This window comes from Adiantum capillus-veneris, chromosome 1 (assembly GCF_014529385.1).
Source record: "Adiantum capillus-veneris isolate H3 chromosome 1, ASM1452938v2, whole genome shotgun sequence".
Taxonomy (NCBI): domain Eukaryota; kingdom Viridiplantae; phylum Streptophyta; class Polypodiopsida; order Polypodiales; family Pteridaceae; genus Adiantum; species Adiantum capillus-veneris.
The window spans coordinates 155,740,545-155,882,220 of NC_140931.1; the positions used below are offsets into that span (position 1 = coordinate 155,740,545).

The 141,676-nt window shown below is 43.3% G+C and overlaps 1 protein-coding gene across 5 annotated transcripts; it reads right to left on the reverse strand.

Annotated features, from left to right (window-relative positions):
- Nucleotides 1-44,622: 44,622 nt before the first annotated feature.
- LOC147465854 (sterol 3-beta-glucosyltransferase UGT80A2-like) lies at nt 44,623-117,184 on the reverse strand. Of its 5 annotated transcripts, none has more exons than XM_086522464.1 (15): nt 116,857-117,180; nt 115,783-116,777; nt 115,187-115,308; nt 114,455-114,694; nt 114,253-114,364; nt 113,894-114,061; nt 73,492-73,555; nt 73,333-73,390; nt 73,064-73,241; nt 72,820-72,950; nt 72,619-72,721; nt 71,930-72,006; nt 70,925-70,972; nt 45,294-45,443; nt 44,623-45,215 (listed from the first exon to the last, which is right to left on the reverse strand). In XM_086522464.1, exons 2-15 carry the CDS (start codon nt 116,492-116,494, stop codon nt 45,033-45,035), a joined length of 2,346 nt encoding a protein of 781 aa, XP_086378590.1. In that variant the 5' UTR covers nt 116,495-116,777; nt 116,857-117,180; the 3' UTR covers nt 44,623-45,032. The 5 variants fall into 5 exon arrangements, 4 of the variants coding, with proteins under 4 accessions (XP_086378590.1, XP_086378595.1, XP_086378583.1 ...); XM_086522469.1 differs by having other exon boundaries at nt 115,783-116,482; nt 116,644-117,180; XM_086522457.1 differs by having other exon boundaries at nt 115,783-117,180.
- Between the last annotated feature and the right edge of the window lie 24,492 nt (nt 117,185-141,676).

Below are 141,676 nucleotides of genomic sequence, written 5' to 3' on the forward strand. Positions count from 1 at the left end.
AAAGGCAGCCAGACTAGTCAGGATTTGGAATCTCTGAGACCATGCTTGCTGCAGTACAAGGACTGGTGGAAGATCTAGGGCAGGTCAAATCAGATTTGACTGCAATAGGAAACACTGAACTAGGGGAATCACAGTGTCTTTCTCAGTGTCAGTCAAGGCTCAGCACAGACACCAGAATAGAGGATTGGCAATGTGAAGATAGTCGTGATTCCTTGAGTTCTGATGATAATTTTGACCAGGAAAGAGAGGAGATCCATGTCAAAATCTGTGAACGAATTCATAAATTGACGGTCGAATTAGAGGATATCAAAAAGACTTTACCTAAAGCAGAAAAGTTTATCAAACAGCGGAGAAAAGCTGAAGCTGATGCTAGAGCAGTTGATATGTCGACTGTCAGAGATGATGAGGTGCCTGTAATCCAGGTGGATTACAAGGTCAGGAAACAACGGGAACTACTATCCGGTGTTACACTAGATGGAGGGGCCGGTGTGAATATTCTGGGGGCATCTTCAGAAACAGCTTGGTATCACTGGTTTAGAGCTAGCACCCTTTAAGGTTAGAACTACTGATCATAGAGTTGTTCGGGCAACTGGTATGATCGACAATATGCAGATTAGGGTGGGAAAAGAGAAATTCAAAACCAGCTTTTTGGTACAGGATGCTCAAGGAGCATATGGTATGCTACTGGGACGCCCATGGCTTCGGACGGCGCAGATTGTTCATGATTATGCGAATCAAACCTTAACTATTCAGGGAGCCAGTAGGAAAATCCAGCTCCATACAAATAACACCAGAAGCGAGAAGAAAGCACTTTGACCAGAGGAACCATCTAATTCTAGTACACCGATGCACACTAAAGAGGCCACTGGAGTTCAGAATGAAAATTCAAACCTAACAGATTCGTCCTGGGATTATGTTGCGGAGTCAACCAAAAGGAAAGGATGTGGTCCGAATCAGCTGCTTCCAGATGATCAAGAAATTGAAGAATGGGATTTGGGTTCTGAAGACAGTCCTCAACTAATCAAGTTGAATAAGCATCTGAACCCAAAAATGAAGGAAAAAGCCAGACTTATGTTCCAGAAATACAAAGATGTATTTGCATGGGAACATACTGATTTGAAAGATGTAGATCCCGAGGTTTGCCAACACAGATACCTCTGAAGCCAGATGCCAAACCAGACGTCTGCAGAGGTACATAATGAATCCAAACTACACTAAGAAGGTCAAAGAGGAAATTGACAACCTTCTGAAAGCCGGATTCATCACAAAAGTCGCCAGCAATGATTGGCTATTCCCTATAGTGGTCGTGCCGAAGAAGAATGGGAAACTTAGAGTCTGTGTGGATTACCAAAAATTGAATGCTCAAACTATCAAAGATCCTTTTCCATTACCCTTTCCTGATATGCTTCTTGATGAGATTGCAGGGCATGCTATGTATAGTTTTATGGATGGCTACAGTGGTTACAACCAGTTAAAGATTTCTCCTGAAGATAGGAGAAAAACCACTTTTATTACTGAATGGGGTACATTCATGTATTTAGTCATGCCATTTGGTCTCTACAATGCTCCAACAACACTCCAGCGTTGTATGATGGAGATATTTAGTGAATTCTTACACAGATTTCTAGCTATATTTATGGATGACTTCACTGTATTCTCACCGAGTAGAAGCATTTACTGTTTTTTAAAATGGTTTTTCAGCGATGTTAGGAGAAGAGGATCTGCTTAAATCCATTCAAATATATCTTTTTGGTTTGGAAGGGACAATTACTGGGGCATATAGTGTCCAGAATGGCATAGAGATGGCCAATGATAAAGTCCAGTGTGTTTAGGAGGCCAAGGCACCCCACACAACATCTGAATTGAGCTCATTCTTGGGGTATGTAAATTTTTACAAAATATTTTTTCATATGTTTGCTACAAAGGCATCATATAGGAACATACCAAGAAAACCAGTAAGTTCATCTAGACTTCTAAATGTGAAGAAAGTTTTCAATGTCTTAAATATGTCATTATCAATAAGCCAGTACTCCGGCAACCAGACAAGAATGTTATATTCCATTAGCATGTCGATGCTTTGGGGCTGGCAATGGAGGCAATACTGGCTCAACCACATGGAAGGATAGATTATCCAGTTTATTTTGCTAGTCAAAGATTTAGTCTAGCTGAACAAGGATATACTACCACAGAGAGAGAAGCTCTGGGTATGGTTTTCAGCGCCACCAAGTTTTGGTATTATTTATTGGGCAAATGATTTCATTTTTATGTGGATCATGAGGCACTATTATTTTTGATCAACAATGTTATTATCGAAGGAAGATTAATGAGATGGATGATGTTCCTGATGGAGTTTGAGTTTCGCATATTCCACAAGCCTGGTAAATCTCATTGTGGTCTTGATTTTCTTTCTATAAGTACTGACGGCTACTCTGAAGTATCCTTGAGGGATGAGCCAGTAGATGTAGAGCTATTTCAGGTGACAGCTAAGAAAAATTCAGATCCTGAATGGAATGATGTATATCAATTCCTTTCAAAAGTAGGATTCCGAGACAACTGAACTAAAAATCAGAAGAAATATTTGATCATTAAGAGTCTGAAGTTCACCATAATAGGAGGATTGTTGTACAGATTGGGCATAGATGGTGATCTTCAAAGGTGTGTGCCAATGGAAGGAAGGATGCAAGTCATCTTTGAAGCACACGATGGGGATTCTAGAGGACACTTCTCCACTGATATAACTTACAAGACGATTCTACAAGCAGGATTATGGTGGCAAACCCTGATAGCAGATGTCCAAAGTTTTTGCAAGACCTGTGATATATGTCAAAGAATGGACAGACCAACAACAGCTAATATGACTCCACTCACTCTAGTATAGCCACTAGGAGTATTCATGAAATGGGCTCTGGACTTCATGGGACCGTTTAAGAAGGTCACTCCAAGGAAGAACCGGTACATCTTGATGGCTACCTGTTATGCCACTAAATGGGTAGAGGCCAAGGCTCTTCCAGATAATACGACCAAGTCCACTGCTGTTTTTCTGTTTGAAAGCATTATTTGCCGCTATGGATGCCCCATTGAAATTGTGTCTGATCAAGGGACATATTTCATTAATGACACAATGGAAATTTTGATGGAGATGCTCTTAGTGAAGCATAGGAAATCGACTCCGTATTATCCCAGGTGCAATGGTCAAACAAAGAGCGGTAATAAAACCATCAAAAATATTATGAACAAGATTGTTCAGAAGGAGCCATACCAGTGGAATATCAAGCTCCAGACTGCTCTATGGGCCTACAAGACAGCTTATAAAGTCACTACTGGAATGACACCTTTCAAAATGGTGTATGGTACTGAAGCTGTGGTGCCTATGGAATTCGTAATTCCCAGTTTTAGAAAGGGAGTTGAATATGGATTAGATTTTAATCATAATCTCAAACAAAGACTGGAGGAATTATTGCAACTGGATGAGTTATGACAAAGAGCCATGTTGAAACATGAGATTGTTCAACAACGTAGAAAGCACTCGCATGACAGAAGCATCAAGGTTCGGGAGTTCCAGAAGGGCAACTTAGTTTTGCTATATCAGTCCAAACTAGGCCCAAAGAAACCGAATTTAAAGATAGCTTGGGCTGGTCCATTTGAAGTTGATTGGGTATTTTCAAATGGCACAATGAGGCTGAAAGACTTTTCTGGATTTCTGCTGTCAGGTGTTTATGATGGGGCCAAGATCAAGTTATATTATTTTAATGACAAGGAGACTTCTAGAGGTGATGATACTGGTATTCCAGGTATTGATGACCAGGGATTGTCGGATTTGGCTATTTTAAATCTTTTCCATGTCAACCCAGTTTCAGAACCAGTAATGTCTCAGAATGACAAATCAGTGCCAGTACGAGAGCCAGTGGAGTTTCAGAATCAGTACCAGTTTCTATGGGAAAAAGGGCCAACTGGAATAAATGTGGTAATCATTAAGGCGATTATTGAAAAGAATGGCCAATGCATGTGTGCCACGTCGCCATTGGTGCACATAACTCTAGGAACGATAAGGATTGGAGCTTTTATGGCACGTACACGTATAACAGTGAGGTGTGTGGACACTCTTCCTCACAAGTCTCCTGTGCTACGACTACCTACTGTCACTCACTTGCCATCACCAAGCTCTGATAACTCCTCGCTCCAACAACCTGAAACCTCCTTGATACTAACTTCTGCTTGTGCCTATCCGACATTGCCTGATACAGCTCGCTGTGGGTTAACATATACAAGTAAGTCTTCCTCCTCTACAGCTTCGCAGTCATCACAGAGTATGGGTCCCAAGAAAGTGTCAGAAAAGATGTAGGACACAATGGGTGAAACAGCAGCAATCATCGCTTCTATTTAGGCTTCCTACCACTTATTCCCCACAACAAGATACACAAATATGTGTTTAATGAGCAAGCAGAATCACTGCTGCAACTATGGGGTTTGCATGTGGTAGTACAGGCTACGAGGTTTGACTTTGATGCATATGTTATTATACAGGTCCTTGACTCTTTTGATGCTGAAGAAGGCAGTGCCATTGTTAACGGAGTCAAAATAACAGTGACAACTGAAGCTGTTGCTTATGCCTTCAGATTACCTAATGAGAAAAAGCCCAGCACAACATCTACAGAGCAGATTAGCCATGTTCTTAAGGAAGATGAGGCCGCCAAGAAGAAAAGGAAGGCTGGTGGGCAAGGGATTCCAGTAGCCGCATTGGATGTTCCCTCAGCATAAAAATTTATTGGAGAAGCTGTTAGCTTGAAAAACAACCCGACATATGTGTCTGAAAAATTGTTTGCTATGCTGTTGGCAAAAAGGCTAGATGATCAAGCCAAAATCAATCTCTACCAGATTTTTTCTCACAATGTCCTACAACAGACTGCCAAGCTGAAGTCACAAAGTGTGTTCAAAGCTTGGTATGTCTGGCAATTTTTGTACTGGGCTACTGCTCCAGAGGCCTTTCCCCATGTAAAGTGGACTTGGAGTCCTAGGCCTATTCCACTAACTTACAATGTGGAGTTATCTTCAGATAAGAGGACCAAGGTAATCAACTGGCCGTCAGAGGACAGAAAAGGAAGGCTGCACTAATCGAGGCTAGTAGTCCAAAGAAACCCAAGATACTGTTAGAAAGAGTATTGCTCTACTGAAGCAACTTGAGAGTCAGGTCCAGCCCCTGGCCACTGGGAAATCTTCTAAGACCAGACTTCAGCAGTGCCTAAAGAGCAGACTCAAACAATAGTCAGCACTGAAACAAGCCAGCAAAAAGCAAGCACTGCACAGGTGGCAGCTAATACTGGCAAAGGAAAGGTCCAACACTTGCTAGCCCGATCCCCAAAACTCTTTTCAGTGAACTAGCCTTGTCTGTAGCCAAAAAGGATCGGTTGCAACAATTGCAAAATAACCCTCTTAAGAGCAAACTGGTACTTCAAAAACCAGATTTGGCAGCATTACCATATGTGGCTCCAGTTATGGTTTATGAGCCGATTGAATCTGATGCAGCTACAGTAGTTGACGGCTACTCGGTGATCATTCAAGCATCATGGAACACTATTGTGCATTCCCTGGGACATATGATGGATGTATCAGCTTCTAGTGCAGAAGTGGCTAGGCTGAAAGAAGAACTGAAAAGCAGCTAGCATCAGGCTCATGAACTTCAACAGAAAATGGTTGGTCAGTCTCTCAGGCATGGTATTGCTGAGAATCAACCAAATTGAATAATTAAGCAGGTGCAAACAAAGAAGCTGAAGCTGGAAAACGAACATAAGCAACTAAATGAAGAGAAGGAGGCTGCCTTAAGAGATGCTGACTGATTTCAAGCCATGTTACGAATGAAGCGTGCAGAGTTCAAAGAACTGCTCAACAACCATAATGTGCTAAAGGATTCCATTGCTGAGAGATACATGTATAATAATCTTGTTGATATATTGACTCCTGATGGGAATGTAACAATGAACATGGATAATTTGAAGGAACTCCTTGAGACTATTCAGAGTGATCTAGAAGATAAGATCATTGAATATAATACAACCCTAGTAAATCACGCTATTATGGATTATATCAGCAAGCAAGATGATGCTGACCGGGAGTCTGAATAGGAAGAAGAGAATGAGGAAGAAGAGGATGACAAGTCAGACGATAAGCCTGATGATGATGACTCTCCTCCTTCCCCACCCTTAGGCTCTGGAGCTGGAGGATCAGCTGCAACTGGGGACAGTGGACCCAACACAGGCAATCCAGGTACTACTCAAGACCAACAAAACCAGCAAAAAAATGATCAACAGCAGCAGCAAGACAATGACCAGCACCATAAGGGCAATGCTGGAGAACCTCCAATACACTAGTCACAGCACATTCCAGATAGCAAAGGAAAAGCCAAAGCTGTGACTGAATCTTTTAGAGATGATGAACAACACTCCTTGCAGCTCATCACACTGAATAAGAGATTAAGGCATCAGCAAGCTCATATTACTAGACAATATTTTGAAGATGACACTATGATCTCTGATTTGGAATGCTTCCAAAGGCTGTATGTAGGAGCCAAGGAGATGGTTCAACACTGGAAGTTGGATGCTTTTCATGATCAAGAGCTATGGCAACTACATGTTCATCCCAACAGTATTCAGTTACTGGAAAGGGTGCCTGAGTGGACACTGACTTCTGATGATATGATAGTCAATTCACATTAGCAGAGACAATCTACTGCAGATCGCCACTCCATAGCTATCGAACTGGATATGCTGTTAGGAATTAAACCTACATACAGATGTATGAAGGAGATGAGGATTCAGTTAAAAGAACTCTTGCTTCAGATGCAGATTGCTAGAGGTGTCTTGGATCAAGGGGTGCAAGCCATCATTGAAGATCAGTCTACCAGCAGTAGAGGACCTCGAACCCAAATGTCAGTAGGAGAACAGGCAACTCTTCTCCAAAAACTTTTTCAGCTCTTTACTTGCCAAGGAGGCGAAACTGCCAAGATTCTTCCTAGTTTTGTATCCTCAATATCAAGAACCAGTCAATCATCTCACTTACTTCACCATCACTGATGCACTTCATGACTGGTATGAGCGAGCCACTATGGAATGGAAAGCCTGGAAATCACTGGTCAATGATGCCCTCAAAATGGACACTGTCCTGGATCTACAGAGAGAAATGCAAAGGTTTAACCTCGGTATGGGTTAATGGAAGGTCCAGCTCCGTGGATTAATGAAGATCACCAATCAATTACTTCAACTGAGTGTGGAGTCCTCCAAGATTCCTGAAAAGGATATCACAGCCAAACCAAGTCTAGGTCCACAATATAGAAAAATGGTGGAGATTATCTTTGAAGCCAGACTGAAGACAAATCAACCACTGCCATAGGGATGGATTCACACAGCCTTGTATTGTCATAAACTGGCAAGAACCTGTCTAACTATGATCCCGAAACCAAAACTTACAACGCCCTCACGCCTTATGAATTTGAGATAACCACAGAAAGGCAGGATCAACTGGAGCAGGAGGCCATTCACAGACTTATTCAGAAGGACAATGCTGGCACTAGGACTTCTGAGGCATCAACAACGAAGAAGGGCAAGAGGAAACGGGCTTAGTGGAAGGATACTGGGTAGTTCCATCTCAGAATCAGACGGTGGATTTTCCCAACCATCCAGTTGGCACTAGAATCTCCTTGGATGGGCAACCTTGGAATTACAACTATATGGCTGTCAAGCACTCAACAAGCATGAAGTATAGTATAAAGCTAGCAATACCAAAAGAGTACTATCATGAAGAACATCGGCCAACTCAGGAAACCAAATTGGTTTTCTCAACGACACATCAGAATCAGGCGATGGATTTTTTCCATTCAGAAGGAAATTTTGGTTTATATCAAAATTCAAGAAAGGAAGGAAGGATATAGAAGGCGAGGACAGTCCCAGCAGGTGGGAACTGCCCCTTAGAAGGCCGACCAGCGGGAACAGCTACACTAGCAGTAATTCGGCGGTATTCCAAAATTAGCTAAGTTATTTGTGGACAATCTGCACAAGTTGTATGGATTTCCAAGGAACATTGTGAGTGATCGTGATCCCAAGTTTAACAGTCTTTTTTGGAGGGCTGTGTTTATATGATTGGGTACACAACTCAACCTCCATACAACAGATCATCCAAAAGCGGATGGTCAAACTGAACGAGTTAACCAAGTGCTAAAGGATATGCTATGAGCATATGTTAGCAAGAAACAAACAAACTGGGAAGAGTATCTACCTCTTCTTGAGTTTGCTTACAACACTGCTAAGCATGTCATGAATAGATTTAGTCCTTTCATGATAATGTATGGTTTTCAACCTATGTCACCCATTACGTGGGGTTGGAAATCGAAAAACTCCAGCAGGGTAAGGATTTTATCCAAGAACATATGGACATGTTGAAACTCGCTTGTTAGAATGTCCGACAAGTGCAGTATCGGTATAAGAAGTACGCTAATGAGAAACGTCAGCAAGGTTACTTTTGAGGAAGGGAAAGAGGTACTTTTGCGTGTGCCAAAACATCCAAAAAATCTGAAGACTGGGCCAACACCTAAATTTTCTCCAAGATATTGTGGGCCTTTCAAGATAAGCGAGTTGGTGATCGGGCTTACAGACTCTCATTACCAACACACTCTCGTGTCCATCCGGTATTTCATGTAAGCCGTTTATGTAAACGCTTGCATGGGGACGACAATGTTATCGACCAACATATTTGGTTGATTTCATTGAGCCTCCTACCCCACCGCATGAACCTAAGAAAATAATTGACTATCATGATTTACATACGCGCCATCAAGATTTAGTCAAATGGAAAGATCGACGTGAAGTAGGCGCCACTTGGGAAAACATTAGTGTTCTCAAGAAGAAGTTTCCACTTTTGTTTTCGAGGATGAAAACACTTCTCCAAGGGGAGAGTAATGGCATGCCAAGGACATACCCAAGGGAGGTCACGGACCTGGGCCAGTAGGTGGTTGGTTTCCACTGTGGAACAGGGGATTCGGTAGCCAGGGGCTATATAAGGGATGTTGGGTGGTGAATCCAGCCAAGGCAGTTCACTGGGCCTCTCACTATTGTTGCTTTGTGGATTTCCACAAAGCCTTCAATACAGTTCCCACAGCTAGATTGATGCGCGGAATGCAAGAAGATGGTGATAGAGGAGGACAATTGGTAGGGACATGGATCCCACTATTGTTATATGCTGATGATATTGTGTCGATTTATGACTCCCCAAAGGGGATGCAACGTCATTTAGATGCTTTGCACATATTTGCCTATGATAGTGGATTGTCTCTTAGCCTGGGGAAAACCAAGGTTACACCATACCACAATGGGTCAAGAGCTCCGTCCCGCTTGTATTGACTTTGGCTATTTTCAACTTAATAAAATCTAGTCTTTTTGTTTCCTTGATGTAATAGACTTGGAGACTCCAAGCCAAAGATCTAATGCAACACACAAGTGAGAAACCAACACAACTGAAGAAAACTAGGAGAGAGGCGACACGACATGGCGGAGTTCCACACCCAAATGCAATGGCCCCAAAGACTAGCGTCCCTTTGTAATATTTCTTTATTATTATGCTTCAACAAGTACAATGTCCAAGGGTCCTCTCTCTCTCTCTCTCTCTCTCTCTCTCTCTCTCTCTCTCAAGTGCTCTCAAACAAATTTGCTAGAAGAGGAGGCCTTGGCACACTTATAAATGCCCTTACACTAGTCAAAAGGAGCTACATGAAAAGCATTGGTCCCCAAAAGCTCCAGATCTCAAAAGCATGCGCTACTGGCAACTTTCATAAAACATGGACGTCCATATAGTGCAACATCAACAATTAGTGAAAATGTAGACCTACCATACAACACTACCACATTAGCATTCCCTTCACAATTGGGGTCCATGCTTTATTTTTATAAGTTTTAGGCCCTTCCGCCAAGGTCCTTTAGTTGAAACAACTTACTAAGTTTTTAAATTTCCTTCTATTGGGCCACTTGGCTAAGTTAGGTAAGTTAGTTAAAACTTCTTTTGATTCTTCTCGAGAGGTTCATGCCCTCTTCTGTCTGAGCTATGTCCTTTAGGCCATGCAACATCATCACTTTGTGACATACTCCCTTCTTGAAAGCATTGTAATCGCCCTCAATTACGCTTGCAAAACAAACATAGGACAAAAACCAGTTTAGTAGGCACTAAGTATCGACATAGTAGACCACATATATCCAACACTTGCACAAGGACGACATTCATATCATTATCCTTGTCAAGGTCTTAGATGAGAATCATGATCATTGTAATTTATTTACCAATCACATATAAACCGGGCTAACCTTTTCACAGATGTCTTGATCTACTAAATCTCATTACTATCATATCCACATAACCCTTAGGTGAACAAGACAAAATGTTGCAGTCATTTTGCCTTTCAAGCATGCCCTCAAGCTATACACACATGAGAGAGCACACGTAACGTATTCATTTTAGGAATTCCATTTCAAAGCACTTCTTTACATAAAGTCATTCAGTAGAACATTGTTAGCCCATAAACATAAAGTCATTCAACAGATTGCCAGCCCGTCAAAATCCTTGAAATCTACTCTCATAAGCTACAACATGGCCCTCCTGCATTAAGACTGCTCCCAAACTGCACCCACATGCATCATAGTAAACCTCAAATGGATTCTGCAAATTTGGTAGTATCAATATTGGACCATTCGTTAACTTTTCCTTTAGAGTCTTGAATGCTGCAATCTCTGATGGTACCCAAGCAAAAGAAACCCCTTTCTGTGTCAAAATGTGGAATGGAGAAGCAATCTCTACAAACTTTTGGATGAACCACCTATAATATGAACATAATCCCAAAAGCTACGAAATTCATGTATATTCTTCAAATCTGGCCAGCTTTTAATGGTTTCAACCTTGGCTAGGTCCACATTTACAGCCTCCGTAGAGACAATATATCCCAAAAAGTGTACTCATGCAAGAAAAGCTTGCTCTTCTTCCCATTAATTACCAATCAATGATGTTTCCATAATGCCTAGAAAACCTGTAACAGATGGTGCATGTGCTCTGCCTCACTCTTGGAGATACGATGATAAAGGTGCCCACAAATGATCAATACTCTATAAAAATCCTATCCATCATCCTATTGAACATTGCGAGAGCATTTGCAAGACCAAAAGGCATTGCCAAATACTCATACAATCCAAAGGACGTCTGAACGTGGTTTTGTACACATCTCGAGGAGCGATCATGATCTAATTATAGCCACTTCTCAAGTTGATTCTACTGAAGCATGTAGAACCCTGTAACTAGTCGAGTATATCATCGATCCTAGGTATTGGAAGCCTATTCTTGATGGTGATTTTATTGATAGCTCTATAGTCAATGCACATTCTCCCAGATCCATATTCTTTAAAACTAACAACACTAACAAACAGTAAGGTGATGTACTGGGCTGAAGTAGACCCTTTTTGAGAAGATCTTGTACTTGGTTCATAGTTTCCTCATTTTGGGCTATGCTAAATCGATAAGGTGGCCAATTCGGTCAAGTCGTTGAGGAGGTAACTCTTATGGGTAAGCGTTCAGCTTGAGCTTGCAAAAAATCTTGTCATTCCTTTTGAAGGTCGAACAGATTAGACAGTTTATTCATTTAACTCATTCAAGTAGACCAAGTAAACAAACAGGTTGGATTTCATTAATTTCAAAACGGCCAAAGCCAATACAAGTGGGGCAAATTTGCCCTTTAATTTTATATAAAGTACTATATCTCTAACCTTCTCATTCTACAATTTCGCTTTCCTAGCCCTGCAGTCGACCACAATGCCTTTCTTATGGTACTACCAGGAGATTCTCAAAAGGACGTCACACCCTTCCAAAGGCATGATGTAGAAGTCCTCGTTCCCTATAAACCCCTGACAATGCAGCCAAAGTTTGCCAATGATAGGTGTAATGACAAGTCCCGTCCCGGTGTCGCTAGAACTGCCTTAGATAGAAACCATACAAAATTGGCAAGAATTAAACAATGTACACAAAGTTTGAAGCTTTTTGGGTTTATGCTCTTACTACATATGGTTCATTCAAAAATTTACGGGGATTGCTTCTGCATTGCATACTTTGACTTGGGAAGAGGTTCCGTTTGCTTGGGAGCCCTCAAAAATTACAACGTTCAATACAATCAAGGAAAAGTTGACGATTGATCCTTTTTTTATTTTAAGAGGTTTGCAAAAACATTTTGAGTGATGCTTGTGGTAGCAATCTAGGAGCGCTCTTAATGCATGAGGGCCATGTCATAACCTAAGAGAGTAGAATGTTCTCTAGACCAAAGAAGATTGCACAAATCTATGAGGGGCTGTTAGCATTGATACACGCTCTGACTCAGTGGAGACATTTCTAGCTCGGAGAAGATTTCATAGTATTTACATATCATTAGAGTTTGAAATACTTCTTGTCTCATAAGCAAATTATAGATAAGCAAATGAGGTGGGCGAACATTTTGTCGCAATTCCATTTTTAAGTTGTTCCTGTGATGGGAAAGAAGAATTTGGTGGCAGACGTGTTGTCTCAAAGGTTCCACCAATTTTAACCACCTGATGATGACCCTCCTCACCATGTGGTGGACCTTTCCCTGGGTAAGGGTGGGTCTCTCTCTCTCTCTCTCTCTCTCTCTCTCTCTTTATGCTTCTAGAAAATATAAGACTCTACATCCATAGGTTTATCCGATGGTTTGCTTTCACCTTTAGGAATCATTGACTGAGAGAATTGATTCACTTGCTTGTAATCTTGCTCTCAATATACCATCCAACCATGGCAATTGGTGGTCTTAGGTGGGAAAAGCCACTTGGCTGTAGTTGCCTTGTAAATTCCTTTTTTCATTATAATTTTACATCATTTAAACTAGCCTGGCGTGACGGGTAGACTTGAATGCCATTATGAATGAGAATGAGGGGTTCTTCTCAAATCTGACGCACGCTACTTTTGGGAATTCTCTAAGCTGTATAACCGCCCGGATTCATGGGGGTTTGGTGGAGTTTGATGAGAGCTCTGCTGCGGTAAATCCTCTTTCCTGGTTAGCTGCTTTCATGGTGGGCTCCGCGGCCAGTTGGGGGTGGCTCTAGGATGAATGGAATCTTCTGCAATCTATACATAAGGTGAGCACTTGCTCACTTAGTTTTCATTCAGCATTTTTTCTTTGTTTTCTCCTTGGTAGTATCTGTTGATCTGTTTCGGTTCCCTGCCCCTATCAAGTGCACTCAAGCTTTATGGCTCCCAACAAAAAAGCCACTGCTGAATCATCTGAGGTAGCATTATACTCGGTTACTGGTTTTTTCAAATTTGTCATTATCAATTGCCTCTTGGAAATTGCTATAGGACTTATGATGGTCTTGTTGTTTCTAGATGTTTAAACCATACTGTTGTAGTAAAGAAAAAAAATCTGTCCCTCACTGCTGCTCTTTTTGAGGTTTTGGTTTGGAAAGAAGAAGAAGATGTTACAGTAATGGTTTTTGTTAACATCGTACTGGCCGATTGGTCCTTAGACAAAAGCTGGCTCAAATCTCTTACTAATGTTACTTTGGTTCTGATTATTTTCGGCCGGTTGAAGGTGACTGGTGTTCTTTGCTGGTAGCTAGTTCTCACTTTACGTTTGATATCTTGATGATTCCACACTGATGATTCCACATTGTTTTACCGTATCATGGTAATGATGGTACCACTTTTTTATGGCTACAACAAGAGCCGGTAGTATTAGGAATGAATGGAATTAAGAAAATAGATTTAGTAAATGAGTGATATTAATTTCATAATGCTGCTTTTTAAGCTCTTTTCCATGAAAATAAGTTGCATGGAGGGGTTGAGTTGGGGTTGTCTTGCCAACCAATCTATTGCCAATTAACTTGGGAGTATCTAACTGGTTACTAATTTGTTGGGCTTTTTTCGTCTCTGGTGCTTCTTAGAGATAATGCGAGCTGGCTCACATGCTATAGTTACTATTGATAAAACATGTCGGCTAGGAATGGATGGATATGGATATAATATGGCAGCTGGAATTAAAATATACGTTTCAAAATTTTGAGCTAACACTTTGATTATATCTAGTTCTTTAAAATCAAAGAAAATTTACACATCATTATGATTTGCACAACATGGTTTTCTTCTTAGGATAGTACTAGGGTGACATGGATGACAACTAAGTCACCCCAGTTACCTGTTATGAGGTTAAAAAACTAACGAATAGTTTGTTTTCTTACTTTGGATGCATGTAAGGGTGTCCTTTCCTTGGCTGCTGTTTGAGGGGATGTTATGCTATACACTGATACTGTAACACTAATCAGGACCTTCTTTCCCTAATATGGCTTGATACTGTGATGTATTGTTTTTGATATTCAGTCGAAAGGAATACATGATTTGTACTATATACTGTAGACATAGGTCTTTGAAGTTTGTCTCATGTGTTATGTATATTGTAAATAGTTTAAACTCTCTCTCCCTAAACACATGGGTGGTTTGGGTTTTAGACCTATGGCACCAGGACCTTGTCTACGGGATTGTTATCCTTCAGAGATACGACTTGAAACTGGATCTTCTAGGATAAGGGGTTTCCACACAACCATTATGACCTGGGTCTTGGTTGGTTTTAGGATGGAATACCTACCAGTTCACTTTTTGATTTTTTACTTCAGATTGTCCCTATCTCTGCTGCTCTTGACCTTTCCACCTTTCCCTTTTCCCCCAGCATCCCTGCTTGTGATTAAACTTATCCAGGACCCTTTGGCAATTTCTCTACTAAACCAATTCTAGACATGGTGGATGAACTAACCTTTGGTTGGACCTTTGATCCTCCCTTGAAAAACTTTGTGTATTCCACTGAATTTCTCACTGCAGGCGAACAACCATCTTGTATATGCTCTATGTTTAGAAGATTTTGTTCTGATTTCCAAGAGTTCGGACAACACGTGTGTACTACGGATTTGTCTCTTATTAACTCAAAGGATATCAAGGACTTATTATGCAAAGGTTTGAATCATATCCCACTGCAACCACTAAATTCACACTTGGCTTTTGCCGCATCGCTTACTTGCTTGACTAACATAGTCAGGTTACTGAATTTAGACAGTCTACAACATGCTAGACTTGCTGATTCTATATCTACTCGCTTTCAAACGTGTATTGAGTCAATCCCTCCTGCATGGATTTGTCGGGAAGCAACATGGCTTTCCTCCTCACTATCCTCTCTGATTCATAAACTCAAAAAGGATTGGTTTGTGGTAGGACTTGACAAAGCCCCTCATATACCTACTATTTTCTGTAAACACTTAGCCTGGGTGATGGCTCAGTCAAGGCTTGCAGGACCGGAATTTTTTCTTTCTGAAAGGAGTCCTGAAGAAGCCATTCATTATCTAGATTCCTCCCTGAGGTACTTTAAATTAGATACTTAGAGTTCGAAACTACCTGTACTTTTTCCCACTTACAAGAGCCACAAGCATAAGTTCAGATGGATTTCAGATGCCTCCAACTGTATAATGTTACAGGCCACGAATATGATCACTGCTTGCCTTAATCTTATTCTTACTGACTTTAATACCATTTGTGAGGAAAAGTTTCTAGCGATGAAAACCTTCACTGGACTTATGATTAATAACTTCTGGCTAGTGAAGAACTCTTCTGAGGTTTTCATTAATCTGTCGCAAAACATTATTTCAATGTTCTTAGCTGATATCACACAATGCTATGAGAACATATCCCTCCTTGGGCCTTCTGGGCTTTTGTTTGTTCTACAACAGATCGGCAAAATGGTTTTCGCAAGGAGGAAAGAGATGGGATACCAAACGATTTCACTGGCTAGAAGCCCAAGATGGGTAAAAAACATACAGAAAGGACCACCCACCCATTATAATCTCTTTAATCTAATGGAGATTATTGAATGGCTTTTTCGGAATTGCTTTGTTAGGCTAGGAGAGCAATGCTTTCAACAAATACATGGTATCCCGATGGGTTTCTCATGTTCACCAGTCATGTGCAATCTTTACCTAGCTTTCTTTGAGTATAAATGGATACTTAAACAGTTAGAAACAATTGTTACTACCATAGATCTTACACAATTTCAACACACTTATAGATATATGGATGATCTTCTTAGCGTAAACAATCCCAGCTTTGCAGAATGCTTATCGTTAATCTACCCTGATACTCTTAAGATTGAACCCACCTTCATGGAATACCTTAGTATTCACGACAAAATTGTTGTTACTAAAACTGTACTTTTGAATCTGGAGTTAACACTCTATTCCCCGTTTACTAGGAGATATATCACGGAATTCTCTTGGAAGAGAGACAAGCTACAACTAGGCCTGATTGAATTTGTCAGGAAAAAGAGTAATCGTCCGCAAAAGATAGCAATCAAAACTTGTCTGGGCATGATATATCTCATTATGTATTCATCCTCCGATTCTTTCATTGCATTTCAAGCAATATGTCATCTTATGAAGAAATTTGTAGCAAATGGGTTTGCTATGAAGGAGCTGCTTGGCACTATTAGGCACTTTCTTAATAAAAACTCTTGGCCTTTGTAATTAGCTAAAAAGAGACGGTGATTGAACTTATGGAACTTATTCACTGATACACTGGTTGTAGGGGAGGTCTCACCACCTGGTGATGACCCTCCTCACCATGTGGTGGACCTTTCCCTGGGTAAGGGTGGCTCTCTCTCTCTCTCTCTCTCTCTCTCTCTCTCTCTCTCTCTCTCTCTCTCTCTCTCTCTCTCTCTCTCTCTCTCTCTCTCTCTCTCTCTCTCTCTCTCTCTCTCTCTCTCTCTCTCTCTCTCTTTATGCTTCTAGAAAATATAAGACTCTACATCCATAGGTTTATCCGATGGTTTGATTTCACCTTTAGGAATCATTGACTGAGAGAATTGATTCACCTGCTTGTAATCCTGCTCTCAATATACCATCCAACCATGGCAATTGGTGGTTTTAGGTGGGAAAAGCCACTTGGCTGTAGTTGCCTTGTAAATTCCTTTTTTCATTATAATTTTACATCATTTAAACTAGCCAGGCGTGACGGCTAGTCTTGAATGCCATTATGAATGAGAATGAGGGGTTCTTCTCAAATCTGACGCACGCTACTTTTGGGCATTCTCTAAGCTGTATCACCGCCCGGATTCATGGGGGTTTGGTGGAGTTTGATGAGAGCTCTGCTGCGGTGAATCCTCTTTCCTGGTTAGCTGCTTTCATGGTGGGCTTTGCGGCCAGCTGGGGGTGGCTCTAGGATGAATGGAATCTTCTGCAATCTATACATAAGGTGAGCACTTGCTCACTTAGTTTTCATTCAGCATTTTTTCTTTGTTTTCTCCTTGGTAGTATCTGTTGATCTGTTTTGGTTCCCTGCCCCTATCAAGTCCACTCAAGCTTTATGGCTCCCAGCAAAAAAGTCACTGCTGAATCATCTGAGGTAGCATTATACTCGGTTACTGGTTTTTTCAAATTTGTCATTATCAATTGCCTCTTGGAAATTTCTATAGGACTTATGATGGTCTTGTTGTTTCTAGATGTTTAAACCATACTGTTGTAGTAAAGAAAAAAACTCTGTCCCTCACTGCTACTCTTTTTGAGGTTTTGGTTTGGAAAGAAGAAGATGTTACAGTAATGGTTTTTGTTAAAATCGTACTGGCCGATTGGTCCTTAGACAAAAGCTGGCTCAAATCTCTTACTAATGTTACTTTGGTTCTGATTATTTTCGGTCGGTTGAAGGTGACTGGTGTTCTTTGCTGGCAGCTAATTCTCACTTTACGTTTGATATCTTGATGATTCCACACTGTTTTACCGTATCATGGTAATGATGGTACCATTGTTTTATGGCTACAACAAGAGGCGGTAGAATTACGAATGAATGGAATTAAGAAAATAGATTTAGGAAATGAGTGATATTAATTTCATACTGCTGCTTTTTAAGCTCTTTTCCATGAAAATAAGTTGCATGGAGGGGTTGAGTTGGGGTTGTCTTGCCAACCGATCTATTGCCAATTAACTTGGGAGTATCTAACTGGTTACTAATTTGTTGGGCTTTTTTCGTCTCTGGTGCTTCTTAGAGATAATGCGAGCTGGCTCACATGCTATAGTTACTATTGATAAAACATGTCGGCTAGGAATGGATGGATATGGATATAATATGGCAGCTGGAATTAAAATATACATTTGAAAATTTTGAGCTAACACTTTGATTATATCTAGTTCTTTAAAATCAAAGAAAATTTACACATCATTATGATTTGCACAACATGGTTTTCTTCTTAGGATAGTACTAGGGTGACATGGATGACAACTAGGTCACCCCAGTTACCTGTTATGCGGTTTGAAAACTAACGAATAGTTTGTTTTCTTACTTTGGATGCAGGTAAGGGTGTCCTTTCCTTGGCTGCTGTTTGAGGGGATGTTATGCTGTACACTGATACTGTAACACTAATCAGGACCTTCTTTCCCTAATATGGCTTGATACTGTGATGTATTGTTTTTGATATTCAGTCGAAAGGAATACATGATTTGTACTATATACTGTGGACATAGGTCTTTGAAGTTTGTCTCATGTGTTATGTATATTGTAAATAGTTTAAACTCTCTCCCCCCCCCCCCCCCCCCCCCCCCCCCCCCCCCCCCCTTTTGTTCAAGTTCAATGTAGTTGATTGCAATTTTCTCATGTGTGTTTTCGTAGATCTTTGGCTTGGGGTGTCCAAGTCTATTACATGTCATATAATGTGTCACAAGAGTATATGGACTTCCCATGTGTGATTTCTCCCAAAGAAACCTCTCTCTGTAGTCGGGCTCTCGTCTCTTGACATTCATCATCATACCAACTATCTTAGGCGTGCTCCCACTCCATGGTATCCCAGTAAGCTGAAAGTGGGGAAAAGTTGTGGCTACTACTGTGTGTGTCATCTCTGTCAATATTTGGGTGAGCTTTAACAAGGGTCTATGGGGAGAAGACTATACAACTCTTCTATATACCATTGTCTCTCTACAAAAGTGGTATCTCGGATGGCAAAGTGCTGCATGATGAAAGCCACCAATAGTATAAGTAGAATCTACTGCAAAAGATATATGAGCATGATCTATAGCCACTCCAGCAGGTCACAAAGATGGAGTTCATCCCTTCGCAGTAGTTTGGAGGTGATTGTCATTTAAAGGCTTTGGTGGATACCCTCTCCCTTTTCCTCCTCCTCTTGCAATAGTTGCCAATTCACTTTTACCCTCACTATGAGGGGGTTTTTCCCATGGGGTTTATTAGGGAGAGAGAGAGAGAGAGAGAGAGAGAGAGAGAGAGAGAGAGAGAGAGAGAGAGAGAGAGAAATGAAATGAAATGTTCTATTGAACATCTTCAAAAGGCCAATTCTTGTGGATCTAATCCAATGTCTAGGCACAAAAATAAAATGAAGTAAAGTGAAAGACTAAAACAAAAGACTAAAATTGTCAGACTGAAATCATCATCATCATCATCATCCATGCCCAAGGATGCCCGACATCGGGTGTTGGCCGAGGAAGTATTGCATCGATCGTTGAAGAGCTTCGTCAATGTCCATCTCTGTAAATAGTCATACTGGGTGTCTCCCATATCGTGCTAGAATAGTCATGATCCTCTGATGGAGCCTCCGTTGATGTCATGGTTGCCCTGGAAGACATGGGTGTCTAGCTATCCCGAGCTTAGTGGCTCTGTCCACTAATATACCTCTGGTATAACTGGGCCTGAAGTCTGTTGTGAAGCATGCTCATCTGGCTATTGAGTCTCTGCTCTAAATAAGTCATTGATCTCCCTCTGTGAATGTCTCCCACTACCTGATCTCCTCAAAAGACTCTCCCTATGTCTGTGCAGCTGTAGCAAAAACAACCCAAGGCATCTCTGATGCTGATATCTCATGACTCTAGCCAATGGTCCAAAACCCTCTGTGAATAGATAATGAAAGCGGCCTCGTATCTCATAGTATACCAGACAATGAAAAATGTGATGTAACTCTGTCTCTGGCTCATAATGACACAACAAGCATATCCTGGCTTTTGTTGGTACTCTCCTAAATGTGCCAACTCAATCTCTAGCTAATGCGCTGATGTGCACATCTAACCAATAGCACATCATATCCCATATGATAAATGATAAATGAGTGTCCATATAGGCCAATCTGATCACATATCCATCCTCTATTAGTTGGAGAAGATGCTCTCTATAGAAAGCCATTTTCGTGCCCGACTCTTGTACCGGATGTATCCATGTGCTTCTGGTATCTAGTTGAATCAAATATTGACGTATAAGTGTAGTGATCTCTATCCATGTGAGAGAAATAGAGGGTGCATCCAAGGAGTAATGGAATGGGGGCACTCTATCCATGCTGAAGCCATGTGACTGAAACTATGATGTCATCTGCCCATACTAGCATGATGTGTCCCCCTATAGTGCTAGTTGTCGGGATGACCAAGGGCTAGCTGAGCATAATTGTCTCTGGGAAGGTCCCATAAATTATGCATGAAGGAAGCTGACCTAGTAAGGGCCTCAACTATGAGAGGGGGGGTAGCTAGCTCGGCTCGAATAATCTCATGTGGCACTACCTTAGCTTGAATCAACCAAGAGATCATAGAGACTAGAGGCCTCTCCATACATCTCCATCCGTGAGTGCTACCAGATCTTCCATAGTGGTCCATTGAGGGTCCTCAAATCTGAACCACATAAAGCATAGTTGAAGCCACTAGAATGTCAAAAAGCCATAGCTTTGTTCAAGGTTCCTGAAATTGAACCTGCACACATATTCTCCAATCAGTTACCATTGAAAGAATCTTGTCCTATTGTGGTGGTCATCACTGGCTTGTCCAAAGGGTATGTTAGAGTGCTAGCATGCATACCAAATCCCTCCTTGGCATGCTTCATAAGTCTTTGAATGGAGTCAAGCTTTTGTTTCAAGCAATATTGCCAAACTTCTTTGGGTAGGCTGCAACAAAATTGCTCAACCTGTGCTTGAAGGGGATCTTCTTAAAAGAAGAGACTGCCAAAAAGTATCCCAAAACCTGTGGCAATAAGCGTCCAAGGTATCTTCTTTTGTCATCCTCAGATGGTGTCAAGCCATGATGACATCCTCTTCATACTCTTTTGTAAGCCATGCTGAAGTGAAGACACGTTTGAATTTCAACCATTTGTAGGTGCTTCCCTGCATAACAGTAGGGTAGACCACCATGTTTGGGCATTAACTTTCAGATAGGACATTGCCCTTTGTACCTTGGAAGCATCTGAGAAACATCCTCTTGAAAAGGAGATATCAAATTACTAAATGAAGGCAAGGTCCGGATGGGTATCCTTGTAGCCTGAAAACATATCAAACTTGATAGCTTGCCGTCCCTCCTTAAACTCCTTGGTCTTCTTGCCCCTTTTCTCGAGATGGTCATACTCAATCGGACGGTGTAAATGTATTCTCTTCTTTTCATACATCGGCTCATCACAATTTGAAATGTCAAAGCATGAGGTATCCTCATTGGAAATATCATAATGCTTATAGTGCTTCCTAGAATGTTTGTGGGATTTGCTTTTCGTGGTTTTTCTTGCTTTTCTTATTCTTTTGAGTCTTTCTTTGCTTTTTGTCCTCCTTGCCAGAGTTACAGGAAGAGAAGCTCTCTAAACTGTCAAATGTCGAAGATGATTGTCACGTGCACATCTAACCCTATGTGCATGTGGACAAGCTGTAACTCCTATTTCTAGGGTTTAGGACAGCCTAAGAGGTGTTTTGACACCCTTATGAGACTATACGTAGGGTGTGCATGTCCAACAACTTAGATTAGTTGCATACCCTTTGATTGCACATGAGCATGGCCATTGTCTGCTAGATGTAGGCACTGGGGAGTTTTCGCATACAGTTGCATCAATACCCAACCTAGGTATTTATCTGCATGTGAAGCACCTCTTATAAGTGAGTTTATTAGCTCACTTACAAATGAAATTTAAGAAATCGTGTATTTTTAGTTGCATTCCCCGACCCAACTTTAATTCCATATAAAAGTGATCCCTAGGGGTCCCTTCTCAAGCATAACTTAGTACCCTTAGGACAAGTACCAAAAGTACCCGCAGTACCTCAACATCTCTAGCGTTTTTGCACCAAATCAGCCTAAAACACCCCATCAGCACCAGTGTTTTTAGTTTTCAATCATAAGCTTGCCATATTGTCCAATCTGTGCGAGCATTTTCAATTTTTAGCTAGGACTGCACATCAGCCAACATTTTTAGATTTCGGCCTTGGCCTCATCATCAAATCACAGTTCCAAGCTAGATAGGTCCTAATGTTTTCAATTTTCAGCCCTTAGCCTTGTAGATCCAAGCATCTACCACAAGAACCCATCATCATATCAGCATCTAGGACCATTGTATCAGAATTTGTGCAATCTAAAGCAAATACCTTTCTAGCATACAGGGAGGGGGCCCTTGGACCAGGGTTTGGGACCTCATTTGGTGTTAGTCTCCTCTCTCTCTCTCTCCCCCTTTACTCACAGTATCATTTTCTCTCTAGTCTATGAACACCTCTCATGAAATAAAAGGAACCTTGAGCACACGCTCAACACTCATCATCAACATTCACCATCAATCACTTTCGCTACACATTACAACGATGAACTCGGATCATCCTCAAAGCGAACACGCTTCTTGGATTTTCTTGCTTCGTCAAAAGTAGATTTCCAACCCAGATAGACGGGATAATCTATTGAACTGCTCTTCTTCCAAGAACTCTTTGTAATCTTTGTCAATTTTTTGATCGTATGTTTAAGGGCATCGTCATACTCTTCTTGAGAGTACAAATTTTGCTTCTTAATAGTATAAAATTGTAAATCATCACTTATTACATCAATAAAGTAACATATCTACTAATAAAAATTCAATGTAAATCGGCATACAAAAAATTGATTCTTTACTATGTTAAATTGATACTTGATGACATACAAAACTTAATTAAAACATATAGTTTACAACATTTGACATTTTTAAAACCAAAATATGTTAAACATTTTTTTATTGCAGACTCAAAATGATAAGAGATATTAAAAGACAATGTCTTTCACAATATGTGTGGAATGATGATCCTCTTGGTATACAAACTTTTCCCATTCCAAAGGATAAAGTCTTTGAGATAAGTGGTGTCATCTTTGAAGTACGAGCTTCAAATATACAAGGAGCTGGTTATGGGTTTTTTTGTGCATACACATCTTCAAAAGGGTATGACTATTCTCCATTATAGTGGTGATAAGTATTTCCATGAGACTTGGAAGAAGTTGTGCGAGATATATCCAATGGCATCTAGGTACTCACTTCTGGAGGATCCAAATGTCAATTGTGTTGACGATGAGATATATATTGTTGGTGGGCGTAGAAGATGGAAATTAATTGGTAGGATATTTAAATAGTACTCATGGTCTGAGTATGAGCCCAAATATATGTTATACTTTTGATCTCAATTTTCTACCTTGGCATAAAGCCACCACAACACAAATTAACTTGAACAAATGTGGCTATGTTTGTGTTGAAACCCTACGCCACATAGAAAGTGGTGAAGAGATTCTTGCAGAATATGAATTTACATGACATCACTCAAATCTCATGATAAAGTCCCTTATATGAAAGTTATTGATAATCTATTTGAAACCGACTCATTACTGAGTATGTACCATGATAAATGTTGTGAGTTGTGATGGCATTACCATGTTATGCAATGAATACTGATTTCAATGCTGTCATCTTTACACGATGTTCTTTGAATGGAAAAGTACTAGTTTATTGAATGCACCAACCACCCTTCCACAACTTATTTGGAATGTTTGGTTTAAGATGCTACCACCTTCTAAAACTTGTTTAGAATGACCAAATGGTAGTTCTAAGTTTCACTCATTTGTCTTTTGGTTGCTTAGAAGAGTCATATTATGGATATAAATTTCACCTCCCATTCTAATAGCTATTTAGAATGGCCAAGTAGTGAACCTCATATGAACATTTCCTTTAAAAACATGCTTCAAATCGTGAATTCATGGTATATGAAGCATCTTGCCTTCCAAAACTTGTTAAGAATGGCCAACCGGTGGATCTAGGATGCACAAAAGCTTGTAGAATAGATTGTTTGGAATGGATTTCTCCAGTAGTATGGATACATTTCCTTGACCTATCTTTATACCGCAATGAGTGGAATCTTCATTATTTTTACACACACAACCAGCACAAACAATTTCATTGTCAAGTACCATGTGCACTTTTTCCCTAGATTCAAAGTCCATCCTAAAAATGAAAGAAGGTTAGAAAAGTTGAAGCTTAAACATATTACAGTGGACTATAAGTTAGACAAATGGTGAAGATTGACACCAAATAATCCATGATACTTTAGGTTGAACAAGTGGTGGAGATTGAGACTAAATAACCCATGATACTTGTGGTTGGGCATATAATGAAGCTTGAGAGCAATGAATTATTGACACTAGGGATGATATATTGAAGATAAGATAGAAGCTTGTGGCCATGGAGTGTGTATATCTCTATTTTTATGCTTCAATGGAGCTTATCTTGGACACGTGGTGGACCTAGTGGTTCTCTACACTTGAATGGCACATAGCTCGGACAAGTGGAGAACCTTATGGATCTCTATGCTTCAATAGAGCATAGATATGGTAAGTAATGGATCTTATGGTCCCCTATGCTTGAATGGAGCATAGCTTGGACAATTGGTGGACCTTATGGCTCTCTATGCTTCAATAGACCTTAGATTGAACAAGTGGTGGACCTTGTAGATCTCTATGGTCAACTGTAGCTTAACGTGGACGTAGTGGACCTTGTGGTTGTCTATGCTTCAATAGAGCATAGTTTGGACACATGGTGGAACTTATGGCTCTATATGTTTCAATAGAGCAGAGTTTGGACAAGTGGTAAACCTTATGGTCCTCTATGCTTGAATGGAGCATAGGGAACTTATGGATCTATATGTTTCAATAGAGCTTAGATCGGTGGACGTTGTGTCTCTCTATGATTGAATAGAGTAGAGCTTGGACAAGTGGTGGAACTCATGAATCTCTATGCTTGAGTAAATCATAGATTGGACAAGTGGTGGTGACTAATTGGTTCTCTATGCTTGAATGGATCATAGCTTGGAAAAGTGGTAGACCTTATGCTTGAATGATCCTTTATGATTGAATGGAACATAGCTTGGACAAGCGGTAGAAATTATGATTTTCTATGATTGAATAGAGCCTAGATTTAGTGGCGGACCTGATGGCTCTCTATGATAGAATGAAACCTTGCTTGGACACATGGTGGACCTTGTGACTATCTATGGTGGAATGGAGCATAGCTTGAACAAGTGTTGGATTTAATGGCTCTCTATGCTTCAATAGAGCATAAATTGGACAAGTGGTGGACCTTATGGTCCTTTTTGCTTTAATGGAGTATAGCTTAGACAAGTGGTGGACCTTATGGCTCTCTGTCTTTCAATAAAGCATAGATTGGACACGTGGTGGACCTTCTATCTTTCTATGCTTGAATGGGTTAGTTCCTTGGACAAGTGGTGGATCTTATGGCTCTATACCCTTCAATAAAGCATAGACTAGACAAGTGATGGACCTTGTATTTTTCTATGCTTGAATCGATCTTAGCTTGGACAAGTGGTGGGTCTTTTGGCTCTCTATGCTTGAATGGAGCATAGATTGGACAAGTGGTGGACCTCATGGCTCTCTATGCTTGAATAGAGCATAGAATGGGACCTTATGGTTGAATGGAAAATAGCTTGGACAAGTGGTGAACTTTATGGCCCTCTATGTTTAAATACGGCATATATTATACAATTGGTGGATCTTATGGTACTCTATAACTCAATAGAGCCTAGCTTGGACAAGTGGAATGGAAAGGTAAAGAATCTAGGATGCATTTTTCTCTTACACCACCATGTTTAGAATGGTCTTGTGGTGGATCTTGGATGCACCAAACCTTCCTTAATTTGTTTCAAAAGGGAAAGTACTAAATACAAGATGCACTTTTCCTTCTCAGACCTTGCTCAAAGTGGCTTGGTGGTGGATTAAAAGTTCCCTTACTAATCAACAAGAACTTGAACTTCAAATATCCGAGTGATACATCTAAGAAACAATATGTTTTCAATAACTTTTTAGAACGGCCAATTGGTAGATCTAAAATGCAACAAAGGTTCTATAAGTTGTTTAAAATGTTCACTTATTGTGGATCAAGGATGTGATAACTAGTGAAACATGTTTGTGGTGGATTTAGAATACACTCAGTCTAACAGAAGCCATTTAGATTGGCCAAGTGGTGGACCTTGGATAGATGGACACTTCAACAAACAAAGGTCTCATGGACTATTGGAAAGGTCGAAACTCAAGATGGTTGCAAAAGGAGATAACCACAAATAAGCTACCAATGTTTGAGAAGCTAGGAGACCTTTTCGGCAAGTACGAGGATTCAACTATGCAAGCAAGGAAAAGGAGATTAGAAGGAACGAAATAGTAGAAATAATGGCAAAAAAAAAAAAACAATATTGATATGATGAAGGGAGCACAATTAATATCCTTAGCAAGGAAGCTAGGTTGTGCCACACCATCATTGAAGAATGTAACAACCAAGGATTTTGTGAAGAAGCTACTAGTAAATAAGCACAATCTTCTCAAACACTAAGGTACTACTCACTAGAAATCATACTAAATTTTCAATAAATACTTTTGTAAATGATATTTGTATTTTGATTCAAAACACTCACTTAATCATGGTTTCTTGCAGATTTCAATCCAGATTATTCTTTGAAAGAGTATTTCATAGGGAATTTGGACCATTTCATTCTATGAAAGAAGAAACCTCTAAGAACAGCCATGGGTTCTTTGCAAAATTTTGTGTCTTTGCAATAAAAAACAATTCACACAAAGATATTTCTCTGTATCTGAGTTTTTCTTGATATTGAACCATTGGCTTTTATACCAATTGTTACCTACTTGTACTTCGCTATTGGTTTTTAGACCAATTGTATCAATTGACTTGGAGAGATTTAAAGTTTACTTATGTATTGAAAAATTACCCTAATTTTACAATCACAAGGTTTTTTCGTATTGTGATGCCAATTTAAGATTCTTTTGGATGTCTATAGTGATCAAATGTTGAATGCTAAAACCATCAATTTTGTTTTAAGGTTTAAAAATGAATATCAACTAAATGTTTTGCGTTTCTTTTTAGAGCCAAAAGAAAGAATTATGTTGTTTTTGGAGTGGAATAATTCATTTGAAAGAGAAAATTCTTCTATTCAACCTTTTATGGAGCCTCATCAAAGCCATCAACCACCCCCTACTCAGTTACTACTTACCTTGAAGCAACAAGGAGGGTTCTTATCTTAGATATAGAGGGTTTACTACTTCATTCTATTGAAATACGACACGATGATATTGTTCCATCATGGGCCGAGCACATGCAAATTGTCAATGACAAAGATGAAGTTTAGCATGTGGTGCACTGTGATGCAAAAGCTTTCTTAGACTTTTGTTTTGAGTATTTTGAACCTTGGATATGGAGTTGCTATAACCTAACCAAAGCTCAACATATACTTGAGATGTGCTTTCCTAGGCATTGTGCAAAGTTCAAGATGTTTATGAGTATTATGATTGGATATAAAAGAGTTTATCATAAGAATTTCACTTCAGTTTGGGGGATGTTTGAGGATCTACATGCTAGCAACACATTAATTTTTTACGATACTCCATATAGAGTGATGTGGAATGTGCCAGGAACTTATCTCATATTTCCAAAATTTTGGAGACAAACACCTGAACAACTTCAATGCTTCTTATAAGGCACACTAGTTCCATGGTTAGTGGGATGGTTGTGTGCAAGAAACAAGAGGACTTATACTTCCAATACAATTGTGAACAAGGTAGAGAATCCTGAGAAAACTTATGTCATGAATTTCTACTTGTCAAGAAGATAGTGTTGAGAGTCACATGTTGAAGTTGTTTGGCAAGGATGCAGTGAACAGAGATATCAATTGTACACAAAACCACATATCAATTAGAACTAATTCATTGTAAATTGTTATTCAAGATGAATATAAATTGTACATTATCTCTCATTCAACCATTTATCACTTTATTTTTTTCTACTTGAAGTGTACCCTATTGTAAGGGGACTTCTGTTCAATCTAATGTGTTTCACATGGAGTGCACCTTAACATTTGGGAGACTCTTTATTAATGGAGTGCATCCTTCTTATGGGTGCTCTTTTTCTTGTTACTTTGAGTAGAGAATTATCTATATTGTGCTCATATCTTGTGTAAATGGATCCACTATAAATATTTAAGCCTTGTTGTAACTTGGATTTTTCCTCAAAGTTCACCCTAGTGAAAGGGGACTTCTTTATGAATGGAGTGAATTTTAATTTAAGGATACAAATTTTTCTTTGTATTTTTAGTTTGGAATGTGATCACTATTTTTTTTTACAATGTATAAATGGATTTAGTCAAGAGAACCCTTTTTGCTTCAAGACGCAAGTACGACTTGAACAACGTCTTTTTTTCTTCAAAACATGAGTACGACTTCTTAGGCTGGGTCAATGGGTGGTATATCATTTTGTACTCAATATAAGTTGTATGCACCTTGCCATTTCTACCAATGTTCAATTGCGACGCTCCACAACTCCATTCTATTGTGGTGTATAAGCTGTAGTAAGGTGATATTTTATGCCATGCTCGTTGCAGTAATTGTTGAATTCATTTGAGACGAATTCTCCTCCTCGATCTGTGTGAAGCTTCTTCACCTTCTTTCGTGTGTCATTTTCTATAAGCTTTTGCCACATTTTAAACTTCTCATAAATGAAATACACCCATATCTTTCTACTAAGTCGTTGACTAACAGCAAAAAGTAGAAAGATCCACCCAAATTAGACATAGATATTTTACCACAGAGGTCTGCATGTACCAACTTTAGAGGAGACTGAGCTCGATTACTACTCTGTTGTGGAAATGAATTTCTTTGTTGCTTGCCCATCATCCAGGCTTCACAAACTTCATTTATATTTGAGATTTGAGGCATGTGTGCCACCATCCCAGAGTTTTGCATTTTTTTAAGGACATCAATGCTTAAGTGACCAAATCTCTCATGCCATAATTGAGTTGTACCTTTTTCTGTAGTGACCGTAAGTGCAAAAAGTTCATAGAGGTTGTTGTGCCTTACACTCTTTCCCATTGTGCTGCCTTTAGAAACCAAGATTTTTGCTCCACTTTTCTTGAATGGACTTCAAGAACATGATTAGTGATTGCAAAAATGGAGAGAAAATTCTTCTTGCTTTGAGGCACGTACAACACATCAGAGAGATCTTTAGTTTCACCTATAGCTGCTAAAAAAGAAATTGTCTCAGATCCTTTGGTTGGACATTTGGCATTATTCCCAACAATTACATTTATGGGTTCCTATGAACGCTTCCAAGAACTTTGCCAGTCTTTCTTACTAGTCATATGTCGAGATGCATCACTATCTAGAATCCAAGAACCATCAACAAGCGGAGTTTGTGCTAATGAGCATACCTCTTCTATGATAGCCCATAGTTCAAGGTCTGCCTCAACGTTGTTGGCGGATTCTCTTTCCTTCCAAGAAGCTTTCATGGTGCCATTCTTCTCGTTTGCTTTCTTCTTTCTACAGTCTTTAACAATGTGACCCTTCTTGTCACAGTAAAAATAGCTACTCGAAAATTTCCTCTTCTTGGGATTCTTCTTAGAGGCATTCGACGTAGTCCCCTTGCCTTTTGCACTTGCTGTGAAGGCAGCATCACCTCCACCATCCCTGTTCCTAAGTCGCAGCTCCTCTTCAAGCAACATTGCAATCATTTCTTCAAACATAAGAGGGGTTGGACGAACCCAAGTGTTGAGTGCCGCAACAAGAGAATCATATCTCGTCAAAAGTATGTGAATGCAACGGCAAGCTAAATCTTCTGGAGAAATAGCCACATTGACATCAGCTAATTGATCTTGGAGATCCTTAATTTGCTTGATAAAGGCCTCCACCTTCTTTCTGTCAACAAGTTTCTCAACAGAAAGCTGATTTTTCAGATTTTGAATTCTCATATTGGCAAGCCAATATGTTCCAAGCTTCATGTGCTTTAGTGGTATGCTGAACCAAAGTGATGACAGAATCACTTACACACATGACGATGGTGCATAATGCATTTACATTCCTTCTTTTCCACGCACGTAAAAGTGTAGCATCCAAGGCAATTAGAAGACTTGGATTTGCCGAATCAGTTTTTTTGATGGGCTCTAGGTCTACACCATTTGACCCCAACACCGTATCCAACAATTCATACGAATCTAGAATTGTGGAAATTTTGAATTTTCACATTGTGTAGTTGGTGTCATCAAGCTTTCCTTCGGCAAAGGCTGGTGGATGAATGCAAAGCGGAGTAGCACCGATAGCAGCACTTGAAGATGCCGACATAATTGATTTTGCAAAGTAATAAAAGTACTTCGTGTACTTTTTTAGCTACGAGCACCTAGTGCTATGATACCATGTAAGAAATGTGGAATACAATAAGGATCTAGTAGCAAGGAGAGTAGAGAGAGATACGATGCAAAGTAGATTAGTGAAAAATCGAAAAATTTAGATTAGCACACTATTACAAAAGTGATGGCATCATCCACCCATGCGCTCTCAAGATAGAGCTTAGATGGCAATTTAGACAACTAGAGCAAGTAGGAAATACAAGGGGCTAACAATCCTTCAACAAGGATGTGCATGTGTGTGTCAAGTGTGCACACATCTAGTGTATAGTGTTGAAAATACTCATGGAGAAGGTCTCCTTATATAGATGTAAGGAAGCCTCTAAATGCCATGCGTAGCCGCCCTTAGATAACCAAGTCCAAGTAGGACTCTCCCATGCACCCATGTGTAGCGGCTTTTGGGTAGACAAGTCAGCCTAGAACTCGGCCATCGATCGTTGAAATCCGGCCACCGGCCAAGGATCATTGGCTATCGGCCACCACTAGCCAAAGACCACGAATCACCGGTCGACCGTTTTTTGATTGTCTTTCGATCGCCGTCCGACCAACATTTCTTGGAAAAAAGAAATATTCCGGCAAATAAAAAGTGGGCCCTGAATTTGCTCTATACCATCCACAATCACAAATAAAGATCTCATCAACATGCAAAGTTGGAATCCACCAAATATATGCACCATTGACTTCTCCTCATATGAAGCCCTTACAAACTGTGCAACATATATTGTGGTGACAAAACTTAGAGAGGTGGACATTGCAAGTATACCAACACACCACCCTCTCCCTTGTTTTTGTAGGGCAAGGAACGTATGGCCAAGCTAAGAGGGTGTGTAGCCCCAACCCATGTTGGAGGGGCCACCTCACCCCATCGGACAACTTTTCAAGGGTTTGGCCATTTGCAAAAGGTACCATGGGGGTATTCAAGACAAGAATTGTGCTCTGACAACCAATGTCGCACGCAAAGGAGTTAAAACTTGGACAAGAAAAAATTGCTAAAGTAAAGCTCTTGCTTGTAACACAAAAATTGAGTGTGACATCAACTTGTTTCCCATAAGCGCAAAGAAACTATGACATGCACCCCAATGTGATAGAGGCCTTAGTTAAAAGATTAGACAAGTGTAAATGCATATGCATCAAAGCAAAACAGAGGAAAATACTACATGCACTAATATGTGGCACTTTTACCCAAGATATGCAAGAGCACACAAATAATGATGTAGACAAGATATCCCTTTCTCATCTTTCTATATATGGTTCTTGATTATGCCATTCAATATTTGCTTCAATCCTTCATAATTGTAAATGGGCAATGAGCTTCTCCGTGTGTAAGGGTTTTATGAGGGCAACACCCTATTCTGGTTGCCCAACATTTTTTATCACCAAATTAAATACCTCCCTTACCGAAGCATAAAACGTAGAGAAGCACAAAAGTAGAAAATTCAATATAAAAAAGAACCACATGAATTTTAATGGAGGTTTAGGGAATGTAGAAACAAGAAGAGTTTAATTTACTAGAGGTCATATATAGGCCAAGAGGAGGAAGTTTGAAATTTCCAAGACTAAGGCCGGTTACACACCAATGGGTAGGCACCCACCACCTTTTTGGGGTGGGCGTGCGTGTTTTACACACTTGCCTGCCCAAGTTGAATTCACTATTAATTAAACGATCACCTTTTCAAAAAAATACGAGCAACGCATTGGTTTTGTCTTCTTGTTGGCGTTGTCTCGTAATGAGCTCCATCCACACCCAACCTTGGACAACGGGGTTTTGTTGTCCATCTTCTTGGGCGCTGAACCTTTTGTAGGCCGAATAGGAGCTCGCCTTCTGGAGTCCACGCAAGCGCGCCCAACTTTGGGCAGACAATTTGTAACTGCCCTAAGAGGAGGAAGAAGTGCGACGAAGACACAAAAAAGTTAAAAAAGTCATATCTCTCAAGTCGTGCCCTTTTCCTAATTTGTAGGAGCGTGTCATTTTCACTAAGTGGTGTATCAAGTTATTAAAACTTGATTTATGGCATAGTTATCTAATAGATTTTAGTATGCTACAATAGGTCAATTGATTTCTAGAATCAACACATAAGGTGGTATTCTCTCTTTTCCCATGTATTTTTGAAAATGGCACCTCAGGATGCATCATCTACCAAAATGGAGAGCTAATAGCTATTCAACTTCCATTAGTTTTTGACCAAATTCACCACTTGAGATTGTGGAGAGCTTGCATGCTTGCTGTTTTGATGTGTTTTGATGATGCTTGGTGTTTTTAATAGTGTCTTTGTCTTTGACTCGCCTTGCTTGCGCTTCCCTTGGCCTAGTCTTGGTATTTATAGACTTCCTCCTACTGCTAGAAGATCCTCCTGCTGTTTGAAGAATCAGAGCTAGAGACCTTCTGATTTCATATTCATAATCTGAAATCTCCATCCAAATTAGAATTTGAGTCTTCATTACCATCTGAACAGACCTTCTTAGACTTTTTGGTTTTGTTTTTTTGTGCCTAGTGTCCTCCACTATAGAGGCTACACGACCGTGCTCTCACACCATGTTTCTTCTTCTTTTTTCCCATAACAGGCGATTTGAGGATTGTATTAGAAACGAAGCAACATTACATATATCTGATGAGATGGGGACAGGCTAAAACCTGCTTTTCCTAGGGGATTACAAAAGGGCTTAAGATCACCATGTTTCTTGATAAAAGTTTGCTACAATTACCATTTATTTCCATCGTAACTCCTGTAAGCCACTAACATTTCACTTGCTGTGTAGATGTCGTCTATCATTGCGACGACATCTACACAACAGTCCTCTAAACTTATGTGCATAATCTTGTACTTGCATATACCTTTTGTACTCCCTTCACTGTTTTAAGGACATCATGAAAGATTGGGGGCAGGGGACCATTCTTCATTGCGTCGAAATTTAGTAGGTGGACCATCACTTATTGTCTAAACATAATGATAGAATCACCCTCCAAATTATTCTAAACCATGCAACTTGAGACCATCCTCAAAAAGCATATCATCCTCAAAAAGATGATCATAACCACTTGCCACCCATGTTTTTGTCAAGTTTGGTGGTTGAGGAGAATTCTGTAAAGATGGTGGTTGACCATTTGAGACTTCTCTTGGTCCTTGTGGTGCACACAAGAACTTTTGGACAAATTCTCACAATATTTCCCACATTGTGACTTACCTCAACATCATGAGCTTCTGTGAGGGAGGCGCCGCATACCTAGCTAGGTACGATTGGGGGCAGGGGACCGCGGGCCCAGTGGGGGGCCGATGGTCCCCTGCCCCTAATCGTACCTAGCTAGGTATGTGGTGCCTCTCGAGAAGAAGCTCATGATGTTATGCATTGTATGAAAAACATTGAGAAAAGACTCCGTTTTCCTACATGAGAAAATTGGGACCTAGCTAGTATGCGGTGCCTCTTGAGAAGAAGCTCATGATGTTATGCAGTGATGAAAAACATTGAGAAAGACTCTGTTTTCTTACATGAGAAAATTGGGGGGGCCGGGGGGGGGGGGGGGGGGGGGGGGGGGCACGGTCCCCTGCCTACCGCCAATCGTACCTAGCTAGGTATGCGGTGCCTCTCGAGTAGAAGCTCATGATGTTATGCGTTGTATGGAAAACTTTGAGAAAGACTCCATTTTCCTATATGAGAAAAATTATGAATCTTCTTGTGGTGGTGAGGGATTCAAATGAGTAATCTTTTTTTTTTCCCCTTTTAATTTCAATACTTTTTGCAAACAATGATGCTAGACGCATATAAATATACAAACTACTTGTCTGTGCTGTGAGTTTAAGACCCAAGGGTCAATGCTGACCATTTGTGGGATGTCAATCCCTCTTGGAGCGGGACATGTTATTTAGTCCCACGAATGTCCTTTGCATTATGAGCTTAATACATAACATATGAGTGTTATTTTGGGAAATAACTTGAATCTCAAATCATTTACCTGCTTTAACTACTTATGCCATGGATGTGGGAGCATTAACTTTGTCAGATGCACAATGAGACTGTTAATAAATGGGTGACACCTTTACAAAGAAAAATAAGGGCCCTTTTATAGGGGTTCCAAATAGATGGTCATGCTCTACACGAAGGGATCATCAAGAGAGGAAATTGGTGTATTGCACCAATGAAAGTAGAGAGATGTAACTACCCAATGAAAAGCTAAGGGTAGAGACGGTCACGCCCTAAATCAAGGGATCATTGATTAGGAGGGGAAATTGGTGTGCTTGCAACAATGACAATAGAGAGGCGTAACTAACCAATGAGAAGCTAAGAGTAAGCAGAATAAGGTAAGCTAAATAAGATGTAGATTATAGACGGCTAAGGGAAAGAGTAAACCACCAATTGTAAAATAGGTAAAGACCTCATGGTTTGTGAATGCTTAAGTAAGGGCTTAAATAAATTTCGAGGCGATTATGTGACTTCTTTTTAACAATCTCCACTTCACTCTCATATCAGGGAACTTAACAAGATATAGGGTAAAAGCCTCGATAAGTGGACATGCCCCTATACCCGGACAAACTTCTAGTACAGTAAAGTCCAAATGATGAGCATCGTCACTTCAGTAGTGGGATAGTTAGGCTCCTTTAGCTGATTGGCGAGCACTATGGTTCGACACGCGTGTTCAGTTGTACTTCTTTTGGCTCATGTTCGTCCTTGTCTAATGGGGCACAAAACTTTTACACGACATTTTCGAAAGGTTGCTATAGCTTCGCAATGGGTGCACAGCGACCACCAACGGCAACTGCTGTTGATAGTGCTTCAAATCAGCTCTCGATTGCACCATCTTGTACTCCAAAATTTGAATCGCACAGTGAAATCGATGGATTTTATCCTTGATGTGCTTAATATGGTGCTTTTACCTTACTATTGGCAAGGATACATCGTCACCATGGTTCCTTGTACCAAGGAATACAACGTGTATTCTCTACATTTGAGGTTAAAGGATCTATCTATATCTATATCTATATTAAAGAGAGAGGGGTGGCCCTCCATGTGGCTGCAAATGCCTGCAGCCAGGGCCTTCTCCTCCCTTTGGTGCTCCCATTACCCCCAACCTTTTGGCCAGTAGCCCACGTGGCATCCTCCATCCTCATCCTCGCCTAGCACGGCCTCGCGTTGAGTGGAGCAGGTCTCGGGTTGCGGGAGGGTGAGTGGCTTGCGGGATACTGCAACGGATTTGCCAGTGTGCCTTGTGGCCATGACGACATTGAGCACTGCAAGAGAGAGAGAGAGAGAGAGAGAGAGAGAGAGAGAGAGAGAGAGAGAGAGAGAGAGAGAGAGAGAGAGAGGCCGCCTCTGCCAACTCAACACTGAAACGGTGCACACACAGAGGCCTGGAGTTGCGGGCTAGGTCTCATTTAAACTAGCCTTAAGCTTCCTCGACCAAAGCTTGCCTGCCTTGAATCAAATTGCACCTGCCTCTTCGCATCTTTGCTTGCGCTCCCTCTCCCCCATCCATTGCTTGCGGCTTTGTCCAGTTCCTCTGGTGAGTGCCTCTCCGTGTAGTCTGGGCCCTGCCTATCTCCAGCTCGTGGCCTTACGGATTCAGGCAACGGTAGCCTTTGCCGCCTTGTTCGTCGCCCTATTTAAGACGTCGATGCATAGGACTGCATCTCACTGCTTCTTCTCAATAGCTTCGCAGAACACCATGCTTTTATCTGCCTCCTCGAAGCCACCTGCCCCATACTTATTGAGGGTAGTTGTTGAAGCTGCCATGTACACGCTGTTGTATAGCAGCACCTCCTTCCATTGCATGCATGGCCTCCAGGCCATGTAATACAGAGCCTAATATAGAGCGCGCCGTCTAACAGTCAATTGAAATTTATTTGAGCGAGACTAAAAGAGTTTAAGCTCTAGATCCAAAGGGTACGTACAGAGATCAATAGCGAGCACAAGGCAACGTCCAACGTGGCCGATGGTGGCAGTGGCACGTCAGATAGACCCTATGGCGAAAACAACGAGCGACACCGATTCAGAAACATTGCAACGCTAGGAAAACTGTGCAACAGGTCTGTGTAGATTTTTTTTGCAACCTTTGAAAATGAGTAGCTACCCTTTGAACTATGCTAAACTTAGTGAGAAAATTTGAAATTTTCAGCTATATCCTGCGGCATAATAGAGAGTATTTGAGGGCACAGAAGGTTGAACATAGGTGAGTTTGATGATGCAGAGCTAGAGATGATATAAAGGATGTTTCTTTTCAAGAGTCAATGCCATGTGTTGGATAATGCATGGTCATTGAAGCATCCAATGATGACAAGTAGCTCATCCAATGGTCAACAAATGGATATGTATCCAGAATGGAGATCATAGAGCCCCTTAATGATTTGGCTTTGTATCTTCTAACTACTTAGACACTTTGATGACGGTGTTCTTTGTAACAAAGGCAACGGTTTGCTTGCCACTTTGAAAATTGGTGCCTTACCGAAGGTTAGGCACACCATGTGCCACCCTTTGGCCTAGATTCCCACTTCTACCCATTTAGATGAGTTGTCTATATCCATGGCTAAGCGGATATTCTTATCAAGATTACCCATACATTTTTAGATTGGATAAAACCTATTTTTGAGGTGCATAAAAATACCCCACTCATTCAAACGAGGGATTTCTTAAACCAATGTTAGAACTCATGAGATGATCACATAGCCATAGAACTTGGCCTGATCGGAATATATAGCACAAAAAGTGCTTGAGGAGCTTTCTGTTTAGGATGTCATCTCTTGAAATGCATTGACTGTAGGATATACCTAACTTGGGCAGGAGGGCGAAGGAGCTCTGGGCTATTTTCGATGGATGCGACGTCGTGCTTGAAACTACCTTGATCGACATGTATGCCGAATGTGGTGCACTTCATAAATCATGAAAAGTACTTGAGGAGCTTCGTGTCCAGGATGTTGTCTCTTGGAATCCATTGATTGCAAGATATGCCCAACTAGGGCAGGACCAAGGAGGTTTGGGCGTTTGTCAACAGATGTTAAGGGAGGGTGTCTCTCCAAATAGTGTTGGCATGTCTAAGGTAAGAAAATCCGCATAGCATTGCCAAAGGCAGTGCCACCATCGAAGGCGACGCCATTGTACTAGTGATAATAATAGACAAACATCATATATTCATAGACTTAAAAGCCCTAGCTTAGAAATGATTGAAGGAGGATCATTTTTGGCCGCGGTCGTTACAATTTCTTTTTGCTCTTGTTCCACGATAAAGCCTTGATTTTTTGCATTGAAGACAATGCTCTTCAGTGTTATTAAACTTATCACAAAAAGTACTTTTAGTGGTTGATTGTGGCTTGATGTGACTCCTTGGAGGAGAGAGATCTTTATTGTAACTTTTGCTCTTTTATTCATATTTTTTTGGCTCCTTGATACAAAGAACTATCAATGGTAGTTTTCATTTTTTTTGTCAGACACTTTTTCTCCTCTACTATACAATAGGTTTTGGACAAATTCTCACAATAATTCCCACATTGTGACTTACCTCAACATCATGAGCTTCTATGAGGGAGACACATACCTACTAGGTACGATTGGGGGCAAGGGACTGCCGACCCGGTGGGGGGGCCGGTGGTCCCTTGCCCCCAATCGTACCTAGCAAGGTGTGAGGGAGGCACCGCATACCTAGCTAGGTACGATTGGGGCTCAAGCAGAAGCTCATGATGTTATTCATTGTATGAAAAACACTAGAAAAGACTCTGTTTTCCTACACGAGAAAGATTATAAATCGTCGTGCTAGTGAAGCTTCCACTTCTTCCTTTGTTCCAAGTTTGTGAGTGTTGTGGCCAAGTTTGAATATTTGGAAAGGATATAAAATGCTTTTGATGAGAATCACGATCTTCATTTCATCCTTGATTCATTTGTTAATACCAAACTATGCCAATAGACTTTTAAAGTTGTTGAAGTGCATTGACATGCTAGTAGAATAGTCTTTTTCTAGCCCAATTATTTTTAAATAAATCTAATTTTAAAAATTTACTTGTAGCCTCAAATGTATTAATTAGAATGTCCCAACTTTTTGAGTTGTTTTACAATCCCCGATATGGTCCGCCTACGTAGATCTCTCTTGAATCTACGGTCTAGTGTCACTACCCCCTTGTATGATTTTCCATAGGCCCTTTTTCATTGAATGGAACATGATTTTAGATTTTCATGTATGGAAAATCAATGCCAAAAAAAAATTCAATCCCTTCTTTAGAAGCTATTTTTTTTAGAAACGTCTTACCAAGGAGTGCTACTCCAGCAGTGTTTGGAAACCCTTTACAAGAAAAAATTAATCTATATTTCTCAAGGCTTTTTGAACTGTGGTACACTTGGGTTGTGCAGGTTCCACAAACCAAGTATTGCAAGTAGAACACACTCTCTTTTGAGCTTTTCTGTAAATCCTTGGTCCTCATGGTGTAATCTCTGATATCGTCGGTTGAGAGGTCTAGGATTCTGTGTCCATAGTCCTGGTCGTTCTTCTTGTGCACTTTTCTGGTGTATGAGGAGAGCGGCCGGGAGTGCCCTACCCGACTCCTAAAACAAAACTTGTGGTGTTACCTCATTAGATTCACCTTGAGATGGTCTTACCACTTGAAAAGGATAGTGCACTTGATTACTATGGCCTTGAAAAAAATACTTAAAACTTTCCTTGCTCGAGCGCATTAATTTGAACGAACGATGTGGCTTTACAAAGGAAGTAACCCCTTTTTAAATAACTATTCAACCTCCTTTTGACTATGAGAGACAAAACTCATACAAAAAAGGCTTCAATGAGGTTTTGGACTCCAGAGTGAGTTTGGCTGTCAAAAGCTTGAGAGTGAATGGATTGTGTGGGAAGTTGCCCTGCCCTGGATCGAGGATTTGTATCGTGGCAATGCAATAAAACAAAGGCGCCATAAGAGGCACAACAACCATCACAAGAAGATTTAAAAATTTTCTCATATAGGGAAACAAAGGCTTTTTCAGTATTTTTCATACAATGCATAACATCACGAGCTTCTGCTCGAGAGGCACCGCATACCTAGCTAGATACGATTGGGGGCAGGGGACCACCGGCCCCCCACCGGACCGACGGTCCCCTGCCCCCAATCGTACCTAGCTAGGTATGCGGTGTCTCCCTCACAGAAGCTCGTGATGTTGAGGTAAATCACAATGTGGGAGTTATTGTGAGAATTTGTCCAAAGCTCCATAATTTGAAGCCCAGTTTCTTTTCCTCCACACTTCAATTAAAGATCCTAAAGTGTTGGACTCTAGAAGCGCTTTTGGCATGGTGAGCAATTAGATTCTACTCGTTTTGCCATTAAAATAATCAACCAAACATTACTGAAGCAAGAATTAATCAAGTTCTCAATAAATGTTTAATGATGAGAAAACCATCACATGATTTCTCAAACAGCACTGCTTTGATAGCAATTGTTGATTCTAGCAATCAATTGAGCTACTATAGCATACCAGAATTTGTTAAATAACTATGCCATAATCAAGTTTTAATCACTTAACACACACTTAGTGGTTAGGAGGGAAAATTAGTGTGTTGTACCAATGAAAGTAGAGAGGTGTGTAACTAACCAATGAGAAGCTAAGGGTAGGGTGACCAAGGTAGGCTATACGAAATGTATATTATATAGAGCTAAGGACCAAAGTAAAAAGCTTATTGAAATAGGTAAAAACCGCATGGCGTGAGATGTTGATTTTTATTAGCCGTGCGATCCTCCGGGTCGAGGGCAATGGCCTGGATTGTGCCAAGCAGCCACCACCAGGCTCAAGAAAAGGAAAAACCTTATTAGGCTTACCAAGTAACGAGATACTATAACATCAGAGCATCTTTCGGGAGTTCTACCGAGGTCAACAAGAATCCCTTGTCATTGTGCATCATCTGCATTTCTTAATGCCAAAGTGTGTAGGTTTATTGTCTCTAAACTTGCTCCTATACCCTACTAATTGCATTTTAGCACCCCTTAATAGGAAGATGAGGTCTATTATTGCCAAGTGAACCAATGTTGAGCCCTTCAAAGATCCTCTTTTTTATATCATAACCATTATTTAAATTGTTTGGATCGTGCTTATGGCCATTGGACACTTGATTGTATGGATCTCATCTTTAGACACACTTTTGGTTGTATACTTAGCTGTCTATACGCCATCTATATGATTTTTGCTTGGTAAAAAGTCTCCAATTGCACCACAAATGGGCAATTTGTTTGGATTCAGAGCATACATTGGAGTGGAATCTGTCTAGTGCCATTAGCTTTTTCTTATCCATGCAAAATACATATAATCTCCTTGATAATGTGTTTGGCTGTGGTGCTAGAGAGCATTCACATATTCTCAACTTAAAGCCCTGAAATTTATTCAAGCCCTTAATTCACAAGAAGATCTAGAAATTTTCTCATGTAGGAAAACGGAGTCTTTCTTAGTGTTTTTCAAACAATGTATAACATCACGAGCAGAAGCTCGAGAGGCACCGCATACCTAGCTAGGTATGCGGTGCCTCTCTCACAGAAGCTCATGATGTTGAGGTAAGTCACAATGTGGGAAGACTCCTTGTGAATTCGTAAGCACTCTCCGTTTTTGCTCATAGTCCACCCCCCATATTGTCTTGCCGATCTCTTCTGTTGCTTGAGGAGTCCCACGATTGGCACTGCAGGTTCCTGGCCCTCCCTCAAGTACAAGCCCTTGCCAACCATGGACGTGACGATTACAAGGAGCTCGACCAGTCTCTGGCACAACGAGTTTGGGGTCAAATATGATCATGGCCACAACTTCACACCTCCTTCATCACCGCCAGCAAGAAACCGCAACAAATGGTCCCACTTATGGCCAGTCTATATTGGAGATGTTTTCTTTTCTTCACAGATCCACCAACTACTTCTGTAGGTGTTTGTAGCATGATGGCACTATCAAATTGTGCCTGGATCATGGGTAGTCAACAACAGTTATAGGGGATGATGGAGCATGCTCGGACTAGAAAGGCAAATAGAACAATGGCAGCCTCCGAGGAGGCTTTGTTGCGAGACGCCCCCATTTCAATATTTGCAACCTGTTGATTGAGCCATTCTATTGTAATGATTGCGTTGGAGCTTATGAATTGACAACTCATCACTACAATAAACCCTACACCATCTATGATGTAGAACATAAAGTTATCTTTGCTTTTCTTTAACTTTAATCTATTTCCTATATCTTTTGTATTCGTGTTAACTTCTGTTTTGGGTGTCAGAAAGAACATATATTCACAATAGCGGACATTTCAACTACACAACCACGACTCCAGTTCAACAACACTGCAAGGTCCATTATCTGCATCCAATTCTCCATGCCTATGCCTTTGCTTGGTCCGAAACTTAAATCCTACGGGCTAGGGCACGGCTTCCATTTCTTATAATTGCTGGAGAGACCACAATGTCAACACTCCACCATACTTTTGTATGGCCCTCCCGTATGATGTGCACTGTATATTTAGCATTTTCACTCTTTGACGCTTTAATGCAAGGCAAAATGTTTAACTATTCACATTGCTTTTATGTAGTTTGCCACAAGCATAGTCCCTTGGCTTACACAATTGGACGACACCCATACACGATTATCAGGTCATTTGTGCAATTTAATTTTTATAGTTTGTTGATGCCTCCAGTATTTTTTGAGTTTGTCCATGCTTCCTTAAGTTTAGTTTAGCTACATTTTTTCCTCACTAGCATATATCCAATCTCAATCATCGTATCTATATGTCAAATAGACACACACTTCTTTTCTCACATTTGGGGAATTATTGCAGAACTCATTGCACTCTGTACATGTTTACTTCATTTCTAGGTGGTTGATGGCAATCTATATATGTCTTTGTTTCACAATGCATCTTATATATTACAACTCAATATTCTCCTTTGCATAACCATTATGTTGTACGAAGGCAGCCCGTTATCCTCCTCATATATATTTTGCACCAAGTTTTGTGATCGACAACCAAGACTCCTTACTCCCTCTGACTGTCACAACACGTCTCTCTCTCTCTCTCTCTCTCTCTCTCTCTCTCTCTCTCTCTCTCTCAGGTTCCACGATAAATAAGGAGAATTACTACACTTGATTTAGAGTAACATGTGCCTCAAAGATGGGACCCCGGTCTAGAGACTAAATGGCCGATATTACCAGGCTTAATGGCAATCGACAAGCAACTACTAAAGTAGGTTAAGGAGTAGGGTTTAAGCAGAATGATTAAGTTGCAACCCTTTGCTTGATTCAATTACCCCCTTTAGTAGCCCTCTGTTGTATAGTGAGCCCTATGCGACACAACTTGCTTCTTTCAATGCTCATTAAGTCCCAAGTGAGCTTGTTTACTTTAGTGCTAGATTCTTGATGCTATTCTGCGTATGTCTTGTTATGTTCTATAGATGTTCTATTGCAACGCCCACCAACCAAGACTAGTTAACCGTAGTTGATCAAAGACGCCCACCTATCAAGACTAGTTGTAAACTGTAGTTGATCAAAGACCCTGCAGTCTTTAAGTGTCAAACACACCACACACACACACATACCCACCTTTCCCCCTTTTTCTTGAGTGTTAGCCCCCATAAATAACCTCCCTAAATCTCTCAAGTCATCATACAAATCCACCGTAAAGCATTGTCCTTTTTCATTCACACGCTCTCTACAAAACATCATTTAAAAATATATCAATGAACCTTGTGTTAATTTAGTTTTTATATTTAAATCATTTATAGGTGTTTTCCAAAACACAAGATAATCTTATGTCAGTTGCCCTCCCCACCCCCAAAAAAGACGCTCTCTCAAACCATATAATTCATGCCCATTGTTTAAGCCTCTTGTGATCAATGCTTCTCCAATCTGCATGGTAGCAAGCTATGCATACAAGAGCTTGCCACTTCCCAAAAAAGAAGATTCTAATTGTTAATCTAAAATTGTAGCTCAAACTCGTGGACATATATGGTTTGCTTGGATATGTCCCAACTCTACATGCCTTCAAAAGAAAAAGAAAAAAAACTATCCATTCCGTATATCTAGCTTGTTATTGGTCTCCTCTGGCCAATGATCCTCACGTTGAGTCTACACTAATCTCTGGTTATGGTGGAAGTTTCTAATTTTCCAAAAAAGAAGATTCTAACTTCTAACCTAAAATTGTAGCTCAAACTCATGGACGTATATGGTTTGCTCGGATGTGTCCCAACCCCACATGCCTTCAAAAGAGAAAAACAAAACAATCCATTCCATATATCTAGGCTTGTTACTCGTCTCCTCTTACCGACAACCCTCACACCGAGCCTACACTAATCTCTCAAATTTGATCTATTTCTATACTCTAGTCTAAATAGCTTAAGGAAATGCCAAAATCTTGATGCTTCCTTGCATCAAGCAATGTTAAGATAAAACCTCGTGTTGAGCACCTTCACACATCATTGTCCTACACTCGAAAATGTGCATATTGCACGTTGTAGGTTCGCACGAAGAGGCAGACTCAAATGGTTTTGGAGTAAGACTAGCACTACATGTGCCTCGTGGGACAACATGAGCATGCAGCCACGTAGAGAGAGAGAGAGAGAGAGAGAGAGAGAGAGAGAGAGAGAGAGAGAGAGAGAGAGAGATGAAATGAAATGAAATCATATACTAACATCTTCAAAAGGCCAAAATGACCTATGAGACCAACTGGTGAATTTGACACCATATCTGGGTACAAAAAGAAATACGAAAATGAATCTAGTAGTAATTCTAGCTGGAACTGTGTGGGGTATGTGAGAGACCACTAATACAATGGGTGCCCAAAGAGAGAGAGAGAGAGAGAGAGAGAGAGAGAGAGGGGGGGGGGGGGGGGGGGGGGGGGGGGGGGGTCATAAAAATCATCCCAACAGTGCAGATCAATGGCTTATCATTACAACATAGCATTGCAAACGACGATTCTTGAATTGGATCTAATTAATTGCCCATACCCAAAAAAGGATCATACTCACAAAAGTTGCTACACTTCACTTTTTGGAATTAGAACTTGAACAATCATCATTTAGATTTACGCATGCGTCGGTAATATAGCTTACTTTGTGTGCTTTAACCCATAAAGGCACTTGCAGTTGGGAAACTCAGTAAAAGATGGTGTAGGCAGTAAAATTGCTTCACATAAATTGCAAGGTAATTCCAGAAAACCGATCCAATCACAGTTGCAAAATTGTGCACCAATATGGTGGTGATAAGCACTTATTCGAGCAAGACGTGCCTGATGCTTCGATACATCATTGCATGACCAAAAATCAAAGAACACCAGTTGCTAATCAAAACTCAATGTTTACAAACGCACACCCCCATCTCGCGGAGGCATGAATATATCAGGTAAAACCACATCAGAGGCGGTGTGCAATAAAGCTTTATATTTGACAAGACCACGATGCAAAATTTGTGGAGCAAGATCCCAAGGGTTTTCTGTTTGCAGTTAAGGGTTCCAAAGAGCATTCACACACGAGTCCTCCGCGGTTGTAGCCCTGATCAAGCTTGACAACTTCAAGGAGGAATGTTAAGCCCCAAAGCACTGAAAAATTTTAAATTCTGTTATGCAGTCGATCATCGTCTTGGAAGAAATGGACTGTGCTCTCTTGGGCATTTCTCTTGGCAAATGCTTGTGGAATGCATTCACTGCACCAATTACGCCATTTTCATGTTCCATTGCATGCGCCAATTCAACAGCACGTTGTTTTACCTGCAAACAATGGAGCAAACAGCTTCTTTAAGACTAATACAAACCTGAAGATGTCAAATATCAGTGAATCGTCAAAACCTCAGGATCCCTCATGAAATTCATCGCATGGACAAGCTTATCAAGAGAGAACTGTCCGACAGGTATAGGGGTTGGTCCCACGCCCTTAGCATGCACACGATCACCCCAGAATGGTTGATCTCCAAAAAAAGGCACAATGGTTGTGGGGCACTGAAAAGCACAAGGGCAAAGTTAAACTTTTTATCTACAACATGTTTGAGACAAGGAACTCTTTTAACAATTTTTAAACCAAACATTTAATCAAGCAACTGCAAATGAAAGCCTTAGTTTGGAGTAATCAACTCCTGCCTATCATCCACATTTGTGGAGCTAAGACTACCACTTTTATATACACATATGAAGAAGGACATGACATCACAGCTCTAATACGCAATCAATTTGCTGCCTATGCCACTACATACAGAAGATACCGCTTTTGGTACTTTTGTCTCAAGATGGCTTGCCAGATTGCAAGTGATGGGCATTTCAAACACACTCCTCCCTTTTCTCACAATTTAGCAGATAAAAAAGTATGTGGATATAGCCCATCGACATTTTCAAACACCCAACCCCATTTACTACTAGCAATGACCGGATCAAACGAGCATAGCAAAGCAGAGAGCAATGCTTCTAGCAACCCCTTGTGCCCATTCAGGACAAACCATTCAGTCCTACTCCAAGAGGAGGCAGCTCTAAAAGTAGTCATTTGCTATGTTATACGTTTCTCACTATCACTTAAATGTCTCACTATCACTGATTAGCAAGCTTATAATGTTTGTCGATGTGATTTCCACCTACGAGAGAGAGACTGATAGGGCCAGGACCAATGCAATGCTCATGACTGAACACCAGATTTAATTTAAATCTGTCCTTTGAGCAGCCTGATTTTCAGCGCTTCACAAGTGAACCTGCTGTCACATGTCACGTTCTTTTCAGTCCTTGGTGGAAAACACCTCCTTTGTTAAATGGATCCAAAAGTGCTGGAGTACAAAAGCCTAAAGACGTAAAGGATTGTATGAGAGAAAGAATGCGTTTAGGCTGACCATCTTCATCTTACCAATTGGAAAACGAATAAACCGAGTCTATACAAATTGCTCTTGAGCTCTTGATGAGAGTTAATAGATAGGCCCATGCAAGTTATCAAAGATGGCATACCATAATTTCAACAGGATATCCTATTATCAAACTCCAATCGATCCATCAATTACCTAAAGAGAGATTACTGAACATTTTGCAATAAAGTTAAAGAGTGAGTAGTTGCGTTTTTCAAGCTATTCTTGCAGACTCTAAAGTTGAAGAATCAAGTCTCTCGTTTCCCCAGATCCCGTCTCTTCCTTCTCTGCCCCTCTTATATTATTGCACTTCGCACAGTCCATTACAAGGAGCCTTTTTCACTGATGTCCTATTTTCAAGCTTGTTAACTATGTTGTACGGAAAGTCTTAAACAGGATATGGAAAGCTCCAAGTTGTACCTTGAAACGAGAAGTGTAACAAGCAGGAGGTATGCTCACACAAGGCTATACGGATTTCCACAATTTACAGCGTGAATTCCGGGCAGCTGACGTGGTAGTGTCTACGCAAGGGAAAGCGCTTTTGAACACCAGTTACTTTTGTATCTGATGCTTTTCATGCCAAGGGCCTATAATATGAGCCAAGTTGGGAGAGGCTTTTGGCATTCTTCCCAAGGATGGGTGGGTCGAATAACTCCCCTCCCTTGCTATTTAAAAAGAATAGTATACTCATTGGCCCTTGAGCAAGTAAAAGTTCGGTGGTGGTGCCTTCCTCGCGAGGGAAAAAAGCATCGGCGGATTTGAACCTCCTCTTAGCAGGTGAGTTTCGGAACAATGGTCTAGTTTTGCGTTAATGCTTCCCCTGTGAGGCAAGGCTAGGCCATATTTTCTAGTGGCTTTGGTTAAGTTACTTGAGTAACTTAACCCGAACCTGTCTGATAGATTCTAGGATCTTTGCTTCTTTTGAAGATCAATATAAAAGATATCAAAAGGGGCACTATCACCTGGAGGTGTATTTTTCTTGTTGCCTTCTCTAAATATGTATTACATATTTATTTTTTAAAATTTTTTTTGCTTGTTTCCCCCGGAACCCTTGAAACGGTGCAAGTGGACATTGCATGGCCAGTGTGAAACAGCTGCAACCAAACGGGTTTCTCACATCAAGAATCTAGGTCGATCAATCGGTGTCTATTGGCACTGAATTTTGATGAGTATGGAAGCACCTGTGCCTAAAGGGAATTTGGGCCACGTGGCAAGTCACTGACAACTTTATAAGTTGGGAGCGGTTAGGAAACTCAACCATAAGGGGCATAGTGGACACATGTCAATGGGAGAGGGTTTTATGCACGTTTGCCAAGGCAAGAGCTTATTGAACAAGAACCAGATTAGCTAATTGCTAATCCCCCACACGTATGCATACTTCCATCGTGACAGATTGTGAAACAGAAGAGTTTTCTCGCGTGAAAACTCGTCCAAATCAAAGGGGAAGTGTCCAATTGCATGCGGGAGCTCTCGAGACACTCATAGACGTGTTTGCTCCGCTCAAAACCATCCAAAATGAAGAATTTCAGCTTGTTGCATTTATTTGTAGGTTTAGGGTTTCATACTTAAACTGCAAAATAACACCTAGGAAGCTTCAGGGAAGCCTTGAGGAGGTTATACAGGAGTTTGGGCACCTCTCAGTAACCAAAACAGGAAATTACAGCTCGCTGAAATTTACTTACACACCTAACGTGAAAGCTTCTAAAATGCAAGGGATCTATCCTAGACTTCTATACTTTTGACCTACAGAGATTTTGGCGCCGTTATGTTGCCGAAATTGGGTCGAAAACCTGCAACTTGGTGGGAGCTTGGTTTAAGTGTTCGGATCGTTTGTTTTCAATTGAATAAACAAATACCGAAAGGGGCACCAGTCTTTAGGGCCTATAGGGTGTCAATCTTTGTGTGGACAGTGACATTCTAATTGCTGGATGTATCTGTGTTCTCTCTTCTTCTCTATCCTTTGTGTAAAATTAACAGGTAATTGATTTAGTACCGCCCTCAACTGTGTACTGGCCAATTATATGGTTCCATCAACGGGATAGTCAGTCGTTCTTCAAAAAGAGCAACGTGGATGCTGCATGGAAATTTTTTCAACAATTGGTCTAGACAACTTGGTCTAGACAACTTGGTGGGAGCTTGGGTAAGTGTTCGGATCGTTTGTTTTCAATTGAATAAACAAATACCGAAAGGGGCACCAGTCTTTGGGGCCTATAGGGTGTCAATCTTTGTGTGGACAGTGACATTCTAATTGCTGGACGCATCTGTGTTCTCTCTTCTTCTCTATCCTTTGTGTAAAATTAACAGGTAATTGATTTAGTACCACCCTCAACTGTGTATTGGCCAGTTATATGGTTCCATCAACGGGATAGTCAGTCACTCTTCAAAAAGAGCAGCGTGGATGCTGCATGGAAATTTTTTCAGCAGTTGGTCATCAAGAACAATAGGATGCAAGAGTTCTTACAAGCTCTTACACAAGTTTTACAAGCTTCTACACAAGATTTACAAGCTCCAACACAAGGTATGTGTGAGCCGTTGCACGAAAAGGAGATTTCTCATGCAGTGGGGTCTCTTGATGCTCAAGGGAAAGCCCGTGTGATTGAGCAACCAACGGTGTCCATTTGCTTTACTTAGATAGGAACAGTTTGTGAATGGTCAAGGGAGTAATGAACAAGCTATGGGACCTGGGTCAAACCCTTCCATTGCCTACTTCGTATCTTGGTTATTTTGGAGGTGCTTTAGTGTTTCAAGCTATGGTTGGACCTTCCACAAGTTTGCAAGGTTATATGCCAGGGAATGTGTTTGGGACGATGCAACCAGGCATAGTTAACCCTATGTATGGGAACATAGGTGTCCAACCAAGTTTTCAAGTGGCCTATGGCCATTTTCAAATGCCTAGAGCACACCTTGGTATGGCTGGTTTTTCACAGCCATATGCCCAAAATGTAGATATGACAAGTAAATAGGTGATGCAAGTGCTGGAATGGTCAATTCTAAACGACCACTTTTATAGGCACATGTTTATGACAATTTGACTCCTTCGAGTCAACCTAAGGATTACAAGGAAGGTGGCACGCAGTGAAGTTTGAAACTTTCAAGGGAACAGAGGACCAGTTGAAGGCTTTGACCTTCATACAACACCGGAGAAAACTTCACAGAACCTTCGAAGATACGCAAGGCTACCACTTTCTTGAAAGGAAATGTGCTTCAGTGATGGACCGCATTGTTGAACCAAGTTCAAGCACGTACAAGATGGGTCCAATTCAAGCAATTATTTGCACCTGCATGGATTACAAACACTTTTGAAGTGGATGTGATGATAGCATGGCACGAGTTTAATGCGGCAAACTATGTGAACCTTGGAAGAGTACAAAAAGCAGTTCTAGGCCGCACTATTGCCAGTAAGCTCCTATAGGTTTGTGCCATTGTCAGATCAAATTGAGAATCACCATTCAGGATTGGGAAGACTAATGTCATGAATATAGCGTGGTTGATTGAAAATACGACAGTTGCCAATAATTTGTCCATAGGAAATTCCGATGATTTAAGGGCAAGAAGAGAGTCCTAGGGCAAACAGTTTTCAGCCAAGGGCAATGTTGCAACAAAGCCTTTTGTACCTTCCACAAAGAAACCCTCCACTTATGTAGCTAACAAGTCCAATTAGCAGTTTAAACCTTCTTCTGGGCGAGGACAAGGACAAAAAAGGCATTTCTTGGACAAATTTTTTGAAGAAAGGAAAGCTCTAAGAGAAGCAAAGAAATGCTCCATTTGTGAACAGGAGGGACAATTTGCAAATGAATGCCCACAAAGGAAGTTATAGAATAAGGATGAGAAGTCAAAGGATAAGGATGAGAAGTCAAAGCATAAAGGAAAGAAGCCAAAGCCCAATGCAGGACTTGTCTCAGATTTAGTTCGTCCAACCAAGCACAGATGCCACGGAATTGTGCAGAACTTGGGGCAAAGTTAGGAACCAAACAATATTGGTCTTCTTTGATCTAGGAGCCCGTGCAAAAATTTCATATCACTAGCATTGGCATCAAAATTGGGCATTTGTCCTGGTCATTTAGAGCGTGATACTCCTATTTTGGTTTTGGGAAAGCTTCGTTTGCAATTTCAAAGTTATGTGGATGCGGAAGACTTTCATATTATGCCACTTGAGGGCTGTGACGTGTTATTGGGTATCCCATGGTGTTACATGTTGCATGCTATGGTAAACACTTACAACAAAAATAATTACCCTTGCACATAGAGGAAAGACTCATGTCCTTGATGCAAAGCTTAAAGGCTAGTCTGTTCCAGTTGTTTTTGCTTCTGCTATTTCATCTATAAAGAATCATCTTTCTGCGTACTTGATATTTGCAAAAGAAGTACATAAAGTTGTATCTAATTTGTCTACTTTACATAAAGATAGGACAACTTTTCCCAGTGGTTTCGTTTTTTTGGACTCTTTTCCGGGGAGTTGCCTCCAAAGAAACCTGAGGATCATAGCATAGATCTTGTGCCAGGTTCTAATCCACCGTACAGGGTTAGTGCAACACAACAGAAAGAAATTATGAGTTAGGTCAATGAGCTTTTAGAGAAGGGACTGATTCAGACCAGTTCATCCCCTTTGAAGGATCGGTGGCAATTCTAATGCAAAATGGTCGAGTTTTGGCATATGAGAGCAGAATTCTCTTGAAGGTCAAAAAGAACTTAAAAGTTTAAGAGAATTAATTATTGGCAATCATTTACGCTCTCACTAGTTGGAAACACTATCTGCTAGGGGCTGATTTTGTTATCCCAACAGATCATCAAACCATGCGATAATTTCTCACACAAACAAAGTTGTCGGAGAAACACATGCGATGGGCAAACATCTTGTTGATGTTCCATTTTCAGATTGTGCACGTGGAAGGGCAAAAGAACGTGATGGCTGATGCGTTGTCTCGAAAGCCTCAAATTTTGGTAGTGTCAGTTCCATACTATTGTGAACTAGACGAAATGAAGACACTATTTGTCAAAGATATAGATTTTGCAAGAATTTATGATCAACTTGTTGATGGACAACATCATGAACACTGCACAGTTAAGAGTGTCTCGTGATGCATGGAAAGTTATGTGCTACTAAATAGTTGCGGCCAAAGGTTTTGATAGAAATTCATGCTCCACCATATGCTGAGCATCGTGGAATTGATGCGACTGTAGAAGCCGTTGAGGCAATCTTTCATTGGCCAGCTTTACGCTAAGATGTTGGCACATTTGTAAAATCATGCTTAGTCTGCTAGAAAGTCAAATTAGACGGGTAAAAGCAACCAAGATTATTGCCGCCATTGTCGATTCATAATAGACCATGGGAAAGTATAGCCATCGACTTTATCTTTGATCTTCCAAGGACGCAAACAAGCAATCATGGATTAGGACCATCATTTGTAGGCTCCGTAAACAAGCTCATTTCAATCTGTCAGGAAGGAGATAAAGCCAGAACATATATATGGTTAAGATATTTATGAGCAATATCTTTGAGTATCATGGGATGCCTCAGTCAATTGTCAGTGACACAGATCCGCGTATGACAAGTCTTTTCTGGAAAGCATTGTTTGAGAACATGGTGTCATAAAGTGACGACGTGGCGTGCCCAACCGGAAAGGAATGGCCGAGAGGAGAAGAGAAACTCAACCCAGAAGATAGCCAATGGAGAGAGAGAGAGAGAGAGAGAGAGAGAGAGCATTGCATCCTACAATAGTTCGATGATATCTATTCACCAGGGAAGACACAGAAGAATCAAAATTTCTCGAGCAAACACTTTCCTTAAAAACAATGCTACGCAAAGATGGGAGTTCTTTAGCCACAAAGCCTCACGCTCTAAGGACTTGGCAAGCTTTCAAGAATATTGTTGCTCGAAGTTGCCTGACCTCCTTATTTGAAGTACAACTTATAGCATAATAGAATAGCTTGAAAATGCTGGCCATTGAAACCATGAAAGATCACAATCAAAAAAATTTGGACATCTATTGTGATAGGTTTTAGGGTTAGGGTTTTTGCGTTGAGGTCATAGACGTATCGAATCAATGCGTCGTTTGGCCCGCCTCAAACTCACTCTCCTTAGGAAGGTGGTCCACACCAATCTCTTGGTCAAAGCCAAAAATCCTCTGTGCCATCATTAGTTCTTTCTATGTTGTATTCGCATGGAAAATCATTAGCATAATACTAGGACATCTGAGTGTTTGGAACTAACTTGACTGTTTTTTCACATTCCAACCAAGGGGCCTAATACCTAGAGAAAAGGAGAAGTACCAACTTATGGGTGCCCGCCGAGGGGTCAAATTTATTAAAGAAGAAGAAACAGAACGTTTCCAACATATAGAGTTCTGTCGAGAGGGCCGCGGCCTAAATGTTAAATGGTCCCCCTAGAGAATTTAAAATAAAGCATGGCCAAAATTTTGTTGACGTGGCTCGCTCTACGGACGCCCGTGATTTGCACTGGCAGTGTGTCACGAACTATTGATGTGTCAAGCCACTGAAGAACAGAGCCAATTTGCAGATCCCGGCTGACGGGCCTAAACCCTATGAGCAACAGAAGAAGCAAGAAGTTTCACCGACTTGAAAAGTCTTTCCGAGTGGCCTATTTTTAAAAAAGAGTTCCCACCAACTTATGGGACCCCATCCGATGGGGCCCAAGTGACTTAAAGAAATTAGATAAAGTGCCCCCCCCCCCCCCCCCCCCCCCCCCCACCCCAAACACACACACACACACACACATAGATTGGCGTAAAATTGATAATGGCCTGACAGCTGTATGGACGCCGCATTTTGCAATGACAGTGCCACGTGGCAGATTGTACGGACCTCCACATTTCACGTTGCTAGCTGCTTTTGAGTTTGAAAACTTTTTATGTAACTGCTTTTGAGAGGCCAAGGGCCTTTAAATGTATGTCATGGGCTCATTCTCTGGCATGCTTTTGTGTGAAGGTGCACAGATTGGAGTACAGGCGTTGTATTGAGTTCAAGCAATATAAAGAAATACCGAAAGGACGCCAACGTTTGGGGCCAATGCTCTATTGGGGTGGAGCTCTGCCACTCCCGTCTCGTGTCGTGCGTCTCTTTCTATTTAGTTGTTATTTGAAGTGCTTAAAGTTGCCTAGTTTGTTCTTTTTCGTTAGCATGTGGTGCTTGTCCCTGTTACAGTGGTTTCGGAGCTTCATGCGTGTGCTTTTTTGAAAGCGTACCGGTCCCACCAAAGAACAGACAAAGCGTTTTATTGAAGACTCTTCAAGTCCCGACCCGGGCTTATTAGCCACTCCCACCCTTACTTCATCGTGCATTGGACGCGCTCCCGTCTTTATCGCTCTGTCTTTCAGGGCATAAGCCACAACCCAACACATGGTGTTCATGGATACGGCAGAATACTTGCAGTTTCTCCTTGACGAGTTTCGCGACATTCTTTTGCGGCATCCTCAACAGAATCCCGATGCTTCAAAGTTTTCACATGTTACCCCCTCTAATGCCCCATGTGGTACCTCCTCCTCCGGCACTAGAAAGTACGAGAGCTTCCAACCGGCAACCGGCCCAACCATCTATTCCGATCGGGGGAGTCTTCAAGAATATGGTGCAGCCATTTGACCCTGATCCAGTGCAACTGCCTTTGCCACCACCGTTGCCCCCACCTCCCCCATGAGACTACAATGGTTAAAGCCCATATGGATACCCTTGTTTTCCGTACCCGGGATACGCGCCTAACCAACCAAAAAATTTCAAGGATGGTGGCACGACAATCAAATTTTTCACCTTTTCTGGGGTGAAAGATCTGGAGAAAGCATTGCAGTTCCTACATCAATTCGACAACATCTATGCTTACAGAAGAATCCAAGATTTCTCGAGCAACGGTCTTTTTTAAGATAATGCTATACAGTGGTGGAGTTCAATCGCGACGCAACCGCATGCTCCAAGGACCTTGCAAGCTTTCAAGACAATATTTGCACGTAGTTATATGACCTCTCTTTGAAGTTCGGCAACTGCATGCTCCAAGGACTTGGCAAGCTTTCGAGACCATATTTGCACGCAGTTATATGACTTCTCTCTTTGAAGTTCGGATCTTGGCAAAATGGGGCAACTTGAAAATGCTTGCCAGAGACACCATGGACGCCTATAACCAAAGTTTTCTATCTCCCGATGTCCTTCTTTAAGTTCATTCCCTTGGAGGACCAGTGCGCGCGATCACCATTGTAGGAATATTGTCTGTCCAAGCAAGTCTCAACCATGCAAGAGCTTATGGACCATGCCGCAGTCGGCTACAAATTGATGAAGGGAAAGCTAGAGTTTATCACAAAAGAACCTCCAGCCACTAACTAGAACTCTTGGCAACAACGAACAAATTCTCGAGTGTCTCGTGAAAACTGCAGAGGCCTCGTTTGACGCCTCAACAACACGAGACACCTTATCAAAAGAAGGCTGATGCTTTGGATGCTTTCAAACAAGGCATAACTATTCTGGTTGTCCCCATCGCATTGATAGACGCTCGCCGACGACGGTCGACAGAACCCGAGGACCGTCTCCAGTCGAACGAGCCAAACCAGCCATTGGACTTGTACTTGACATCTATGCCATACGCCTTGAATGTAAAAATGAATTGTGTCAAGCATATGGGAAAATCAACGGTTTCAAAGCCCTAATTTTCTTTGACCCAAGAGCTACCGAAAACTCATCCATCCAGAATTCTAGAAGCAGATGGACTTTGATTATGATCCGTACGGTGGCAAAATCGCAAAGCTGAGTTAACCACCGGTCACACCGGTGCTCTTCCAGTGACCATCCAAGGATATCACGGAAAATCCGATTTTCACATCATGAACTTGAACAACAATGATGTTCTCTTGGGCGTGCCTTGGCATAACAAGAATGACGCGACACTTCAGATCCGGACCCGTACAATTACTGTTATGGAGACGGACAAGCCATTTGTCCTCAAAGTTCGATTGTCCAAACAAAAACCTGAATGGATTATCTAGTTGTTTTAAATACTTTTAAACTCTGTTTGAGGAAGTACTGTTTGGAATTTGTTTGAAATAGATGGTATCTATTTTAAACTTGTCTTGGTGCCGATTTGGACTACTTGACTCTGGTTTTAATACTGGTTTCAATGCTTGGTGATTTACTCCCGGGTGGAGTAGCGAGAAATGTTGTTTTGGTATTGTCTAAACCTCGGAATTTGTTGTATGCTGGAAAACCTCCGGATGACGCAGAGGAGATGTATGCTTGAACCTCCAAACAACGCAAGCTGCGGTCTGGGGGGTGTTTGGTTGTAAAAGGCCTTTATATCTTCCGGCCCGGACCTTTTTAGGTTATGCAAGAGGAGTGATGAGGGAGTCATTGAACACCTCATAGCCTTGACCTGTATAGTTATTTGCCAGGGGAGTGTTCATCGGCGACACTATGTTCCTATGTCTTGTAACATGCATAGTGAGGAGCTGAATTGCGCTTGTTGCTACTGCTCGCCGACCAACGCTAGCACCCCCTTCCCACCCCGTGCGCGCTGCCCCCTCTCTCGCGACCAGCTCTCCTACCCCAACCCGCTCCTCCTCACATGCGCCCTGCTGTCCCACCAAAGCCCGCTCCTCCCCCCCTTCGTAACCAACCCGCTATATCCCCCTCTTGCATTCACTGCCCCCTCCATCCCGCAGCCCTCCCCTCCCCCCATTTTGCGCCCGCATCCTCTTCGCCGACTGACGTCCTGCTTTGCTGTCTTGGAGGCCGTCCACGCCAACGGGAGTATGCCTATCCTTGACTTCTTCGCAGTAGCACACACAGATGGAGACCCATGCTCCACCCCAGAGGGACTCTTCAAAAGCCCCCTCGCCCGACCCTACAGAGCCCACCATCCGACTTGCTCTCTCATTGACAGAGCAGGCGAGCCTCGCAACAGAGGTGGAGCGTCTCTAGGCAACCTCCGTCATCTACAAGATCATTGGCACCCGACCTAGCAGGAAGTGCATGATCTCCTCCAGGCCCGCCTTCTCGCAGAGGTGGGCAAGATCCTCGACGTTCAGTTCCTCGGACGTGGCTACTATCAGATAGAGTTTGAGACCTCCGAGATGGCGTCCAAGGTCATTGCGATGAGCCCCCTGGCCGTCTGTGCAGCATGAGCTCACTTTCGACAGTGGTGCTAGGGTTTCAACCCAGCTACCGACGTTCTTGTCGAGGACGCAAACCTTCCCATCTTAGTTTGCTTCCTCAGCCTAACAAGGGAATACCTTCCGCTCTTATCCAGGATAGGCTCAGAGATTGGGACCGTCCTGGAGACACCTCGCACGACAGCTGACATTCCCATAGTACGTGTTCTGGTTCGGGACACCCACACCCTCCCGAAGGTGATTCTACTACCTCGGGTGAGTGGTGGTTGGCTCCGCCAGAGCGTGGAGTATTCCGGCCTCCCGAATCAGTGTTTCATTTGTCGTCAAATGGGCCATCTTGCGAAGGCCTGTCCACAGAGGAGGCCCCGACCTTCACCTCAGGCTCAACCCCAGCCTCCTAGAGCTGGCCAGCAACAGCAGACAAAGTGACAGGGTACTCAGACAAACTCACCCTCTGAGCCTGGGGCTCGGGCAGAGGAGGGGTGGCAGCAAGTTCGTGGTCAGCGTCAACAAGGGCCACCACGTCAGCCTGGCCCTTCAGGTGGTCACCAAGGTCCAAGCCTGCAATCCACCCATGGGGTAGGACCTTCCTCGGTTGCTAGGAGATCTCTTGGCAACGCTTTTGCCACGAGTTGTTTGGCGAGAGAGGGACAACCTTTCTTGCAAACCCCCTTCTGGTGCAGATGTCTCCCTTTGCAACAGTTCCTCGTGGACTTACGAGCTTCGACATTCATCGTAGGTGGGACTTCTTTGCCTATGACTTCACACGATTTCTCGGCGACCCTTCACCAGACTTTGAGGCAGCTTGTTTCAGAGTTCATTTACTGTTCCTTGCAGCTAGAGGAATAGAGACCCTGGACTTAGTGATTGGCTTCTCTTTTCGCTTATGTGGCAGGGACCAGTCTAAGTGGACTCTGGACTCAATGATGAAGTAGCTGCAGGCACAGTCCCTAGAATTCTCTCACCACATGGGAGACCTGGCGGTTACATACAGACTTTGTGGCCGTTGGCCAAGTTCTTAGTGACACCTCCAGACTCGGCAGGATGTAGACATTGTGGTACACTTCTTTACTGACACGCAGAGCCCACCATGCTATGTATACATACATGAGGTCTCTTGGATAGAGGAGGTTGCCCTGCACATGGCACGCTCTTCTTGGGCTTGGGCTAGACATTCTTTGAAGTCACGTCTATCTCGGAGATACTTGGATGCAGATTAATCCCCATCCAAGCCAACCTCGAAGATAACGCGGTTAGCTACTGCTGCAACATCGGTTCTTTCTCGTTCTCCATGAGGATTGTCTCATGGAACGTGCAAGGATTAGGTGGGCCCCAGTTTCAGCGCCAGCGAGGTCGATTGCGTCAGGAGCTTCAGCAATGCCTGGGACGGAGAGATTGATCTTCTTATGCCGCAGGAGCATCATCTTTGTGACAGCCGCATTAGACGATGTGGTCAGCTTTTGCGTGGGCGATATGAGACATTTTGGTCAGCTGCATTTAGACCTAGTGGTATTCAGGGAGGGGTATGTATGGCTATTGCGAACTCTTCGCACCAAGCCATTATGGACAGACGTATTATTGTGCCTGGCAGGGCTCAGTGGATTACTACGCAGGTTCAGGGCTGCCTATTGGGCTTCCTGAACATCTATGCGCCCAATGTGGCAAGTGCACGTGCAGAGTTTTGGTGTCACATTGTAGAGTCTCTGCCGCATGTAGAGCAATGGTGCATTGGGCGTGACTTCTACATGCTAGAGGATCCCTCTAACACGATTGGAGGTGGCCATGCTACTGTGCACGAAGTTGAGTTGGCATCTTGGGAGAGGCTATGTATGGCTTTGAGGGTTTCAGATGTTTGGTAGCACTCTGGCTTTGTGAGGCCCCCAGACAGCTTGGCCTTCTCTCGCTCAGACTGTAGAGTAGGAGGAGTGAATTTTCCGGATAGATTGCTTCTATGCGAGTGCCCACATCTGTGACATGGGTCGGTCAGTTTGCATTTTGACTGCAACATCTTTTTCGGACCATGCACCAGTGATCCTCATTGTGACAAATAGACAGAGAATGGGTAGCACGATGCTACGCATCCCAGAGGATATGCGTGCAATTTCTACTGACTTTTATCGAGACCTATTGTCAACAGAGCCTCAGTCAGAGCGTCAGGATGCATGCAAAGAGCAGTTTTGGGCACAGATGCCTCGTCTTGTGACTGAGGAGATGTAGAAGAGCTCCATGCGGCCCTCAGAGCCGTTTCCGAGGTAATTGTCCCGGTGAGGATGGTTTGACTCCCAGTTTTTTCTTGAAGTACTCGGACTTGCTTGGCTCAACCCGTGGCAGCGCTTTTCAGTACATCTTGCATAGAGGAGAGATGAATGATAGCATGAGTGAGTACTTGATCTACCTCATTCCGTGGCTCCTTGGATGAGATTCGACCGTGGTGGCCCATCACCATCCTCCACTCAGCCTACAAAATGCTAGCCAAGGCTCTGAGTTTGAGGAGTCAGCCACTTCTAGAGAGCATCATACATGGGACCCACACAAGTTTTGTCAAGGAGCACAATATCCTTGACAACATCTTCACTTTTTGGGAGGCGTCTGCCCTCGCGCGACTCTGGGGTGAGGATTTGGTGACAATTCTTCTCGATTTTGAGAAGGCCTACGAAGATACACCTAGCACAACAGAGCAAAGCCCTTCTTGGGAAGTTTGTTGTCAGAGGACTGCTTCCAGGGGAGGAGCCCTGGAAGGAGTTTTTGCTTCAACGGCTTAGAGCTCGAGTGCCTTAGGCAGGAGGCCCTTGGAGACCTTCTATCAGATCGATCTTTACAAAGATGTGTAGAGTTGGTCTGAGCAGGAGACTGGAGGATCGTTTTGTTGTGAGCCTGCTTCGCTATTGGGAGCGACAGCGGAGGCCTGGAAAAGCACCAGCCCATCTGCACGGAAGAGCGCTTGAGACAACCCCTTGTTTGGAACCCCGTGGTCGGCACTCAGAGAGGCCACTTGGTTGGTAGCAGGCCTCATGTTTCTTGAGGTCCCATGGCAGAGGGTCTAGCACGCACTCTAGGTGACTGGCTTTAGTTCTCAGTTTCGCCAGAGGAGTTACAGAGCATCCAGCTACAGCGCATGAGAGGGGTGCAAAGCATGTGTCGGGCATCACAGAGGCAATACCAATTGAGTGGATCACACCTCTAGAGACAACAGCTCCCAGATGGATGGGGACCTTCACGCGACTAGAGGTCCTCATCGCAGTTCGAGCTTGCTCAGAGACTGTACCCTCCATGTTCTTTGAGATACAAGGAGAGGGTCGACTACACAGTCTCAGTAGAGGCTCCATAGGTTGCAAAATGTTGTTTTCAAAGGATCTGAGTAGTGGGCATCTATCTGCAAGAGAACTTGTGTCATCGATCCTGACCCAATAGCTCTTGAGATGGCCATTGGAGGCTTTGGGCTTGGCAGAGCTGTCCACTGGCATGAGTACAGTGGGATCTTGGAGAGTGGTTCTGGAGGGACCCTTTCACCTCAGCTGACCATCCAGGGGCCCCTTTTTTCCAGTACATTGTTCGACTGGGACGTCACATACTAGCAGCACGGAGAGAGGCTTGTCCTGCTGCAGCACTTCATTGGCGAGAGGAGGGTTCTTGTCAGCCTTTTGGGCGAGGTTGTGGGACGCCAGACAACCGCGGCGAGTCACTTTGTTCCAGTGGCTCGTTGCACATAGAGCTACAGCAGTGGGGAGCTGGCTAGTACATAGTGGCCTTTCGGTAGCATGCGCAACTTGTGACCATCCTTTGAAGAGTCAGCGTCACTGTCTGTGGGACTACCCATGGCACAACAGGTTTGGCTTCGGAATCTTTGGCGTAGATGGGGAAGGGTCGAAAAAACCTCCTAGTGAGGAAAACTCTTCTTCGCCACTCCCATGCTCACTACCTCCATGCAAAGGATCCATTCCGCTTCCGGTAATGACCATCCTCTGAAGTCTTGGGTTCTTGTGGGTTCTTGTGGTCTTGGGTACTTAAGTTCACGAGGAACTTGGGTTCTTGGGGGTCTTGCGTCTTGGGGGTCTTGAGGTTCTTGCGGTTCTTCTTTCACTTGCAATCTGTGTTAGAGAAGGATCTTCTCTTCACCCGAGTTCTGCTCTTTTCTGCGGGCGCACCCCTTGGCGGCCTTGCGCTCACACCAAGGTTGCTTTCTCCCACCTCACGTCGATTGGCCGGCCGCTAAGTGCACGGTCCGCTCTCAATGAGTGAAAAGAGGCACAAGGGGGGCAGGACAAGCCCTTCTTTCTTGGGATTCCTGTCACTCTTCAAAACACGATTAGGAATCGACACGCCCAAGAGGTCTTGGGTTACGTGCGACCAATTTTATGTGGTTCTTGTCGTTCTTTCCTTGAGTGATACAGAACACTGTTGTCACGTGACACATCCAACCCTATGTGTCCGTGGACAAGCTACAACATGACCAGGGTTCAGTTAGTTAAATCAGTCTAGAATAGGAGGTGATCTGGCATTTTTGTGAGTCTGTTCGCAGTCCGTGCATGACCAGTCACTTAGATTAGATGCATATTCTCCGGTTGCATACAGCATGATCATAAGCATTCCCATCAGAATCTATCAGGGAAAATTTTCGAGTGCATTAAACCTATATTCCTTATTTTTGATATTTTTTACTTATTTATTAAGTGACTTTTGTTGGGAACTGGGGTAGGGCAATTTTGCTAAGATAATATATAAGCAACCTAGGGCTAGCACTATCTGGCAAAAGAAGAAGGAGAGCATCAGGCACTCAAGTGCAACAGGCCTCTGCAGACCCTTCTCAACAAGACGATCCCCCCTCCCCCCCCCCCCCCCCCCCAAAAACCAACCTGGCGTTTTTGGAGCCCAGAAGGCCAACGTTTTTCAGCACTGCCATCAGCGTTTTCAGCCTTGCATAGGCGCTTTCCAACCAGCAGATTCAGCGAGAAGCAAGGCCCTGTAGATAGCGTTTTCCAACCATTGGTACAACGTTACAACAGCCAACCTATCCAGCGTTTTGAAAGCACCAGAAGGCAGCATTTTTTGCAACATTACCTCAGTCATTCGGACATTTGAAGGACGATTGGCGCGGTCTCAAGCAAAATGGCATGCCAGTTATCTCGTTCTCTAATCGTGTTTTGCAGCTCGGCACTCAATTACACAAATCGGATGCGGAGCATAAGGAGGCATTCCTTTATGGATTGGACGAGTATATCAAGCATGATGTCAAGGTGCTCGATCCAATCGATCTCAACAAGGCCGTAGCGATTGCTCTCCCACAAGAGATGAAGCACAAGAAGGGAAAGCCTAAGAAAAACAAGACTTCGACAAGTACCTCTCAAACCTCTCAGAACACTCAGAATGGTAAGAACGGTAACTCTTCTAACCAATCTTCCAATAGTCTCTCTGAAAAGAACTCTCAAAGTGAACCTAAGGGTAAAGCTAACACAATTGCTAAACCTAAGCTCACTCCAAAGGAAAAGGTAGAACAAAGAATTCTAGGAGGATATATCACGGCGGAAGAGCAAAGCACTTACTCTAAGGAAGGTCGTTGTTTTCATTGTCACATTAAGGGTCACATAAAAAGAACATGTCCTAAGCTTGAATCGAATGAATCTAAAGAATCCACAAAACCCACCTCCTCTGTCAATGCAACAAATGACAACACGAGTGTGCTCCGAGTTTCTCCTGACCCTCCCATTGATGAGTCTCTCATTAAATGTTATGGTCATATGACGAGGTAGCGTTTTGTCATATTGTTTGACCCAGGCAGTATGCATGATGTGACTTGTTGAGAGAGGCCGCCTAGAGGTTAGTCAAAAATCTCCTCTTGATGTCTTTGGCTTCGCTCCCGGTATGGATTCTCTCATCACGAAAGAGTGCCTTGATGTGTTGTTTACAGTTCAACAAGTTGCTTTTCGTAGAAAAGTTTTAGTCTCTTCTCTCATGATGTGATATGATTTTGGGCATTCGATGGTTTCGTGAGCATAACCCTCTCGTTGATTGGGCGGAAAATACGTTCACTTTCAATGCCAAAAGTGACTCTCCCATTGTCATTCGTGGAGAGCAAGTTGTTCATTCTCCATCTCTCATTTCTAATGTGTAGGCGAAGATTAAACGGAAAGGAGACTCTCGGTCTCGTCTTCTCCAAAGCATGATACACAAGATTTGCATGATTATAAGCATGATGAATTGAATGATAATGATACGCATGATGATTTGGATGACAATGACAAGCATGATGATTTGCATGATCAAGATGTGATTACTCACAAGCATGATGATTTGTATGATCAAGACGTGATTGTTCACAAGGATGATGGTTTAGTTGATGCTTTTTCTAGCGAAGCTAACCTCGTTGCAGATTCGATCGATCACGAGTCGAGGTCCACAGAACCCCCACAGGAAGATTCGATCAACCACGAAGAACCGATCTTGGCTCTCGAGCCTAGGTCCAAAGAACCCTCAAAGGAAGTATTATGTGTTCGCATGATTAGTCAGCACGCACTATACGAGTGTTTCATTTGTGATCGTTTCCAGTATTTTGGTCAACGTCTCTATGTGATCCATTTTCCTAGGCATGAAATATTGTACGTTGAGCACGGATGTATGCGAGAAGATCCTTCTCTAACACACATTGCAAGCGAAAGAAGAACCCAAGAACCCAAGACCCACAAGAACCCAAGCTCCTCGTGAACTTAAGAACCAAAGATCACAGTGCATAGTCATCACCCAAAGCGGAATGGATACTTTGCATGGAGGTGGTGAGCATGGGAGTGGTGAAGAAGAGTTTTCCCCACCAAGAGATTTTCCCGACCCTCCCCCTTCCCCATCTAGGCCATGGATTGTACCAAATCCTATGGAGGCGATGGTCAAGTCGATGATAGAGATGATGACATAACAACAAGAAACGACTCGCGTGGCGATGGCACAACTAGAAAGAAAAGTAGAAAGACAAGAAGCCTTGGAGCGTGAACGCCAACTCAGACAAGACACCTTTGAGCGTGAGCGTGAGCATGCGCGCTTTGGCGGCTGAAGAATGACAAGCAGAGCGTGCGGCACAGAGTGAACAACGCATGCAAGAGTTTCTACGACATGTTCTCGCCTCGAAGTCCGAGCCAGCTAAAGATGTTGGTAGTTCATCAAGTGGCGCAAGCCGAGATTCGGACTCCAGCAACCCAGTCACAAAGAAGATCAAGTTTAGTAAGTATGATGGTAAGATGAATGCTACGGTTATTCATTCTTGGTTGCATCAATTTAATGCTTATTTTGCGACAACTAAGAAGACAGGAAATAGCAAGGTTTTGACGGCAGCTATGTATCTTGCTGGTTGATGTCATCAATTGGTACCACGCATGGCAAGAGGCACAGTTAGCCGCGCACCTAGAGGAAGCCGACGAATTCACGCCCCTTTCCTTCAATTGGGCCGATTTCCAAGACAAGCTCAAGGCGCGGTTTATGCCATCTCAGTACCTCGCACGATTGAAGGACGATTGGCGCGGTCTCAAGCAAAATGGTATGCTAGTTATGTCTTTCTCTAATCGTGTTTTGCAACTCGGCACTCAATTACACAAATCGGATGCGAAACGCAAGGAGGCATTTCTTTATGGGTTGGACGAGTATATCAAGTATGATGTCAAGGTGCTCGATCCAATCGATCTCAACAAGGCGGTAGTGATTGCTCTCGCACAAGAGATGAAGCACAAGAAGGGAAAGCCTAAAGAAAACAAGACTTCGACAAGTACCTCTTAGACCTCTCAAAACGGTAAGAACGGTAAGAATGGTAACTCTTCTAACCAATCTTCCAATAGCTTCTCAGAAAAGAACTCTCAAAGTGAACCTAAGGGTAAAGCTAACACAATTGCTAAACCTAAGCTCACTCCAGATGAAAAGGTAGCACAAGGAATTCTAGGAGGATACATCACGGCGGAAGAGCAAAGCACTTACTCTAAGGAAGGTCGTTGTTTTCATTGTCACATTAAGGGTCACATAAAAAGAACATGTCCTAAGCTTGAATCGAATGAAGCTAAAGAATCCACAGAACCCACCTCCTTTGTCAATGCAATAAATGACAACACGAGTGTGTCCCAAGTTTCTCCTGACCCTCCCATTGATGAATCTCTCATTAAATGTTATGGTCATATGACAGGGCAGCGTTTTGTTATATTGTTTGACCCAGGCAGTATGCATGATGTGATTAGTCCCTCTCTTGTTGAGAGAGGCCGCCTAGAGGTTAGTCAGAAATCTCCTCTTGAGGTCTCTTGCTTCGCTCCCGGTATGGATTCTCTCATCACGATAGAGTGCCTTGATGTGTTGTTTACAGTTCAACAAGCTGCTTTCTGTAGAAAATTTTTAGTCTCTCCTCTCTCAAGATGTGATATGATTTTGGGCATTCGATGGTTTCGTGAGCATATGTCACAAAAATACGGAAGCGTAAACTGACTTTTAATTGTACTTCAAATACTCAAGAGAATTAGAGAGAGAGAGAGAGAGAAAGCTTGACACTTCATTGGGGACCACAAGATGGGCTGGTCCCCCCCATAAAGAGATTATCTTTATTACTAAGGGAGAATCTTTACAAGCACAAGAACGGGGCAATAGCCCGTCCTCTATTCTTTCTTTTTTGATTCTGACTGAGAGAGTGCGAAAGCTACTCTCTGAATACTGAAAGGATTTTCGCTCTACTATGAGATTTTGGGAAGCTCTCGAAAACAAGAGTCTATCTTCCACAAAACTCAACGGAAGCTCTCGAAAATGAGAGTCTCCCTTCAGCTAACTGAGTCCCTTTATGCATAATCATTCCTGCAACAAAAACAAGGAAGAAACTCGCAAAATGCACGCACACATGCTTGCTGTCATTTTCTGCACATAACCTGAAAATGTGACCTGAGCACCTTCCAAAGCCGAAATAGAGACCTTTTTCCGCGATGGAATTGCACGAAACTTTGTGTACGCGTAGTGTAGGTAGAGAAGAACTAGATTCTATATGTATTTTGCTGAAATTCACCCTACAGGAGGTGATTAAGGGCTGAAAACAGAAAATTTATAGCCACCACACTCCACGAAGAGAGTGCCTGCTGCAACTTCTCACGACGAAACTTCACCAAAAGCTGGCTATGGCTATGAGAACCCTTGTTCTAGACAATGGGAGCACGAGGCCACCACATATGTCGCAAAGGGCTGCTCTCAAGCTTCCATGGAGGGCTCCAATGCGTAAAGCATACTCACAATAGGGGGGGGTAGGAGCACTGCCAACACTGAAAATGGGGGAAGGGGGGGCTCCTAAATAGCCATCAGGGAGAGGGGGCGCTACGAAGAGAGAGAGGGTGAGAGTGAGAGTGAGAGAGAGAGTTTGCATTGGTAAGTGTGCCACTTGGCACACTTACTTAATAACTTAAAAACCCTTCAACTTTCACTTTTAAAAGTTCACAAACTATTAATGAAATGTGCAAATTGAACCACAACTGCACACATAGATGCAATCCAATGAAACTGTTACCTGCTCCCCAGCGCAATGCCGTACCAGCACTGCTCTGGCATTACCTCTTCGCACTCGTCCGGTCATTTGGTCCGGCATAAACAATTTAAAAATACTTTAACTTATCCTAAGGCCATAAAATAATTCAGGCCTGAGGGTTATTATTCTAAGGACCCCATCTCATTCTTGTGCTTGCACTAGCGCGCGTAATGTTCTGAGCCTGAAATCTGAGGCTACTATCTACCCCTTCATTAAAGACCCGATTTCCCAATCACTAGGGCTTCAGGGTATTTTCTGCTAGGGTCTCCCTGAGGTGCACTGGCCCAAACTTGGGCGCACCTGAGGCCCCAGAACTGCTAAATCTATTCTGATGTGTACACAACTAATTAGATAATTCTTTTCTCATAAATACATTAATTATTTACAAAGTCTAACATAGTTATGGCATAACCATCTCATTGATTGGGCGGAAAATACGTTCACTTTCAGTGCCAAAAGTGACTCTCCCATTGTCATTCGTGGAAAGCAAGTTGTTCACTCTCCATCTCTCATTTCTAATGTGCAGGCGAAGATTGAACAGATTCAGGAAAAGGAGACTCTCTCGGTCTCGTCTTCTCCAAAGCATGATGCACAGGATTTGCATGATGATAAGCATGATGAATTGAATGATAATGATACGCATGATGATTTGGAGGACAATGACAAGCATGATGATTTGCATGATCAAGATGTGATTACTCACAAGCATGATGATTTGTATGATCAAGACGTGATTGTTCACAAGGATGATGGTTTAGTTGATGCTTTTTCTAGCAAAGCTAACCTCGTCGCCGATTCGATCGATCACGAAGAATCGATCTTGGCTCTCGAGTCGAGGTCCACAGAACCCCCACAAGAAGATTCGATCAACCACAAAGAACCGATCTTTGACTCTCGAGCTTAGGTCCAAAGAACCCTCACAGGAAGTATTATGTTCGCATGATTAGTCAGCACGCACTATACGAGTGTTTCATTCGTGATCGTTTCCTGTATTTTAGTCAGCGTCTTTATGTGATCCCTTTTCCTAGGCATGACATATTGTACGTTGAGCACGGATATATGCGGATTATTCATGAAAAGCTGAAAAGTAAGTATTCAAAAAAGTCACATTCCATGTCTCTTCCTTGGCACGACACAGTCGTAGAAAGAGCACAAGAAAGTATGAGCACCAAGCATGGTTATTTTCATTGCGTTTTGTCACAGTGGACTGATTTAGATCACCACGACAAGATTCGATCTCATTGTTTACGTGTGTGGTTTGGCACTCCGTCTCTTTGTTCATCTACATTGCATGCACAGTCTTTAGGAAGACAAGATTTTTTCCAGTCACTTTACATGGAATAGGTATGTTCATGTTTTTCGTGTTGGAAGTAGTTTCAGGAATTTTCAGCCATGGAGATTCTTGAAGAAGGAAGAAGCATGACTCTAGACGAAGTTGAAGCATCGAAGGAGCCACAGAAGACTTTGTGTCGCTTTCGGCGCGGCCCAAAGAAGCAAGCGTTGCAGACCCTTATGAAGTTCAAGTATCGCACGACCCACACATCAGAGTGGGCCGGCGAAGAGTCCTTTCCAAAATTCCAGGCCCTATTGGCGATCTCCTTCGACGCCATACAGTTCGGTACTATACCTCACTTTGAAAAGGAGGGGATGTCATGTGACACATCCAACCCTATGTGTCCGTGGACAAGCTACAGCATGACCAAGGTCCAGTCAGTCAAGCCAGTCTAGAATAGGAAGTCATCTGGCACTTTTGTGAGTCTGTTCGCAGACCGTGCATGACGGTCACTTAGATTGGATGCATATCCTCCGGTTGCACACAGCATGATCATAAGCATTCCCATTAGAATCCATCAGGGGAATCTTCCAGTGCATTAAACCTATTTTTCCTATTTTTGACATTTTTCACTTATTTATTAAGTGATAGGTAGGGCAATTTTGCTAAGATAATATATAAGCAACCTAGGGCTAGCACTATCTGGCAGAAGAAGAAGGAGAGCATCAGGCACTAAAGTGCAACAGGCCTCTGGAGACCCTTCTCAGCAAGACGATCCCCCCCCCCCCAACCTGGCGTCTTTGGAGCCCAGAAGGCTAGCGTTTTTCAGCACTGCCATCAACTTTTTCAACCTTGCATAGGCGCTTTCCAACCAGCAGATTCAGCGAGAAGCAAGGCCCTGCCGAAAGCGTTTCCCAACCATTGGTACAACGTTACAATAGCCAGCCTATCCAGCATTTTGAAAGCACCAGAAGGCAGCGTTTTCTGCAGCATTACCTCAGCCATAGACAACGTTTTTCCTGGCGGTTTAACCCACAGCAGCCAGTGTTTTTGATCCCAGCCAATCAGCGTTTTTGCACTACTCAACCAGCGCTTAGAAGAGCAGCAAGGACAACGTTTTTGCAATAGCAGATCAGCCTTCGGCTTTGACAATTGCAGATTCGCAGCACTCGGTTTTTAGATTTAGTCTCCTCCTCGTCTTCCACACCGTCGGCCTCGACGTAGCCATTAGACTCGCATCAGCATCATTGTATCAAATTGTGCAATCAATAGTAGACCGCTCTTGCCATCAAGAGTGGGGCCCTTGGAGGAGGTTTTACAACGTCTCTGGTGTCGTATTCTCTTCTCTCTTTATCTCTCAGTCTCATGCACCTTCATTCACAGTGTCCATTCACTTTGTTTATGTCCCATTGCACTCTCTCACTAAAGGCACGGAAGGCTCTCCCTTCCATAAGTAAAAGGAACCTTGAGCACAGTTCGGAGCACTCATCTTGAGCAAAGTTCAACATTCATTCCTTGCACCTTACAATTGCCAAAGCTCCGATACCAATGTAAGGTGCAGCGGAAGTGAATGTTGAACTTTGCTCAAGATGAGTGCTCCGAACTGTGCTCAAGGTTCCTTTTACTTATGGAAGGGAGAACGCTAGAGAAACTTGGGGTCCTGCTGAAAAGTTGCCTGTGAGCAAGGTGCTCCTGCTGCCTCTTCTGCCAGAAGGTGCTAGCGCTGGGTTTTCTTATATACAAGCTTATCAAATTTGCCCTACCTAGTTCCCAACAAAAGTCACTTAAAAATAATGAGTGAAAATTGGCTAGAATAGGAAAAATAGGTCTATGCATTGTAAAAATGCTCTTGATGGGTTCTCATGGAAATCTGATGGTAATGTTGATGATCATGCTGTGTGCAACCAGAGGATATGCATCTAATCTAAGTATCTAGACATGCACGGTCTGCGAACAGACCCACAAAAGTGCCAGATCGCTTCCTAAGCTAGACTGACTTGACTGAACTGAACCCTTGTCATGCTGTAGCTTGTCCACGGACACATAGGGTTGGATGTGTCACGTGTCACAACAAAAACTAGTATTTATGTCTCAACAAAAGTACATAAAAAATTACTTGACAAATTCAATATAGCTGATGCTAAGCCTTTGAGCGTACCATTGCAATTCGTGGTAAAGTTGAGTGCAAGTGATTGCCCAAAAAATGATGATGCAACCAATGCTATGAGGGGATTACCTTATGCTTCAGCTTGCAACTCTCTATGGTTGCCACTAGACCTGACATTGCTTATTCAAAGGGAGTAGTGAGCAAGTTTATATCTAATCTTGGCAAATTATATTGGGATGTTGTAAAGTCCATAATGAGGTACTTCAAAGGGATCAAAAGTAAATGCTTGTGTTATGGAAAAGGTCCATTAAAACTGCAAGGATATTGTGATTCTCACATGGCACGTGATGTTGATACCCGCAAGTCAACTAGTGGGTACATTTACACACTAGTAGATGGTGCTATTTCAATGTGCTCTAGACTTCAAAATAGTTGCACTTTCTACTACCGAAGCTGAATATATTTCAGTCACTTAAGCTTCCAAAGAAGCCATATGGTTAGCCCGCCTAGTCGGTGAGCTTGGATAGCCTGATGACACGCCTGTCCTTGTTTATGATAGCCAGAGTGCAATCTGTTTAGCAAAAATGCCATGTCTCATGCGCGTACTAAACATATTGATGTGCGGTAACCACTTTATCAGATGCTTGATGATAACTTGGTCTCATTGATCAAAAGCAATACATATAAAAACCCTGCAGATGCTCTAACCAAAAGTGCACACATGAGCATTGCCTATAGATGGTGGGAGTTACATGGCTTAAACGCGACTCTCTGAGCCTTTTAAGTGGAAGGTTGTTGGGATAAATGTTGAAACATCACCTCCGGAGCGTCTCCACCATGTAGCTCTGATCAAGAGCTTCACAAATATATTTTCTGTATATTTTTAGCCCACCGTTTTGGGCCTGTACATGCATTATACTTCATTTATTTTCTGTATAAGATCGAGAGCTTCACGAATATATTTTCTTTATATTTTTAGCCCATCATTTTGGGCATGTACGTGCATTATACTTCATTTATTGGCCTTTGGGCCACTTCGACTATTTTTAAAGATTCTACATTGTCGGCCAAATGGCCCATTTCAATAAAAAGGGTCCCAAAACCTCATCACTTGAGTTTTTGAGGACTTCAACAAATCGTAGCTCTCTCTTGTAGCTTGCGCAATAGACTCCATACTCCTCTCTTTGTCTCTCAGCACTCGACCTATGCGCTCACCTACCGCCACCCAAACTCACCCAACCCGGGTTCGCAAACCTCCTCTTTCAGCAAAATGCCCGCGTTTCCCCACATTTAGTGTCACCTGGGCTAGAAACGAATAAATTCCATTTCTAGCAAAGGGGATGGCGTTTCTTGCAACACAGCTTTAAGACCTCCCCAAAAGTGAAGACTTAAAATCTAGCTTAACCCTTCAAACCAAAAAATAGATATGCACAACATCAATTTCCCATTCAATGAAGAACCATTTGCAACATATGGACCCTCCAGAATGACCCCAAATATTGTATGTCAATAAAGTAAGCAGTTGAAATGATTCATAGAAGGACAGAACATGATGCATGACAATGGTAATCTTGCAAATAAAGCTATAAAATCTTACTGCTGCTCGCAACCCAGCTGCTGTTGTCCCGGCACCTCCGTGATGAACCTGGTAGAAAATCCAAAAAAAGTGTACCCTTTACAACTTAAGACGCCCATTAAAGCAATGGAAAAATTAAAAACTATTAAACAATTATATTGAGAGAAAAGAAAAGGCAACATAGCCTTTTAACAAGTCTTAAATGTGTAGAAAAAAAATGAAAAACGGACGTAAAAGGGTTCTCTCTTCTATAAAACCAAAAACTCTTAAACTAGAAAGTTAGGTTTCCACACTGATCTTCCAAACTCTACTTTGCAAGCAAAAAAAGGCAGCGATCTTCATGCAAGAGAGAGAAATGAAATGAAATGACATATTAACGTCTTCAAAAGGCCAAAATGACCTATGAGACCAATTCGTTACAAACTGGTGAATCTGATACCATGTCAGAGAGAGAGAGAGAGAGAGAGAGAGAGAGAGAGAGAGAGAGAGAGAGAGAGAGAGAGAGATGCCTAAATTGCTGATGTTTACAGACAGAGTACCTCCGCTACATATACATTTCATTGTATGCCTCCCAGTGGCAGTGTATAAAAGAGCTCTCCTGGAAGCAATTCCCCTCTCTTGCCAAGGCGGTCATCATCACAAATGAGGCTTTGACTCCTTTCATAGGTGACAAGCCACACACGCCGTGTTCACACACTGATGTTCCCCCAAACACTAGATACCCATTGCACTGGTGTCCTAGATTAGGTCCCCTCTCCCATGGTATGGACATAACAAAAATTTCCTCCCAGATATACTAAGATCTATCCATCTCCATTTGCAAGCTGGTTAAGTAATAGGTGTGTCCCTACGTTGTTGTGCTCCTAAGGCGTGCCCATGAAATGTCTCACTGCTTCAGTTGTCTCTCTCTAGCTATTCATTGATTGGATGATGTGGGGGTGAGGGACACGATTACAATCAATTCGCTATTATCTGTGAGTGGCAGTGACTATGCTCCCCACATTAAAAAAAAGAACCCGTGCTTACCACAGCAGCACATTGAGGAAACAGCCAATCATGAGGACAGTTTTCCAGAAGGTAGATTGAATCAGATGGATCTTTCACTGCAGAGAAACACTCTTTTTGAGGTTAGTAATTTCCACAAGGGAAGATTTATGACAAGCCTTGTGGTCAATGTCAAAGAGTCCCACTAATTCCACAAATATGAACACAAGAGCATACATTAGAAAGAAATACAGCAAGAGATGACTTGGTTAAGGCATACAATAGACAAGGATGACAAGCTTTGCAAATACTTTCAAAAGCATCAGAAATCAATCCAGGTTGTAAAAATGAGTCATAGGTCAGTTTCGACCTATACATGACATTATTTTTCACTTGTAAAAAAGTTTGCAACTAGCGTGGAGTAAGCCACGTGACATGGATACCACTGTTTCAATAGGCAAACTGAAACTATAAGGTTAGCAGGACGTTCTGAGAGGGAGATGTAAGTGAAAACCTTCTCTATTGCAGTGACTTTTATCAGTCTGTAACCTCATAGTTACAGTAGTCGTGGGTAAAAAAGTGACCCTGTGCCACTAAGCCTGAAGTCCCAGTTAAACTTACATCCCCTTATGACCAGCTTATCTTGTGATAGGATGACTTTCAAAGGAAACATGTATTGCTCTTTAACAAATTAGCTGAAAGCACAAAAGTCAACTATGCACGATACTTACAGGCTCCAATGCCGCCCCAACCTTTGTCAATAATTCCTCGTTGACAAGTTTGTTTCAAAGCATCAACTATGATTTGTGTCATGCCTTCAGGATCTTCAACAGGCTGCAAAAACCAGCAATGTCCACAAGTATTACCACAAGCATATAAAAACAAACCATTCCCGTACAAATAGAACAGAGACATTACGAGTATTTTCGTACCAAGCTTCCAAACCCCACGTAGACAGGAGCAGGACCTGCTTTGAGCCAGCCCACAAGGGACTCCGGGGGCTTATAATCTTGAGACGTGTTTAGAAAACAGAATCCTACCACATCTATCAAGGATCCCCAATCTGCATGGAGCCATAATCGTCCGTATCATTCATCAACATCAATATGTAGGGGAGGCAACAGATAACACAGATGTCTGCTACCTCTCTGACAATCGTAAACAAACTCTGAGCACCTTTTGGCTTTGGAACCAGATGTGGGCTCCATATGTACCCTGTAGGCATCTTCGACATAGAGGGTTGAGATCCACTTAGATACGTGATAGGCCGAAGCTTCAACTTTTTTTTTCTGAAATCATTAATAATGTCCCGTATTCCCCACCAAATGAGAGAGTCCACAACTTGGTAAGATAGCTGCAATGAAGCAAAAAATAGGCTGTTTAGAATAGCATTAAGATAGAACTCATCATCACAATAGCATGACAATGCTTTCGAGAAGACCAACCCGATTGGCAGCAGAGTGATGTACTCGAGAAAGAGGATGAGGGAACTCACTAGTTGGTCTGGAAACACATAGCAATTATAAGTTTTCATAATATGCCCTAATTTACAGAAAACAGTATTAACCCTTTTCTTTTGCTATTATGAAAATTATAATTCTTACGTCCATGGCATGGTGAAAAAGATATGTAATGGAACCTTCAGGGCTTCAGCAACATGCGCATGTCCTACAAACATTCAAAGCACAATTATAAATAAGGAAATTTTAATTTTAATTTTTTTAAGATGAAGAAATTGAACGAAGGACTTTTACCCGAACTTCATAGACGCATCCGCAAGATACTTTGCAACGGAAGGAGGAGTTAGCAATACAAGTTGAAAGTGTACACCTCAATGTACATAGAATCTAATCCCCGTAGCAGGGTGGGAACCATTGAACATAAAAACAACGAATTTTTGTTACCTCTCCTCGGAGAATACGTTGTTATCTGGAGAAAGTTTTGGAGTGCAGGAATTCAATCTAACTCGTGAGATTTTGAACAGGCGGCCCTCAAACTTTAAGTGAGAGGGCAAATCTTTGATCAAAGTTACATCTTTGAGGAAATTATTAAGCGCGTTTTCTTTTTCGCACAAAGTATGCATATGTCTAACCAGGACGATTGCTCTCGAGTGCTTATGAGAGCAGGATCAATTTAGAACAATCTTCAAGTTAGGATAATCACTCTCGAGTGCTTATGAGAGTAGGATCAAGTTAGAACATTGTTCTATGAGATGAACTGATTTGCTAAACCATCCGGAAGGTCACTAATTGATATGGTATCTGGTAGTTCCTCATAGATTACCTGCTATTATGGGAGGACATTATGACAAAATCATTTCGGGAAGATATGGTCGTGCTTTTTGCACAAGTGAATGAACACCCTCTTTATGAGGGAAGGAGCAAGAGACGGCTATGGCCCATGCTCACGGAATTCCATATTTGAAATCCCAGTTTATCTGATGAGCGGGTTTGCTCTGAAACCAAGTTAAGGGATCATCTGGTTGAGCGTGTTCACTCTAAGAATCTTCAAAAGGGAAGGAATTTTTCGAACTCACAAAAGCTATAACACAGCATGAGTATCATGTACACTTTCGAGTACATGGATAACACATGAAGATGTAGACCTTGTTGTCAAGGTGAGTCAACTACCAATCGATTTTTTTCTGCTAACCAGAATGAGATGAGCCAACTTCCTTTTCAGGAAGTGGAATGGCATTTGAGATACCTCTTTTGAGCACTCTTCTGCGTTGTGATATTTAGACATGAGAATCTCTATGAGAGATGTGTTCGGTTGCTAGCCATAGCCACTTTCTCTAGAAGTTTTGTCGCAAAAAGTTGCAACATACACTCTCTTTCTCGAGTCTAGTGGCTGTAAATCCTTTGTTTTCAGCCCCTAAACACCTCTATTAGCGTGAATTTCAGCAGAGCATTCATAGAATCTCATCCTTCTCAGCCTACCCTACGTATACACAAAGTTTGGTGCAATTCCATTGTGAAAAAGGCCTCCGTTTCGGCATTGGAACGTGCACATGTAATAATTCAGGTTATGTGCAGAAAATTACAGCAAGCATGTGTGTGCGCGCTTTGCGTGTTTCTTCCTTGTGTTTATTGCAAGAAAGACTAGGTACAAAGGTGACCAATGAGCGGAAGATAGACTCTCTTCATAGAGATCTTCCGAGGAGGTTTGTGGAAGATAGACTCTCATTTTAGAGAGCTTCCCAAATCTCACAAAAGAGGGGGAAAATCCTCTTAGCAGTTAGAGAGTAGTTCTCTCACTCTCTCAATCAGAAGCAGCAAAAGAACAAAGAAAGAATAGAGGACAACGAGCGTTATCCCCGTTCCTGTGCTCGTAAAGATTCTCCTTTAGAAATAAAGATATTCTCTTTAGGGGGGGGACCAACCCATCCTACTGGTCCCCAATGATGTGTCAAGCTCTTCTCTCTCATTTCAATTCTCTCAAGTTTCTAAATTGTATCTAAAAGTTAGGTTACGCTTCCATTTTTTGTGACAAGAATACCATGCTACTTCCATAGGTGCATACTTCGTAGATGCATTTACATAACATAAAGGCATAAAGCTATTCCACGTTTGTACGATACACATATGTAGGTTTATTCGCGAATAAGATTTCCCATTCACATCTCTGTGGTAGACAAAGCTCTGTCTGCGCAGAAGATTTTCCGAGTTACCTCGATATGGCATAGTTACAGGAATGGCCATTTTCAAGTCTCCGTTCCTTGTTTCCAATCTTGCTTCCCATTCGAAATCCCCGTTCCGTGTTTTAGATGTGAGTATTCAAAACAAGGAATGGCATTTCATACCAGTTGCACTTCCTTGTTCCCCATTCCGATTTCCCATTCCGGGTAACTAAACTATACGGTAATCAGACCATAGTTACCCAGAACGCGGAACGGGAACGGCGACGGGATCCCCGCGGAACGGGGGAACGGCTAGGGGTTCGGAACGCGAACGGCGCGGAACGGGAGGTATAAAAAACACCCAAATAGTGCATTTTTTAGCTTCTTGTGTTTAAATACAAGGAGTATTAGAGTGCTTTGACTCTAATACTCACAAAAAACTCGTTTTGAAGACCATTCAATCTTGCTATGACTAGATGATGTGTGAGAGAGAGAGAGAGAGAGAGAGAGAGAGAGAGAGAGAGAGAGGGAGAGGGAGAGATTTGAGAGAGTGGGAGGGAGAGGAAGAGAGCTTGAAGGCTTAAAGCCTTGAGCCTTGAGAGAGTGAGTCTTGAGAGGGAGAGATCTTGAGAGTGTGAGAGGGAGAGAGCTTGAGCCTTGAGGATTAGCTTGTGGAGAGAAAGGGGGAGGGGGGTGCATTTTATGAGTCCTTGAGGCCTTGCACACTTCAAAAAGAAGCCCAAACATTTACTTCAATTTTTTCAATTTTTGCCAAATTTGTTTGTAGCCGTTGGCCGTTCCAGGGGCATTCCGCAACGTTTTGGGGGCGTTCGGAACGTTCCGGAACAGCCGTTCCGGTTTGCACTGGCCACCCGGAACGTCAAACGTTTTGGGACGTTTCGGAACGTTCGGGAAGGGAACTGCCCCCCCGGAACGTTGGAACGGGGGCTAGGGGGCGTTCCCCGGTAACTATGACTCAGACACAAGTCTCTTTGTATAGAAGATCTACGAACAACATCTAAATTAGATACAAACAAGTATCAAACAAGTTGATCCTTGTTTGATCCAAACAAGGATCAAACACGTTCAAACAAGATCAGATTAGTTGATATTGTGCTAATTTTTTCTATCTTTTGTGGTGTGTATGCCCTATCAACTACCTCGTTTTTGTGCTAATTTTTTCAAGTTAATGTTTCTTTTAGCACTGGGTTGAGTCTGCCTGTGATCTACGGAGTCATGACAAAAACTCAGTACATTGAACTTTTGTGTTATGTGTGTGAGCGCGTAATGTGTGTTGTGTTTCGGGAACATATGTTAGTACCTAGTTCTACACCTAGTATTGGACACTGATGATGTTAGTGGGGATGTTGTGGTTTTTTTTTTTTCTCGAGAAAAAGATTCTTCCATTAGTTAATAAAACTGCCCATAGGGCTACAACCACCTCTACTAAAGAGGGCTATATCAACCACAAGGGGAGATTCTCTTAATGAAAAACAACATATGTACAATGAGGGCTAAAACAACATTCTCCACAACCAGTCTCCAAGATCCCACTGCACTCGTGCCAGAGGGCAGCTCTCCCAAGCCCAAAGCCTCCAATGGCCTGTCTCAAGAGCTGCTGAGTCACGATCTATGACACAAGTCCTCCCACAGATGCCCACTACTCGTATCCTCTAAAAACAACACTCTGCAACCTGTGGAGCCTCTAATGAGACTCTGTGTAGTCGACCCTCGCCCTGGATCTTGAAGAACATGGAGGGTACGGTCTTTGAGCAAGCGCGGACTGCAATGAGGACCTCTAGTCGCGTGAAGGTCCCCCATCCATCTGGGAACTACTGTCTCTAGAGGAGTGAGCCACCACAGAGTCGACCCTCGCCCTGGATCTTGAAGAACATGGAGGGTACGGTCTTTGAGCAAGCGCGGACTGCAATGAGGACCTCTAGTCGCGTGAAGGTCCCCCATCCATCTGGGAACTACTGTCTCTAGAGGAGTGAGCCACTCAGTTGGTAAAGCCTCTGTGATGTCTTGGCACATGCTCTCCACCCCTCTTATGCCCTGCAACTGGATGCTTTGTATCTCCTCTGGCAAACCTGAGAACTAAAGCCAGTCACCTAGAGTACGTGCTTGACCCTCTGCCATGGGACCCCAGGAAACATGGCCTACTATCAACCAAGTGGCCTCTCTGAATGCAAACCATGGGGTTCCACACAAGGGGCTATCTCAATCGCTTCTCTGTGCAAGTGGGCTAGTGCTGCTCTGGGCCACTCCGCAGCTGCTCCCAAGAGCAAAGCAAGCTCGCAACAAAACGATCCTACAGTCTCATGCTGAGACCAACTCTGCGCATCTCTGTAAAGATCCGCCTGATGGAAGGGCTCCAAGGGCCTCCTGCTTGAGGCATGCGAGCTCTACGTTGCTGAAGCAACAACTCCTTCCAGGGCTCCTCCCTTAAAAGCAGTCCTCTGACAACAAACTTCCCAAGAAGGGCTCTACTCTGCTCTGCTAGGTCTATGATCCCCAACCCCCCTTGAGAATGTGGTATAGTGATGACCTACCAGGCTACTTTGGCATGGGCTAGCTGAGTGTCACGCCCTGACCAAAGAAAGTTCCTGATCAACCTCTCTACCTAGCCGATGCAGAAGCTGGAAAAGATCCAACAAGATGTAATGTACCATATAGTCGCCAACAACACCTAGTTGGCCACTACAACTCTGCCTGCCAAAGAGAGTATTGCAGAACGCCAATGTAACAACTTCCTCTTGATGGACAGGAGGAGAGGAGCAATTTGCTACTCAAGAGACAAGCTAGGCCAACCTGGTAGCCCAAGTAGCGAACTGTAGTCCTAGGGGGAATCCATCTAAAACCCTAACGTGGCAACCAATCAGGCGTAGGAGCACTACCAACCTTGAAAGCCATTGTCTTCCTCCAGTTAGAGGTGTGGAGCGTTACTTATTTTGGCTGAGACTCAAGAAGGACGTGGACGATTTTGTACGCAGTTGCTTGGTATGCCAGAAGGTCAAGTTTGACGGGCATAAAGCAGAGGGATTACAACAGCCTTTACCCATTCCCACCCGTCCCTGGGAAAGTATTGCTATGCATTTCATTTTTGATCTCCCAAAGACACAGAGCGGGCAGGATGGAATTTGGACTGTCATCGACAGATTTAGCAAGCAAGCTCACTTTGTTCCAGTGAAGAAGACAGTCTGTAACAAACTTGGACACTCCAAGTCAAGAATCAACCGCGACAGAACCAAATAACCACTTCAAAAAAATTCACAGATCACAATAGATTTGCATTGGCGCGGAGGAGTTCCGTGCCTAGAGATATTGGCCCCAAAGACTAGCGCCCCTTTCGGTATTTCTTTTTATATTAATCAGATCAAAGTACAAGAGAGTGGCTAGGGTTTCACTCTCAGACTCTGCGTCCATATGCTCTGAGAAGTGAAGCCCTCTCCACATATTTAAAAGTACAAGGGATGCCCAAAAGCAGAGCCCCAAAAAGCTTCAAAAATCGAAAGCATCAGTTCTCTCTCTCTTAGAGAGTGTTTTTTTTAACAAAAAAAAGCAAGTTCTCTCTCTTCCCATGGCGTAGAGTCCAAATACTGCCGCCAAAAGCAACTGAAAAAGCTGCCGCAATTTCCGGGATTCCGTACTGCTCTACTGCTGCCACGTGGCACCCCGACAAAAAATAGGGTTTGCTGACAGAAATTAGGGTTTCTAGCAGATTTTAGGGTTTGTAGGGATTTTAGGTTTTCAGCCTGAAATTAGGGTTTCTCCATAGCCACGTCATTACTTTGTGACATACCCCCCTCTTGAAAGCATTGTAATCGACCGCGATTACGCCTACAAAACCGACAAAAGCCATAAACCGTCTTAGCAGACACTGACTGTTAGTACCTACGTACTAGGAACACACATCTAGCACATGTACAAAATCGACAGTCACATCACACGACATCACAGGACATCACCAAACGTCACAGGACATCACATGACATTCAACATTCATTCGGATCTTAGACCATGATTTATCGGCAATGTAGCTAGGTCCAATCGGGACCTCATCGATGTCCGATTGACTAACCCCTATTGCAACCATGTCTATTCGAGATCAATCGGACCAAAATGCTGCAGTCATTTCATCTATCAGTTCCTGCACTCACAAGAAGTCAAGAACAAATCAGTATCATTATCAAGAATTCCATTTCATAAAGTCACACAGCAGAGTACTGTCAGCTCTCAGTATCCTTGAAGCTCAAAGAGACATCAGCGACTCCAGTATCTAAATCAAGGCATCTGTTGACAAAGGAGTGGAGTGACTCCCCTCTTGTGCATCCCACTGCAAGGATAATTCTTGAACTTAACCAAGAACCGCCTTCTGACTTTACCCTTATTCTTCGTATCCTTATGTGCCAAAATCTGTTCAAGAACAAGGATCTCCTCGTTTTCTTCCACTTCGGGTTGCTCATCAGGCTCCCTATCATCACGCACATCACCTTTAAAAGGTTTCAAGAGACTCACATGAAAAGCATTGTGAATCCTCCAAGTATCTGGTAGTTTCAAACGGAAGGAGACATCAATTATCTTTTCAGTAATCTGGAAAGGACCGTAGTATCGCATACTAAGCTTTGGAAAAAGCCTCTCCTTTCCCTTTTTCTTTCGTAGGCGTGCCTTCTCAAAATGTAAGAGCACCCAATCATCCTCCTTCAATTTCATGTCGCGACGATGGCGATCCACTACCTTTTTCTGTCGTTCTTGAGACTTCTGCAAAGTCTCGCGAACCTTGGCAAAAGCCGTATCCAGATCTCGCGTATATTCATCCGCTTCAAAGATCTTATCTTTCGTGCTCAGGAAGGGTGGAACCTTCCCAGCACCTTCAACAATCTCAAATAGAGCCTTCCCCATCGACGAGTGTATCGTGTTATTGTAGGCAAAGTCCACCAAAGGTAAATATCTTTCCCATTAAGTCTTCTCATCGGAGATATAAGACTTCAATAAATCTAGAACCAATGAATTGGCAATCTCGGATTGCTCGTCAGTCTGCGGGTGGAACGATGACGAGAACTGCAACCGCGTGCCAATGTTCTCCCAAATTGCCTTCCAAAACAAACTCGTAAATCTGGGGTCTCTGTCGGAGACAATCGTCTCAGGCATGCCATGTAATCTGAAAATTTGGGCCACAAACAGTCTCGCTAAGTAAAGCCGGCTTGACTGTTTTCTTCACTGGAATGAAATGAGCCTGTTTGCTAAATCTGCCAATAACAGTCCAGATACCATCATGACCACTCTGTGTTCTCGGGAGATCAAAAATGAAATCCATCGCTATACTTTCCCAGGGGCGGGTGGGTATGGGTAAAGGCTATAACAATCCCTGTGCCTTATGCCTGTCAAACTTGACCTATGCAAAGCAACTGCGTACAAACTCTTCCACATCCTTTTTGAGTCTCTGCCAAAAGAAGTATCTCTCTACCCCTTTCATGGTGGTAGCAATGCCGCGGTGACCCGTAAAAGGTGGAGAGTGACATTCAGTCATAACCTTTTCCCTCAACGACTGTGTAACGCACAACATAGTCTTTTTCATCAAGTAGCCTTCCCGAAGGGAGTATCCAGCTATTGTCTCCCCATCCCGTATCCGTGTGAAAATATTTGCAAAATCTGTATCTGTGGCATACTGATCGACCATATCCTCGAAGCTCGTATGATGTAGCGCGGAAATAGCCAGAACCAACGGTTTCCGAGACAAAGCATCAGCCACCACATTCTTTTGTCCCTGCACATGGACAATCTGGAAGTGGAACTGTGACAAGATGTTCGCCCACCGCATCTGCTTTTCCGAAAGCTGCTTCTGTGACAAGAAGTAGCGCAACCTTTGATGGTCTGTAAAGACAGTGAAATCCGCTCCGAGTAGGTAATGCCGCCACTGAGTAAGAGCATGGATAACCGCAAGAGGCTCTTTCTCATAAATTTGTGTTGTCATCTCCGGCCTAGAGAACAAACGGCTCTCGTAAGCTATGACATGGCCTTCTTGCATCAAGACCGCACCCAGACTACACCCAGACCTCTGTGGGTCCCCACGAGAAAGATACTCCTTTCTGTGTCAAGATATGCACAGGGGAAGCAACCTCTACGAACTTTCGTATGAACCGCCTGTAGTACGAACACAGTCCCAAGAAGCTTCTAACTTCATGGACATTCCTCAAGTCGGGCCAATCACGGATAGTCGCTATCTTGGCCGGATTCATTTGCACTCCTGCTGCTGACACAATGTGTCCCAAAAAGTGTATCTCTGGTAGGAAAAAATCACTTTTCTTTGCATTAATCACTAACTTGTGATCTCGTAATGCCTGAAAGACCTGAAGCAGATGATCTCTGTGTTCTGCCTCATTCTTGGAGAAAACAATGATGTCATCAAAGAAAGTGCCAACAAATAGCCTGTACTCTCGAAAAATCCTATCCATCATCCGCTTAAATGTCGCAGGAGCATTGGTTAAACCAAAAGGCATCACCAAAATCTCAAATAACCCAAAAGTCGTCCGTAAAGCTGTCTTGTAGACGTCTCCCGGCGCTATCCTGATTTGATGATATCCACTCTTCAAGTCAATCCTGCTAAAGCACGAGGATCCCTATAACCTGTCGAGTATATCATCGATCCTAGGAATCGGAAATCTGTTCTTGATGGTGATTTTGTTGAGAGCTCTATAATCGATGCACATTCACCAAGATCCGTCTTTCTTCAAAACCAACAACACTGGAGAGCAATACGGTGAAGTACTAGGCTGGACAAGACCCTTTTCCAAGAGGTCTTTCACTTGGTTCATAATCTCTTCATTCTGTGCTCGGCTCACATGGTAGGGTGGCCGGTTCGGTGGTGTACTACTAGGTATCAGATCAATGGTATGATTTCAGGACAAGCAGGTGGTAACTCTCCTGGCAGGTCTTCTGAGAAGCAATCGGCGTGAGAGTGTAGAAAATCTTGGCGTTCTTTATCAAGTTTAGACATATTTGTCCTTTCATCATCACTCAACTCTTTCATAAAGATCGAGTAAACAAACAGACTGGATTTCATTAATTTTGAAATGGCCGAAGCCGATACAATAGGGACAGACTTGCCCTTCAGTTTAATATGAAGTACAATTGTTCTGCTCTTTTCTGTAGTCGAAGTCGCTTTTCTCGCCCGATAATCGACCATGGCGTTGTTCTTGTGGTACCAAGGAATCCCTCAGAGAACATCACAACCCTCCAAAGGCATAATGAAGAAGTCCTCATGCCCCAAATACCCCTGACAATGCAACCGAAGTTTGCCAATGACAGGTGTAATGGCTATGTCCCTGCCGGGTGCCGCTAGAACTGCCTCTGCAAGTGGTCCCATCCGATCGGGCGAAATCTCGAGCCGCACCGCCAATTCCAGTGAAATGAAGTTGGCCTTGGCTCCTCCATCAAAGAAAATCAGGGCCTCTTGATCTTTCACTTTGCCCCAAGCTCGGCAAAGTTCTGTACTCTCATCCATGGTGTCGGGATCAGTACCCACACAATCTGGAACCAGTCCTGTTTTCATCTTGCCTTTTCGTACACGGTCCTCAGCTGCTCTCGAACTCTCAGGCCTTTCGTCGTCCTTGTTATTCTGTTCTTTCTGTGCCTTTTTAGGGCACTTCGCGGAGATATGTCCCGTTTCCCTGCATCCAAAGCACTTCCCCTCCCTGATGAAGCGAGTCCGCTCCTGAGGAGTAAGCCTGGTTGCTCTTTCTTTTTCTACTTTCATTCCCAGAAGTCTGTCCGGTTCGTTGTGTCGTGACCTCATCTGTGGGGTAGGTCAGACTACGAGAGTGAATTGCAAAGCCCCGCTTCGCATGACTCATCAACTCTTGAATAGAAGCTGACTTCTGTTCCAAGCAGTGGTCTCGGATCTCTGTAGGTAGACCCAAGGTAAACCGCTCATCTGTTCTCTGAACAAGATCTTCTTGAATGAAGAGGCAAGTAGAAAAGAGCTCCAGAATCTTTCACAGTAAGAATTCATTGTATCGCTCTTGGTCATCCGGAGATGGTTCCAACTAGCTCGTATATCTCGCTCAAACTCTTGAGTCAACCAAGAAGAAATAAAAAGCCTCTTGAATTTCAGCCATGTAACTGGCACAGTCTTGCTTAATAGAAGCGTGGAACACCAAGTGCGAGCATTCCCCTTAAAATAAGAGGCAGCTCTCCGAATCTTGGAGTGCTCTGAATAGCGTCCTCCCACGAAAGCGATGTCAAACTGCTGTATAAAAGACAAAGCCTTCGAAGCATCGGAGTATCCCGAAAAAGTATCAAACTTAAGTGCTTGGCCACCTTCCATAAACTCTCGGACTTTCTTGCTTTTATCTTCGAGAAAGTCATATTGGTTGGCTTTGTAAAAATTCTTCTTGTTCGCATAAAAGTTTCCGTTGTCAGAGTCTGAACTGTCCGTAGACGAGTTCTCTGTAGAAGTGTCACTCACTGGGCGAGACTTAGACTTCCTTGCCTTTTTCTTGCCCTTTCCGAAGCGTTGTTCCTTGCTTCGCTTTTTGCTTTTCCTGTCTTCTTCGCTTGAGTCTGAAGAGCTAGAAGAACTGTCAGAAGAAGAAGAAGAAGAAGAACTGGGTAAGCCTTCAAACTTGAAGCGCTTCTTCAGTTTCTTTGCCTTGTCGAATGTCAACCGATGACCCAAATATCCCGGGAAGTCAGTGCCTTTCTTCTACTTTTTGCCGTGCTTTTTGTCCTTCTTTTGCACGTCGAAAAGCTGAGCAATCCGTGCATCAACCACGTTCTCCAGTTCCTTCTCCGTATATTTCTTGGAGGCACAAGGTTTCTTGAGAGCGGGTTTCGGGAGTGGTGTTGTGGTTCTCTGCCACTCCGTCTGTACCTCTTCCAAAGAGGTCTGGTTCATATATTTTGCCATCTTCGGGTCCTTGGCAAAATTGAGCATATCTTTGTTGCATCATCAATCAATTTTCGACGCTCCATCTCTCGCTGCTCCGCTGGAGTAGGCCTAGGCGGGCCATACTTTGTGCCGGAATCTTCGTTGTGATCCTTGCCCGCATCTCCAGATGTAGAGGGAGTCGACTGATCATTGCCTGAAGCCATAGGTGCCACGGAAAAAAATTCGGGGATCGGATTTCTCGTAGAAGAGAAATCGGCCGTGCTCTGATACCACTGTAACAAACTTGGACACTCCAAGCCAAGAATCAACCGCGACAGCACCAAATAACCACTTCAAAACAATTCACAGATCACAATAGATTTGCACTGGCCCGACGGAGTTCCGTGCCTAGAGATATTGGCCCCAAAGACTGGCGCCCCTTTCGGTATTTCTTTTTATATTAATCAGATCAAAGTACAAGAGAGTGGCTAGGGTTTCACTCTCAGACTCTGCGTCCAGATGCTCTGAGAAGTGAAGCCCTCTCCACATATTTAGAAGTACAAGGGATGCCCAAAAGCAGAGCCCCAAAAAGCTTCAAAAATCAAAAGCATCAGTTCTCTCTCTCTTAGAGAGTCTTTTTTTTAACAAAAAAAAGCAAGTTCTCTCTCTTCCCATGGCGTAGAGTCCAAAAATTGCCGCCAAAAGCAACTGAAAAAGCTACTGCAATTTCCGGTGCAAGTTCCGGGATTTTGTACTGCTCTGCTGCTGCTGCTGCCACGTGGCACCCCGGCAAAAATTAGGGTTTGCTGACAGAAATTAGGGCTTCAACAGAAATTAGGGTTTTTGGCAGATTTTAGGGTTTGCAAGGATTTTAGGTTTTCAGCCTGAAATTAGGGTTTCTCCGTAGCCACGTCATCACTTTGTGACACAGTCAAGCCTGATCATTTAACGAGACTGTTCATTTCGCAGATTTTTATATTACATAGCATGCCTGGGACGGTAGTCTGAGATCCCGGATTCACGAGTTTGTTTTGGAAGGCTATTTAGGAGAACATTGGCACATGGTTGCAGTTCTCGTTATCTTTCCATCCGCAGACAAATGGGCAATCTGAGATGAGGGACTTGGACACTGCTTTTGCCAAGGTCCGGGAGGCTTTAGCGAAATCTCAGGAAAGACACAAGAAGGCAGTAGATTGAGACCATCGCGATTTGAAATTAAAGGAAGACGATTGGGTGCTCTTACGTTTTGAGAAGGCATGCCTAAGAAAGAAAAAGGGAAAGGAGTGGCTTTTTCAAAAGCTTAACATGAGATACTATGGACCTTTCCAGATAAAAGAAAAGATAAATGATGTCTCCTTTAGATTGAAGCTGCCCGATACATGGAGGATTCACAGTACTTTTCATGCGAGTCTCTTGAAGCCTTTTAAAGGCGATGTGCCCGATGATGAGGAGCCAGATGAGCAACCCGAAGTGGTGAAAAGGGAAGAGATACTTCTTCTAGAACAGATATTGCACAGAAAGATAGAAAAATTAAAGGTAAAGCGATTAGGCGGTTGTTGGTTAAATTCAAGAACTATCCTGCATTGGATGTGAAGTGGATGGAGGAGAGGACCTAGCAGATACTCCTCAAATTTTTGGAACTTTACCTTGAAGCATTCGGTTTAGCATAGTCTACTCCGATAGAAGCTTGATTTCAGCATGGGAGAATCTAGTGCAGCGGGCTTGCACAAGAGGGGAATCACTCCGCTCCTTTGTCAACAGATTACCTTGATTTTTGATATAGAGTCACTGATGTCCCTTTGGGTTTCAAGGATATTGCTGGGCTGACAGTATTCTGCTGCATGACTTTATGAACTCGAATTCACGAAAATGAAACTAATTGATTTGTACTTGACTTGTTTGAGTGCACGAACTGAAAGACGAAATGATTGCAACATTTCGGTCTCATAAATCTCTATAGACATGATTGCAATAAGGATTAGTTAATCGGGCATCTGTGAGGTTTTGACTGGATTTAGATGCGATTACTAAATACTTTGCCGATTAATCATGGTCTGAGGTTTGGAATGAATTTGAATGTGATTTGTCATGTGATGTCCTGTGATGTGTGTATCGATTGGTACATGCGCTAGATGTGTTGTGTCTAGTGCGTCAGTACCAACAGTTAGTAGGTACTAACAGTAAGTGTCTACTAAGACACTTTATGGCCTCTGTCTGTTTTACAGGCGTAATCAAGGGCGATTAAAATTCTTTCAAGAGGAGGGTATGTCACAAACTGATGACATGGCAACCCTAGTAGTTGTCCCAACTTATGGCCAAGTGAGTCGTGATGAGGGGACCCCGAGGACACAAGAATATAAAAATAAAGCATTGAATTATGCTGACGTGGTTGCCGTATGATTTTCAAAAATTGCGTTGAACGAACTTGTAACAGACTTGGATACTCCAAGTCAAGAATCAATCACCACAGCACCAAATAACCACTTCAAAACAATTCACAGATCACAATAGATTTGCACTGGCCCGACGGAGTTCCATGCCTAGAGATATTGGCTCCAAAGACTGGCGCCCTTTTCGGTATTTCTTTATGTATTAATCAATGTCAAAGTACAAGAGAGCGGTTAGGGTTTCACTCTCAGAATCTGCGTCCAAATGCTCTGCAGAGTGAGCCCTAATCCGCTTATTTAAAGATTACAAGGGATGCCCAAAAGCTTCCAGTTCAAAAGCAAAACTTCTCTCTCTCTCTCTCTCTCTCTCTCTCTCTCTCTCTCTCTCTCTCTCAAGAGAGTAAAAATAAAGCAAGTATTCCATTTCTCTCACTATCTCCAAAGCGTAGCCAAAAAGCCTCAAAAATTGCGTCGCTTGCTGCTTTTTTTCAGCTCCGCAAATTCTAGAAATCCGTACGTTGGCCACGTGGCATTTTCAGCGCCAATTTAGGGTTTCAGCCAGAAGTTAGGGTTAGGGTTTCCAAAAATTAGGGTTTCTGCAAATTAGGGTTTCTGGCAGAAATTAAGGTTTGCAAGAATTAGGGTTTCTGGCAAAAATTAGGGTTTCTGCTGTCGATAGCCACATCATCACTTTGTGACATACCCCCCTCTTGAAAGCATTGTAATCGACCACGATTACGCCTGCAAAACCGACAGAAGCCATAAACCGTCTTAGCAGACACTAACTGTTAGCACCTACGTACTAGGAACACAAATCTAGCACATGTACCAAATCGACAGTCACATCACACGACATCACAGGACATCACTAGACATCACTAGGACATCACGTGACATTCAACATTCACTTGGATCTTAGACCATGATTTATCGGCAATGTAGCTAGCAATCACATCTAGGTCCAATCGGGACCTCATCGATGTCCCCCGATTGACTAACCCCTATTGCAACCATGTCTATTCGAGATCAATCATACCAAAATGCTGCAATCATTTCGTCTATCAGTTCCTGCACTTAAAAGAAGTCAAGAACAAATCAGTATCATAATCAGGAATTCCATTTCATAAAGTCATACACCAAAATACTGTCAGCTTTCAGTATCCCTGAAGCTCACAAAGACATCAGTGACTCTAGTATCTAAATCAAGGCATCTGTTGACAAAGGAGCGGAGTGACTCCCCTCTTGTGCATCCCACTGCACTAGATCTCCGGCCAAGCTGAATTCTGGGTTCCGTTTGGAATAGACTATGCTAAACCAAAAAGATCGAGGTAAAGTTTCACAATCTGAGGAGTATCTGCTAGGTCCTTCTCCTCCATCCACTTCGTATCCAATGCAGAATAGTTCTTGAACTTAACCAAGAACCACTTTTGGACTTTACCTTTATTCTTCGTATCCTTATGTTCCAAAATCTGTTAAGGAACAAGGATTTCCTCATTTTCTTCCACTTTGGGTTGCTCATCAGGCTCCCCATCATCAGGCACATCACCCTTAAAAGGTTTCAAGAGACTCACATGTAATGCATTGTGAATTCTCTAAGTATCTAGCAATTTCAATCTGAAGGAGACATCATTTATCTTTTCAGTGATCTGGAAAGGTCCGTAGTATCGCATACTAAGCTTTGGAAAAAGCCTCTCCTTTCCCTTTTTCTTTCTTAGGCATGCCTTCTCAAAACATAAGAGCGCCCAATCATCCTCCTTCAATTTCAAGTCGCGACGATGGCGATCCGCTGCCTTTTTCTATCGTTCTTGAGACTTCTGCAAAGTCTCGCGAACCTTGGCAAAAGCCGTATCTAAGTCTCGCGTATATTCATCCACTTCAAAAATCTTATCTTTCGTGCTTAGAAGGGTAAAACCTTCGCAGCACCTTCAACAATCTCAATGGCGCCTTCCCCGACGAAGAGTGTATCTTGTTATTGTAGGCAAATTCCACCAAAGGTAAGTACTTTTCCCATTGAGTCTTCTAATCTGCAATATAAGACTTCAATAAATCTAGAACCACAGAATTTGCAATCTCAGATTGCCCATCAGTCTGCGGGTGGAACGATGATGAGAACTGCAACCGCGTGCCAATGTTCTCCCAGATTGCCTTCCAAAACAACCTCGTAAATCTGGGGTCTCTGTCGGAGACAACCGTATCAGGCAAGCCATGTAATATGAAGATCTGGGCCACAAACAGTCTCGCTAAGTGATCCGGCTTGACTGTTTTCTTCATTGGAATGAAATGAGCCGGTTTGCTAAATCTGTCAGTAACAGTCCAGATACCATCGTGACCACTGTGTTCTCGGGAGATCAAAAATGAAATCCATTGCAATACTTTCCGAGGGGCGGGTGGGTATGGGTAAAGGCTGTAACAACCCCTGTGCCTTATGCGTATCAAACTTGACCTTCTAGCATACTAAGCAACTGCGCACAAACTCTTCCACATCCTTTTTGAGTCTCGGCCAAAAGAAGTATCTCTCTACCCCTTTCATGGTGGTAGCAATGCCGCGATGACCCATAAAAGGTGGACAGTAGCATTCAGTCATAACATTTTCCCTCAACGGCTGTGTAACACACAACATGGTTTTTCTCATCAAGTAGCCTTCTCGAATGAAGTATCTTGCTACTGTCTCCCCATCCCATATCCGTGTAAAAATATATGCAAAATCTGTATTTGTGACATACTGGTCGACCATATCCTCGAAGCTCCTATGATGTATCGCGGAAATAGCCAGAACCAATGGCTTCCGAGACAAAACATATGTCACCACATTCTTCTATCCCTGCACATGGACAATCTGAAAGTGAAATTGTGACAAGACGTTCGCCCACCACATCTGCTTTTCCAAAAGCTGCTTCTGTGACAAGAAGTAGCGCAAACTCTGATGGTTTGTAAAGACGGTAAAATCCGCTCCGAGTAGGTAATACTGCCACTGAGTAAGAGCATGAATAACCGCCAAAAGCTCTTTCCATAAATCTGTGGTGTCATCTCCGGCCTAGAGAACAATCGGCTCTCGTAAGCAATGACATGCCCTTCTTACATTAAGACCGCACCCAGACTACGACCACAAGCATCACAATATACTTCAAATGACTTCTGCAAGTCCGACAAAGTCAAAACTGGTCCCGTAGTCAATTTCTCTTTCAATGTCTAAAAGGCAGTCACCTCTCTGGGTCCCACGAGAAAGGACTCCTTTTTGTGTCAAGATATGCAAAGGGGAAGCAACCTCTGCAAACTTTCATATGAACCGCCTGTACTACGAACACAGTCCCAAGAAGCTTCTAACTTCATGGACATTCTTCAAATCGGGCCAATCACGTATAGTCTCTATCTTGGCCGGATCCATTTGCACTCCTGCTTGCTGAGACAATGTGTCCCAAAAAGTGTATCTCTGGTAGGAAAAAATCACTTTTCTTTGCATTAATCACTAACTTGTGATCTCGTAATGCCTAAAATAAAAGACCTGAAGCAGATGATCTCTGTGTTCTGCCTCATTCTTGGAGACAGCAATGATGTCGTCAAAGAAAGTGCCAACAAATAGCCTGTACTCTTGAAAAATCCTGTCCATCATCCGGTTAAATGTCGCAGGAGCATTGGTTAAGCCAAAAGGCATCACCATAAACTCAAATGACCCAAAAGTAGTCCGAAAGGTTGTCTTGTAGACGTCTCCCGGCGCGATTGGGTTCTGATGATATCCACTCTTCAAGTCAATCCTGCTAAAGCACGAGGATCCCTGTAACCTGTCGAGTATATCATCGATCCTAGGAATCAGAAATCTGTTCTTGATGGTGATTTTGTTGAGAGCTCTATAATCAATACACATTCACCAAGATCCGTCTTTCTTCAAAACCAACAACACTGGAGAGCAATACGGTGAAGTACTAGGCTGGACAAGACCCTTTTCCAAGAGGTCTTTCACTTGGTTCATAATCTCTTCATTCTGTGCTCGGCTCACACGGTAAGGTGGCCGGTTCGGTGGTGTGCTTCCAGGTATCATATCAATGGTATGATCTTCAGGACGAGCAAGTGGTAACTCGCCTGGTAGGCCCTCTGAGAAGCAATCGGCGTGAGAGTGGAGCAAATCTTGGCGTTCTTTATCAAGTTTAGACATATTTGTCCTATCCTTATCGCTCAATTCTTTCATAAAGATCGAGTAAACAAACAGACTGGATTTCATTAATTTTGAAATGGCCGAAGCCGATACAATAGGAACAGACTCGCCCTTCAATTTAATATCAAATACAATGGTTCTGCCCTTCTCTATAGTCAAAGTCGCTGTCCTCGCCCGATAGTCGACCACGGCGTTGTTCTTGTGGTACCAGGGAATCCCTAAGAGAACATCACAACCCTCCAAAGGCATTATGAAGTCCTCATGCCCCAAATACCGCTGACAATGCAACCGAAGTTTGCCAATGACACGTGTAATGGCTACGTCCCTGCCGGGTGCCGCTAGAATTGCCTTTGCAAGTGGTCCCATCCGATCGGGAGTGATCTCGAGCCGCGCCGCCAATTCCAGTGAAATGAAGTTGGCCTTGACTCCTCCATCAAAGAAGATCAGGGCCTCTTGATCTTTCACTTTGCCCCAAGCTCGGCAAAGTTCTGTACTCTCGTCCATGGTGTCGGGATCAGTACCCACACAATCTGCAACCAATCTTGTTTTCATCTTGCCTTTTCGTCCACGTTCCTCAGCTGCTCTCAAACTCTCAGACCTCTCGTCGTCCTTATCATTCTGTTCTTTCTATGCCTTTTTGGGGCACTTCGCAGAGATATGTCCATGTTCCCCGCATCCAAAGCATTTCCCCTCCTTGATGAATCAAGCTCGCTCCTGAGGAGTAAGCTTGGGTCGTGCATCCTTTTCTGGGTTGTTGTTTTTCTTTCTACTTTCATTCCCAGAAGTCTGTTCGGCTCGTTGTGTCATGGCCTCATCTGTGAGGTAGGTCAAACTGCCAGAGTGAATGGCAAAGCCCCGCTTCGCATGACTCATCAACTCCTGAATAGAAGCTGACTTCTGCTCCAAGCAGTAATCTCGGATCTCTGTAGGTAGACCCAAGGTGAACCGCTCAATGTGTTCTCTGAACGAGATCTTCTTGAATGAAGAGGCGGGTAGAAAAGAGCTCTAGAATCTCTCACAGTAAGCATTTATTGTATCTTTCTTGGTCATTCGAAGATGGTTCCAAGCAGCTCGTATATCGCGTTCATACTCTTGCGTCAACCAAGAAGAAATGAAAAGCTTCTTAAATTTCAGCCATTTAACTGGCGCAGTCTTGTTTAAAAGAAGCGTGGACCACCAAGTGCGAGCATTCCCCTTAAAGTAAGAGGCAGCTCTCCGAATCTTGGAGTGCTCTGAATAGCATCCTCCCGCGAAAGCAATGTCAAACTGTTGTATAAAAGACAAAGCCTTCGAAGCATCTAAATATCCTGAAAAAGTATCAAATTTGATTGAGTGTCCACCTTCCTTAAACTCTCGGACTTTCTTGCTTTTATCTTCCAGAAAGTCATATTGGTTGGCTTTATAAAAATTCTTCTTGTTCGCATAAAAGTTTCTGTCATCAGAGTCTGAACTGTCTGTAGACGAGTCCTCAGTAGAACTGTCAGTCACTGGGCGAGATTTAGACTTCCTTGCCTTTTTCTTGCCCTTTCCGAAGGATTGTTTCTTGCTTCGCTTTTTACCTTTTCTATCTTCTTCGCTCGAATCTGAAGAGCTAGAAGAACTGTCAGAAGAAGAAGAAGAAGAAGAAGAAGAAGAACTGGGTACTCCTTCAAAGTAAACACCCTTCTTCTGTTTCTTTGCTTTGTCAAATGTCGACTGACGACCCAAATAACCCGAGAAGTCAGTGCCTTCCTTCTGCTTTTTTCCGTGCTTTTTGGCTTTCCTTTGCACGTCAAAAAGCTGACCAATCCGTGCATCAACCACCTCTTCTATTTCCTTCTCTGAATATTTCTTGTGAGCAGAAGGTTTCTTGAGAGCGGGTTTCGGGGGTGTAGTGGTTTTCTGCCACTGCTCATGCACTTCCTGAAAAGAATTCTCGCTTATATTCTTTTGCAAATTTTGGGTTCTTCGCAAAATTGAACATCATCTTTGTTGCATCGCCGATCAACTGACGACGCTCCATCTCTCGCCGCTCCGCCTGAGTAGGCCGAGGCGGGCCATACTCTCTACCGGAATCTTCGTTGTGATCCCTGCCCGCATCTCCAGATCCAGAGGGAGTCAATTGATCCTTGCGTGAAGCCATAGGTGCCGCGGAAAAAAAAGTTGGGGATCAGATTTCCCGTAGAAGAGAAATCGGTTGTGCTCTGATACCACTGTAACAGACTTGGACACTCCAAGTCAAGAATCAATCACCACAGCACCAAATAACCACTTCAAAACAATTCACAGATCACAATAGATTTGCCCTGGCCCGGCAGAGTTCCGTGCCTAGAGATATTGGCCCCAAAGACTGGCGCCCCTTTCGGTATTTCTTTATGTATAAATTTATGTCAAAGTACAAGAGAGCGGTTAGGGTTTCACTCTCAGACTCTGCGTCCAGATGCTCTGCAGTGTGAGCTGTAATCCGCTTATTTAAAGATTACAAGGGATGGCCAAAAGCAAAGCCCCAAAAGCTTTCGGTTCAAAACCTCTCTCTCTCTCTCTCTCTCAAAAGAGTAAAAATAAAGCAAGTATTCCCTTTCTCTCTCTATCTCCAAAGCGTAGCCAAAAAGCCTCAAAAATTGCGTCGCTTGCTGCTTTTTTTCAGCTCCACAAATTCCGGTATTCCATACGCTGGCCACGTGGCATTTTCAGCCGCCAATTTTAGGGTTTCAGCCAGCAGTTAGGGTTAGGTTTCCAGAAAATAGGGTTTCTGGCAGAAATTATGGTTTGCAGGAATTAGGTTTTCTGGCAGAAATTAGGGTTTCTGCTGTCGGTAGACACGTCATCACTTCGTGACAGATCTGCCGCAAAAAGCATTGACTGTTAACGTGGCTTGATAGTACTGAATACCGCAAATTACGCTGGCTGTTTTTAGCCCTGCAGCTTTTGGAGACTACTGCTTTTGAGTTTGAGAAGCTTTTGGGGGCTCTGCTTTTAGCAACCCCATTTAACAGGCCTTCGGGGCTCAACTGGACGCAGAGTCTGAGAGCAAGACCCACAGGCCCTCTTTGTACTTTGAACACAGATTAATATAAAAAGAAATACCGAAAGGGCGCCAGTCTTTGGGGCCAATACCTGTGGGTACGAAACTACGCCGAGCCGTGTCGTCTTTGTGAACTGTTTTGAAGTGAATCTCTGTTGTATCGCGGTAGAATCTTGACTTGGGGTGTCCAAGTTTGTTACAGTCCCATGTATAATGCTCTCTAGAAGTGGCTGAATCCTCAAACTCAGAGCCTTGGCAAGAATTTTGTAGGTTGAGTTGAGGATGGTGATGGACCATCACTATCAAATCTCATTCAAGGAGACGCCCTCCTTGGGAATGAGGTAAATCAGGCCCTCACTCATGCTGTCAGGCATCTCTGGTATGTGTAGGATGTACTGAAAAGCATTGCAGAGATCTGAGCCAAGCAAGTCTCAGTACTCTAAGAAAAAGATGGGAGTCAAACCATCCTCACCTAAACAGCTACCACGGGGAAGTACTTTGAGGGCCATGTGAAGCTCTAGTTGAAGAGGCAGCTCAAGCCTCTGGTGCATCTCCTCAGTCACAAGACAAGGCATCTGTGCCCAAACCCGCTCTCTGCATGCATCTTGACGCTCTGACTGAGGCTTTGCTGACAGCAGGTCACGGTAAAAGTCAATAGCAACTGCACGCATGCCCTCTGGCTCTGAAGCAGCTGACCCGTCAGGCCTCCTTAACTGGCTGACCCTGGCATGCGCATGTCGGGGTCCCCCTGTTACTCTGTCACCCGCTTGGGTCCACTGAGATGCCTATTGATGGAAAGCAAACTCATGGCGCCTCTCCTCTGTACTGGCAAGCTCCTGGCGAGCCTGCTGCAATTGCTCCTCCAACTAGGTTGTCTAGATGCTGCTCCTGCATCCATTGCAAGGAAGCAACGTCCCGTCGGAGACGTTGCTCCTCCTCTCTCGCTGCAGCCAAGTGGCGAGCCGTAGACTCCTGAAGAAATAGCCGACTAAGCTGAGCAAGTCCAGAGGCCACTCTATCAGCGGGAGAGTCCTACATGTCTAAGCCCTTTGTCCAAAGAGCCACCACTCGCTCTCAGAGCGCAGAGTCCAGCAAGACCCTCTCAGGGATGCGTAGCATTGTGCTCCCCGTCCTCTGTCTATCTGTCATTGTGAGGATCACTGGTGCATGGTCCGAAATAGAAGTCTGAGCAAGAATGCAAACTGTCCCACCCAAGTCACAGAAGCGGTCACTAGTGTAGAAGCGATTTATCCGAGATAGATTCACTCCTCCCACTCTACGGTTCGAACGAGAAAAGGCCAGGCTGTCTGGGGGCCTCACAAAGCTAGAATGCTGCCACACATCTGAAACCCGCAGTCATACATAATCTCTCTCAAGCTGCCAACTCAACTCCATGCACAGTAGTATGGCTACCTCCAATCCTGTCAGAGGGGTCCTCCAACATGTTGACGTCACCCCCAATGCACCATTGCTCTGCATGCGGCAAAGACTACAATGTGAGACCAAAGCTTTGCACGTGCACTCGCCACATTGGGCGCATAGACGTTCAGGAAGCCTAAGAGGCAACCTTGAATCTGCATAAAAATCCATTGAGCCCTGCCAGGTACAATAATCCCTCTATCCACAATGGCCTGCTGCCAAGAGTCCGCAATAGTCATACATACATACTCCTTGGATGCCACCAGGTCCAAATGCAGTTGACCAAAATGTCTCATACCGCCTACGCAAAAGCTGACCACAGCGTCTAATGCGGCTATCACACAAATGATGCTCCTGTAGGGTAAGAAGGCCAATCTCTCCTCCCACAAGGCATCGCTGAAGCTCCTGACGCAGTCGGCCTCTTTGGCGCTGAAACTGGGGGCCCACCTAATCCCTGCACGTTCCACGAGACGATTCTCATGGAGAGCGACAGAGAACTGAAGGTGCAGCGGTAGCTAACCGTGCTATCTTCGAGGCAGGCTTGGATGAAGAGTAATCCGCATCCGAGCGTCCCCGATATTGGGGTGACTACAAAGAGTGTCTAGCCCAAGCCCAAGAAGAACGAGCCGTGCGCAAGGCAACCTCCTTTGTCCAGGAGTCCTCATGTATGTGTACATAGCATGGCGGGCTCTGTGTGTCAGCAAAGAAGTGAACCACAATGTGTCTACATCCTGTTGAGTCTGGAGGTGTCACTGAAAACTTGGCCAATGGCCACAGAGTCTGAACCAAGTTTATAACCCCTAGGTCTTCCATGTGATGAAAGAGCTCGAGGGCCTGTGCCTACAGCCACTCCAACACCGAGTCTAAAGTCCACTCAGGTTGGTCCCTGTCGCATAGGGGAAAAGAGTCTAGGGCCTCTATCCCTCTAGCTGCAAGGAACAGTACATGAACTTTGAAGCAAGCTGCCTCAAGCTTGGTGAGGGGTCGCTGAGAAACCGTGTAAGGTCGTAGGCAAAGAAATCCCGACGATGACGAATGTGGAAGCTCGTCAGTCCACGAGGAACTGCTGCAAAGCGGGACGTCTGCACCAGAAGGGAGGTTCGCAAGAAAGGTTGTCCCTCTCTCGCCAAGCGACTCGTGGCAAAAGCGTTGCCATCCTTTGCTTGAGCCCCAGGCTTGGAGGGTGGCTCTGCGTGCGTACCCTGTGACTGTCTGCTGCTGCTGGCCAGCCCTTGAAGGCTGGGGCTAAGCCTGCGGTGTAGGTCGAGGTCTCCTCCGTGGACAGGCCTTCGCAAGATGGCCCATCTGACGACAAATAAAACATTGATTCGGGAGGCCCGAATACTCCACGCTCTGACGGAACCAACCTCCACTCACCCGAGGTAGTAGGATGACCTTTGGGATAGTGTGGGTGTCCCCAACCAGAACACGTACCGTGGGGATGCCGGCCCCATTGGTAGCTACAGAGGTTGCCGTGCAAGGTGTCTCCAGGACAGTCCCGATCGTTGAGCCTATCCTGGAAAGGAGCGGAAGGTACTCCCTCCGCAGGCCAGGGAAGCAGACTGAGATGAACAGGTCTACCTCCTCGACAAGAACGTCGGTAGCTGGGTCGAAACCGTGGCGCCATTGTCGAAAGTGTGCTCGAACTGCTCAGATGGCCAGCGGGCTCAGGCGGGCCTGAAGCACCAGATCACGCACCTCTCCTCTGCTAGGGCGGGTATCGATGATCTTGCAGATGACGAAAGTCGCTTGGAGGTGCGCCACCTTTGCAACTAAGCTCGCTTGCTCTATCGGCGAGAGAGCAAGTCGGATGGTGGGCGTTGTAGAGTCGGGCCAGGGGGCTTATGGAGAGTCCCTCTAGGGCGGAGCATGAGCTTCCATCTGTGTCTTCCAGTAATAGAAAAGTGGTAGGGATGAAGGCGAGGCCAAGCTTTGCTGGAGAGAGCACACCAAACCGCGAATGAGCGGCAGGGAGAGTCCTCCGAGCAAAACCGGGGGGGGGGGATGGGTTCTCGGCTGTGGGCAATGAGGCAGGCAGCAAGGGGAAGGGGTGGATAGAGTATGCAGGGGCTGAGGGCAAGCAACGAAGGGGGGAGGCGGCAATGGAAAGCAGTGGGGGCGAGGGGAAGCGGGTTGAGCAAAACGCGCTGGCTGGGTACAGCAACGCGCAACTGCAGGCAAGAGCAGGGCTCGCGTGAAGGCGAGAGGGGGCAACACGTGCAAGCGAGGGGGGCGACCGAGAGCAATAGCGAGCTCAAGGGTTTCTCCTTCACATTCAAGAGAAGATAAATGAAGTATCCTTCAGACTGAAATTGCCACAAACGTGGAAGATTCACAATGCTTTTCATGTGAGTGTGTTGAAAAATTTCAAGGGTGAGGTGCCAGTTGACAAGGAGCCACTCTCGAGCCAAACATTTATAACAACGGTTGTCGAATCTCATGGGTACCGAGGCAGCTAACCAAGCACTAGTTCTGACGTCCTTGTCAAGCTTGCCTTTGCCTTTGTCCTCTAGTGAACTCGTGCATTTGCTTTTGGCTTCACTATCTCAAGCCAAACAATTTGTCAGTTTCCTTGAGAATTTCGTGTCATAAGACGGGCACCACGTGCCAACGGGAAAGAACAAATTAAACAGACTTTTAGCACTTCCATAACAACTGAACTGAAAGAGAGAGACGACACGGGGAGTGGCGAAGTTCCACTCCAGAGAGTATTGGCCCCAAACCTTGGCGCCCCTTTCAGTATTTCTTTATATTACTTAAACTCAATACAATGCCGGTACTCCACCCTCTGCACCTTCGTACTGAAGCATGCCAAAGAATGAGCCCTTGGCTCATATTTAAAGGCACTTGGCTATAAAAAGCAATTACATGAAAATCTTTCAAACTCAAAAGCATCTGGCCCAAAAGCGGGTGCTCAAAAGCTACCAGCTCAAAAGCAAGAATCCGTACAACTCTAGCACGTCAGCAGCCAACATAAAACGCAGAAATCCGTACAATCTGCCACATCAACAGTCAGCATGAAATCCGGAAATCCGTACAATCTGCCACATCAGCAGGCCAATGCAAAACACGGAATTCCGTACACGATGCCATGTCATCAGCTTCTTCGCTTTTTGTATGTGTGTGTGTGGTTTGCTTTACTTTAGGCCGCATCGGACGGGAACCTTGAGTTGGTTGGATCTTCTTCAACTGCTTTTGTTGCTTCTCTTAGGGTTTAGGCCCCTTGGCCAAGATCTACAAGTCGCAACGTTCTTCAATGGCTTGACATGTCATCAATTTGCGGCATCCCTCCTCCTTGAAAGAAAGTAATCGTCCGCGATTACAGCATATCTACAAAACAACTCAAGTTAGCTCAAAAATGAAACCTGCACCAAAAATTAGAGTTAGATTCCTTCCATAAGGTCGTAGCCGACCACAGCATGGTCCATCAGCTCTTGTACAAACAATGTTCCTCTGGCAGCGATGGAAGTCCCAAGACATAGCACTCAGATTGGACCTCCAAGGTTATCAACAAGAGACACTTGCTGAGAGACATCTAAAGACTGCAAGTTGTAATCTGCTAGGATTTCCGCGGCAAGCATTTCAGGATACCCCTCTCTGCCAGAAGTTACACTCCGAAGGAAGATATGAGAAACCATATAACTTCGGGCAAAAAATTTCTTGAAAGCTTGCCAGTCCTTGGAGCATGCGGCTTGGTAGCTATAGACTTCCAACACTACATTTTTTCACTGCATTTGAGAAAAATAGCATCTCGAAGCAAATCTTGGATCCTTCTCTTGCAAGTGATCTTTATGGCTTGTGCCCTGTAAGACAGAGCGATGAAGACGGGAGTGCGCCCGATGCGTGAGATGAAGTTAGGTGGGAGTGGCTAACAAGTCCGAGGTCGGGGCACGAAGATTCTTCAAATAAAATTCCAGTAGCCTTTGGAATCGCTGGTTTGCTATGTCTGCTCTTTTGTAGGACCGGTATGCTTTCAAAAAAGCACACGCCTGATGCTCTGATACCATTGTCATAGAGGGGCACCACGTGCCAACGGGAAAGAACAAACTGAACAGACTTTTAGCACTTCCACAACAACTGAACTAAAAGAGAGAGACGACATGGGGAGTGGCGAACTTCCACCCCAGGGAGTATTGGCCCCAAGCCTTGGTGCCCCTTTTGATATTTCTTTATATTACTTGAACTCGGTACAATGCCGGTACTCCACCCTTTGCACCTTCATACTGAAGCATGCCAGAGAATGAGCTCTTGGCTCATATTTAAAGGCCCTTGCCCATAGAAAGCAATTACATGAAAATCTTTCAAACTCAAAAGCAACTGGCCCAAAAGCGGGTGCTCAAAAGCTGCCAACGCAAAAGAAGAAATCCATACAGCTCTGCCACGTCAGCAACCAACATAAAATGCGGAAATCCATACAATCTGCCACGTCAACAGCCAGCATAAAATCCGGTAATCAGTTCAATCTGCCACATCAACAGGCCAATGCAAAATGCGCAATTCCGTACAAGATGTCATGTCATCAGCTTCTACGCTTTTTGTGTGTGTGTGTGCACGCACGCGCTGCTTTACTTTAGGGGCGTGTGTGTGTGGGCTGCTTTACTTTAGGCCCCATTAGACGGGAACCTGAAGTTGGTGAATCTTCTCTTGCTGCTTCTGTTGCTTCTCTTAGGGTTAAGGCCCCTCCGTCGGGATCTGCAAGTCGGCTCCGTTCTTCAGTGGCTTGACACGTCAGCAATTTGTGACACTTCGCCCGTGCATAGGCCGCTAATTGGGAACTGGTGGATGATCTTTCCATAGTTGTGTTTTTCTTTTGGTTTGTCTTTGCTTCTTGAGACCGCCTCGGGAGCAACCTCCTTCCAAGCGGGAGACTTACTTAGAGTCCGTAGCATAAAACTGCCCGCATGACTAGCCATCTCCTAGGCATTTCAATATGCATACAAAAACTGGCTCTAGAGGGTCTAAATTCCCTACAGCATTTCACAACGTTGTGGGATTTGCAGCCTAGAAGTTCCCTAGCATATCAAAATGTCAAGGGAAAATTGTCGTTGAAGCCTTCTACGTTTCAGCAAGTGCCGAACCTCCTCTTCGTGCACTTCTCCTCACACGCCCCTAGTGTTTCATAACGCTCCTACGTTGAGGGACGAAAGGTCACCGAGTTGCTTGCATTTCAAGATACCGTACGGGGCTGCTTCTGACGGCGTTTTGAAATGCTCTCCGACAAATCTCCAAATCTGCCACCGTTGTGGTCAACAAAAACGCTGGTGTTTTGCAATGTTGCTGGCAGGGCTCCAATCCTCTTCTTCGCGCCAATTCCCCTCCCTTGCTATTACCAAGCACAAAGCTCTCATACCATGTCAAAGTCGACGACGATGCAAAAGCGTTCACAAGCGGAAAGAATACACGAGAGAGAGAGAGAGAGAGAGAGAGAGAGAGAGAGAGAGAGAGAGAGAGAGAGAGAGAGAGAGAGAGAGAGAGAGAGAGAGAGATGAAATGAAATGAAATGTTATATTAGCATCTTCAAAAGGCCAAAATGACTTATGAGACCAATATGTTACAAAATAGTGAATCTAATACCATGTCTGGGTACAAAAGAACTAGAACAAAGCTACTACTACTAGGATCCATCCTCATTTGCATTGTGGATGTCGAGAGAGTATGACAGATTATATAGATTTCTTTTCACTAGATATGGGACAGCCAGAGGAGCAGCCATCACTACAGAGCTCGGCCCACACTCATTCGACCACTACCGGCACTCTCATCGACCGAGCACTAAAGCTACGGAGATCCAGACGGCCACGATTGAGGAGAGGGGCTACACAGCATCGACGGAGACTACAACAAAGGATTCCATCCTCTAGGACTGTCTTTCTCTCTCTCTCCCCAGTAAAGTGTCTATATCTGTGTAAAGTAGATATAGCCCAAGACATCTCTGATCCTCATAACTCATGACCCTAGAGAAAGGACCGAAACCCTCTCTGAATAAGCAGTGGAAACGGCCCCGTATCTCATAGTACACTGTGCAATGACATATGTAGTGTAGCTTTGTCTCTGGCTCTAGCTAGCATAAGCGGCATATCCTGTTGTCTGCTGGTATCCCTCTGAATCTACAAGTCTCTATCTCCAGCTAATATGTCATGTGACCTGCCATCCTCAATGATGGCTCTGAGTGTCAGAATATGATCAAAAGTGGAGTGGAGAACCTCCTCCTGAAACTGGCCTGGCCCTTTGCCCGTACACCCTCACCCTCTGCCCAATTACTCAACTCCTGCTCAAGAATGGATGCATACAACCGTATCAATCTGTGCCCAAACATAATAGTGCGGTAATTCCCAAGCTCTGTAGGATTACCTGCCTTGAAGATAGGCACAATAATAGACAACCTCCAAGTCCTCAGGTAACCCCTCACACATGGCACGATTGAACAACATTGCAAGAACCTCTACCAGCATATCTCTAGCATGTATAAAGTGCTCTGCTACTAGATCATCATGATCATATGCCCTGCTGGTCCTCATCCTGTCAATGGCTCTCTTTACAATCTCAATGGTAAAGAAGGTGTTGGTAGGTGGACATGGCTCTGTAAGATCTGGAAGGGAGTCCTGTATAACGATGATGCATACTGGCCCCACACATCAGGAGAAGTAATCCTGGGGGAGGGGAGTGCTCATGAAAGAATCGCCATGCCTCTCCTGAGTCTCTACTCAAGAAAAACCGATACAAGTCTTACTCCATCTAGGCCAAGTAAGCTCGATTCTTCTATTGCACAAGGCGTCGGGAAGCAATACAAGACTGTAAGTGGTGACTCCTAAAAGAAGATCCCTCTAAAGCTGGGCTCTCATCTCTCTACTCTCCTCATCATACCAACTATTCCGGGGCATGCTCCCAAAATGTCGCCTCCGACTCGGCTGAGTGTGTGGGTATGCCTCTGATGCTGCACCATGCAATGTCTCGGTCAATAAAGTCGTGCACTCCTCCACTGAGAGGCCAGGACCACCTATGCATAGACCGCTATAGATCTCCTCTGTATAAACCGAGTCGGTCTTTGGTGTAAATGCATAACGGATATGTGACCTCCCACCTGATGTCTGGACTGTACTATACTGAAATAAAACGGACAATGTCAAAAGAGCATGATCCACTGCTACGCCCACTGGTCTGGCTCCCACTATGAAATCCTGAATACAGGAAATAAAGCTCAATTGTGCCATAACATAGTCCATTGTACTGGCCCCGTGTCTATGTGGAAAGCGTGTCAAACCGGCTGCTCCAGGAAATCGTTGTAAGCCATTAAGTATGGCTAACCCATGTGTAGTCGTCATCTCCGTGGGGTATCTCCCATACTCCGTCTGCTCTGTCATGTGAGCATCTGTCAAGCCCTAACTCACCCAAATCCAGCTCTAAGAATCTCATATGAAGTGTCGTAGAAGACTGTATGAGAGTTTTCGGTTCAGGCATTGAAGTCCTCTAGGAGGATGATATCACCATCCCTAGAAAACTCCCATGTATCATCATCTAGTATAGAGAAAGGCAATTGTCCTCTGGATACAGCATATACTGACGTACTTGGGGGAAGTAACATATGGCAATGTACAGAAATCGGCCTGTGTCACCTCTCAGCCTCACCCACATGTATCTAGCATGATCCTCTCTCCATACAATATGTAGTAGTTGTTGTAACTCCTTCCTAAATAGCATTGCTACTCCTCCTGAACCTCTACTCCCATGCTCAGATCTCACGACTGTCCTATGGGCTATCTCCCATCTGTATCCCACCACATGTGGCATAAGCTATCCAAGGGCCTGATGAGTCTCTGAGAAGACAACAATGTCCCTATCTTTGAAACTGTCCTCAAAGGCACCAACATTCAACCTCATAGATCCATTACAATTCCAAGTAGCCATCTTCAGTGTGGTCCCATATGTCTCACACCATCATCATGTGGAACGCAATCGTCACCCGACGATCTCTGTAAAAGGCCATCTTTCCCTTCTCCCTTGCCGCCGTAATCTCTATCATTACCTCTCTCATATGCACAAGCTGTGAGAGAGTGAGATCACCAAGGAAAATACATGTCTTCTTGAGAGTAGGCCTCTTTTTCAAGAATTCCTTCTTCTCTTCCAAGGAGGGGAAGCGTAGTATGAGAGCTCTCCCTTTTGAAGATTTTCCTGGACCATCACTCTTTTTGCCCACTCTCCATGCCTTTGTGTGTGAAGGCATGTCCATCCCCATCATGGATGTGAGGCTTCTGACCTCTTTTCCCACATTGTTTTATGTCCTTGAGGCCGGTTACCTCACATGTAGAGCCCGCATCCTCCTCCTTTGTTCCTCTTCAAGGGTCATGTTAATAAGAGTGGGTGTACAAGGAGCTTCCTTACCTTTCCCTTTCTTGGCGACCTCAATCCATTTTTTGGCCTCCTCTACTTTCTTTTGTGTTGTGGAGATGACCGTAGCCCATGACTTCTTCTCCTCATCTTCCCTGATAACCCGTATTTCTTCTCATGATAATCAATTTTTACATCGTGGATGGCTGAATTTCGCCTTCTTTGAGCCGCCCACTTTTGTTGCAAGAAGTTCACTGTCACGGGGACGTGGCAACTGTTAACTATGTCACAAGGACGTGGCAACTGCTAACTTTAGTTGTTGGTTTCTTTCCAAGGGGTTTTGTTTTATTTTTGAGACCCTCTTCTTGAAGTAGCAAACGGTCGGACATTGCATGGCCAATGTGAACGGTAGTTTCACCCGCAGATGGGTAGTGGTCGGCACTGGAATTCGTATGGTAAGAGGATCTCTAGGCTCAGAGCAAGATCATATAGGTCCCCCCATCGCACTTAGCAAGTTGGTGGTACTAGGAAGTGAACTCAATAAAAACCTAAAGTCAAGGTGTGATTGCCAACTGAAAGTATCCGATAGTTGGGCCACATTGCATTTTTGGATGCGGTCCCAATGAGGATAGATGGGCAGAAGACCAGTGGGAGCCCAACGGAAGCATCTCCTAAAATTTAGGGAACTGCTATTTTGGGCCGAGAAATGTGTTTGCGTCATTACCTCCGGTATGACTAGGGGAACATTTTACAACTTTGCCGCGAAGTCAATTGGGCAACCGGTCAGGATATTTTTAAGCGACGAACCCGAAATGGGAAAATGCTTGTAAATGTTCCAAGTGGCACATTTCTGTGCACTTGCCTCTCAAGGGAAAAATGGGCGCTGAATTTTAAGCTGGGAGAGGGCCTCTTTTGCATTCTGTCACAGGTTAAGAGCTATGGAGTGCTTCCTTTCCCTCTTATGTACAGTACGGTGCCAGGAGTGATGCCGTGCACGCTACACACTGCCCTCTCTCTCCCCTACGAGCAGTATGTTATGCCCCACTAGTGGGCTTTTCATTTGACCAATGTACAGTTATGTGGGTTCATGCGCGATTGCCGAGGCAAGAGCCTCTTGCACAGGTACTGGATTAGCTAGCGGCTAATCCCCCGCGGGTACAGGTGAATTCGGAGAGGTTTCACGCCAGAAATCTCGTCCGATTCAAAGGGCAAGTAGCCCTACAGGTGCAGGAGCTTGAGGTCTTGCTACAGATGCGACCGGCACTCGAAACGGAGCCCAAAACAGGGAATTACAGCCTTCTGTGTATTTTTGCAGGTTTAGGGTTTCGGCCCTAAACGGACCCTAATACCCCCAGGAGGTTCGGGGACGCAAGGGGACCGCTGTACGGGTGAACTCGCACATTTTCAGGGCAGAAAACAGAGAATTCAGCGTGCTGCAAATTCTCACCAGGTTTTGCAAAGCGTCCGTATGCGTCGGGAAAGTCACCTATTGTGTAGGGATACTGATTGTGAAGCGTCCTAGTACACTTATGCTGCCGAAATCGGGCCAGAACAGGTGTTTCTTAGCCTAGATTGTGCGGGGCAGCTTGTAGGAGATCACAGGTTTTATTCCCTCTGTTAAAGAATAAAGAAATACCGAAAGGGGCGCCAATTTTGGGGCCTACAGGTTGTCGATGTCTGCTCGGAGCATTCTAGCTTCCGAGCCGTATGTGTACTTAAGTGTTAATCTTCGTTACAGGTTACCTTTGCAAAGTGCTCTGTGTGTGTGTCTAAAGTAAAGAATTTCGGGTGTAAAGCGAACGTCTACCGCCCTACGGGCCGGTTTCATGGTTCCATCGTCGGGACATCAATCACTTTTTCCTTAAAGAGTGAGCCTGGATTGTTTTGGGTAAAGACACAGAGTGCACGAACGCGAGGATTACACTATGGCCGACAAGGGGAAGGGAATTATGGAAGAGGGTTCCTCTTCAAAGGACAGGCTGGAGATTCCTATGGTTTTTGAGATTGGCGAGAGCTCACGGCCACATCAGTCTGTACCTCCTATCAACGTGAATGTCCCTCCAGTAGTACAGGGCTTTATGACTGGGCAACTTGAGGATGATGCGTTCAAGACTCAGTTAGTTGCCGCGGTGAATGTCTTTTCGCAGCTGGTGCAGAATCCGAGGTTTATGGACTTCTTGCAAGCGCCACCAGTGCAACAGCAAAACAGGCAACCTACGCCGCGTACGGAGCTTGTTGATGCTCAAGCCCAGGTACTTCATGTGGTGCAGGAGGAAAGGGAACACTCGCATGTTGTGGAGTCGGGGGCTCCAAAGTAGGTTCCTCCCGTGCTTGAACAGGTGGCTAGAACGCCTATTCCACAAGTTATGCCAATTCAGCCTGCCACCTTTCAGAGCGGGCATGCTGTCTTGAATGGACAGGGAGCTGGATACCAGGCAATGCACTCAGTTTTTCCACCACCCACGGTACATCCTAGGTATTTCGGGGGTGGATCAGTGTTCCAAAGTATGGCTGGTTATGCGCTTGGAAGTCAGCCGTACATGCCAAGAACAGTGTTCCGGAGTATGCAAGGCATGATGCCAAACCCCATGTATGGTAGTATCGGCATGCAGCAAGGTTTCCACTGCAACCAGGGCCAGTTTGGGCTGCCACAGTCATTTTGGCATGGCTGGTTTTTCTGGACAGCAGCCAGATATCGCACCTCTGATGCAAAATGTGAATGGCCAAGATGTGCCGATCATGCCTACTACAGTGCCCATGTAGCAGACCATTCCGTATGACAACTTGGGGGCACTAGAGAAGCCGAAGGCTTACAAAGAAGGTGGTGCAGCGGTAAAGTTCAGTACCTTCAGTGGTTTCGAGGATAAGTCCAGCAATTTGATACAGCTTATGCGGGAGGGAATTTTACAGAGGCCTCTAAGGTCAGGAAAGCTGCCACTTTCTTAAAGGACAATGCGCTTACATGGAGGACGCCATTGTTAATGCAAGGACAGGCACCCGCCACTTGGGTTTACTTCAAGCAAATGTTTGCATCTGCTTGGCTGTCAAATGAATTTGAAGCCGACGTCATGACAGATTGGCACCAACTTACTTCAGCTTCTTGCAAGAGCTTGCTGGCGTACAATAGGAGGTTTTGTAAAGCGTTACTCTCAGTGACCTCCTACAGATTTGTGCCATTGATAGAGCAGATAGAGAAGTACTGTTGTGGGCTACCTAAAGGGCTTCGCGATTACTGTACAAAGAACAGAGTGGCTACCCTTACTCAGCTTATGGAAGTTGCGAACACTGGTCTTGCCTTGTTGAAAGGAGAGGACAGTGGATTTCCGAGCAGTGACAAAGGAGGGCAGCAAAAGAAAAATTCAGCGAAGAAGCCCTTTGTGAAAATGGCTCCTGATGCATCACAAGGGTCAGAAAAGGCCACCAAAGACAAGGATTCAGCCGGGACTTCTACAGCGCAGGCAAAGAAACAGAAAAGGAAGCCTTTTGTGCGCAAGTCGCTCGAGCAAAAGAAGGTCCTAATGGCTGAGAACAAATGCTTTATATGCGAGCAGCCTCATCCCTGTTCTATCAATTGTCCACAAAGGAAAAGACCAGCTGACTCAAAGGATAAAGAAGACCAGAAAGGCAAGAAGCCTAAACCCACGGCAGGTTTAGTGCCAGACATGGTGGGTGACAGGCCCAGCATAGATGCCAGTGAGTTATACAGGTCATGGGGTAAAGTTAGGGATCAGACGGCACATCTTCTTTGATCCAGGTGCCAAAGCCAACTTTATCTCACCAGAGTTAGCTATGAAGCTGGGCATCAGAGCTGAAGAGATGGGGTACACAGCAGAGGCAGGGTTGGCATGTCCTGGCCACTCAGAGTGTGATACTCCCATCATTGGAAAACTGCGTCTGCATATTCAGTCGTATGTGGACACTAAAGAGTTTTACATCATGCCGCTAGAAGGTTGTGACGCCTTGTTGGGGATCCCGTGGATGTTCCGAGTGCATGGAGTCTTGGATGCCTACAACAAAAAGATCATTGTACTGCATAGGGGCAAAACTCACATCTTGGATGTAAAGCTTAGAGGAGAGTCAGTCCCTATTGTATCTGCTTCTGCTATCACTTCTGTAATAAAAAATCATCTTTCTGTGTACTTGATTTTTGCACGTGATGTCTCAGATAGTGATCAGTCAAATTTATCTGTGTTAGATAAAGAAAGGTCGGCATTTTTGCAAAAGCTTAGTGACTGTTTTTCTGATTCATTACCGTCGCAATTGCCGCCAAAGAGACCTGAGGACCATCGCATAGATTTGGTGCGAGGGTGTAGCCCACCAAATAGACCTCCCTACAGGGTTAGTGCGGCGCAACAAAAAGAGATTATGGGCCAGGTTGAGGAGTTATTAGAGAAGGGGCTGATACAGCCTAGTTCTTCACCCTTTTGCTCCCCAGTGCTCCTAGTGCAAAAGAAGGATGGCTCATGGCGCATGTGTATTGATTACCGTGCGTTGAATAAGAATGCCATCAAGAATAGGTTCCCTATTCCTAGAATTGATGATATTCTCGATCGTTTAGAGGGTGCTGCAATTTTCAGCAAGATAGACCTTAAGAGTGGGTACCATCAGATTCGTATAAGGCCAGAGGATGTGCACAAGACTGCGTCTAGAACGACATTTGGTCTTTATGAGTTTCTAGTGATGCCGTTTGGGCTAACAAATGCTCCTGCCACGTTCAACAGAATGATGGACCGGATTTTCCACGCGCATCAACAGTTTGTTGGAACGTTCTTCGATGACATGATAGTGTATTCGAAGAATGAAGAGGAGCATAGGCGTCACTTGACCATTGTGTTCGAAGAGCTGCGCAGTGACAGGTTACTTGTCAATCCTAAGAAAAGTGAATTCTTTCTCGAAGAGATCCACTTTCTTGGCCACATAGTCTCAAAGGATGGTGTTAGAATGTATCCCGCAAAGATCGAAGCTATCAAGACATGGCCAGACTTGAAGACTGTGCACGATGTCAGAAGCTTCTTGGGATTGTGTTCCTACTATAGAAGGTTTATCAGAAATTTTGCAGACATAGCATCGCCTCTTCACGCTTTGCAAAAGAAAGAGGTCACTTTCAGATGGACCCAAAAAGAGATTTCAGCTTTTAGTCTCTTAAAGGAAAAGTTGACTTCAGATCCAGTTATTGTTTTGCAAGATCTCAGGAAGTCATTTGTGGTCCAGTGTGACGCGTGTGGCAGTAGCATCGGAGCAGTGCTAATGCAAGATGGATGGGTAGTAGCTTATGAAAGCCGAATTTTGCAAGGGCCAGAGAGGACTATGCAAGCCTATGAGAAAGAGCTCTTGGCCGTGATTCATGCACTTTCTAGTTGGAAGCACTACCTCTTAGGTGCTGATTTTGTTGTCCAAACAGATCATCATACCTTGCGATACTTCTTGACACAGTCAAAGTTATCCGAAAAGCATAAGCGATGGGCAAACATTCTTTCCATGTTCCACTTCAAGATTATGCATGTGGAAGGCAAGAAGAATGTTGTGGCTGATGCATTATCAAGAAAGCCACAAATTTCAGCTGTGTCAATTCCTTATCATCATGAGTTAGATGACATGAAGGAACAGTATACTGTTGATGAAGATTTTGCAAGGATCTTTGAACAGTTACAAGAGGGGCAACATCACGAGCACTACCTCCTCAGAGATGGTTTTATGATGATGCATGGCAGACTTTGTCACTAGGCCACTGCGACATAAGGTCATGGAAGAGAGTCATGTCCCACCGTATGCAAGGCATCGTGGCATTGATGCAACAGTTAAAGCGGTAGAGACATTCTTCTATTGGCCTACCTTGAGGAGAGATGTGGATGCCTTTGTGCGAGCATGCATAGTTTGCCAAAAGGTCAAGTTTGACAAGAAAAAGGCACCAGGGTTGTTACAACCACTGCCAATTCCGGACAGGCCATGGGAAAGCATTGCTATGGACTTTATCTTTGATCTTCCAAGGACGCCAACAAGGAGTGATGGTATATGGACCAATATCTGCAGGTTCAACAAGCAGGCCCATTTTATCCCTGTAAGGAAGAAGATAAAATCTGATCAGATGGCACGCTTGTTCATGTACAATGTGTTTAAGTAACATGGTATGCCACAATCGATTATCAGTGATCGTGATCATCGCATGACCAGTTTGTTCTGGAGAGGATTGTTTGAGAACATGGGCACTACGCTTAAGTTCTCGTCTTCGTTTCATCCACAAACTGATGGACAATCAGAAGAGGCTAATTCTACTGTCTTAGATTTGCTGAAATGCTATGTGTCAGATAATAAGGGCAAGTGGGAACAGTATTTGCCTATGCTTGAGTATGCGTACAATAATACAGTGCATTCGTCTACTGGCAAAGCACCTTTGGAGATTGTTGAAGGCGGCAAAAAGGTTCCTCCTATTTTGCATACAAAGGACAAGATCTTTGAGGCAGATCGATATGTTGAGAACACGGATGAGATGTATAAGAAGATTAAAGTTGCCTTGGAGAAGACTCAAGCAAAGCAGAAAAAGGCTGTTGATCGTCACCGTCGTGAATTGCTGTTATCACATGGTGATTGGGTTCTGTTAAGGTTCGAAAAGGCAAGGTTAAAGAAGATGAAGGGCAAGGAACAGTTGTTTAGTAAGCTCAGCATGCGTTACTATGGGCCTTTTAAAGTGCTTGACAAGATCAGCGATGTGGCTTACAGGCTGAAATTACCTGATGCGTGGAAGATTCATAATGTGTTTCACATGAGTCTTCTAAGACCCTTCGTGGGTGATGTGCCAGATGAGGATCAGCCAGAAGTTGAAGAACTTGATGAGATCCTGGTACCTGAGCAAGTTTTGGTACATAAGGACAGAAAAGTTAAAGGACGAGTTGCAAGACGCTATTTGGTGAAGTTCAAGAACTATCCGCCTATGGATGCAAAGTGGATGGAAGAGCATGAACTGTCAGAGTCACCAAATGTATTGCAGCTTTACCTTGAAGCCTTTGGGTTACAGCCTACTTATGCCCCAACCCAACATGTGCAAAGGAGGGCTAATGATAGAGCTAGTACATCAAATGTACATATAAATTCAGTGTAATAGATGGAAATGACAAAAGTATGAAGGCCTCATTAAGTCATTTGTATCTATATGTTATGACCTTTCTTGCGGATACATGCGATGATAAAAGAGTGTTGATACCACAACATCATCAGTGGCGTGTATTTATGGTATGCAATCGCGGAAGTTTGCGATTTCAAGAGGGGGGTATGTCACGGGGACGTGGCAACTGTTAACTATGTCACAAGGACGTTGCAACTGCTAACTTTAGTTGTTGGTTTCTTTCCAAGGGGTTTTGTTTTATTTTTGAGACCCTCTTCTTGAAGTAGCAAACGATCGGACATTGCATGGCCAATGTGAATGGTAGTTTCACCCGCAGATGGGTAGTGCTCGGCACTGGAATTCGTATGGTAAGAGGATGTCTAGGCTCAGAGCAAGATCATATAGGTCCCCCCATCGCATTTAGCAAGTTGGTGGATACTAGGAAGTGAACTCAATAAAGGCCTAAAGTCAAGGTGTGATTGCCAACTGGAAGTATCAGATAGTTGGGCCACATTGCATTTTTGGATGCGGTCCCAATGAGGATAGATGGTCAGAAGACCAGTGGGAGCCCAACGGAAGCATCTCCTAAAATTTAGGGAACTGCTATTGTGGGCCGAGAAATGTGTTCGCGTCATTACCTCCGGTATGACTAGGGGAACATTTTACAACTCTGCCGCGAAGTCAACTGGGCAACCGGTCAGGATATTTTTAAGCGGCGAACCTGAAACGGGAAAATGCTTGTAAATGCACCAAGTGGCACATTTCTGTGCACTTGCCTCTCAAGGGAAAAATGGGCGCTGAAATTTAAGCTAGGAGAGGGCCTCTTTTGCATTCTGTCACAGGTTAAGAGCTATGGAGTGCTTCCTTTCCCTCTTATGTACAGTGCGGTGCCAGGGGTGATGCCCGCACGCTACGCACTGCCCTCTCTCTCCCCTACGAGCAGTATGTTATGCCCCACTAGTGGGCTTTTCATTTGACCAATGTACAGTTATGTGGGTTCATGCGCGATTGCCGAGGCAAGAGCCTCTTGCACAGGTACTGGATTAGCTAGCGGCTAATCCCCCGCAGGTACAGGTGAATTCGGAGAGGTTTCACGCCAGAAATCTCGTCCGATTCAAAGGGCAAGTAGCCCTACAGGTGCAGGAGCTTGAGGTCTTGCTATAGATGCGACCGGCACGCCAAACAGAGCCCAAAACAGGGAATTACAGCCTGCTGTGTATTTTTGCAGGTTTAGGGTTTCGGCCCTAAACGGACACTAATACCCCCCCGGAGGTTCGGGGACGCAAGGGGACCGCTGTACAGGTGAACTGGCGCATTTTCGGGGCAAAAAACAGAGAATTCAGCATGCTGCAGATTCTCGCCAGCTTTTGCAAAGTGTCCGTATGCATCGGGAAAGTCACCTATTGCATGGGGATACTGACTGTGAAGAGTCCTAGTACAGTTATGCTGCCGAAATCGGGCCAGAACAGGTGTTTCTTAGCCTAGATTGTGCGGGGCAGCTTGTAGGAGATCACAGGTTTTATTCCCTCTGTTAAAGAATAAAGAAATACAGAAAGGGGCACCAATTTTGGGGCCTACGGGTTGTCGGTGTCTGCTCAGAGCATTCTAGCTTCCGAGCCGTGTGTGTACTTAGGTGTTAATCCTCGTTACAAGTTACCTTTGCAAAGTGCTGTGTGTGTGTGTGTGTCTAAAGTAAAGAATTTCGGGTGAGAGCCAACGTCTACCGCCCTACGGACCGGTTTCATTCACCTTAGAGAGTTCGGATTCAGAGAGCGTTGAACCAACCAACCTTGGTAATCAATTGATGATAATACAATGGGGGCAATGGGTTGCGAATATATCCACCAAGGTAAATTGCGTACCCAGACTTTGACAAATAAGTAAAATACCTAAAAGTCAAAATTAATAATGGGATCACATTGGGCAGTTCACTTGAGATGCCATAACTTTAACACTACCCTACTCTTGCTCCACATTGGATGGAGGAGGACTAGGCAGATACTCCTCAGATATTAGAGCTTTACCCTTAGGCTTTTGCTTTAGCTGCGTCTATTCCAAAAGTGCACGTTGATTCAGTGGGTTGAATATAGTGCAATGCATGCTGCACAAGAGAGGAGCCACTCAACTCTTTATCACAACTTGCCACAGATTGAGATAAGAGTCAACCAATCGGTGTTCAAAATTTTGGGGGAACTAATGTGCTAACAGTGCTCTATTTTTCTCTAAGTATGTGACGTGAAATGTCTCCAGCATTTTGTCTTGATTCACCAGTGAGGCGATACAAACAATGAATATTTTTAGGGAGCTGATGAGCTAACAATGCTCTATATGTCTGAATATGGAGGTGAAATGTCTGCAACATTTTGTCTCGATTCACCAGTGAGGTGATACGACGATGAATATCATGAGATGTACTGAATCTATACATCCGTTAGAGATCAATGACCCTCACACAGTCATACACAAACAAAGGATCCCTATAACAGTATTTGCATGATACAAACAAAGACACCACACATACTAGATTGTTTACATCGAAAGATTCCCATCTCATTTTTCATGCTTATACAAAGTATCTCGCTCTCCAAAATCGATCATGTGTTTCCTATAAAGAGAGGGATCCCAGCTCATCCGCTCAAGCTACGAGGAGACATATCTTTGATACTATAGATCATTTATCCAGGTCTCCGTTAGCTAAACTAGATAAATCATTCCTATCATCTCTAACTTAGCGCAAGGTCAAGGTAAATTGAGTCAAGTGCTCTAGAGTGGAAACCTGCGTGCACTCTCGGGATTTCTCTAGGCGGGCGCTTGTTTGACAGTTCAAACACGTCAATTAAATCCATTAGGAATATGTTTAGAATGCCATCGTCAAGAGGTGGCTTAAGTCAGTCAACAATATACTTCACAAGTTTGATGCATCTGTCCAAAGTTAATTACAGCCAATCAATCATAAGTGTAGAATCATCCTCTGCTTTGAGGCTTGATGAAAAGGATATCCTGTTTGTCATAATCTAAAACAGTGCTGCAACCCAAGGAGACCATGAAATCCAAACCAAAACCTTGAATCCACATGTCCTAACCGAGCCAACACAAACTAAGATGAATTAAGTCAAGGAAAATCATAACCTTACCATAGCATGGAGGATTGGCGATTATAGCCTGGGCTTTGAAAGCTACGTCTGCTTCATCCGATTCTATACAGGCAGGTAGCAAGGAATATATAATTGACTTAAGCTGTTTTCTTTGTGTCCTGATCTCTGAGGGCCCAGATGGTAGAAATCCTTTGTTCTTTACCATGTCTGCCCAAGAACCAACCTTCATCAACAATTTGTAATCTGAAAATTTCCTTCTTGATCATGAAACAGAAACCTATTTTTCTTCCAGTAAAATAGTGGTTTTGAGATAGCCGTGCTGCCACGGGCCTTTAAAAATAATAATATGACAGGTTTATGTCACAAAACAGCACAAGGGAGTGTGTGTAAAGGCATACATCCTGCTAGCACTTTTGGATCTCCACCCAATGGGAAGAACTCTAGGCCTGCCTTTAAAACAAACTCTCGAAAGTTTGAATGTGTTGCTAGTCTTACCCGGTGACCATATTCCTAGCAATAAAGCCAGACAAACAATGTGAATACAAACATTGAAAAACACACTATAAAAGAGAATCTACATTCACCATCGATTCCTCGTACCTGCAAATGTTTGCCAATGGCTACAAAAGGCTGAACATCCCCTCGAGTTCCTACAATTAACATTGCAATTTGTAAGGGTGGAATTGCTCGCCTTTCCTCATTATCCCCATCATAGAAAATGTCATCATCTGTATCTGATACTTCAGGTGCAAATAGATCAGGAAAGCGGGCACTCTTGTTCATGTCAAACTCAACAGTGCCATTTGGATTCACAGTTGCTATTTTCTTCATAATCTTTTTCTGTTCATGATACAAAACACTGTACAGTCAGTGAAAAAGGAAAAGGAAGCAACTCGCACAATAATACAGCATATATCTGTACACTACATTAAATATATTTATGTAAAACTGAACCAGAATATATAAGAAATGCATAGCACACAAAATAAAGACCCATTCTTGTTCCACAAATGAATCTACAGCATAGGCCCAGATCCTCCAGGTTCCCTTTTACCAAAAGAGAGGGATGAAACCCCTTCAAAGCTTTCAAGAGCTGCATTCTTACTGTTATAAAGAAAAGTTTTCTTTGATAAAAACTAAGTAAAGCCAAACCATGCAGCTTCTCTATAATGTATTTACCAAAAGGCACTTCCGTGGGTGTAAGGAAGCGAAATGGAAAAGACGAAGAGAGGTAAAAACAACAACTCCTATCAGTTTTGTACCTCAACTCTTTGTGATCCTATCAAGGAGTAGCTTCAAGCACCAAATGTACAATTCTCACATGAAGATTACCTGCTTTCTCTTGGATAGCTTTCCACCCGTAGTATGTGTGTGATCAGCCTTCCTAGACCGCTTTCCTGCCCCATTAATAACTTCAAGAGATCCACTAGGCAGAGTTTGTGCACGTTGTAGGCCTTCACACAAGAGAAAAGAAGGCAATCAAATACATCTCTTAAAACCAAGATATGAATACAACGAGATGGTGTTTTCCCATAACGTCTGCAGGTCTCAAGATTCCTAATATTGCCTTCTGTAACTCCCCTGTCTTGCTGCAAAACAATTGTCACAAGCATCTGACTAAAGAAGCTAGCAAGCCTCAAGCCACATCATTTTTTGGCATGATGTGAAGCTACTCCTGGCAGTGCCCAAAGACTTTAGCAGAATAGAACCCTATGAGAGAAGCTATCTTCCAGTAAAAATACACCTGGCAAAGGTGGCAGCAAACACATAACAATAGGTTCATTTAACAAGTGCTCACAAGGTCAAATCTGTCTACAGCATGCAAGCAAATTGAAAAACCGCCTGTGCCCAGTTCCAACACATGATGAGCAGAGTTCCCGTGCCCTACACTAAAATTACATATCTGAAGCCATAGTGTCGAGAAATACCAGGAGAGCTTGACTGTCCATAATCCGTTAAGGCCAAGACAACAGGAGCCGGTGAGGATGTCTCAAAGCTTGGATCACATTGAGGTGATGTGTCCATCAGTACTGTGGGAGGAGCTGAAAGTGCAGGTTCCAAAGGCCCAACTTCTTTTAAAGGCTCAAGTTGAAAAGGCGCGCCTCCAGGATCATCACCTTTCTGCATACTCCTTCCTTTGGAAGGACTGTCTTTTCTTGTAAAAACGGGCTCGTTGCTACTGCTTGAGCCATCTGGAGACCTTGACAATGCAGATTTCGTGTGATGCTCACCGTTCGGCTCCAAGTCTGTCTTTCCTTCAACTATACTAGACATTTCCACCAATTTCCTGCCAGAGTAGTTCTTTGAAGGATCACTGAAGGGCCTTTCCAGGATCCCTCCACAATTTCCTGTGTATGTATGATGGCAATTTTGAGCCTCATTGGGGTTAAATTTCAAGGATGCAGTATTGCCTGAATCAGCACCTTCATACATTACGTTATTACAGCCGTTACAACCGTCAATTCTTTTGTCTGTGAGCCACCTCTCTGAATCTGACTCCTCTACATGAAATGGAGATTGTGATTGCATGGGAGACGATGAAAAATGTGGTGTGCATGTCGATGACAAAGGAGGAGAAGTCAATGACGCTGATTGATGGTTTCCATTATCTTGGCTTCCATAACCAAGCTGGTTGTCCATGAAAGGGAGCAAGGATTACAAGAGAGAGCAGACGTACCCCACATGCACCACGGGCTCCAGCAAATGGCTAGGCCTCCATCGATGAATCACAACATGTATATTCATGCATAAAATTTCAGGTGAATAAAGAAATTTACAGTGCGCATCACCTTCAACGAAACAAGAAGATGGTGAGCAGAATGGCAGAGGGACAACTAATATTTGCGGCGGCTTGATAGAATGGCAGAAGCACAAGAAATCTCCGGAAAATTCTTCATGGGAACTGGACGGCAGAAATATCAACCTGCAAAGAAATCCAAAACTATTCCCTCCAGAGTCCGCCCACAATGGGAGAAGCTAAAAATAGAAAGGGAAGCACTCACTCGTCACAGGGAAGGGAGAACTAAAAGGCACGACGAGTGATGGCAAACAAACTGCAAGGCGGACGCTCCATGAAGAAAGCACGCTTCCACGAAGCGGCCAGCCTACGACAAGGCTTCCCTGAGGGCACGCATACACACGCACAGAGAGAGAGAGAGAGAGAGAGAGGACGCCAGGTGGGGGAGAAACGGGGCGATGGCGGCGAGGAGTTCCTTTTGACACGTGGCAGCACCTCACCAAGCCTCGTGTGAATCGTCTTCAAACCCTACCTCCCTCCCCCCAAAGCTGGGGGGAAGAGAGAGAGACACAAGTCTTCCCGAGGGGGGTAAGGCGAAGGAGACTCGAGAGAATGGACCCGTGCATTCGCTTTCCTAGACAACATACAAAAACAATGGTTTCTGTTTTGACATTGATACTCTAAGAATTTTCGGTCAGCCGATCATCCTCCCCCTCATAAATAAATAAGAATGTTTCTTGAAGATTTTGAATCAACTAGTTACGTGTTCCAACTTCCAAGATTTTCCTTTAAATTATGCCCATTGCCTACTTGATCAAGACTTGCATGACAATGGAAGTGCGGCTCACGTGAATGGAAATTTTTCCTCGGGGGACAAGGGTCCACAATGCACATTGATAAGAAGAGGCGAGGCACCTTCGTTTGTCGTCAGATTTGTCAAAGACCAAACAATATGGACAAGGAGCATAATCGCAAGTAACAAAAGTGTCTAGCCAATATACCAACTCTAAGACTTGGAAGAAATATGGATAAATTGGTTGCCAAGATCATACCAATGTGTTGAATCTCTCTCCTTAAGGGTGAGATTCTCTCTCTCTCTCTCTCTCTCTCTCTCTCTCTCTCTCTCTCTCTCTCTCTCTCTCTCTCTCTCTCGTGGTATTGTGTACTCCTTAAGGCCCATCTCCCAAAGGAAGTACAAATTGTATTAGTGCAGTATCAGTGCTAGCTATAAATCACGGTGGCATATAAGATGCACTATGAACTATCAAAAAGGTACATAAGGGCGCATTCGCACGCTGCAAAAGCTGCATTTTGGTTGAGATCAACAATCTTGCAGGGCATAACTCCACGGCGTTGTAGATGTCTTTTCTGGACTCCGCATGAGAGAGAGTAGAGAGAGAGATAAAGGTTTCCTAACTCTGTCGAAACTGGCAGAGTTGAGGCACAAGGGCATCGTTCTCAACTAACGACAAATTCGTGTTGATGATGGCAAAATGTTGCTACACTCACTGTGCGAATGTGCTCTGATGACATATGATATATCCCCGATCCAAACCAAAAAAACACGGAAGATCACACCCATAGCCGAAGAAAAGAGTATCTACGCTGCTTTGCAACCCTACAGGATCCTACTTATGTATATGAGAAGATGCAAAGAGTATGCAAATATTTGTCAAGGTGGAAGATGTCCCGCAAAGCTACAAGTCCAAGATATGAGATTGTGCCTTCCACGTGATCCATAACATAATGCAGCAAATTGTGGTAAAAACTATATACCACAAATGGAGATCAAACTAATGTATTGTTACCATATACATGTGGTAGTGATGTGTGTGAACACACTAGGACCGCCGGGGCATTTTTCCCTCTTTAGGAGGTTTTTTCCCCCGTGCATTGTATATACGCCCATCACTCTAGGGCTATCCATCTTTCCATTGCACACTAAGTAACATACTCTCTATTGTGTGCCTTGAGCTTCCTTCGTCTTCTCCAAGCTGTGTGTGTTTCTCTGCAACCCTAATTCCAACAATTGGTATCATAGCAGGTTGCGTCCTTCCGGGCTTAGTCGCCAACAGCTCCAGCACACGCCTACTCACTTTCTCCAATTTCAGTGAGCTTTGGCAAGCGTTCGTAGGTCGACAAATACTTTGGGATCGCTCGTAGAGCCCGGTCTGCTCAAATTTTTGATTTGGGCTCATTTCGGCCTCTGTTTCCACTACAGGCAGTACTGCACAGGCTATTTCGTCATTTTGTGCAAAATTTCTGTCATTGCCATTTTCTGCATAACAGGTGCCTTATAGTCTTCTACGGTTTGTGCTATATAGCACGTGTTGTTCCTGCTCCGTTTCTCCTATGTTGGGGCAGTTTTCACATCAGGTGCAACATTTACCATGGCTGACAACAACAACACAGTTGTGTTCAAGATGTTTGCTGGTGAGGACAGGTTGGATGGGGACAACTACCCTATGTGGGCTTATATGATGCAACATGTTCTTGTGTCAAAGGGCGTCTGGAACATTGTGCAGGGCATTGATGTACGTCCTGGTTCTGAAGATGTAGGCGATATTGAGGATGTTGCAGGTCTTGCTACAAGGATTGCTATTGTTAGAGTTGTTTTGCCTACGGCAGAACAAGCTCGTTGGGATGTTAAGGTTGCGCAGGCTCATGCATTAATTGCATTGTCTGTGAAGCGCGCCATTGTTCCTCACATCCGTTCAGCAAAATCAGCAAAACAGGCTTGGGATATTTTGGTTGTTCTTTATGCAAGTCACAATGAGGCTAAAATTGCTTTGCTGCGTAAAGAGTTGGAGTCGAAGATTATGCATGAGGAAGATGATATGGACACTTTCCTTGCTAGTGTCAAGGATATCAATGAGCAACTTATTTCTGCAGGAGAAGTCGTTTCAGACAGCTTCCTTATGCAGACTGTTCTTGATGCCTTACCAGATTCTTACCAGACTTTTGTTAGTACTTGGAGACTTATGACCCAAGGAAATCCAGAAGTTGTCAAGTTTGATGCATTATGCACATTGCTGTTGCAAGAGTCACTTTCCAGAAAAAACAGGACTAGGCAGCGTGCAGTTGAACGGGCTTTTATTGCTTCTCAAAGAAAGGGTGGTAACAGTAATGCAGCCACTTCTTATGGTTCTGTTGCGAGTGGCAAAAATTCCGTTCCTAATGCTTCTGCTGGCAGCAATTCGTCTGGAAATTCTGGTGACAAGGGCAAAAAGAAGATGCGTTGCTATTATTGTAAAGTTAACAATCACTTGATCAAGTCGTGTCCTAAGTTGAAGGCCAAAGAGGCTAAGAAGAAAGAGGGTGGTTCCACTGCAAATGTTGGTTCCATTACAAATGCAGCCATTGTTGAGTCTTCTGTGAAAGAAGACTGTAATGCTGATGTTGATGCAGAATGGGCTTTTAGCGCAGAGTGCACTTACAATCCTGCTGTCCATGATGCATGCTTATCATTTGCTGCAGATTCACATGTGTGGTATTTCGACAGTGGTGCTACAAAGCACATTACCTCACATCGTGAATTGTTTACCTCTCTCGAGTCTATCCCTCATGGGAATTCAGTCGCTTGTGCCAACAACGCCTCTTATTCAGTTCAGGGAGTTGGAAAGATTGTGCTCACTGCTGCTAATGTCTACATGATGCTGGCGATCCTACTCATGTCACTCTTTATCAAACTGCTATTGGTTGCCTCATTTATGTATGCAACACGAGGCCGGATATTCAGTTTGCAGTCTCACAAGTCAGCAGATTTATGCATAGCCCAAGGTCTAAGCATTGGCAGGCTGTCAAGAGGATTTTCCACTACCTTAGTGGCACTTTACATCTTGGCTTGTTTTATCCCAAGGGGGGATCATTGCCGCCAGACTTACATGCTTTTTCGGACTCAGATTGGGCTAGTTGTTTTGACACGAGAGTGTCCACAAGTGGTTTTTGTTTCATGCTTGGCAGTTCATGTATATCATGGTTGATCAAGAAGCAACCTACTGTGGCCACTTCGAGTTGTGAGGCTGAGTAATGGGCAGTCTTCACAGCTACGGTTGAGTGTGTATGGCTCAGACGCCTTATGGTTGATTTGGGTGTTGGACAAGACACTGCCAACACTATCTACACTGACAGTCAGAGCGCATTGGCAGTTGCGAGGAACCCAGTTTTTCATGCTCGCACAAAGCACATTGAGGTGCATTACCACTATGTCAGGGAGAGTCTCTCAGCAGGAGAGATCAGCTTGGCTTATGTGCCAACATAGGACAACCTTGCAGATCTTTTCACAAAGGCATTGTCTCATGAGAAGCTTGAAGCTTTCCGCAAAGCTTTGGGCTTACTCCCCTTTGTGGGCTGATCATGTCCTTAGGGCATGACACTTCCCTTTACTCATGTGCCAGCTCTCGTTCACCGCATCACTCCAGGGGGGATTTGTTACCATATACATGTGGTAGTGATGTGTGTGAACACACTAGGACCGCCGGGGCATTTTTCCCTCTTTAGGAGGTTTTTTCCCCCGTGCATTGTATATACGCCCATCACTCTAGGGCTATCCATCTTTCCATTGCACACTAAGTAGCATACTCTCTATTGTGTGCCTTGAGCTTCCTTCGTCTTCTCCAAGCTGTGTGTGTTTCTCTGCAACCCTAATTCCAACATGTATGGTGGGTGGAAACATATCAAGAGTGCCTTGTGGCCTAAAGACACTAGCGAGAAAACGAGGAGAAAACTAGGTATTTTGAATAGCCCGGAAACAGTGTGTGACCCTGAAAATAGCAATAGCCGTACAACCACCCCCCATGTCACAAACCCATCATGAATGCGAACTCGGATAAGCAAACAACACCCCACTCGCCAAACAAGCTTTGCATATGGGCATATCCAAAAACAATGGCATAAGGACTCTTTCGACTATAGAGTACATCATTGACATGTCTTATTGTGACCAATACGTGCATCCAAAGTGCCAACAGAGAGTCTTACATGTGCAAGCATCCACAAGAAGCAACATATCCGACATCTGATTTTAAGGCTCCAAATGAATGACAAAAACTGTAACTAAAAAGCGGGAGGGATACACTGTCGAGACCAGTGCACTGATTGGCACAGACAATGTGGGGGGTGTTGCAAGAGATGGATCAATAGTGTACTCAAAGAAGGAGACTCGCTGTCCATTAATCTACTCAGAATGCCATTGCCACTCTCGAGGATCCCAAACCAATGCTAACAAGGGAACCCCATACCAAATCCATAATCTGCAAAGAGTAGCCTCCTCGATGAGGACAACCAAATGAAATCTTCAACTAGCAATGAGGACTGAGACCACCTATGTAGAGATGTTGCCCAACCATTGTCCCATCTAGCCCAATCAATGTTTTCCTCTCACCAAGCTATTAGCCCTCCCGATCCATGACATGTGCATTCCAAATCAAGGGCTTCCTCTCAAGCTACCCCAAGCATTGGGGTTTTTGTTCAGCCAGTTAAGGACGCAATCAACCATATCCTTACCAAGCGACACATACAAGGTGACATTTGTCCCGAGATGCAATACGAGGAATATCATGAGATATAGCATGGTTTTTGTCGAGTCAATGTAGGATGTATAATCAACCATATCCTTACCAAGCGACACATACAAGGTGACATTTGTCCAAAGATGCCATGCGAGGAATATCATGAGATATAGCATGGTATAGAAATTTCTTCATAGGCTCAACCCAAGAAAAAAAACCTCAAACTATGAGCTTGGCAAGCAATGGTCCAATCTACATTTCTAGATCTATAATTCCCTCTCCTCTTCCTCTCAAGGCATGATAATAGTGGTCTCTAGGTCACATGTATCTGGAGCCATTTGAGCCACCCCACAAAAATTGTGCACCAAGCACCACAACCTTGACATAACTCTAAGGTTGTAAAGTCTAGCAAGTAGTAGTAACGAGGTTATTCGAGGGAGAACCTTATTTACAACCAAAGCTCTACCAAGTAGAAATAAATGCAAAGAGGGTCAATGGTAGAGCTAGATTGCAAGATGGGCTCAAATTGTTGTTCAAGCGACACATCAATGCCAACATGAAAATTGTGATATCTCCAAGTTTGCCCTCTCATCAGCAAAGTCGAATGGTCTTGCACTCCACACTGATAGTTAAGTATTGTTGCATAATCTTGGTCCAACAAGTCAAGGGACCCGGCCAAGGCCTTAGCAAGATTGCTATTGACCCTGACCTTAGAGGCATAATGTGAGCCCTTACTTTGGGGAAGAAAGAGGAACCATTCACCTTGCAGGATGGTTATCTTCTCCACGACAATAGGCTATGTGTTACCAATTCCCTTTGTGAGAAAGAATGTATGAATCCCATGCCCCTCCCTATGCGGGGCATAGAGGCATTCAACTTACTCTTCGAGGAGTAGAGCCGTATTTCTATTGGCCTACCATGAAAGTGGACATACAAAATGTGTAGTATGCCAAAAGACCAAGTATGATAAAGAGAAGCAACCTTGATTACACTAGCCATTGCCCATCCCAAATTCACCATGGGAGAGTATATCCATGGATTTCATCTTTGGATTACCTAAGTCTATCCATGGGAATACGGGAATATGGACAATAGTCAACAGGTTTAGCAAGCAAGCACACTTTATTCCTGTCAAAAAGACTATTAAGGCACACCAAATGGAAACTCTCTTCATATCACAAATTTTCAAACACCATGGATTACCAACATCCATCATTCCAGATAGAGATCCTAGAATGACTAGTAACTTCTGGAAAGGTCTCTTTGAAAATCTAGGAACAAAATTGAATTTCTCTTCGTCCTATCACCCATAAACGGATGGCCAAAGTGAGATAGCCAATCTTACGATACTCAATCTACTAAAGACTTATGTTACTGAAGTAGATCAACGCTCACAATGGAAAAAGTACTTATCTCTTGTAGAGTATGCCTACAATAATATTGTACATACTTCTACAGGAAAATCACCTTTTGAGATCATTGAGGGAAAACCTAAAAGTACCTTGATCTTCATAGCCGATGAGTATAGCCGTGACCTACAAGAATCTTTTCAAAAGATTCAGGAGGCTATATCCATCTCTCAACAAAGGCAAAAAGCTGCTACTGACAAGCACAGCAGGGCCTTAACGTTCAAAGAAAATGATTGGGTCTTACTTAAGTTTCCTAAGGCTCGGCTAGGCAAACGAAGGGCAAAATCCCTATGGGCCATCAAAAGTATTATGCTAAGCTAGCAAAAAGATACTATGGTCCTTTCCAAATCTTGAAGACTATCAATGAGACGGCCTACCAACTCAAGTTGCCCAACCATTGGCTCATACACAATGCTTTTTATGTGAGCCTACTCAAGCCCTACAAAGGAGATCCACCAAGTGAACCAATTATTGAAGACCTTCCCGAAGTTGAAGACTAAGAAGAGGTGCTACAACCCGAAGCTATCCTTCGGCATGAAGACAAGGTACTATGACATGGTAAGATTATCCAACGGTATCTTATTAAGTTAAAAAATTATCCCTTTGAAGATGTTAGATGGATGCAAAAAATACAGCTTAAGGATAGTATGAACCTTGTCAATGCTTACAGTGCCGCATTAGAGTAAGCAAATGTACAAATTTCTTTTAAATGACCCAAGTTTTTGTCTTATAAGACTAGTTCTCTTCTTAATTGTGCAAAAATTTAAATAGTATGTATGCTTAGAATCATGTTTGTGATGACGACGTCTCTCAAACACCAAGTAGAATTTGTCACCCTACTTTGGGAGAATGAAATGGACTAAAGAGAAGACATGCTTGCGGCAGCTATGTCTCCCAAAAAGCACCAAATGGATTGGTCATCCATCTGAAAGATGTCGTAGGGTAAAAAGGGATCCTCTACCCGCTAAGTAAGATTGACTAATGACGAAGGCTTTATCTCTTCTACCTCATAGTCGAGGACGACTATAATTTCAAGAGAGAGGTAATGCCATAAAATCTGATATCTAACTAACCCAAACGATTTTCTCATATTAAACTGATCATTTAATGTGGGAGAGTAAACGGGAACAAGGGTTAAGATATAGACATGTGCTTATAGATCTATCTCAACACGGGGCCAATGGTAAAGGGGCCCAAATGAGAGATGGTCTGTCAAAGAGCAAGGCTAATCAATGGAGCATAAAGACATTAGGGTTAGCTTCATTGAAGACCTCTAATAGTTAGTGTAAAAGTCCTTTGACCTTAGGTAAGCTAGGGCTGAGCTTGAGGTGGGAACCCGGTCCAAGCTTAAGGTGCCTGAGGTGCTTGTCGTGCTTGATGACTAAGGTGCTTGATGATTGAGATGCTTAAGGTGCTTGGTGGATGGGATGCTTGAGGCGCTTGTCATGCTTGAGATGCTAGGGTTGTACTTGAGGTGGAAACCCGGCCCAAGCTTGAGGGGCTTAAGAGCCAAGCTTGTGGTGGGAACCAAGCCCAAGGTTGAGTGGCTTGGGGTGTACAAAAGTCAATATTCAATCCCTACAAGGAGGGGGCAAGCCCTACAAGAGGGGGGATGAGAGAGAACACACACACACACACTCACACAAGGCATGATTGGTACAAAGAAAGCAAAAGGGACACTTGTCAAGTTCCTCCTCATGTTGCCCTCATGGTGTGTCTGAAGCCTATTGGTTGGCCACCCAAGGGGTCCAATGATAAATTAAGAGATTTAATTAATTGTCTTTGCATTTATCAAGTCCTCTCTCTCAAAGGGAAAAGGGGAACACTTGTCCCAAGGCTATCCTTGTTATTTGATTTACCTCTTGCTTGTGATTGGCTAGGCCTGGAGGGGTCCAATGACCTTCAAGCATGAGCTACAAAGGGGGGTCGACCAAGGAAGCTAGGGGCATGCTTGGGGGTTATCCTCCCCCCCCCCCCCCCCCCCCCAGACACACACACACACACACTCATTGTGTGCAGCGCAAAGTGCAAGAGCTCCCTCTCCTTCTCCAAGCAAGTAGAGAGGTTGAGAGCCCACACCAACGCTTTTGGCTATGGAATGCAAATCCAACCAAGAGTTGTCATAAAATATAATGTTTAACTTTACCAAATGATTTTCTCATATAAAATTGATAATTTAATATGGGAAGATAAAAGGGGAACAAGAGTTAGGATATAGATATGTGCTTTTAGACCTATCTCATCAGGGGACCAAAAGGAGAAATGGTTGCATCTGAATAGGGGTCCAAAAGGAGAAGGTCTACCAAAGAGCAATGTGCAATAAGTGCTTCTAGATTTACCTCAGCAAGGGACCAAGAGGAGAGATGGTTACATCTTAATAGGGGTCCAAAAGGAGGTAGTCTATCAAAGAGCAATGTGCATCTGATGGAGCTTAAAAGACCTAGGGTTAGCTTCATTAAAGACCTCCAAAAGTTAGTGTTAAAAAGTCCTTTGACCTTATGCAAGCTAAGGCTGACCTTGAGGTGGAAATCCTACCCAAGTATGAGATGCTTGTCGGCTTGCTAACTAAAGTGCTTAAAGTGTTTGTGAGAACCTTGCCCAAAGCTTGAGGTGATTTTTATGCATAAATGACTAAGGTTCTTGAAGTATTCAATTCAAAGATAAACTCTCAAGAGGCATAAATGGTTTCCATGCTTGAAAGACTAGGTGATGGAAGTGTTCAATTCAAACAAAATTACTTAAGAAGCATAAAAGACACATGTTAAGATATCCTCCACATGTGGCCCTCATGATGTGCTTAAATCTTATTGGATATGCTTTAAAGGGGGTCCAATGAGAATTTAGATGCATAAAAATAAATAGTTAAGTTCTTTCTCTCAAAGAGAAAAAAGAGGACACATGTCCAAATGATATAATTAAATAATACGAGAGAGAGAGAGAGAGAGAGAGAGAGAGAGAAGTGGACAAAACTTGAGAGGGGGTATACTCTCTCTCACACACACACACATTCTCTCATTTTGTGGAGTGCAAAGTGCAAGAGCTCCATCTCCTTCTCCAAGCTTGTTGAGAAGTGGAGAGCTTATACCAACTCTCTTGGCTATGGAATGCAAATCCAACCAAGAGCTATGCTTCAATGCTTAAGCTTTCCATCTTCAACATCTTCATTACTATGCTATTATGCTATGCTAAGCAAGAAGAGTGATGATAAGTGAAGAACTATTTCTTTCTCCTATGAATGATTCTTCTTCCTCTTCCCTACCCTCATTCCCGCTAGCTCTCTCCACCTTCGAAGGTGTTCGAGGCCTTGAGACTGAGGCTTGGGATAGTTAATGCTTTTTGCAAAGTTTATGTTATGCTCGTGATGCATGAAGCTTTCCATTTTCATAGCATCACCAAGGTCACAAGGAACACAAAGATTTAATTGTACCAAGCCTCTCTTGATGGGAGAATTTATAATACAAAGGCCTTTTGGAGGGGGGACCGGCTCCAAGTAAATCCGGTCCTCAGCTATTGTCATGTTCTCTAATACTCTCTCTCTTGCAAAAGTATTGTGCATGCCGAGTTAATTAAGTACTATGGTTATGTTTCTACCATCAATTACGTTCACCCTCTATGTTCTCAAAGTAATCTCACAAAAATGCTTACTCTAATTCTCTTAATTTTGCTATTCTCAAAGTTTATAGGCCATTTCCATTACATTGGTATCAGAGCATTTGGTTTCTCTTTTTTTGCTTAAGAAGAGAGGTCCTTAAGTAGCCTATTAATGGTTGGTTTTGTTAATTATATTAGGGTAAGTGGGATTGGGATCTATTATCGGTTTTGTTGAGCCCACTATGTGGGATATGGTGTACACCTCGGGAGCTTTGGTCTTAATAATGGAGTCTTTTTAGATTTGCCTACGGCTTTACCATTATTGAGCTATAAGAAGTCCAAAAGGAGCTATCCCTCGACAATTCTGCTATGTTAGACCCACCTCACTACTCTCTATAATTAACCAATTTGAGTTGTGGGTGTAGATACTTAAGTGCTTATTTTCAAAGGCTAAGAGGAGTAGCAACTAAGGTTTTGAATTGCCAAAGAATACACTAAGTAAACACATAAGTTTAATTAGCATGGCTGACAATAACCAAAAGAGTAAAATGAACATTGATAACTTTGATGTTGCACATGAAGGTGCTAATGATGATGCCCCATGTTTATCAATTATCCTGTTACTAGGTTGCATCAAGCTACGGGCAACCCTACCTTGCAAGCCGAAGTTACTCAACATTTCATGCTTATGGGATTTCCCTTCCTCTCCCAAGAGGAGAGAGAGTTTAGGAGGCCTCATAATGAGGACTCCTGAAAGAACACTCTCTCCCATAAGAGAGGAGGAATCCAAAGAACGAGAAAGAAACAAATCCCTAAGTTCCTCTAAAGATGTTTCTCCACGAAGACGACGGTCTAGACTATTGCCAACTCCTCCCAAGAGCAAACGGTCTACACATAGTCCTTCTCCTCGTCACTCCAAAAGGGAAGAGAGGAAACAAAGGAAGAAAAAGGCAAGAAAGAGCTCACCCTCTTTTCCTTCTTCTTCACCTTCCTCTTCTTCCGATGAAAGCAATAGTAGAATACAAGAGGAGAGGACATCGCAAAACTTCCCTGCATGGCAAAGGTCCCAAAAGCTCAAGAAGAGGGAGGAAAGAGTATCTCTCTTCTCACCTATGATGGCACCTTTGGTGCCATCGACAGAGTATTGGCCTTCATCCAACAATTTGATGTGGCCTTTGGAGACGAGGGCTTCACGGAGTCCTCCAAGCTACACCATGTAGCTATGCACTTCTAGAAGTCTGGTCATCAATGGTGGTCTAGCCTTCATGGCAATGGCGAGGCCCCAAAGACATGGAAAACTCTACGAGTTTCCATCATGAAGCAATTCCTTGCAAACGATGCCAAGGACAAAGTGCTTACCGAATGGTAGAGCTTGAAGCTGTTCTTAAACAAGTCTAACCACAAATATGTAGACAAGTTTTGGGATTTACATCTCAAATCTACAGTCTTTCAAAGGATATACTTCACTGAACAAAAGCAACAATTTTGTGTGGATTACCTGAAGAAATGGCCGAGTATATCAACTCACAACGGCCTGGCACTATCATCGAAGTCATCCACCACACCATGGTTGCTTCAAGGATCAATTTCCAACAAGGGGACGAGAAGAAATTTCAAGCCCATGGAAAACAAGGATCGAAATGAAGCTAAAGGGAAGAGCAATGCTCAAAACTCTTCTCAAGGCAACACCAACACCAACAACAACAAGGCCAAGGAGAAAGGAGCTTACAAAAGTAAAAACAAGCTCTTTCCCAAAAAATTAGAGGCCTTTCATAAAGACCATAAATGCTTTAAGTGTGGGGAGCAAGGACATGGTTATCGTTCTTGCCCCAAAAGAAATGTACTCAATGACACTCCGAGAGCTTCCATGGTTGAAGCTCCAAAAGAGGATACTCATTGCAAGGCTCATACCTCTACTATGCTTGGGGAAAAGTAAAGGAGCATGATGCCCTTATTCTCTTTGACCATGGCACTACTCACAACTTCATATCAATGGAGTTGGCCACTAAGCTGGGCATTCAAGCTTTCGAGATGGGAGAATCTACTGTAATTGTCGATGGAGCTTTCAAGGGATAGCAAGCCTTCGTTACTCCCTTGATTGGGAAGTTGAGGTTTCATGTCCAAAGCTACATCGACAAAGAAGACTTTTTTTTATTTGTCCTCTCCAACATGAGGATGTTATCCTAGGGGCACCATGGTTCAACCGCATGGCTGCCAACATGAAGTTCCCTGAAAGGAGAATCTGTTTCACCTATAGGGAAAAGAGCATGTACATAGATGTTAATGATTCGGGGAACAATATATCCGTGGTAAATATGCTTGCTTTTGATAAGTCAATAAAAAGCTCTATTTTTGCGTATATGATTTTTGTGTTAGAGAATCTGTAAATGATTCTAATGTTTGCACAAGTAGCAATAAAGGGTATCAAGAGTGCCTAACACTGTGTGCGAGCCATAGATGGCTCCAAGCACACAACTAGCCTATCTCTCTCTCTCTCTCTCTCTCTCTCTCTCTCTCAAACACACACACACACACACACACACACACACACACACACATACTAGTACACAAAGGAGATGGAGAAGGAGATGGAGCAAGAGCACTCTTCTTGCATTGCACAAATGAGAGAATGAGGTATTTTAGGTTTAGATTGACTTTTATATGGGCTTGCCCGTTCACATTTGGGTGCCCACACTTAGCCAATCTTATCCAAACATTATAGGTTCCAGTTTTAGAGTGCGCCTCTCATTGGCAATCACTCTTAACCATTCCTACCTGACCGACAAGCCCGGCCAATAACATAATACACTACTAGTGGGTCCGACAAACACGGCCCATGGCTACATAAAGGCGATCGCTATGTGGTGGTGGTTGCTTGGTGGTAACATGCCCCCCTTCTTGATGTAGATTCCGCCCTCGGAAGCTAGTGAGAGAAAGCTCATTATGTCCATGTTGTAGAGCATCTAGATTTGAATCTGCAAGGGAAAGTCACTGTTTTATGCAAGCGGAATTGAGTAAATGCAAGATTTATGAAATGCTAAACTGCCATTAAGGACAAATAAATTGCAATTTGATGAAATTAATTAATCAAGAGTTTTGGGCTTATGGATGAGTTTATGAATTAGTTATCTATGACTAAAGTTAATACTACTCTAGTACTAGCTAAGCTAAGAAGATTATCTAAATGCAAGATTCCCTAATTGTGCTTTTTAGCTTTGATTAGCCAACTAGCTCTCACAACTCCAAACAAAAGCTTCAAATTTTAACTGTAAGCTCGATGGAAGTCTTTTAAATATCATTTTTTTTCTTTTTTCTTTTACTTTGGTTCACAATCATTTGACGTGTGTGCTTATTTTGTATGTCCAGGGCTTTTTGCTTCTCAAGGAAAGCACCCACACTGGGAACCTCTAGGGCTCTAATACCATAGACAATACATGTGAGTGAAGTACCAAATCAAGCCAGGATTTCTCTTCCAACGTAAGAATTTTCATTTGTGGCACTTATGTTTTTTCCTTCCATTTCCTTGGTATTCTCACTAGTGTCTTTTGTTGTTTAAGTGAGCAAGCTTCTCTATGCCTAAAACATTCCTAAGGTCTCAAACACCAGATAATTTTATCAACTAGAACTAGTGGTCAAGTAAATGAGTTAACCTAAAGTCACGGTCTCCTAATCTCAAGGCTCATCTTCTATAAGATTAAACTCTAGTTCAATCAACTTAAGCAAAGACAAATTTATACATCGATAATGGCAAATAACAAACATAACTATTGCACTCAAACAAACCATGAAAAACCACAATTAGCAATTATACATATCCAACAGCATGAATCATGGAAAGTAGTACATCTGGAGGTATGGAGTTGCTCATTTCGTCGAAGCAGATGTCCTCAGCCATGTGGATGGAAATCCATATAAGTCTTACATAACAATATCAAACAACAAGGCACTATACCTCTAGGAGTCATGTCAGTGTGAAAAAATCAAAACTCCTAGAAAACAAACTCAAAACACAATTTAGACCCCTAACATACCTATTTGTCATGCCTTTTAGAATCAAGGAAAGAGGATATTATATAAACCGGGTGGCCACCCTAAGGCTAGGTCTCTATCTTCATCATCTAGATAAAAAAATTCATTTTCCATGAGGCCATAGACTTCCTCGGTCTCTATTATTTCTTCTTCATAATCCTCTTGCGTAAGCGTGTTAATCAAGAACCTCGCTATGCGTGGATACTCATCTTATGCAAAAGAATAAGCATGTGCCACTAGAGAAACATTCGCTACTAAACGCATGCCTCTGGTGAACTAGCCATATCTAAGAATACAGATAGATTTGGTTAGGTCTTTAAAACATAAGAGTTGTTTTCATGTGCTGCTTGATGTGACATGGTGAATTTGGACTTATGTGTAGGATCTGATAGGGTGCTCTCTCGTTACTAGTCGCTCTTGCTCTTTTACTACTAGTTATTTTTTTTATATTATTATTTTTTGTTTGCTAGAACTAGTACAAGGCTATGTATATACATTCCCTAATATTGGTGATTGAGAGGTCAGGGAGGAAGGTTAAGAGGGAAGCAAGTGAATGATGGATGTCAGCAAATACTCCCCCCTTCCTTGGGTAGATCATATTGTTTGAAATATGCTCGTCACCCTTTAAAACCAATTTTTCCAGTTGGTAATAAGTGAGGATTTTTGCCATTAGTTTTATATTACCTTAGGTGCCTCATCAAGTTGCAAGGGTGGTAAGGTACTTTCCCAGGATTGAACTTGAAGTGGTTCATCAGGTGATTCTTGAATACTTGGAGATGTAGATTCCTTTGTAGCTTTATGGAGGTCCACTATTGTACGTGGAGGTTGTGGAGAAGCTTTTACCTCTATGGATGCATTACATGAGGAGCTAGAAGCTTCATGGGACTCCCCCCTTCCTGAGCTAGGTGGAATAATTTGGTTTTGCCTTGGAACCCAAACTAGCTCTGGAATAGGTGAGTAGCATTCTGTGATCTTTCCCTTTCCATGGTCTTCCATTGGCTTTGGAGTTACACTAATTGACTCACATGGTTTTGTAGGTGATACGGAAAGACACAGTTTACGTTTAGGTACCCAAATTTGATCATTTCCATCATAGTATCCTTGGGCTTCTAATAGTCATTTTGGAATCCATCGTGATTTGGTTTTGACTCTCCTAGAGTGCGCTCTTGGTTTTCCATGAGAAGTTTTTCTTGAAATGGATGGGAGGGTTGAGGTATCTAGAAGTAAGGCCTTGGGGACCCATTTATATGTACTCTTAGGTCGTGCAGGTTGAGTACTTGTAATATTATTTATTGTTGCAACTACAAGGGTTGAAGTGCTAGGTTCATGGGTAGCCGACGAGGACGAGTTAACCACTTTTGAATCTTGGCTATCCTGCAATTTCGCTAGAGTCGGCAACGTAGGTGACTTTACTTCAAGGATAGGGGTAAGAGTCGGTGGTCGCGTCGTGACACTACCAGTACCCCAATCAATAGTGCATTTGGTTGCCAACATCCACGTGCATCCAGGGTTTATGTTGCCCTCCATAGTTCCAACAGGCATGACCAAAAAGTCTTGAGCTACAACCCCATTGTCATAACTGACAGAAGTGTTCCAGATACCAAAAATTTCAGTTTTTTTCTTGTTGACATCCTTGACTTGGATTATACTCTCAGATAGAGGCGGCTTCCCTAACTGACACCAAAATCCATATGACAATAGATTATATTTAGCACCCGTGTCCAATAAGGCGTATATAGCACTTTTTCATAGGTGCTATTTAGCTCAATAGAGTATCGTAGAGGTGTGTCAGAGTCCAACCAATCATCCTCTATTTCAACGTGGAATGCATGTGTAATTCCAAGGTTGGTCTCTCGTTGGCGTCTTATGCGTTGTTGTCGCTCTTTAGCCTCAGCTTGAGCTTGTATCTTCTTCAATTCTGTTTGTGCCTTGGCTACCTTTTTTTGATGGATGGCACGTAGCTCTTCCTGGCTTAGAGGATCATAGTACCTTTTGAATTTACTCCCGATGAGGAATCCAATGTTTTCAACTCTATCTAGAGTCTCCACACGAATGGTTCCTTGTGGGGTGATTTCACATACTCTATATGCTCTTTTTCTTGCATATTTCAACTTTTTCTTTTCGTTAGCACTCCATACATAAAGACTTTATCACCAACATTGATATCTTTGTTCTTTAGATGACGATCAAACCATTTATTCCTTCTATCTTTCTCCACAAGTGCATTTTGCACAGCTAATTGCCTCTCTTCATCTAGCCTTTCAAGGATATATAATTGCTCAACTAAGGGGTTACCATCCCAACCTTCTTGAGAAGCTACTCGAAGACTAGGAATGACAAACTCCCATAGCATAACCGCTTCTTGGCCATACACCATCTTAAACGGTGTGCAGTTAATGGTAACTTGTATGCAGTACGATAAGCCCATAAAGCTAAAGTCAGCTTTAAATCCCAATGTGTGCGATGAGCTTCCACCGTTTTGGTCAAGATAGAGATTAAGGTCTTGTTGGTTCTCTCAGCTTGGCCATTTGCTTATGGATAATAAGGTGTGGACTTATGGTGAGCTATCATGAAGTTGGTAGTGAGTTCTTTTATCACTCTATTTATAAAATGAGTACCATTGTCACTCACAATCTCAACAACCAAATCTTTTAGTAATGTTCTCAAAGAAAAACTTGACAGTTGACCTCACATCAGCCTTACGTGTCGCCCTGGCTTCCGCCCACTTTGTCACATAGTTAGTGGCAACGATAATATATTGAGATTGAGTGCTACAAGCTGCCGGACTAATTGGGCCTACAAAGTCTAAACCCCATTTTTCAAATGGTTGAGTCACTTTAACAGGATGTAAGGGAATCTTATCCTTTTGTTGTGTGATCTTGTAACGTTGGCATTCATCACATCCTTTTGCAAAAAACGATGCATCCTTGAATAAGGTAGGCCACCAATAGCCTGATTCCAACACCTTTCTAGCTATTAGTTCCCCTGAGAAATGTCCTACGGCTATACCCATGTGGGCTTCTTGTAGTATGTATAAATACTCATCCTCACGGGAACAACGTCTAAGAATATCGTCCTTCCCTAGCTTGTAGAGAGTTCCTGCAATGAGAGAATAAGGTTCACATTCTTTTAACGATTTTCAAGCTATGTCATTACGAAGCAAGCTCTTTGGGTGGAAAACCATTAACTAGAAAGTTCACAATCTTCTCACTCCATTCAGGTATGGTCTCGACTAGGAATAGAGAAGTATCAGGCAATTCATCATCGACTCCTGTGGGGCTTCACTATTGGGTATGTGAGACAAATGATCCACCATGACATGTTTTTTACCAGGTCTCACTACAACGGTAAAATCAAACTCAAGAAGAATTAACAACCATTGTGTAATTCTTCCCGTGGAACGAGGTTTATTTACTAGATACAACAAGGCTTGATGATCCACATAGAAAACAAACTTGTTGGCAAGAAGGTAGTAGCAGAATTTCTTTACTACATAAATCATAGCTAAACCTTCTCACTCTGTAGTGGTGTAGTTTCTCTCGGCATCATTCAATTGACAACTTGCAAAGCTAATAGGGTAGTCCAATTTATGTTCTCCTGGTTGAGCTAGAACACACCCGATACCAAAGTTCGATGCATCAATATGCACATCAAAAATTACATTCCAATTGGGCACTCGTCGAATAAGAGCGCTAGTTAAGGTCTTTTTCAATGACTCATAAGCATGGTCACACTCCGTGGTTCAATGAAACTCAATAAGAAGTTTGTACAACGGACGAGTTATCTCGACAAAGTTTAAAATAAACCGTCAGTAATAACCAACATGGCCCATGAACCTTTGAACTTCTTTATAGTTATAGGTGGTGGCATTCATCAATGGCTTTAATGTTGCTCTCATATGTGGAAATCCCATTTTTGGACACTATATGCCCTAAAACGACTCCATGTTTAACCCAAAATTGGCATTTGAAAGGGTTTAAGGAGATGCCATACAATCTGCACTTCTCAAACACTTTTTGTAAGCATGATAGATGTTCTTTCCAAGAAGACTAAACATAAAGGTCATCTAAGAAAGCTTTGCAGAACTCCCTCAAATATTCTATAAAAGCTATGTTTATTAATCTTTGAAAGATAGCAGGGGCATTGGTTAAGCCAAAAGCCATAACACGAAATGCGAACACTCCAAATTCGGTTATAAAGGCTGTTTTAGCTTGGTCCTCTATCGGAATTGTGATTTGATTGTAGCCAGAGTACCCATCTAAAAAGCTATAAGCTTCCTTCTCGACAACTCTTTCAAGCACATGTTCTGAACATGGCAAGGGATAATGGTCCCTTTTAGTGGCAGCATTGACCTTCTTGAGATCCACACACACCCTGAGTTTCCCATTCTTTATTGGCACAATCACCATTGGAGACACCCATTCTGAGTGCTCAATAGGATATATGAATCCCCATTTCACAAGCTTTTCAATCTCTTCTTAAACAATCTTTGCATATTTAGGATTCATTGGGTAGGGTCGTTGCTGAACTGGTTTAGCCATGCTATTCATGGGGATTGTGTGTTGCACCATGGAAGGTGGAACACCTTTCATATCATGATATGTCCAAGAAAATATATCCCTAGATGTTTTAAGAAGTTCTTTAATTACACACTCCTCAGTCTCTGTCAGATCTTGGGCAATAAAAACAGGATTGGACTCTTCTCCTGGGTCTGCTAACTCTATTTCCTTAACTATCACTGGACCGTCATAAACTCCATTGCTTCCATTGATAGGTTTTTTTTGAGACATTGTATACACAACCTTACGTTCCTCTATTGTGTAGGATTTGAAATGTATAGGTGCAGGGTGTAAGTCTGTGGGGTCATGTTGTTATGTGGATTGTGATTTCACTTTCGATTCCTTTTGTTATTGAGCTAACTCTCGATTTTGTCTTCTCCTTATGGTACGGCTCAACTTTGGCTTCTCTCTAGCCTCTAGTTGTGCGATGTCAATGGGTTGTGGACTACACCACATAACACTTTGAAGGTATTCACCCCAGTTATTTACCAACTTCTGATGAGCATCACATGCCTCTATATAATTAAGCCATTCTGTGGTAGATTTCTTTTCATTTATTCTAGCACGCACATTTGCTCGATATCGTCGCCTCTTATATCTCTTACTCTTCTTGTCTAATTTTTGATTACGACCGATCTCTAGTGAAGAGTCACTAGATGATTCGCTACTTGTGTCTTTTGTTCCCTTGGATAGATTGTCATCTAGGGTACCACTGGGCCTTGAATGGTTTGTCCCCACATTTGCACTAAGATTTAACTCAGATTCTTCGTCCTTAGAGTCAATTTCAATTGATGATTCTGACCCAAATCGTGTGGGCTATAGTCTTGTGAGATGCTACTGGTTCTAATGCCAGTCAAACCTTCATCTTGTAGGTAATCAGAAGCTATATGAATTGCTTCTAGCATATTTAAGGGTACGAGTGGTGGCATTTCATCCCCCTCAGGTGTTACCCAGGTCGTCCCCCTGTTTCCCCAAGTGTCTATGGTTGCCGCTAGGTGGACCCAATCCACATTGTCAAACTCAGTCATCCCAGGTAATACATCCATGTAAGCAGAATCTTCCCCAACATTAGTGTCCGCTTTACACGTGTAACAATACTGCAATGGGGCCGCGTGAATTGTGGTGTCAGATCTATGATCAATTATAAACCTGTTTCCTAGAGGATGTGCTCGACCAATTACAAGATCCACTTGAATGACAGAATCTTATAACTGCAATAAACATGGTTTTTAGACTAGTCATTCACCATTTTTACTTCCCTCATGAAAGGACGTCCTAAAATCATCTCAGATGCCATAGTGTGCTTGGAGAAATCCATAACAATGAAGGAAATTCTTATTTTATGTCCAAAGACCTTGATCTTGAGATCTTCTAGCATCCCAATAGGTTTAACAATAGACCCATTGGCCATCTTTACTACTATGGTTGTGGTTCCAAGGTGAGGTCTTCCCATAGTTTCCCAACAATTTTTAGTCACAATGCTAACCCCAGCATCACAATCAAGGATTCCCTTCACAGTTAATCCCTTGGTAGTGATTGGTATGGTTGCATTGGATTCATCTCCCTCAAAGTATTGTCCCAACTTGTTAACAGATATTTCTACAATAGGGTTCTCATCTAGGTTGGGTTGTGGATCTAAGTGTTCCTCCTCTATTGGCATCTCCCTAACTCCATCCATCTAAGCAAATTGTGGTAGCCCGACTTTCAGTTCTCCATTGAGGAAAGCTCGAAGAGCTAAGAATAGCTCAGGGTCTCCATATAGTTTGTACATGATGGCAGTTCTAACTTCTAAAGCCATGAAGTCCATTAATTTGGTAATATTTAACGATGCCTTTTGGGTTTTAGTCCCTTGACATGGGGTAGATGGGATCTCCATTTCTTCAATAGGGTCAGGTAGTCCCTCTCTAAACATTCTTTCCAACAAGAAGTGAGTACGCCCACTTTTCCATGACTTTAAGTCGCTTTCTTCTTGGATGACACTAGGTATGGCTAGGGGTCTATGGACTTTCTGAGGTTGTCATTGCGTAGGGAACACTGAGTCTGTAATCTGAATCTTCCTAGGTGCTGGCTCTAGATCCCTTTGGGTATCTTCTACCAAACTCCTTTGCTTGACCCGCTCGATCTCCTTTGTAGGGTTTGGATAAGTTCCTATCTTCTTCTTGGATCCTAGCCATTGTGGCTCATGATGATCTTCCTTGTTGGTTTCTTTCTTAGTGGTCATTTTGGTCTCCATGGTTTCACCTGAATCGGAATCCTCTTCAGCGTCGTTCATATATACGGGGTCGTCAACAGTCCCTAAGTTGGTCTTTGAACTGGGGTCTGACTTCGCTGCTTTTTGTGATCTCTTCCTTCGTGTTTTCTTATTTTTTTGAGATTGGGCAATTGATGCCGCGTCTCTTTCTTCAAGAATATAATTCTATTTTTGGAGCATCGATCGTTTGAGTACATTTAGTGGTACCACATGTGTACTTTGTGATGGCTCCTTCGTAACCTCAATCAAGTTTAATGGCGTGATCTTCGGCGCATTTGGATTATTCGGACATTGGGCAATCAAATGATCTATGCCACATTGATTACACATGAGTATCGGCATTGTAGACATGCTCGCTTGGTTGGTTTGCATTAGTGTGGCGTGCTTTTGTAGCCTAATAGGACACTCGGCCACACGATGTGGACCTCCACACTCATAGCATTGAAGAGGTGGTCTCTTAGTAGTGTAATTTATATTTTGGCCTCTTGTAGCAAGAGCAGCTACTTGATAGACAGGTTTGACTTGTCCCCAATAGTCCTCCATGTAGTATTGTGGGCTTTCTTCAAACGCATCTATCCCATAGGCAATATCAGGGTCTATATCTTTCTCACAGCCTTCCAAACAAGAAATAGATGACTCACAACCCACTTGATTTATAGAAGTGATTCTCGAATGTGGTGGTTGCGGTCCTAGCACTGGAGGTGGTAAGAGTGTTGTTTGAACGTCATTTTGGGCCCTAGGGACCATGTGTTGTGACGTTTGTTCAAGAGGTGGAGCCGGCATCAATGCAGGCAATCGAGGTGTGTCTGTCCATGCTAAGGTTGGTCTATTGGCCATCGCGCGCTTAAATATTGTTTCAATCCTTATTTTGATGACCATACCTCCTAGGCATTGCAATTCCCATTGAATTTCCCTCTAAAAGTAGGGCATTCACCTGTACTATGCGGACCATAGCATACTGAGCACATTGTTGCTCCCTTCTTGGATATATATGATTGTTTTGTGGAGCACGATTGTCTCTAAAACTCTCTTGAATGTCCTTGGCGAGATCTGCTAAAGTCATCTCAGATATCTTTGGCTCCTTAGTAATAGGCTTTAGGGTCATTGATTGATGTCTTGATGCTTGCGAGCTAATAGATTTAGGCTCAACAGACACTCTTTCTCCTTGAATCATTAAATTATCCTCCAAATTGGATCACATTGGTGGTGACCGCTTCCCAAGTAGTGATACCTCTAATGACTAGGCCATTTTAGACATCCTCATGTCGTAATCCCCTAATGAATCTATCAAGCAATTGATTATTATTGAAGCCCTCATTTGGATTACAACAAGAATTCAAATGCTTTAAGCGACTAAGAAAGTCTCTCACCGACTCTCCTTCCTCTCGTTGGGCTTTCTGGAGCTGAGAGGCTACACCGCAAAGCACTCCCTCTTGTCTGTATTCTTTCAAGAACAGTCTCCTAAGAGTAGGCTAAATTGTTTTTTCTTCCACCCTTAGGGTTCTATACCAATCCCCAGCCTTCCCACTTAAGGTTAGGCTTAAAGAATTACTCTTATGCAGGTCATTGTGTTCTCCTAGAGAATCGCATATTTGTTCAAACACTTTGATATGCTTTCGCACAACCCCGTCTCCACTAAATTTTTGTGTGATCTTGGCTATCTCTATCAGGCATGTTACGCATATTCTCAGCAATAGATCGACCGATAGCTTGAGCAAATGTTGCCAACTCACCTAAGTGAGCAAGCACCGTGGGTGAAGGCGCTCCAGAGACTACATGTGGAGTAAGTATTGGCATTGGGCTTGGCGCATAGGAAGCCCTTGGGTTCCACGTTTGGTACGGTGTTGTGCTATGTGATGGCCCAAAGTTCATATGTGTGGCCCTAGGCATAGCAGACGTCCAATGTGACATGCTAATGCTAGCCGGTATGGTCCCATGGAAATAAGAGCTTGGGTGCTGTGGTTGTGGAGCATAGGTTGTTGATACAATGGGAGGGGTAGGGGCTACATGAGTGCGAGGACCCATAGGTATATACGATTGGTACACACTTGTAGGTAATGTCGTAGGCATTGAGCTACCATGTAGCGGTGCTTTACTAACAAATGAGATCCATGGCGTGTTTCTCGGCATGCCCATCTTTGGGGTAGGCATGGTGTCATCAAGGGAAAGATGAGCTAGACTTAGAAAAGTAAAGCTATCACTTGTGGGCTTAGATTGCACTGAGACCCCTGGCGAAGCAACATATGGAGGATCCAACGGACTTATCGAGGGAGTCTCCATTTGCGATAAGGTTGATTGTTTAGCCTTCCCTGTATCCAAAAAACTCATGAGACCCGTTGAAGGCATGTGGATCCCCTTGTTCTGTCTCTCTAGCTCAATAACCTATGGATGACCTCACAAACTATTTGTTGTTGATCCTCCACACTAGTAGCACCCGTTGTGGATTGTAGGACATCTAACCAACCCACGTGATAGGTGTGACTTGTGTATAGGTCGGTTAGAGTTTCCGTTTGTAGCTCGTACTCCCGGTTCTCATTTAGAAACGCTCCATCTAGGCTTGAGGTGCTAGGGGTGTCCTTTGAACTAGATGCAATGTGGCTCTCTATGGGTTGACCCTTAGTGGTCGCTAAATGAGGAGCACGCAATTGCTCTCCTAGCAATGATATTGACATAAGAGATTTCGCTTTTAACTCTCTTCATTGATCCACCTTGCGTAAGCTCTTGATTTCCTTTTCCCTAGCCGCAATGATATATCGCTCAACCTCTTGGACTTTGGCAAGGCTTCTACCATCAGGTAATATAACCTTGGAGGGGAATAACTCTGAAGAGTCAGAGGACGTAGTGAATGGAGTATTCACGTGCACACTCTCCAAGAGCATAGGGTCTAATTTGGTTATGAATGGCAAATTTACTTCCCCACCCCCCTCATTTACATCGTTAGCTCCATGTTCAGAGCGAGTGGCTCTACTAAAGGTTTCAGGACTGTGGGCCCATGGCATGCATGTCTTGGCTTGAGCTATCATGACTAGGCATTGGGTGACCCTCCATGACGTTGTAGTCAGAGGAAGAGTCACTAGATGCTATGTGCGGGTCCTGAGTGGTACTACCTTGGGTTCCTGCTGAGGGCCTAGAGCCTAAGGTAGAGGTATAATGAGTGCCCGCATAAACGGAGACACTCTCGATGTGCTCGTCCTCTAGCACACGACTAGAACGTAGGTGCATGTGACCTCGACACTCTAGAGGTGTTGTTGAGTGCCCATGGAGGCCGTTCAACTAGTTTTTTAGGTGTTTATAACCCAAATTTTTAAAATATTTTTGGTCCCTTTTTTTAACCGAGCCACAGGATATGGTGTGCAATAGCTCAAAATGAGCATCTTGGCTAGAGGGACATGCCGTGCTTTACAATCCCCGATTCGGTTACGTACAGCCCTCGGAATCCTAAAACTAGTCTTTTCCTAGGTGGGGAGAGGGCTAGAATTAGTAAGTCCAAAGGGTGAGTGTGAAGGGGATGGTGGAGGACTTGAGGAACTTGTCCCACATGCCCTCATTCCCTCTTGTGGGGGTAGGGTATATATATAAGAGTGAGTCTAGTGTATATCATAAGATTGAGGACCGAGGCCTGGGCGTGGGCTTGGAGAAAAGATCACGATCCCGATCCTAAGTTTTAGTAGACCACACTCACACTTTAATTTTCAGATTTTTTTAATTTTTAATATTTTTGGCCTTGGGGGAATGA

What these genes read in the sequence shown, in the direction of transcription:
- LOC147465854 (XM_086522464.1), bottom strand. Translation starts at nt 116,494, where the DNA reads ATGGACAACCAGCTTGGTTATGGAAGCCAAGATAATGGAAACCATCAA. An exon ending in TTCCTCAATGTGCTGCTGTG is followed by an intron (nt 70,973 to 71,929) that starts GTAAGCACGGGT and finishes ATTTTCTACCAG; the next exon opens with GTTCATCACGGAGGTGCCGG. An exon ending in CAGCTGGGTTGCGAGCAGCA is followed by an intron (nt 45,444 to 70,924) that starts GTAAGATTTTAT and finishes TGTGCTTTTCAG; the next exon opens with TGCCCCACAACCATTGTGCC.